General features: G+C 37.3%; 1 protein-coding gene across 1 annotated transcript; it reads left to right on the top strand.

The window, feature by feature from the left end:
* Window positions 1-92,484: 92,484 nt before the first annotated feature.
* LOC122008603 (conserved oligomeric Golgi complex subunit 2-like) lies at window positions 92,485-133,946 on the top strand. Its single transcript, XM_042564388.1, has 12 exons — window positions 92,485-92,990; window positions 94,146-94,352; window positions 97,301-97,637; window positions 97,746-97,907; window positions 110,989-111,088; window positions 111,174-111,377; window positions 111,454-111,568; window positions 112,880-113,059; window positions 113,737-113,838; window positions 124,557-124,679; window positions 124,768-124,902; window positions 133,508-133,946. Exons 1-12 carry the CDS (start codon window positions 92,538-92,540, stop codon window positions 133,619-133,621), a joined length of 2,232 nt encoding a protein of 743 aa, XP_042420322.1. The 5' UTR covers window positions 92,485-92,537; the 3' UTR covers window positions 133,622-133,946.
* The last annotated feature ends 10,233 nt before the right edge of the window (window positions 133,947-144,179 follow it).

The raw sequence follows: 144,179 nt of genomic DNA, 5'->3' as shown, positions 1-144,179 counted from the left end.
AGATATGTTGAAATTGGTTTATTCTGATTTGTGTGATCCTATGACTATCCAGACAAGAGGTAGCATTGAATATTTCGTCTATTTTATAGACAACTATTCAAGATACAAATAAATTTACTTAATGTACCACAAGACTAAGTACTTTGATTTGTTCAAAGAGTACTAGGCTGATGCGGAGAAACAACAAAGTAAAAAGACATTATGGTGAGATCATAGTGGCAAGTACCTCTTGGGAGAATTTAGGAGTCACTTATCAGAAGTAGGGATTCAATCCCAACTAACTGCATCTGGTACACCCCAACAGAATGGTGTAGTAGAAAGAAGGTAAAGGACTCTTATGGAATAATTAGATAGATGATGAGTTATTCAGAGAATTACCAAGTTTGTTTTAAGGATAAAACTCTAAAAACGAAAGTGAACATAGTACCTTCCAAGTTAGAACTCTCTACTCATATAGAATTACTGAATAGGCGTAAGCCTATTTTGAAGCATATTCGGATTCGGGTAATCCAGCACATATGTTAAAGAGAGATAATGATAAGTTGGATAGGAGTTCACTTGTTTGTAAGTTATCCTAGATAAACAAAAGTAGGTTTATAGTCTTAAAAATCAGAAGGTCATTGTTAGCATCAATGACTGATTTTAAAAGGACTATATAATGAACCACGTGCTCATAAGTAAATTTGTTCTTAAGGAAATAATAAAAGACATGTCTAATCTAGTACCAACTGTACAAGATGAGATACCACAAGAAAACTGCAACACGTATCACAAATGATACACAATTGCAGAAAATGCCTTGTCGTAGTGGGAGGGTTGTTAAGCAACCTTAAAAGATTCATGTTTTGGGAGAGTTTTTGAACTCGATCCCTGAAGGACATGAACCTGATCTCCGGACATATGACGAAGCACTCCAAGATGAATATGCAACATCTTGGCAAAGAGTAATGAATAATAGAATTAGAATATATGTATTCTAATAAAATCTGGAAGCTTGTAGAACCACCAAGTGGTGTAAAAGCCTTTGGGTGTAAAAGGTCTATAATAGGAAAAGAGGGATAGACAGGAAGGTAGAAACCTTCAAAGCAAGGCTTGATGAAAAAGGAAACTTTTTTTACTGGTAGCCATGCTTAAGTCTATCCGGATTCTTTTATCTATTTGGCAAGTGGATGTCAAGACAACATTCCTTAATGGAAGTCTTAAAGAAAGCATCCATATAAAGCAACCAGAATGGTTCATTGCAAAGGGCTAAGAGCATCTTGTGTAAAGCTCAATCAGTCTATGGACTGAGGCAAAGCTTCAAGGTCTTGGAACATCCGGTTTATCAAAGTAATTCAGACCTATGGATTTATTTAGTAACCGGATAAGTCTTGTGTATACAAAAGGTGTGATGGAAGCGTGGCGGTATTTCTTGTACTATACGTAAATAACATTTTTGGTAGTTGGAAACAATATCAAAATGTTGTCAGAAGTAAGGGTATGGTTGTCCAAACAATTCAATATAAAGGACTTGGGAGAATGAATATATTCTTGAGATCAAAGTAATAAGGGATCGCAAGAAACGAATATTTTACTTATCCCAACCTTCATACAACGGAAAAATCCTTGCTCGTTTTAAAGCATGCAAAACTCCAAGAAAGGTTTTTTACCTTTTCAGGATGGAGTGACTTTATCTAAAGATATGTCTCTGTAGACATCAAAGGAGATAAAGGAAAGAAAGACAGTTCTTTATGCTTCGGCTGTCGGAAGCCTAATGAATGCTATGCACGAGATAAGAAATCTGTTTTGCGGTAGATATCAAAGTAACTCTGGACAAGGACAGTGGACTGCAGTAAAGCATATATTGAAGTACCTTAGAGGCACTAGAGATTATATGCTAGCTTACAAGGTAGTTAATTTGGTCCTTGTGGGTTGCATGGATTTTGACTTCCAATCAGATAGGGACAATAATAAGTCAACCTCAGGGTTTTGTGTTTATTTTAGGAGGTAAAGTCATAACTATGGAAGAGTGATAAGCATAGGTGTTTTTCTGGACTCTATCATAGAAGCTTAGTATATGGCAAGCCTCTGAGGTAGCCATAAAAGCTGAATGACTCAATAACCTCAAGATAGACTAAGATATGATTTCTGGTTTGTCCAAAGATTATTACAATTTATTGTAATAATGTTGGTGCAGTAGCAAACTCAAAGAAACCATAAGTCTATAAGGCAAGTAAACACAATAGAGCGCAAGTACCACCCAAAACGAGAAATCGTATAAACGAGGAGAAGTTGTTGCCGCCTAGATTGCATCAGGAGATGACCTATAGATCTTTTCACTGAGGTCCTTAAGGCAAGAGCTTTTGATGGGCATGTTGAAGGGATAGGAATCAGATGTATGGCAGCAGATATAGCAGCTTAGTCTTTTAGTATAAGTGGGAGATTGTTAGGATGTATACTAAAAGCCTAGCTTTTGGTATAAACATTTATCTAGAAATAAGAATCACATTGGTCAAATGTCTACATTTATGATAAATGTAGTTGTTCAATTAATTTATATTGTAGATAACATGGTGTGTGGTGTCACACACAGAAGATCATGTTATTGGTTCCTTATAAATTATAAACAGTAGCTCACGACCAAGATGGAAAGGAGCAAACCATTGGAAGGTCGTAGTGTAATTATGTATTAGTTTATCTTAACTATATAATTACACTAGTACACTTAAAGTGTATTGAGTAGGACCATTTGAGGTCGTTTCTTTTATACTGACTTTATATAGAAACAAAGACCTCGGTTATTATGGAAGTGTGTGCTCTTAATCCTGATATAATAACAAGCATATATATTTGATATTTATTTCTTTAATTTATCAATGGGTGAGATTTAGTTCGATGAATCAATAAGCCCGGAAAGTTGGGAAATGGTATCACTTATAGTGTGTGTTGTTGATTATAGAAGGAAACTGTGTCCTAGAAATACTAGGTTGATAATGTCCTCAAGAGGAGCTCATAAGGATTGTCATGTTAAACCCTGTAGGTGGACTTAGTCCGACATGATAATAAGGTTGAGTGGTACTACTCTTGGACTAAGATATTAATTAAATGAGTTGTCAGTAACTCACTTAATTAGTGGACATTCGATATCTTAAACACAGGGAGACTAACACACTCATAATAAGAAGGAGCCCAAAAATGTAATTTGGGATTGGTGCGGTAGTTCAATAATAGTTCTCTAATGGAATGAATTATTATTGATAAAATTAAGTTGTGTGTTCGGGGCGAACACGGGATGCTTAATTTTATCGGGAGACCAAAACCAATTCCTCCTCTCGGTCCCTATCGTAGTCTCTTATTTATAGAGTACTATACCCACCTATACCCACCTTCTATACCCACTTAAAGGGGGCCGGCCAAGCTAGCTTGGAAACAAGCTAGAGGGGCCGGCCATATTAAATTAAAAAGGGATTTTAATTTTAATTTTTATTATGTGGGAGATATAATTTATTAAAGAGAATTAAAATTAAAATATCTCTCTTGTAAAAGATCTACAAAAGATTAAAGAAAGAGATTAGATCTCTTTCCTTATTTGTAGATTGGTGAGATATTTTATTTTTTCTTTAAAAATTATTCACATGTTGTAAAATTAAAATTATAGAAATTTTCTTTTATCAACCATGAAGAGATTTTGAAGAGAAATTTTATTTTTTAAAATTTTCGGAAACAAATTAGGAAGTTTTAATTGTTGATTGAAACTTGTCCAATTTGTTCTTCATTGATGTGGCCGGCCATAAGATTTCAATTGGGGAAATTTTATTTTATTTTTCTCAATTAAATCATGTCAAGGAAATTGAGGAAATTTTATTGTAATTAAATTTCCTAATTTGCTTAGGCCAAGGAATATAAAAGAACGGGTGAGGGTGCCTTCATGGGTGACAACCTCTATTATTTCTCTCCCTCTTTTGTTCCTTGGTGTGGCCGGCCATCCTCTCCCTCTCTTCCTCTTGTGGTGGCCGAACCTCTCTCTCTCCCTTGGAGCTCTTGTGGTGGCCGGATACTACTTGGAGAAGAAGAAGAAGAAGGAGAGAAAGCTGGCATCTCTTGGAGCTTGGTTAGTGTTTTGATTTTCTTCCTTGGTGAAGCTTCTTCTTTTGTGGCCGAACCTAGCTAGGAGGAGAAGAAGGTGGTTGGTGGTTTCTCATCTCGGAAGATCGTTTCCCACACAACATCCGAGGTTAGAAGAGGAATACGGTAGAAGATCAAGAGGTTTTTCTACAAGGTATAACTAGTAATTTTTCTTTCCGCATCATACTAGTTATTTATGAAAATAATACCAAATACAAGAGGCTTACGATTCTAGTATTTCGAATATGTTTTTCGAAGTTGTGTTCTTTTGTTTTATTTTTCCTTGTGATTTGATTGTTCTTTTCGGTTAACCTAAAGTTATTTTAGGAAATTAAATATTATATTTCTATAAAAGGTTTTGTCTAGTCGGTGGTGGTTGCTCCCATATCCAAGAAGGCCATGTGCCTCGCCACGTCAGTACTGGGAACCAATTATGGAAATTAATATTTAATGAAATTAATAACTTAAGGTGATTTGGGTCGAACGTGTTAAGTTCCGCAGGAGATCCAAGTCAAAACCTAAAAGAACAAATAGATTAAGTTTTGGATCAAACGTGTTAAGTTCCGCAGGCGATCCAAAATTTAATTTAAAAGAACACATGGTAGCTAGGAAAAGGTTCAGACCTTTGTACAAAATTTTGTACAGTGGAACCTCTAGGTTTTCCGAGTAGCAACCAACATTGACTTCAATGATACTTTTAGTCCCGTCGTCAAAATTACAACTATCAAATTGCTACTATCTATAGTTGTAAGCTCCAATTGTTCAATACGCCAATTAGATGTTTCCGATGCTTTCCTTTATGGACACCTTGAAGAAATTGTTTATATGGAGCAACCTCCTGGATTCATCCATCCGCAACTTTCAACACATGTATGTCAACTTCAGAAGTCTATATATGGTCTTCGACAAACACCTTGTGCATGGTTTCATCGTCTATCTACCTGACTTCATACTCAGAGATTTTCTGGCTCAAAAACAAACTCTTCCCTATTCTACAAATGTAATATGAAATTTTCAATATTTGTTCTGATTTATGTGGATGATATATTAATAACTGGTAGTGATAAAAATGACATTACTACTTTACTACATCTTCTCCCTCAAGAGTTTTCTATTTGGGATCTTGGCAATGCTCATTTTTTCCTTGGCATAGAGTTTCTCTCACATTTTGAAGGTTGTCTTCTCTCTCAAAGCAAATACATTACTGGGCTCCTACAACGAGCTAAAATAGATGGTGCACCTCCCATCTCCACACCAATCATTAAAGGTGGTTTCACTGCACCTTCATCCTCTTCTTTGATGTCTGACCCCCAGATCTACTGTAGTATTGTTGGTGCCCTACAATATGTCACAATTACACGACCTGATATTACTTTCACTGTGAATCGTGTCTGTCAATTTATGCATGCTCCTACTGAACATTATTGGGAAGGTCTTAAATGAATTCTTCGATATCTCAATGGCACTATTCTACATGGTCTTCTTTTATATTGTCAGTCTTCACGAGAGTTAATTGCCTATAGTGATGCAGATTGGGCTAGATCTCCTGAAGATAGACGTTATACTAATGGATATGCTATATTTCTTGGGCGAAATCTTGTTTCCTGGCTTTCAAAAAAGCAACCTACAGTCTCTCGCTCGAGTACTGAAGCTGAATATAAAGCTATCGCTAACGCAACGTAAGAAATTATTTAGCTGCAATCTCTTCTTTCAGAATTACACTTTTTCCCAACTGCTACGCCCAAAATATGGTGTGATAATGTTGGAACAACTTATCTTGCGCCAAATCCTGTTTTTCAAGCTCGTACCAAGTATGTAGAGATTTATTTTCATTTTGTTCGCGAGCGTGTGATGACTCAACAACTTTCAGTTTCTTATATTTCTACGGAAGATCAAATTACTGATATATTTACTAAGTCATTATCTAGACAATGTTTCACTAAGTTAGCACTTAAACTCAACGTTCAGGCACTCCCGTTGAGTTTGTCGGGTAGTAATGATAATAATAGAAATAATCTCTAATTGATCTCAATCAATTGAGATTTATTATATTTGGCACACAATCAATAACGCTAAAAATTCTACATGGGAAAATCCAATTGCTCGGGTGACGAGCCTTATTTAATGCCACTACATGTCTTGGGAAAATCCAATTGCTCGGGTGACGAGCCTTCTTTAATGCCACTGTATGAAACTCTATTCTCGAGTCTTAGAAAATATAAATCACTTAATGAGGTCTTAGGAACTCTAAGGGTCATTTAAAATAGTTTGATTCATCTTGGCAAGTGCTCCAAGTTTCCCCTATAAAATGTTATCATTTGTATTGTTGAGGGAAGTTTTTGGTTGATAAAAATATTGTGAGCTTTCAAGCTTTTTGAAGAGCTATCTTCTGATTATCCTCTAATCTCTTCGGTGGATTCCGACGAGTGTGAGTTGAGAGTTCGCCTTGTGTTCCCTCCTATTTATCCGATACTTTCCAGTGTCAAGTGGTATTAGAGCCAACTTCACCATGGCTAGTCGGAGAAGACAAAGACCAAATGGTGATGATCCTGCAGCTCATCAAAGAGACCTTCGTGACATCGAGTTGGATGAGATGGGTTATAATCCATTTCATGGTAATGGAGGCGGTGATTCCAGTGATGATGCGGCACAAGGTCAAAGATATCGAAGGAACAATGATCGTAAGAAATCTTTTAACTTTAAAGTTGACATTCCAGATTTTGATGGACGAAATGATCCGAATGAGTTCATAGATTGGCTTAACTCTGTTGAAAGGACTTTTGAATTTCAAGAAATTTCATAAGATCGCAAGGTGAAATTTGTTGCTATCAAGTTAAAGAAATATGCATCTATTTGGTGGGAGCATTTAAAGAAGCAGCAAGCTCGTGATGGCAAACAAAAGATTACGACATGGGATAAGATGAAAAAGGTATTGCGCAGGAAATTCTTCCCAGATAATTATCGTCAAGATATGTTCCTCAAATACCATAATTTCAAACAAAAAGATTTGTCCATAGAAGAGTACATCATCGAATTTGAGAATCTCATGATGAGATGTGATATTCTAGAACCGGATGAGCAAACTATCGCTCGATTTCTTGGAGGGCTTCGATACGAGATCAGGAATATTGTGGAACTGCAACCTTACTGGAGTTATAATGATGTATGCAAACTGGCTCTTAAGGTGGAGAAACAACAAAAGGATGCTCGTCGATTGGGTGCGCGTTTCTCTTCAAGTAGCGGCACTTCTAACCGAGGGAGTACCCCTCCGTCTAAAAATGCATCAATATCAAAAGATACAAAACAAAAAGCTACTGCAAGTAAGGAAACCCATACTGATTTTGTAAAACCAAGTGGCCATAACAACCAAAAGATATGTTTCAAATGCAAGGGTTTTGGGCATTTTGCTGTCGATTGTCCAAACTGAAGGGTTCTTACTTTTGTTGAGGAAAAAGAAGAGGAGGAATCTTATGACACAACCCCTATCTACGATGATTCCGATGATGACGGAGAAATTACTTATGCAGGTCATGGAGAATCCTTGGTGATACGTCGCAGCCTCAATACTACCTATGGAGAAGATCAATCATGGCTTTGCAATAATATCTTTCACACTAGGTGCACTTGTCATGGTAAAGTGTGTGATGTCATTATTGATGGAGGAAGTTGCGAAAATGTTGTGGTTGTTAGAGAGTATACTAAAAGCCTAGCTTTTGGTATAAACATTTATCTAGAAATAAGAATCACATTGGTCAAATGTCTACATTTATGATAAATGTAGTTGTTCAATTAATTTATATTGTAGATAACATGGTGTGTGGTGTCATACACAGATGATCATGTTATCAGTACCTTATAAATTATAAACAGTAGCTCACGACCAAAATGGAAAGGAACAAACCATTAGAAGGTCGTAGTGTAATTAGGTATCAGTTTATCTTGACTGAATAATTACACTAGTACACTTAGAGTGTATTGAGTAGGACCATTTGAGGTCGTTTCTTTTATACTGACTTTATAAAGAAACAAAGACCTCGGTTATTATGGAAGTGTGCGCTCTTAATCCTAATATAATAACAAGCACATATATTTGATATTTATTTCTTTAATTTATCACTGGGTGAGATTTAGTTCGATGAATCAATAAGCCCGATAAGTTGGGAAATGATATCACTTATAGTGTGTGTTGTTGATTATAGAAGGAAACTGTGTCCTAGAGATACTAGGTTGATAATGTCCCCAAGAGGAGCTCATAAGGATTGTCATGTTAAACCCTGCAGGTGGACTTAGTCCGACATGACGATAAGGTTGAGTGGTACTACTCTTGGACTTAGATATTAATTAAATGAGTTGTCAGTAACTCACTTAATTAGTGGACATTCGATATCTTAAACACAGGGAGACTAACACACTCATAATAAGAAGGAGCCCAAAAATGTAATTTGGGATTGGTGCGGTAGTTCAATAATAGTTCTCTAGTGGAATGGATTATTATTGATAAAATTAAGTTGTGTGTTCGGGGCGAACACGGGATGCTTAATTTTATCGGGAGACCAAAACTAATTCCTCCTCTTGGTCCCTATCGTAGCCTCTTATTTATAGAGTACTATACCCACCTATACCCACCTTCTATACCCACCTAAAGGGGGCCGGCCAAGCTAGCTTGGGAACCAAGCTAGGGCCGGCCTAAGCATGAATTGGGGTGGCCGGCCCTAGCTTGAACCCAAGCTAGTGGGGGCCGGCCAAATTAAATTAAAAAGGGATTTTAATTTTAATTTTTATTATGTGGAAGATATAATTTATTAAAGAGAATTAAAATTAAAATATCTCTCTTGTAAAAGATCTACAAAAGATTAAAGAAAGAGATTAGATCTCTTTCCTTATTTGTAGATTGGTGAGATATTTTATTTTCTCTTTAAAAATTATTCACATGTTGTAAAATTAAAATTATAAAAATTTCCTTTTATCAACCATGAAGAGATTTTGAAGAGGAATTTTATTTTTTAAAAATTTCCGGAAACAAATTAGGAAGTTTTAATTGTTGATTGAAACTTGTCCAATTTGTTCTTCATTGATGTGGCCGGCCATAAGATTTCAATTGGGGAAATTTTATTTTATTTTTCTCAATTAAATCATGTCAAGGAAATTGAGGAAATTTTATTGTAATTAAATTTCCTAATTTGCCTAGGCCAAGGAATATAAAAAAAGGGGTGAGGGTGCCTTCATGGGCGACAACCTCTATTATTTCTCTCCCTCTTTTATTCCTTGGAGTGGCCGGCCATCCTCTTCCTCTCTCCCTCTTTGTGGTGGCCGAAACTCTCAAAGGCTTGGAGCCCTTGTGGCGGCCGGATACTACTTGGAGAAGAAGAAGAAGGAGGAGGAGAGAAAGCTAGCATCTCTTGGAGCTTGGTTGGTGTTTTGTTCTTCATCCTTGGTTAAGCTATTTGTGGCCGAACCTAGCTAGGAGGAGAAGAAGGTGGTTGGTGGTTTCTCATCTCGGAAGATCGTTGCCCACACAACGTCCGAGGTTAGAAGAGGAATACGGTAGAAGATCAAGAGGTTTTTCTACAAGGTATAACTAGTAATTTTTCTTTCCGCATCATACTAGTTATTTATGGAAATAATACCAAATACAAGAGGCTTATGATTCTAGTATTTCGAATATGTTTTTCGATGTTGTGTTCTTTTTTTTTTTCTTGTGATTTGATTGTTCTTTTCGGTTAACCTAAAGTTATTTTAGGAAATTAAATATTAGCTTTCTATAAAAGGTTTTGTCTAGTCGGTGGTGGTTGCTCCCATATCCAAGAAGGCCATGTGCCTCGCCACGTCAGTACTGGGAACCAATTATGGAAATTAATATTTAATGGAATTAATAACTTAAGGTGATTTGGGTCGAACGTGTTAAGTTCCGCAGGACATCCAAGTCAAAACCTAAAAGAACAAATAGATTAAGTTTTGGATCAAACGTGTTAAGTTCCGCAGGCGATCCAAAATTTAATTTAAAAGAACACATGGTAGCTAGGAAAAGGTTCAGACCTTTGTACAAAATTTTTGTACAGTGGAACCTCTAGGTTTTCCGAGTAGCAACCAACAATTGGTATCAGAGCTAGGGTTTTGCCTCTGTATATTTGGTATTAGTTTAATTATGCACATGTCATACATAATTTAGGCAGGATAATAGTAGGATGTGCTAACTTTGTGGATGCAGGATCCAACTATTATGACTTTTAGTTATTATGTGTGTGATTGGACCCTTGGACATGTCAAGGGCATTTATATGTGTGTACATGATTGTATTATAAAATACAGCAGGAGCTGTATTTAGTTTTATTAGGATTTTATTTTTGATCTAGATACATGTACATTCCTTTCATGGAATATAGGATCAAAAATGTAAAATTCTATTTATGTCGCGGATCGAATCTTGCAAAGCGTGGAACCTTCTAAGGACCAGAGGCGCAGCGGAACTAGGAGCAAGATGGATGCGGTAGCCAAATATGGCAGCAGCTTGGGATGACAACACACGGAGGACAACTAGAGATAAAAGCCATAATAGTTGAAAATTAGATTTTCTATTTATTGCTTTTATATTGTCGTGTGCATGTTGGTTTACATATTTAGTAGGCTAGCATAGTTAAAATTCCTCATTTATAAATAACTAAGTGGGAGAGGGATTTTTAAGTAAATCTCATGGTCTCCATTACTAGTTTGTAAGTGATGCAAACAAGCTTGCGCGTTGGCTCTGAGTGCCTTCCTCCATAACGGATGAGCTTGTTTGCGGATCACTAGAACAGACTTCCATTTTTGGATGACTATAGGAAGTTAATTAAGGCGTGTGATCTTCCCCAACGGAAGGGCATAATCTTATTAATGGACTTAGTGTCAAGTAATGGTATACACTTAGACACATTTAATAGTATCCTCCCCAACGGAGTCACTACTATCACTTGTGTGACCAAAGGGAAACCAACTATTGATTTGTCATAAAACTAGATTGGCAATATAATAAAATTAATAAACCCCTCTTACAAATGTTTGAATTTGTATACGTCCACACTAACGTGGCATACAAGATTCATGGTGTTTGAGGTAATTTTATTTGTCAAAAAGTTATATTGACAAGATAGTCAATGGGTAAAACTCTCCTCTTACAAATGATAAATTTGTATACGTCTACACTAACGTGGCATGTAAAATTCACGGTGTTTGAGGTGTTGGTGAATTTAAATAATATTGTTTGAGGAATCAATGTTATTTTAAATTCAAAGAGTTTTGACCAAATATTTGATCAAAGACAGATCAACTATTAATTTTATTCGTCATAAAATAAAGTAGACGAGATAATAAAATTAATGAATAAAATCTCCTCTTCGATTTTGTATACACAAAATTCATGGAGATTTTAAGGAGTTGATCTTGACCAAATATTTTTGTGATTCTTAGGATGTTTGTCAATCCCTAGTAGTCATACTATAGGAAAAGACTTAGTAGTCCCAATTATAATGATTGGAAATAGGACTTGGACATTAAGGTAGATTGTCTTCTTAGAACTAAGAACAATTTAGGTGTATTTAATTCATTAGTTGAAACATGTCTAGTGGTGTTATCTACCAGAACCTGGAGTGTAGATACAAGATGCCATTAATCATGTCTGCAATTCATTGCAGGGTTCCAGGAAACCCGACAACTAAATGAAAGGTAAATCACCGTCCACATGGGCACTACTGTAAAAGTGGTAGTTGTTGCAGTGGGAGATGTTTATCTTTTGATAAGAATAAAAACATGGATTTTTGAGTAATTGTCTTTACGCACTAAGTTTAGAAAGAACTAGTTTTCAGTTTCTAAACTATTCAAAGAACTTGATATTCTGCCTCTTTTAAAAACAAAGTTGTTATTAAGAAAAAGAGGGAAGTTATCTATTCTGGTACGTTGGTTGGCAATTTATAAATCCAATAACTCTCATGATGCAACAAATGGAAATTAGTAACACATCTTCTAACTTTAAGAGGAAATAACCTTCGAAAATGAACCAATTATATCATTGGCATCTAAGGCTAGGTTATATTAACTTGAGTATGATTCATTGGTAGCTGATGAACTTTTGGGTTCATTAGTAGTGGAAATCTTTCCAACATACGAGTCTTACTTGGAAGGAAAATAACTAAGAAGCTTTTAAGTCCAAGGGGTATGGAGTCAAAGATATGTTGAAATCGGTTCATTCTTATTTGTGTGATCCTATGACTATCCAGACAAGAGGTAGTATTGAATATTTTGTCTATTTTATAGACAACTATTCAAGATACAAATAAATTTACTTAATGTACCGCAAGACTAAGTACTTTGATTAGTTCAAAGAGTACAAGGTTGATGCGGAGAAATGTTAAAGTACAAAGTCACTATGGAAGATCGTAGTGACAAGTACCTCTTGAGAGATTTTAGGAGTCACTTATCAGAAGTTGGATTTCAATCCCAACTAACTACATCTGATACACCCCAACAGAATGGTGTAGTAGAAAGAAGGTAAAGGACTCTTATGGAATAATTAGATAGATGATGAGTTATTCAGAAAATTACCAAATTTGTTTTAAGGATAAGCTCTGGAAACGGAAGTGAACGTAGTACCTTCCAAAGTCATAACTCTCTACTCATATAGAATTGCTAAATAGGCGTAAGCCTATTTTGAAGCATATTCGGATTCGGGCAATCCAGCACATATGTTAAAGAGAGATAATGATAAGTTGGATAGGAGTTCACTTGTTTGTAAGTTATCCTAGATAAACAAAAAGTAGGTTTATAGTCTTAAAAATCAGAAGGTCATTGTTAGCATCAATGACTGATTTTAAAATGACTATATAATGAACCACGTGCTCATAAGTAAATTTGTTCTTAAAGAAATAATAAAAGACATGTCTAATCTAGTACCAACTGTACAAGATGAGATACCACAAGAAAACTGCAACACGTATCACAAATGATACACAATTGCAGAAAATGCCTTGTCGTAGTGGGAGGGTTGTTAAGCAAAAAAGATTCATGTTTTGGGAGAGTTTTTTGAACTCGATCCCTGAAGGACATGAACCTGATCTCCGGACATATGACGAAGCACTCCAAGATGAATATGCAGCATCTTGGCAAAGAGTAATGAATAATAGAATTAGAATATATGTATTCTAATAAAATCTGGAAGCTTGTAGAACCACCAAGTGGTGTAAAAGCCTTTGGGTGTAAAAGGTCTATAATAGGAAAAGAGGGATAGACAGGAAGGTAGAAACCTTCGAAGCAAGGCTTGATGAAAAAGGAAACTTTTTTCACTGGTAGCCATGCTTAAGTCTATCCGGATTCTTTTATCTATTTGGCAAGTGGATGTCAAGACAGCATTCCTTAATGGAAGTATTGAAGAAAGCATCCATATAAAGCAACCAGAAGGGTTCATTGCAAAGGGCTAAGAGCATCTTGTATAAAGCTCAATCAGTTTATGGACTGAGGCAAAGTTTCAAGGTCTTGGAACATCCGGTTTATCAAAGTAATTCAGACCTATGGATTTATTTAGTAACCGGATAAGTCTTGTGTATACAAAAGGTGTGATGGAAGCGTGGTGGTATTTCTTGTACTATACGTAGATAACATTTTTGGTAGTTGGAAACAATATTAAAATGTTGTCAGAAGTAAGGGTATGGTTGTCCAAACAATTCGTAATAAAGGACTTGGGAGAATGTATATATTTTTGAGATCAAAGTAATAAGGGATCGCAAGAAAAAAATATATATATATTTTACTTATCCCGAGCTTGATACATCGAAAAAATCCTTGCTCATTTTAAGCATGCAAAACTCCTAGAAAGGTTTCTTACCTTTTAAGCATGGAGTGTCTTTATCTAAAGAGATGTCTCCGATGACATCAAAGGAGATTGAGGACATAAAGGCAGTTCTTTATGCTTTGGCAGTTAGACAACCTAATGTATGTTATGCACGAGATCAGATATCTGTTTTGCCAAGGGCATAGTTAGCAGATATCAAAGTAACCCTAGACAAGGACATTGGACTGCAGTAAAACATATATTAAAGTACCTTAGTGGCACTAGAGATTATATGCTAGCTTACAAGGCAGTTAATTTGGTCCTTGTGGGTTGCATGGATTTTGACTTCCAATCGGATAGGGACAATAATAAGTCAACCTCGGGGTTTTGTGTTTATTTTAGGAGGTAAAGTCATAACTATGGAAGAGTGATAAGCATAGGTGTTTTTCTGGACTCTATCATAGAAGCTTAGTATATGGCAAGCCTCTGAGGTAGCCATAAAAGCTGAATGACTCAATAACCTCAAGATAGACTAAGATATGATTTCTGGTTTGTCCAAAGATTATTACAATTTATTGTAATAATGTTGGTGCAGTAGCAAACTCGAAGAAACCATAAGTCTATAAGGCAAGTAAACACAATAGAGCACAAGTACCACCCAATACGAGAAATCGTATAAACGATGAGAAGTTGTTGCCGCCTAGATTGCATCAGGTGATGACCTATAGATCCTTTCACTGAGGTCCTTAAGGCGAGAGCTTTTGATGGACATGTTGAAGGGTTGGGAATCAGATGTGTGGCAGCAGATATGGCAGCTTAGTCTTTTAGTATAAGTGGGAGATTGTTAGAGAGTATACTAAAAGCCTAGCTTTTGGTATAAATATTTATCTAGAAATAAGAATCACATTGGTCAAATGTCTACATTTATGATAAATGTAGTTGTTCAATTAATTTATATTGTAGATAACATGGTGTGTGGTGTCATACACAGATGATCATGTTATCAGTACCTTATAAATTATAAACAGTAGCTCACGACCAAAATGGAAAGGAACAAACCATTAGAAGGTCGTAGTGTAATTAGGTATCAGTTTATCTTGACTGAATAATTACACTAGTACACTTAGAGTGTATTGAGTAGGACCATTTGAGGTCGTTTCTTTTATACTGACTTTATAAAGAAACAAAGACCTCGGTTATTATGGAAGTGTGCGCTCTTAATCCTAATATAATAACAAGCACATATATTTGATATTTATTTCTTTAATTTATCACTGGGTGAGATTTAGTTCGATGAATCAATAAGCCCGATAAGTTGGGAAATGATATCACTTATAGTGTGTGTTGTTGATTATAGAAGGAAACTGTGTCCTAGAGATACTAGGTTGATAATGTCCCCAAGAGGAGCTCATAAGGATTGTCATGTTAAACCCTGCAGGTGGACTTAGTCCGACATGACGATAAGGTTGAGTGGTACTACTCTTGGACTTAGATATTAATTAAATGAGTTGTTAGTAACTCACTTAATTAGTGGACATTCGATATCTTAAACACAGGGAGACTAACACACTCATAATAAGAAGGAGCCCAAAAATGTAATTTGGGATTGGTGCGGTAGTTCAATAATAGTTCTCTAGTGGAATGGATTATTATTGATAAAATTAAGTTGTGTGTTCGGGGCGAACACGGAATGCTTAATTTTATCGGGAGACCAAAACCAATTCCTCCTCTTGGTCCCTATCGTAGCCTCTTATTTATAGAGTACTATATCCACCTATACCCACCTTCTATACCCACCTAAAGGGGGTCGGCCAAGCTAGCTTGGGAACCAAGCTAGGGCCGGCCTAAGCATGAATTGGGGTGGCTGGCCCTAGCTTGAATCCAAGCTAGAGGGGCCGGCCATATTAAATTAAAAAGGAATTTTAATTTTTATTATGTGGGAGATATAATTTATTAAAGATAATTAAAATTAAAATATCTCTCTTGTAAAAGATCTACAAAAGATTAAAGAAAGAGATTAGATCTCTTTTCTTATTTGTAGATTGGTGAGATATTTTATTTTCTCTTTAAAAATTATTCACATGTTGTAAAATTAAAATTATAGAAATTTCCTTTTATCAACCATGAAGAGATTTTGAAGAGGAATTTTATTTTTTAAAAATTTCCGGAAACAAATTAGGAAGTTTTAATTGTTGATTGAAACTTGTCCAATTTGTTCTTCATTGATGTGGCCGGCCATAAGATTTCAATTGGGAAAATTTTATTTTATTTTTCTCAATTAAATCATGTCAAGGAAATTGAGGAAATTTTATTGTAATTAAATTTCCTAATTTTCCTAGGCCAAGGAATATAAAAAAAGGGGTGAGGGTGCCTTCATGGGCGACAACCTCTATTATTTCTCTCCCTCTTTTATTCCTTGGAGTGGCCGGCCATCCTCTTCCTCTCTCCCTCTTTGTGGTGGCCGAAACTCTCAAAGGCTTGGAGCTCTTGTGGCGGCCGGATACTACTTGGAGAAGAAGAAGAAGAAGGAGGAGAGAAAGCTAGCATCACTTGGAGCTTGGTTGGTGTTTTGTTCTTCATCCTTGGTTAAGCTATTTGTGGTCGAACCTAGCTAGGAGGAGAAGAAGGTGGTTGGTGGTTTCTCATCTCGGAAGATCGTTGCCCACACAACGTCCGAGGTTAGAAGAGGAATACGGTAGAAGATCAAGAGGTTTTTCTACAAGGTATAACTAGTAATTTTTCTTTCCGCATCATACTAGTTATTTATGGAAATAATACCAAATACAAGAGGCTTATGATTCTAGTATTTCGAATATGTTTTTCGATGTTGTGTTCTTTTGTTTTTTTTTCTTGTGATTTGATTGTTCTTTTCGGTTAACCTAAAGTTATTTTAGGAAATTAAATATTAGCTTTCTATAAAAGGTTTTGTCTAGTCGGTGGTGGTTGCTCCCATATCCAAGAAGGCCATGTGCCTCGCCACGTCAGTACTGGGAACCAATTATGGAAATTAATATTTAATGGAAGTAATAACTTAAGGTGATTTGGGTCGAACGTGTTAAGTTCCGCAGGAGATCCAAGTCAAAACCTAAAAGAACAAATAGATTAAGTTTTGGATCAAACGTGTTAAGTTCCGCAGGCGATCCAAAATTTAATTTAAAAGAACACATGGTAGCTAGGAAAAGGTTCAGACCTTTGTACAAAATTTTTGTACAGTGGAACCTCTAGGTTTTCCGAGTAGCAACCAACAGTGGTTACTACAATGGTCGACAAGTTGAAGTTAAAAACCGAAGACCATCCTCAGCCTTATAAATTATCATGGCTTCGTAAAGGTAACGAGTTGAAGGTAACTCAAAGATGTCTTATTCAATTTTCTATTGGCAATAAGTATCAAGATGAAGTTTGGTGTGATGTTATTCCTATGGATGCTTGTCATTTGCTTCTTGGTCGACCGTGGCAATTTGATAGGAAAACTCATCATGATGGCTTCAAAAATACTTATAGTTTTGTCAAAGATAGTGAGAAGATTATTCTGAGACCCGCCAAGACAAACACTATTCCTAACCCTTTAAAAAGGGATGGAAATAATTTAGTATCCAAGTTCCAAGTGAAAAATGCTATGTATGAATCTGGTGGGGCCTTTGCATTGGTAGTCTTGGAAGAGAATGAAGATGGGCATGCTGTCCCTTCCCAAGTGAAACCTCTTCTCCAAGAATTTCAAGATGTAGTACCAGCCAAAATTCCATCAGGACTTCCCCCCATTCTCCAAGCATTGATTTAGTCCCCGACGCTTCAATTCCAAACAAGGCAGCCTATAGAACAAGCCCCAACGAGTATAAAGAGTTACAAAGACAAGTTGAGGACCTTTTGGTTAAAGGTCTTATCCGAGAAAGCAAGAGCCCCTGCGTTGTCCCATCCCTTCTTGTACCAAAGAAAGATGGTTCATGGCGGATGTGCATTGATAGTAGAGCGGTCAATAAAATCACTATCAAATATCGTTTTCCTATTCCTCGCCTTGATGATCTTCTCGACCAGCTTCATGGGTTTAAGGTCTACTCTAAAATTGATCTTCGAAGTGACTATCATCAAATTCGTATGAGATCGGGCGATGAATGGAAATCAGCATTCAAAACAAGGGACGGTCTTTATGAATGGTTGGTAATGTCATTCAGTCTTTCTAATGCTCCCTCTACTTTTATGCAACTTATGAATCATATCTTTAAACCATTCATTGGGAAGTTTGTTGTTGTCTACTTTGATGATATTCTTGTATACAGCTCTAACCCGAAAGAACATTTGGAACATCTTTGCCAGGTTTTTGAATTACTACGGGAGCAAAAGTTATATGCCAACTTGAAGAAGTGTCAATTTTTTTACTAATAACCTGGTTTTCTTAGGCTATATTATTTCCTCTGATGGCATCAAAATGGACAAGAATAAGATTGAAGCTATTATGAGTTGGCCGATGCCTAAATCCCTGCATGATATTCGAAGTTTCCATGGTCTGACATCTTTTTATCGCAGGTTTATTAAGAATTTCATCATTGCGCCTATAATTGAATGTTTGAAGGGTGGCAATTTCAAGTGGACGAATGAGGCACAACAAAGCTTTGAACTTCTTAAAAGAAAGGTTACAAAAGCTCCAATATTGCAACCACCAGATTTTGACCAAGTTTTTGAAATAGACTGTGATGCTTCAAATGTGGGAATCGGTGATGTCCTTAGTCAAAATAGGAGACTCATTGCTTTCTTTAGTGAAATGTTGAATCATTCCCGCCGCAATTATTCTACCTATGAAAAGGAATTCTTTGCCATTGTCCGAACCTTGGATCAATGGCAACATTATCTCCTCCATAAGGAATTTGTCCTTTTCTCGGATCACAAAGCCTTGAAGTATTTGAATACTCAACATAAATTGAAACCTCATCATGGTAAATGAGTTGAGTTTCTACAAGCCTTCAACTTCCTTATCAAGCACAAATATGGTGCTCTTAATCGGGTGGTGGATGCTCTTAGCCGACGACACACTCTCTTGTCTACCTTACAACTAAAGGTAATTGGATTTGAGGTAGTCAAAGATCTCTACAAAAATGATCCCTATTTTGGTCATATTTGGGAAGAGTGCACAAAAGCTCCATTCAACTCTTCTTGATTCACGATGGATTTCTCTTCAAATAAAAATATCTATGTATTCCTGATTGTTCGCTATGACTTGCCATCATCAGTGAAGCTCATAATGGAGGGTTGGCAGGGCATTTTGGTAGGGACAAAACTCTTACACTCATTCAAGAGAATTTTTATTGTCCATGCATGGATCGGGATATCAAAACATATATTGACAGGTGCTGAATTTAACATATTGCCAAGAGTTATGGTCAGAATATGGGCTTGTACACTCCACTGTCAGTACCAACAAGTCCTTGGGAAGATTTAAGCATGGATTTTGTGATTGGATTACCACGCACTCAAAGGAACAAAGATTCAGTTATGGTGGTAGTTGATAGGTTCTCTAAAATGACCCATTTCATTCCTTGCACTAAAACGTTGGATGCTACACATGTAGCCGATCTTTATTTCAAAGAAATTGTGAGCCTTCATGGAATTCCCAAAACCATCACTTCTGACCAGAATCCTAAATTTATGAGTCATTTTTGGCTCACCTTATGGCAAAAATTGGAAACACAACTCCAATTCAGTTCCTCTCACCATCCCCAAACAGACAGACAAACGGAAGTAGTGAACCGGAGCTTGGGAAAACTTCTTAGAAGTTTGGTTGGTAAAAATCCCCGCCAATGGGATGCAATTTTAGCTCAAGCCGAGTTTGCTTATAATCAGTCTCTCAGCCAAACAACAGGACGAAGTCCCTTCGAGGTTGTATATGGAATTAATCCCCTCACTCCATTGGATTTGGCCCCCATTCCAACCTCTCGTCATCTAAGTGGAGATGGAGAAGAGTATGCAGAGTCCATCAAAAAGTTGCATGAGCAAGTTCGGCAAGAAATTATTAAACAAAATGAGAAGTATCAGAATAATGTGAACAAACACAGAAAGCAAGTAAGTTTCAAGGAAGGAGAATTGGTATGGATTCACTTAAGAAAGGAGTGTTTCCCCCGTGGTCAACATGGAAAGTTACAACCTAGAGCTGATGGTCCTTTTAGGATCTTAAAGAAGATTGGCAATAATGCTTATGAAATTGATTTGCCAAGTAAGTATGGTGTTTCTACAACCTTCAACGTCGCTGACCTCTCTCCTTATATTGGATATGAACCTCCTTTTGATTCGAGGACGAATCTTTTTCAACCGAGGGAGACTGACGCCAAAAATTCTACATGGGAAAATCCAATTGCTCAGGTGACAAGCCTTATTTAATGCCACTGCATGTTGTTAGTGCAGTGGAGGCCGATAAGAGGGGGATGAATTGCCTGAAAAATAAAAACTATACCCTCCTCGTGCATTCAACTCAAAAATACAATAGTAATAATAAAATAACTAAAATAAAGAAACAGAAATAAAATAGAGACTCAGCAGTTAACCTGGTTACAACCAAGAAGGTTGTTAATCCAGGGCGATGAAAAATGCACTAGGAAAAGTCTCCTTTACTGAAGGCGGAGAACCTTTTACACTCTAGCAGCTCAAAACTATTGCTAGGAATGAATACAAAGTTGATTGAACAATTAATATCTAATTCCTAGGTCCAGGAGTCCTTTTATAGGCCCTGGAAACTCTATCTCGTAGGTCTAAGGTGCCTCCAACAGAGGTCCAAGGCGCCTCCAATGAGTTGTTCGGATAGAACTCTATCTGAACCTCAACGGTTATTTTGACTTGGCTCAAGGCGCCTTCAACAAGCAATGAAGCCGCCTTCAATGTTGAAGGCGCCTTCAATGCATATTTAAGGCGCCTTCAAGGTTCCTGCTATAAATGCCTTCCTGCTTGCATGGTATAAATAATTTCCAGCTTCTTTTGACTCCTTTTCTTCTTCGCTTTGACTTCTGAAGCTCCGGTTGCTTGGGTGATTTCGATCAACCGAAATAGGGCTCACTCGAACCCAATTTTCGGCCTTCTCCTCGACCAACTTTCCTCCCTGACTTAACGCCCCTCGAACGTCGCGCACGTTCTTCTCGCCCACCGGTGTACTCTTCTGCAGCTCTCTCATCCTTCGGACGCACCGAGCCCGTCGGCTCCCTTCCCATGCCGTCCTTCTCGCTAGCTGCGTCTTTCGCTTGACTTTCTGCACTCCTAAGCTCCTGCACACTCAGACACAGGGATCAAACACAAAGTAAGACCTAACAAACTTGGTTGATCACATCAAAACAACCACGAGGTCTAACAATCTCCCCCTTTTCGATGTGCATCAACCCAAGTTCAAGTTAAGGTAAAAATAGACAAACAGTAATTTTAAAGAAAATTACTAAACTAACATGTTAAGCATAAATTTGTAATAAATAAAATTGCAACTATTTAATTAAGAGTTAAACAGAATTTTTCAAAAATATTTTTTAAACTCAGAGTTATTAAAAAACTCTCTCCCCCTACACTTGTACTTATCTCTCCCCCTTTGATCACAACAAAAACGGGGTAATAATAAGAGAATATGAATTTTTTTTAAAAAAAAATCCAAGTAAAATGAGTTTTTAGAATTTTTCAGAAAAAAATTTCTAAGTAAACTAAATTTTTAGAATTTTAAAAGAAATCTAAGTAAAATGAATTTTTAGAATTTTTTAGAAAAGAAATTTCTAAGTAAACTGAATTTTTAGAATTTTCCAGAAAAGAAATTTCTAAGTAAACTGAATTTTTAGAATTTTTAAGAAAATGTTTGAAAAACTTTCAAAGCATTATTTAATTCTAGTTTTAATATTTTTTCAGAAAGTTAATTAAACATTTTATTTTAATATTTCAGCTTCCAGGTCGTGGCGAGGCACTAGGCCTTCTTAGTTATTGGAGCAACAACCACTTCCTTAGACAAAGCCTCATAAAGAAATTTTAACGTTTAATTTTCTTGCTGGAAGCTTTAATAATAAAAGAAATTTATTCTAATAAGTCTTTTGAACCCAATAGAGGTTCCTTCCTACTGGATTAATTAGAAACTTAGGGGGTATATAATTCTTGGGAATTTTCCTAAGTTGACCTTGATGATGTTTAACATACCAGTTTAATTTTCCATAAATCTTAAGTTTTGACTTTTGAAAAACATTTGTTTTAAAACATGCATCAGTCTTCGATTTTTCAATTTCATCTTTCAATTTTGCATTCTCTAATTTCAAATGTTCATTTTCCTTTTCTAATTTATCTAACTCTTTAGAAAGGGCTTTAATAAAGCGAAAGGGCTTTAATAAAGCGAAAGGACTGAGTAGGGGTAAGATTACGCACCTGACTTACCTGACTTGGTGATGCTCCCCCTTCACTGCAGCTTCCCTCTTCTGATGTTCCTCCCCCTTCATCTATGCTCATCTCTGATCTTGACTCTTCTTCCAGCTGATGGTTAGCCATTAGCACTAACCCCGAGAAGGCTTCGACGTCTGATTTGGAAGAAGACGAATCTGACCAAGTGGCCTTCAGGTTCTTGTGCTTGAAGGATTCTGGTTTCTTGTACTTTGTCTTTTCCTTCTCTTTCTCTTTTTTCTTTAATTTTGGGTAGTCATCTTTGATGTGTCCTTCTTCGTTGCAGTTGTAGCAACGAACCGTTCTTTTTCTTTGTTGATACCTCTTTATCTGCGATCTAAATTTATTATAATTAAAAAAATTATTGAAGCGTCTTACCAATAGTACCGCTTTGGATTCGTCGATCGAGGCTTCAGAGTCAGAATCGTTTATTCTTGCCTTTAAGGCAAAATTTTGACTTGTTTTCTCCACTTCATTGGGTTCTGCAATCCGAGATTCATGAAGTTCAAAAGTTGAAAATAAATTTTCTAAAGTACTTACCTCGAAGTCCTTAGAGATGTAGTACGCATCTACTAAGGAGGCCCACTAGGGAGTTCTCGGGAAGGCGTTGAGCGCGTACCGGATTGAGTCCCGGTTCGTTACTTCTTCTCCAAGGTTACTTAGTTGAGTTATTAGCTCCTTAATCCTTGCTTGGAGTTGCGCTACCTTCTCGCCATTATTTATCCAGAGGTTCGTAAGCTGGGTCCGGAGGATGTTGCGCCTTGCTAGTTTTGCTTCTGAGGTGCCTTCATGGAGCTCCAGGAATTTATCCCAGAGTCTTTGGCGGAGTCATAACTTCCGATCCAACTTACCTCCTGGGGCGGCAGAACACTGAGCAGGTGAAATTCGGCCTTTCCGTTGGCCACGCAATCGGCCTGCTCCTTCTTCATCCAGTTGCACTCTTCTTTATCTTTTGGCGCTGCATATCCATACTTCATTATTAAAAGTATATCAAATTCAGTTTTAAAAAATACCTCCATTTTTCGCTTCCAAGTAGCGAAGCCTTCGTCAAACTTCGAGAGATGAATGTTCGCGCTGGCCATCATCCTGATCTTTGTGCTTCAGTCGATGGTTAGTCCTTCTGAGGCTGTCGGGCTCTGATACCACTTGTTGGTGCAGCGGAGGCCGGTAAGAGGGGTGAATTGCCTGAAAAATAAAAACTATACCCTCCTTGTGCTTTCAACTCAAAAATGCAATAGCAATAATAAAATAATTGAAATAAAGAAACAGAAATAAAACAGAGACTCGGTAGTTAACTTGGTTACAACCAAGAAGGTTGTTAATGCAGGGCAATGAAAAGTGCACTAGAAAAAGTCTCCTTTACTGAAGGCAGAGAAGTCTTTTACACTCTAACAGCTCAGAACTATTGCTAGGAATGAATACAAAGTTGATTGAACAATTGATATCTAATTCCTAGGTCCAGGGGTCCTTTTATAGGCCTTAGAAACTCTATCTTGTAGGTCTAAGGTGCCTCCAACAGAGGTCCAAGGCGCCTCCAATGAGTTGTTTAGATAGAACTCTATCCGAACCTCAACGGTTATTTTAACCTGGCTCAAGGCGCCTTCAATGTTGAAGGCACCTTCAATGCATGTTTATGTTAGAGTGTATACTAAAAGCCTAGCTTTTGGTATAAACATTTATCTAGAAATAAGAATCACATTGGTCAAATGTCTACATTTATGATAAATGTAGTTGCTCAATTAATTTATATTGTAGATAACATGGTGTGTGGTGTGTGTCACACACAGAAGATCATGTTATCGGTTCCTTATAAATTATAAATAGTAGCTCACGACCAAGATGGAAAGGAACAAACCATTGGAAGGTCGTAGTGTAATTAGGTATTAGTTTATCTTAACTATATAATTACACTAGTATACTTAGAGTGTATTGAGTATGACCATTTGAGGTCGTTCCTTTTATACTGACTTTATGAAGGAACAAAGACCTCAGTTATTATGGAAATGTGTGCTCTTAATACTAATATAATAACAAGCACATATATTTGATATTTATTTCTTTAATTTATCAATGGGTAAGATTTAGTTCGATAAATCAATAAGCCCGATAAGTTGGAAAATGATATCACTTATAGTGTGTGTTGTTGATTATAGAAGGAAACTGTGTCCTAGTGATCTAGGTTGAGAATGTCCCCAATAGGAGTTCATAAGGATTGTCATGTTAAACCCTACAGGTGGACTTAGTCCGACATGACGATGAAGTTGAGTGGTACTACTCTTGAAGCTAGATATTAATTAAGTGAGTTGTCAGTAACTTACTTAATTAGTGAACATTTGTTATCTTAAACACAGGGAGACTAACACACTCATAATAAGAAGGAGCCCAAAATGTAATTTGGGATTGGTGCGGTAGTTCAATAATAGTTATTTAGTGGAATGAATTATTATTGATGAAATTAAGTTGTATGTTCGGGGCGAACACGGGATGCTTAATTTCATCGGGAGACCAAAACCAATTCCTCCTCTCGGTCCCTATCGTAGTCTCTAGTATATAGAGATTTATATCCACCGCATACCCACCTTCTTACCCATCCAATGGGGCCGGCCAAGCTAGCTTGGAACCCAAGCTAGGGCCGGCCAAGATCAAGTGGATGAGTCATGTAGGTGGCCGGCCAAAGCTTGGGTCCCAAGCTTAGGTGGCCGGCCAAAGCTTGGGTCCCAAGCTTAGGTGGCCGGCCACTAGAATATTAAAAAAGATTTTTATTAAAATTATTTCTTATGTGGATATCATGATTTTAAAAGAGAGTTTAAAAATTAAAAATTTCCTTTTATAACTTTCTACAAAAGATTAAGAGAAGAGATTAATCTCTTTCCATATTTGTAGTTTAAAAGGATGGTTTTAATTTTTGGTAAAAACTTTCCTTATTTGTAAATCATCTACATGTTTAAAAGAGAGTTTAAAATTTGAAATCTTTCCTTATTTGTTGATTAAAGGAGGATTTTAAATTTTAAGAAAACTTTCCTTTTTAACCATGTTCATGATTTAAAAGAGAGTTTAAAATTAAATATTCTCTTTTATAAGTTTCTACAAAAGATTAAGAAAAGATTTGATATCTTTCCTTATTTGTAGATTAAAAGAGATTTTAATTTTTAGAGATAACTTTCTTTTTATCCACATGTTTAAAAGAAAGATTTTAATTTATTAAATTTTTTTTTTATAAACCAATCATGAAGAGATAAAAATTATTGGAGAAATTTTATAAATTTCCGGAAGCAAATAAGGAAGTTTTAATTTGTGTTTAAAATTTTATTTGCTTGGAAATTTTATGGTGTGGCCGGCCAAATAAATTGGAGAAGAAAAATTATTTTTAATTAAATAAAATTTTCCTTTTCATGGCAAAAGAATTAAGGAAGTTTTTATTAAATTTTCCTTATTTGTCAAAACCAAGGATTATAAAAGAGGGGGTAGAGGAGGCTTCAAGGCTTAGGACTCTATTCTATTTTTCTCCCTCTTTTCCTTGGTGGTGTGGCCGACCCTTTCTTCTTCTCTTCTTCTTCTCTTTGTGGCCGAACCTCTTCATGCTCATGGAGTTTTAATTGGTGGCCGGATCTAGCTTGAGGAAGAAGGAGAGAAAGCTTACATCCCTTGGAGCTTGGTTGGTGGAAAAGATCTTCATCTTTTGGAAGCTTTGTGCTTGGCCGAAATTTGAAGAAAGGAAAAGAAGGTGCTTTGGTGGTTTCTCATCTCGGAAGATCGTTGCCCACACAACGTCCGAGGTTAGAAGAGGAATACGGTAGAAGATCAAGAGGTCTTTCTAAAAGGTATAACTAGTAATTTTTCTTTCCGCATCATACTAGTTATTTTTAAAAATAATACCAAATACAAGAGGCATGCGATTCTAGTATTTCGAATATGTTTTTCGATGTTGTGTTCTTTTGTTTTTTTTTTTGTGATTTGATTGTTCTTTTCGGTTAACCTAAAGTTATTTTAGGAAATTAAATATTAGCTTTCCATAAAAGGTTTTGTCTAGTCGGTGGTGGTTGCTCCTATATCCAAGAAGGTCATGTGCCTCGCCACGTCAGTACTGGGAACCAATTATGGAAATTAATATTTAATGGAATTAATAACTTAAGGTGATTTGGGTCGAACGTGTTAAGTTCCGCAGGAGACCCAAGTCAAAACCTAAAAGAACGAATAGATTAAGTTTTGGATCAAACGTGTTAAGTTCCGCAGGCGATCCAAAATTTAATTTAAAAGAACACATGGTAGCTAGGAAAAGGTTCAGACCTTTGTACAAAATTTTTGTACAGTGGAACCTCTAGGTTTTCTGAGTAGCAACCAACAGTTTAAGGTGCCTTCAAGGTTCCTGCTATAAATTCCTTCCTGCTTGCATGGTATAAATAGTTTCCAGCCTCTTTTGACTCCTTTTATTCTTCGCTTTGACTTCCGAAGCTCCGTTTGCTTGGGTGATTTGGCCAACCGAAATAGGGCTCACCCGAACCCAATTTCTGACCTTCTCCTCGAGAAGCCTTCCTCCCTGACTTAACTTCCCTCGAACGTCGTGCACGTTCTTCTCGCCCGCCGGTGTACTCTTCCGCAGCTCTCTCATCCTTCGGACGTACCAAGCCCGTCGGCTCCCTTCCCGTGTCGTCCTTCTCGCTAGCTGCGTCTTCCGCTCGACCTCCTATGCTCCTAAGCTCCTACACACTCAGACACAGGGATCAAACACAAAGCAGGACCTAACCAATTTGGTTGATCACATCAAAACAACCACGGGGTCTAACACATGTCTTGGGAAAATCCAATTGCTCGGGTGACGAGCCTTCTTTAATGCCACTGTATGAAAACTCTATTCTCGAGTCTTAGAAAATATTAATCACTTAATGAGGTCTTATAAACTCTAAGGGTCATTTAAAATAGTTTGATTCATCTTGGCAAGTGCTCCAAGTTTCCCCAATAAAATGTTATCATTTGTATTGTTGAGGGAAGTTTTTGGTTGATAAAAATATTGTGAGCTTTCAAGCTTTTTGAAGAGCTATCTTCTGATTATCCTCTAATCTCTTCAGTGGATTCCGACGAGTGTGAGTTGAGAGTTCGCCTTGTGTTCCCTCCTATTTCTCCGATACTTTCCGGTGTCAATCAAGATCGACATGAATTAAATAAGGAAAATAATATTTCCAAGTCTGTTATATTACTATGTTTATAATTATTATGATTGTATGTCTTATTTAATCTTTCCATTATTGTGTTGGACAATTTATATAAATAAGTCTATTGGCTTTAGTAATAAGATTATCAAAAAGCTTTATATTATTTCTATCTTCTACCTATTGATTTCAACAAGGCTCTGAAACCAATTGATAGTTCTTGTAAAACTTAAGTTGCATGAATTCTAAAACATAAAGAACTTACATATAGGAAATACAAAAATAAGAAGATCTAGTTTCATCAATTAAACATAGCATAAGAAAATGAATACATAAATACTGTAATTTCGAAGAACCTGAACGCAGCAGAATTGTCATTGTTCTTCGTATAGAATTCGTCAATCTGACAATCCTGCAGAAGAAGAAGATTGGTCTTTCGGACGAGTTAGGGTCGACGACGCCGAATCCTCCTCGTCAATGGGAAATGAAGAGACGTCTCAAAAGGATGTCATAATTCTCTATGGACCAACCCATTATATAGTGCATATCCATTTTCATCCCATAGATGATAATGGATGTCGGTAATGAGTTCTACATATATAAGATCCACATCCAATAACCCAAAAACTTAGTAACATTCAGTTACATCAGTTAAACGAGTTTAAATCGTACTCACCGTGCAACTTATAAATAATCCACCTAATAGAGATAATTATATCTAACAGATTTACCTCCCTTTCAGATCGCATTAGATAGCCGTGAAAGGGGTCTCGAGGTGAGAGCTATCCGATATTTGAACGGAAATTCTGGTTACCTTTGAATCCATTAGCATTCTGGCCCTACATTCTATTATTAGAATACATTCACTATCCCAGGTGTTGATGATCTTGGAGTAAGCATTCCCTCGCAAAATAATAGTCATAAGATATTCTAAGTAAACAATAAATAGAAAAAGCACGAGTACCAAATAGAATCAAATCTGAATTTTAGTATGCTTCAGCTTCACATAATGTTGGACAAGTAGCTAGATCCTCAAGTAATAGTTCAGTGAAATTCTTGGCTTGCTGCAAGCTAGAATTGATAGGATGTATACTAAAAGCCTAGCTTTTGGTATAAACATTTATCTAGAAATAAGAATCACATTGGTCAAATGTCTACATTTATGATAAATGTAGTTGTTCAATTAATTTATATTGTAGATAACATGGTGTGTGGTGTCACACACAAAGGATCATGTTATCAGTACCTTATAAATTATAAACAGTAGCTCACGACCAAGATGGAAAGAAACAAACCATTGGAATGTTGTAGTGTAATTAGGTATTAGTTTATCTTAACTATATAATTACACTAGTACACTTAGAGTGTATTGAGTAGGACCATTTGAGGTCGTTTCTTTTATACTGACTTTATGAAGGAACAAAGACCTCAGTTATTATGGAAATGTGTGCTCTTAATACTAATATAATAACAAACACATATATTTGATATTTATTTCTTTAATTTATCAATGGGTGAGATTTAGTTCGATAAATCAATAAGCCCGATAAGTTGGGAAATGATATCACTTATAATGTGTGTTGTTGATTATAGAAGGAAACTGTGTCCTAGTGATCTAGGTTGAGAATGTCCCCAATAGGAGCTCATAAGGATTGTCATGTTAAACCATGCAGGTGGACTTAGTCCGACATGACGATGAAGTTGAGTGGTACTACTCTTGGAGCTAGATATTAATTAAGTGAGTTGTCAGTAACTTACTTAATTAGTGGACATTTGTTATCTTAAACACAGGGAGACTAACACACTCATAATAAGAAGGAGCCCAAAATGTAATTTGGGATTGGTGCGGTAGTTCAATAATAGTTCTTTAGTGGAATGAATTATTATTGATGAAATTAAGTTGTGTGTTCGGGGCGAACACGGGATGCTTAATTTCATCGGGAGACCAAAACCAATTTCTCCTCTCGGTCCCTATCGTAGCCTCTAGTATATAGAGATTTATACTTCTGACAACATTTTGATATTGTTTCCAACTACCAAAAATGTTATCTACGTATAGTACAAGAAATACCACCACGCTTCCATTACATTTTTTGTATACACAAGACTTATCCAGTTACTAAATGAATCCAAAGGTCTGGATTACTTTGATAAACTGGATGTTCCAAGACCTTGAAGCTTTGTATCAGTCCATAGACTGATTGAGCTTGCACACAAGATGCTCTTAGCCCTTTGCAATGAACCCTTCTGGTTGCTTTATATGGATGCTTTCTTCAAGACTTCCATTAAGGAATGCTGTCTTGACATCCACTTACCAAATAGATAAAAGAATCCGGATAGACTTAAGCATGGCTACCAGTGAAAAAGTTTCCTTTTTCATCTAGCCTTGCTTTGAAAGTTTCTACCTTCCTGTCTATCCCTCTTTTCCTATTATAGACCTTTTTATACCCAAATACTTTTACACCATTTGGTAGTTCTACAAGCTTCCAGATTTTATTAGAATACATATATTCTAATTCTGTTATTCATTACTCTTTGCCAAGATATTGCATCTTTATCTTGGAGTGCTTCGTCATATGTCCGAAGATCAGGTTCATGTCCTCCAGGGATCGAGTCCAAAAACTCTCCCAAAACATGAATCTTTTTAGGTTGCCTAACAACCCTCCCACTACGACAAGACACTTTCTGCAATTGTGTATCATTTGTGATACGTGTTGCAGTTTCCTTGTGGTATCTCATCTTGTACAATTGGTACTAGATTAGACATGTCTTTTATTATTTCTTTAAGAACAAGTTTTCTTATGGGCACATGGTTTATTACATAGTCCTTTTTCTAAAATTGGTTATTGATGCTAACAATGACCTTCTGATTTTTAAGACTATAAACCTAGTTTCATTTCTCTAGGATAACCCACAAACAAGTGAATTCCTGTCCAACTTATCATTGTCTCTCTTCAGCATATGTGTTGGACTACCCGAATCCAAATATGCTTCAAAATAAGCTTACGCCTATTCTGCAATTCTATATGAGTAGAGAGTTCTGACTTTGGAAGGTACTATGTTCACTTCCGTTTCCAAAGTATATCCTTAAAATGAATTTAGTAAAATAACTCATCATCAATCTACTTATTTCCATAAGAGTCCTATACCGTCTTTCTACTACACCATTCTGTAGAGGTGTACCAGGTGCAGTTAGTTTGGATTGAATCCCTACTTCTGATAAGTGACTCCTAAATTCTCCCAAGAGGTACTTGCCACTATGATTTCACTATAGTGTCTTTTTACTTTGTCGTTTCTTCACATCAGCCTAGTACTCTTTGAACTAATCAAAGTACTTAATCTTGCGGTACATTAAGTAAATTTATTTGTATCTTGAATAGTTGTCTATAAAATAGACGAAATATTCAATACTACCTCTTGTCTGGATAGTCATAGGATCACACAAATCAGAATGAACCAATTTCAACATATCTTTGACTCCATACCCCTTAGACTTGAAAGCTTCTTGGTTATTTTTCCTTCCAAGTATGACTCGCAGGTTGGAAAGATTTCCACTACTAATGAACCCAAAAGTTCATCAGTTACCAATGAATCATACTCAAGTTAATATAACCTAGCCCTAGATGCCAAAGATATAATTGGTTCATTTCCGAATGTTACTTTCTCTTAAAGTTAGAAGATGTGTTACTAATTTCCATTTGTTGCATCGTGAGAGTTATTGGATTTATAAATTGCCAACCAATATACCAGAACAGATAACTTCCCTCTTTTTCTTAATAACAACTTTGTTATTAAAAGAGGCAGAATATCAAGTTCTTTGAATAGTTTAGAAACTGAAAACTAGTTCTTTCTAAACTTGGTGCGTAAAGACAATTACTCAAAAATCCATGTTTTATTCTTATCAAAAGATAAACATCTCCCACTGCAACAGCTACCATTTTTACAGTAGTGCCCATGTGGACGGTGTTTTAATTTTCATTTAGTTGCCGGGTTTCTGGAACCCTGTAATGATTAATGGCATCTGTATCTACATTCCAGATTCTGGTAGATAACACCACTAAACATGTTTCAACTAATGAATTAAATATACCTATGTTGTTCTTAGTTTTAAAAAGACAGTCTACCTTAATGTCCAAGTCCTATTTCAAATCATTACAATTGGGACTACTAAGCCTTTTCTATAGTATGACTACTAGGGGATTGAAAAATATTTAAATCCTAAGAATCACAAAAATATTTGGTCAAGATCAACTCCTTAAAAATCCCCATGAATTTTGTATGCCACGATAGTGTGGACGTATACAAAATCGAAGAGGATATTTTATTCATTAATTTTATTATCTCGTCAACTTTACTTTATGACGAATAAAATTAATAATTGATCTGTCTTTGATCAAATATTTGGTCAAAAACTTTTGAATTTTAAAAAATATTGATTCCTCCAACAATATTATTTAAATTCACCAACACCTCAAACACCGTGAATTTTGCATGCCACGTTAGTGTGGACGTATACAAATTCAACATTTGTAAAAGGAGGGTTTTAACCCATTAATTTTATTATCTTGTCAACCTAACTTTTTGACAAATAAAATTAATAGTTGGTATCATTTGGTCACACAAATAATAGCAGTGACTCCGATGGGGAGGATACTATTAGATGTATCTAAGTGTATACCATTACTTGACACTAAGTCCATTAATAAGATTATGCCCCTTCCGTTGGGAAATATCACACGCTCTTAATTAACTTCCTATAGTCATCCAAAAATGGAAGTCTGTTCTAGTGATCCACAAACAAGCTCATCCGTTATGGAGGAAGGCACTCAGAGCCAACGTGCAAGCTTGTTTGCATCACTTACAAACCAATAATGGAGACCATGGGATTTACTTAAAAATCCCTCTCCCACTTAGTTATTTATAAATGAGGAATTTTAACTATGCTAGCCTACTAAATATGTAAACTAACATGCACACTGATATAAAAGCAATAAATAGAAAATCTAATTTTCAACTATTATGGCTTTTATCTCTAGTTATCCTCCATGTGTTGTCATCCCAAGCTGCTGCCATATTTGGCCACTACCACTGGGTCTATCGCATCCATCTTGCTCCTAGTTCCACTGCGCCTCTGGTCCTTAGAAGGTTCCACGCTTTGCAAGATTCGATCCATGACATAAATAGAATTTTACATTTGATCCTATATTCCATAAAAGGAATGTACATGTATCTAGATCAAAATAAAATCCTAATAAAACTAAATACGACTCTGCTGTATTTTATAATACAATCATGCACACACAATAAAATACCCTTGACATGTCCAAGGGTCCAATCACACACATAATAACTATAAGCCATAATAATTGGATCCTGCATCCCAAAGTTAGCACATCCTACTATTATTACGCTAAATTATGTATGACATGTGCATAATTAAACTAATACCAAATACACAGAGGCAAAACCCTAGCTCTGATACCAATTGTTGGTTGCTACTCGGAAAACCTAGAGGTTCCACTGTACTAAAATTTTGTACAAAGGTCTGAACCTTTTCCTAGCTACCATGTGTTCTTTTAAATTAAATTTTGGATCGCCTGCGGAACTTAACACGTTTGATCCAAAACTTAATCTATTCGTTCTTTTAGGTTTTGACTTGGGTCTCCTGCGGAACTTAACACGTTCGACCCAAATCACCTTAAGTTATTAATTCCATTAAATATTAATTTCCATAATTGGTTCCCAATACTGACGTGGCGAGGCACATGACCTTCTTGGATATGGGAGCAACCACCACCGACTAGACAAAACCTTTTATGGAAAGCTAATATTTAATTTCCTAAAATAAATTTAGGTTAACCGAAAAGAACAATCAAATCACAAGGTAAAAAAAACAAAAGAACACAACATCGAAAAACATATTCGAAATACTAGAATCGCATGCCTCTTGTATTTGGTATTATTTCCAAAAATAACTAGTATGATGCGGAAAGAAAAATTACTAGTTATACCTTTTAGAAAGACCTCTTGATCTTCTACCATATTCCTCTTTTAACCTCGGACGTTGTGTGGGCAACGATCTTCCAAGATGAGAAACCACCAAAGCACCTTCTTTTCCTTTCTTCAAATTTCGGCCAAGCACAAAGCTTCCAAAAGATGAAGATATTTTCCACCAACCAAGCTCCAAGGGATGTAAGCTTTCTCTCCTTCTTCCTCAAGCTAGATCCGGCCACCAATTAAAACTCCATGAGCATGAAGAGGTTCGGCCACAAAGAGAAGAAGAAATGGCCGGCCACACCACCAAGGAAAAGAGGGAGAAAAATAGAATAGAGTCCTTAGCCTTGAAGCCTCCTCTACCCCCTCTTTTATAATCATTGATCCTGGCAAATAAGGAAAATTTAATAAAAATTTCCTTAATTCTTTTTCCATTGAAAAGGAAAAATTATTTAATTAAAATAATTTTCTTTCTCAATTTTATTTGGCCGGCCACATAAAAGCTACAAACAAGGAAAGTTTTAATTAATTAAAACTTCCTAATTTGTCTCCAGAAATTTATAAAATTTCTCCAATAATTTAATCCCTTCATGATTGGTTTATAAAAAGGAAATTTAATAAATTAAAATCTTTCTTTTAAACATGTGGATAAAATGAAAGTTATCTCTAAAAATTAAAATATCTTTTAATCTACAAATAAGGAAAGATATCAAATCTTTTCTCAATCTTTTGTAGAAACTAATAAAAGAGAATTATTAATTTTTAAACTTTCTTTTAAATCATGAACATGGTTAAAAAGGAAAGTTTTCTTAAAATTTAAAATCCTCCTTTAATCAACAAATAAGGAAAGATTTCAAATTTTAAACTCTCTTTTAAACATGTAGATGATTTACAAATAAGGAAAGTTTTTACCAAAAATTAAAATCATCCTTTTAAACTACAAATAAGGAAAGAGATTAATCTCTTCTCTTAATCTTTTGTAGAAAACTATAAAAGGAAATTTTTAATTTTTAAACTCTCTTTTAAAATCATGATATCCACATAAGAAATAATTTTAATAAAAATCCTTTTTAATATTCTAGTGGCCGGCCACCTACATGGCTCATCCACTTGGTCTTGGCCGGCCCTAGCTTGGGTTCCAAGCTAACTTGGCCGACCCCATTGGATGGGTAAGAAGGTGGGTATGCGGTGGGTATAAATCTCTATATACTAGAGGCTATGATAGGGACCGAGAGGAGAAATTGGTTTTGGTCTCCCGATGAAATTAAGCATCCCGTGTTCGCCCCGAACACACAACTTAATTTCATCAATAATAATTCATTCCACTAAAGAACTATTATTGAACTACTGCACCAATCCCAAATTACATTTTGGGCTCCTTCTTATTATGAGTGTGTTAGTCTCCCTGTGTTTAAGATAACAAATGTCCACTAATTAAGTAAGTTACTGACAACTCGCTTAATTAATATCTAGCTCCAAGAGTAGTACCACTCAACTTCATCGTCATGTCGGACTAAGTCCACCTGTAGGGTTTAACATGACAATCCTTATGAGCTCCTCTTGGGGACATTCTCAACCTAGATTACTAAGACACAGTTTCCTTCTATAATCAACAACACACACTATAAGTGATATCATTTCCCAACTTATCGGGCTTATTGATTTATCGAACTAAATCTCACCCATTGATAAATTAAAGAAATAAATATCAAAAATATGTGCTTATTATTATATTAGGATTAAGAGCACACACTTCCATAATAACTGAGGTCTTTGTTTCTTTATAAAGTCAGTATAAAAGAAACGACCTCTAATGGTCCTACTCAATACACTCTTTGTAAAATACGGTGCCCAAATAATAATAAAATAATAATATTATTGGACAAATAATCATATTAGATTTTTCAGAAATTTTTAGAAATTTTCTGGAATTTAATTGGAGCCCGTATGACATACTTTAAGGGGATTAATTATTGGGCAATGAGAAAGCCTCTTTGGAATACCCATTTAAGTGGGAGTTGATTTGGGAATGGACTTGGGCTTTGATTAAGCTAACCTAGGTTTTATTCTATTTTTATTTCTTTTCCTTTTCTCCTCCCCGAATTCGCCCGAACTCTGCCCTTTTTCTGATCTCCTCTCCCGAGCTCTCTCGCACGACTTCGTTTCCCCGACGCCGATCGCCGGCCTTTAGACCCCGACGCTGACGCCGAGCTTGTGATCGCCGGCCCCTCCTTTGTGTGAGGCTAGGGCAACGACTCCGGCTGCGTGAGAGCAGTTGATGCTCTCCCTCTCGCGACGCTCTCTACCTTCTCTCTCGGGCATGGACGACCCGACGCCGACGGCTTCCCTAGCGATCTCGTCCTCGTCGCACCTCCGGAGGAACGTGGACAGGTCTTAATGTTCTGATGTTGTTCAGACCATCTCCAACGGAGCGATCGCCTCTTCGGCGGTTTTCTTGCCCGGGATCGATGGTGGTTCCGCGACTAGGGCATTGCAGGAAGCTTGCCTTGTGTTGTTCAGAGCCCTTCGATCCCCTCCGATCCTTCTTCTTGATCTCCTCACTGGCGGATGATTTGTTGCTCCACATCTGTTGGATCGAAGCATGTGACACCACCAGGAAGAGTTTAATCGAGGTATGCCTATCTCGCATCATACAGTTTCAAGATCTTGATTGATTGACCTTCTTGGTGATATTCTGCCTGTTTTGGATTGGAGGTAAGCATCGGATCAAAGTATGGTGGAGGTCCCTATTGTCGATCATTACCCTCTCCAATTCCTGAAGTGTGGAGGCCACGGGTGAGGATGGAAGGTTTGTTGAGGTAAGGTTTGATTTGTTTATTTATGGTTCAACTATTCTTTGCTGTACACAGTCTAGTTTTGGATTGTTTTGGAAGGATGGGTGTGCGTGCACCCTTGTAGCTTATGGACAAGGAATTCATGGTGGTTTAGTCGTATTGGATTGATTTCATTATGGAATTGGAGGTGTTAATTGAGGGCAGAGTATAGATTTATTATGTGTTTGGAGGTTGGTTTGCCTTTCGGTGATGTAGTGCTTGATTGTTGATGATGATACTGGGTTAATATGATCGTATATCAGATTTCATTTAAGTTGTAATCTGTGTAGTTAGTTGTGCTAAGTCATGGATTGAATGATGGATTATTTTGGGTGGATGAATATTGTAGGCTTGATTCATAATGCCTAGTAGATGGTTATTGGATTGTGGGAATAAATCAAGTTATTTTGGATTGATTAATGGATTGTAGATAATGAGTGGAAAAATTGAAGGATTTATGTTAAGCTTGATTAGTGAGAATTGAGGAATTTGTTGGTGAATTAAGAATGAACTCATTATCTAATTGGATCTTTAAGTGGAATTAAACAGGGTTACCTAATTGATGTAAGATTAGGTTTAGGGTTTGGTTAGTTGCTGATTATGTGATTAGCTAAACTATATAAATATCATGTGATTGCAGGACATGGATTTGAGATGTGCATCTCGACATGGGATTAGTTTATCACGATCGACAGATAAAGGCGGGTACTTCTTGCTTTATCTCTTTAGTATTTTGATCTTAGTGCATGAGCTTTATGTTCAGATAGTTGCTGTATCTATCTTGACTCCACTCTTATTTTTCCTGCGCTTGATACTTCCACTCAATCTTTAAGCTACTCATGTCTGTTTCTATACAGTCTCTTGTTGCTATCGATGATATTTAGCAGATACTATAGTACTAGGTATTGGATACCAGATACCAGACATTAGATAGAAGGTATTGGATATATGGACACCTGATACCATGTTTACCTACTTTGATTGCTGTTTATTTACCCACCTTGCTAAGCATGCTGGCTTCATGTAGCATACATGTTTCTGTTTATATATATATGATGACTGTTGCATTATTCGCATCATGTCATTGCATGCATGCCGTCGACCATGTCTCCCTTGTGATTGAGAGGGTCGTTGGCTAGAGCCGCACGCTCGGCCGCTCATGGGTAGTGGTAGCTAGAGCGTGCCGCTTGCCCTGTCGTGCCACACTCGGCCACTCATGGGTAGTGGCGGCTGGAGTGGCGGCTGGAGTTGCGGCAGCAGGGACCCCCGTCGCAGACGTAGCTATTCAGCTACTATGCACCTGTCCATCCGGTCACTCGAGAGTAGTAGCGGCCTTTGGGTGGTACAGTTTGTTATCGATCCGGCCTCTCGACCATACAGGGGTCGTGGTGCAGAGAGGTGGGCGGGGTGACCATCCGTACATACGCTGTTGTTATTATATCTGCTGGTTGTTTACTTATGCTGTTGTTGCTTATCTATGCTGCTGTTGCTAGATTATGCTGCTGTTGTTTATTTATGCTGTTATGCTTACTTAGGTTGAGATTTATACCTGTGATATGTGTTTAGACACTGGCTTACTTACTATTAACCTGTATATACCTCACATGATACCATGTAGTTATGAGCAGTACTGTAGCAGGACTTTGCTACATCTACCTTCCCTTACTAGCCTAGGATATGGTTTCAGGTATGGACACTTATTATGATATCATTGTAGTATCTGCTATTTCCATACGAGACTGTATACCTTTGCATCTCTAGTTCTTTACTTTACTCATGCACTATCTGTCTATTACCCGCTGAGTCTTTATACTCACCACCCCGTATATTGGTAATTTCACCAGGTAGCAGGTAAAGGGTTTATGGAGTCGCCTGGAGATCCTGTCCGCCAGTTCCACGTCACATTCGAGGACGATCTTACGATTTCGGTATTTCTTACGTTATTTGTATTTTGGGTTTTGTACTTGATTATGTATTTGTATTCTCTTGTATTTGGTTTGATATTATTGTGTCAAGCCGAGCCGGCTCGCAGTCAGTTGATTTGTGTTTTGTGATCGTTGTTTGTGATTTCCGCTGTGTTGATTTTAGTTCAGCCGTGTGGGCTGATTAATATATATTATATAACTGCGTGGTTGTGTTTATTTCTGTTCCAGCCGAGTGGGCTGATTATATAACTGCGTGGTTGTGTATATATATTCCAACCGTATGTGGCTGATGTATTATGTATGTATGCCTCAGATTGTCACCGGTACAGGGGAGATGCTGCCGAAATTTTTCGGTAAGGACTCCTCTGGGGGCGTGACACTCTTAGTGTACTAGTGTAATTATATAGTTAAGATAAACTAACACCTAATTACACTACGACCTTCCAATGGTTTATTCCTTTCCATTATGGTCGTGAGCTACTGTTTATAATTTATAAGGTACTGATAACATGATCCTCTGTGTGTGACACCACACACCATGTTATCTACAATATAAATTAATTGAACAACTACATTTATCATAAATGTAGACATTTGACCAATGTGATTCTTATTTCTAGATAAATGTTAATACCAAAAACTAGGCTTTTAGTATACACTCTAACAAGTTTTATCTCCATGTAAAAATACCAAATACAAGAGGCATGCGATTCTAGTATTTTGAATTAGTTTTCGATGTTGTGTTCTTTTATTTTTCTTTTCCTTGTGATTTGATTGTTCCTTTTGGTTGACCTAAAGTTATTTAAGGAAATTAAATATTAGCTTTCCTTAAAAGGTTTTGTCTAGGCGGTGGTGGTTGTTCTCATATCCAAGAAGGCCATGTGCCTTGTCATGCAGTCCTGGAAGCCAATTTTGGAAATTAATATTTAATGGAATTAATAACCTAGGTGATTTGGATCGAACGTGTTAAGTTCCGCAGGAGATCCAAGTGTAAACCTAAAAGAACAAATAAATTAAACTTAGGATCAAACGTGTTAAGTTTCGCAGGCGATCCGAGTTTAATTTAAAAGAACACATGGTAGCTAGGAAAAGGTTCAGATCTTTTTACAAAATTTTTGTATAGTGGAACCATTAGGTTTTTCGAGTAGCAACCAACAATTGGTATCAGAGCTAAGGTTTTGCCTCTGTGTATTTGGTATTAGTTTAATTATGCATATGTCATACATAATTTAGGCAGGATAATAGTAGGATGTGCTAACTTTGTGGATGCAGGATCCAACTATTATGGCTTATAGATATTGTGTGTGTGATTGGACCCTTGGACATGTCAAGGGCATTTTATTGTGTGTGCATGATTGTATTATAAAATACAGCAGAAGCTGTATTTAGTTTTATTAGGATTTTATTTTTTGATCTAGTTACATGTATATTCCTTTTATGGAATATAGGATCGATGGATGTAAATTTTATTTTATGTTCGATCTAGTTTACATGTACATTCCTTCGAGGAATATAGGATCGAAAAATGTAAAATTATATTTATGTCGCGGATCGAATCTTGCAAGGCGTGGAACCTTTTGAGGATCAGAGGCGCAGCGGAACAAGGAGCAAGATGGATGCGACAACTAGACCCGGTGGCGGTGGCTAAAGATGGCAGCAGCTAGGGTTGGCGACACACGGAGGACAGCAATAGATAAAAGCCATAATAGTTGAAAATTAGTTTTTCTATTTATTACTTTTTATGTTGTGTTGTGTGTGCTTGTTAGTATGCATGTTAAGTAGGCTAGCATAGTCAAAATTCCTCACTTTAAATAACTAAGTGGGAGAGGGATTTATTTTTAAATAAATTCCACGGTCTCCATTACTGGTTTATAAGTGATGCAACAAGCTTGCGCGTTGGCTCTGAGTGCCTTCCTCCATATCGGATGAGCTTGTTTGCGGATCACTAGATTAAACTTCCATTTTGGATGACTATAGGAAGTTAACTAAGAGCGTGTGATCTTCCCCATCGGAAGGGGCACAATCTTATTAATGGACTTAGTGTCAAGTAATGGTATACACTTAGGCACGTCTAATAGTATCCTCCCCATCGGAGTCACTGCTATTATTTGTGTGACCAAAGAAAACCAACTATTAATTTGTCAAATAAATAGGTTGACAAGATAATAAAATTAAAAACTCCTCTTACAAATGTTTGATTTTGTATACGTCCACACTATCGTGGCATACAAAACTCACGGTGTTTGAGGTAATTTTATTTTGTCATAAAGATTTATTGACAAGATAATTAATGGGTAAAACCCTCCTCTTATAAATGTTTAAATTTTGTATACGTCCACACTATCGTGGCATGCAAAATTCACGGTGTTTGAGGTGTTGGTGAATTTAAATAATATTGTTTGAGGAATCAATGTTATTTTAAATTCAAAAGTTTTGACCAAATATTTGATCAAAGAAAGATCAACTATTAATTTTGTTCGTCATAAAGTAAAGTTGACGAGATAATAAAATTAATGGATAAAATCTCTTCTTTGATTTTGTATACGTCCACACTATCGTGACATACAAAATTCATGGGGATTTTAAGGAATTGATCTTGACTAAATATTTTTCTGATTCTTAGGATTTAAAATGTTTGTCAATTCCCTAGTTGTTATACTATAGAAAAGACTTAGTAGTCCCAATTGTAATGATTGGAAATAGGACTTGGACATTAAGATAGTCTGTCTTCTTAGAACTAAGAACAGTATAGGTGTATTTAATTCATTAGTTGAAACATGTTTAGTGGTGTTATCTACCAGAACCTGGAGTGTAGATATAGATGTCATTAATCATGTTCACAATTCATTGCAGGGTTCCAGGAAACCCGACAACTAAATGAAAATAAAAATACCGTCCACATGGGCACTGCTATAAAAATGGTAGCTGTTGCAGTGGGAGATGTTTATCCTTTCATAAGAATAAAATATGGATTTTAAGTAATTGTCTTTACGTACCAAGTTTAGAAAGAACTAGTTTTCAGTTTCTAAACTATTCAAAGAACTCGATATTCTACCTCTTTTAATAACAAAGTTGTTATCTGTTCTGGTACGTTGGTTGACAATTTATAAATCCAATAACTCCCACGATGCAACAAATGGAAATTAATAACACATCTTCTAACTTTAAGAGAAAGCAACCTTCAGAAAGAACCAATTATATCTTTGGCATCTAAGGCTAGGTTATATTAACTTGAGTAGGATTCATTGGTAGCTGATGAACTTTTGGGTTCATTGGTAGTGGAAATCCTTCCAACCTGCGAGTCTTACTTGGAAGGAAAAATAACCGAGAAGCTTTTAAGTATAAGGGGTATGGAGCCAAAGATACATTGGAATAGGTTCATTCTGATTTGTGTGATCCTATGACAAGAGTTAGTATCGAATATTTCATCTATTTTATAGACAATTATTCAAGATACAAATACATTTACTTAATGTGCCGCAAGACTAAGTGCTTTGATTAGTTCAAAGAGTAAAAGGCTGATGCGGAGAAATGTTAAAGTAAAAGTATTAAGTCACTATGGTAAGATCGTAGTGGCAAGTACCTCTTGGGATAATTTAGGAGTCACTTATCAGAAGTCGGGAATCAATTCCAACTAGTTGCACCTAGTACACCCCAACAGAATGGTGTAGTAGAAAGAAGGTATAGGACTCTTATGAAAATAAGTAGATTGATGATGAATTAATTACCAAATTCATTTTAAGGATATACACTAGAAACAGAAGTGAACATAATACCTTCTAAAGTCAGAACTCTCTACTCCCATAGAATTACAGAATGGGCGTAAGCCTAGTCTGAAGCATATTCGGATTTGGGTGGTCTAGCACATGAGAGACACTGATAAGTTGGGCAGGAGTTCACTTGTTTATGAGTTATCCTAAAGAAACAAAAATAGGTTTATAGTCTTAAAAAATCAAAAGGTCATTGTTAGAATCAATGACCGATTTTTAGAAAAGGACTATGTAATAAACCACAAGCCCATAAGTAAATTTGTTCTTAAAGAAATTATAAAGGACATGTCTAATCTAGTACCAACTGTACAAGATGAAATATCACAAGAAACTGTAACACGTATCATAAATGATACACAGACAGTGGCTCATCGTAGTGGGAGGGTTGTCAAGCAAACCTAAAAGATTCATGTTTTGGGAGAGTTTTTGGACTTGATCCCAAATGAACATGAGTCTGATCCCGGACATATGATGAAGCACTCCAAGATAAAGATGTAGCATCTTGGCAAAGAGCAATGAATACAGAATTAGAATATATGTATTCTAATAAAATCTGGAAGCTTGTAGAACCACCAAATGGTGTAAAAGCCATTGGGTAAAAATAGGTCTACAATAGGAAAAGATAGATAGACAGGAAGGTGGAAACTTTCAAAGCAAGGCTTGATGAAAAAGGAAACTTTTTCACTGGTAGTCATGCTTAAGTCTATCTGGATTCTTTTATCTATTTGGCAAGGGGATGTCAAGACAGCATTCCTTAATGGAAGTCTTGAAGAAAGTATCCATATAAAGTAACCAGAAGAGTTCATTGCAAAGGGCAAAGAGCATTTTGTGTGCAAGCTCAATCAGTCTATGGACTGAGGTAAAGCTTCAAGGTCTTGGAACATCTAGTTTATCAAAATAATCTAGACCTATGGATTTATTTAGTAACCGAATAAGTCTTGTGTATACAAAAAATGTGATGGAAACATGGTGGTATTTCTTGTACTATACGTAGATAACATATTTGGTAGTTGGAAACAATATCAAAATGTTGTCAGAAGTAAGGGTATGGCTGTCCAAACAATTTGATATGAAGGACTTGGGAGAATGTATATATTCTTGGGATCAAAGTAATAAGGGATCGTAAGAAAAGAATATTTTACTTATCTCAAGCTTCATATATCGGAAAAATCCTTGCTCGTTTTAAGCATGCAAAACTCCAAGAAAGGTTTCTTACCTTTTTAGCATGGAGTAACTTTATCTAAAGAAATATCTCCGTAGACATCAAAGGAGATAGAGGAAATGAAGGCAGTTCTTTATGCTTCGACTGTCGGGAAGCCTAATGTATGTTATGCACGAGATGAGAAATCTGTTTTGCCAAGGGCATAGTTAGCAGATATCAAAGTAACCCTGGATAAGGACATTGGACTGCAGTAAAGCATATATTGAAGTACCTTAGAGGCACTAGAGATTATATGCTAGCTTACAAGGCAGTTAATTTGGTCGCTGTGGGTTGCACGGATTTTGACTTCCAGTCGGATAGGGACAATAGTGAGTCAACCTCGGGATTTTGTGATTACTTTATGAGGTAAAGTCATAACTATGGAAGAGTGATAAGCATAGGTGTTTTTCTGGACTCCACCATAGAAGCTGAGTATATGGCAAACCTCTGAGGTAGTCATAAAAGCTGAATGACTCAATAACCTCAAGATAGACTTAGATATGATTTCTGGTTTGTCCAAAGATTATTACAATTTATTGTAATAATAGTGGTGCAGTAGCAAACTCAAAGAAACCATGAGTCTATAAGGCAAGTAAACACAATAGAGCGCAAGTACCACCCAATACGAGAAATCGTATAAACGAGGAGAAGTTGTTGTTGCCTAGATTGCATCAGATGATGACCTATAGATCTTTTCACTAAGGCCCTTAAGGCAAGAGCTTTTGATGGGTATGTTGAAGGGTTGGGAATCAGATGTATGGTAGCAGATATGACAGCTTAGTCTTTTAGTATAAGTGAGAGATTATTATGATGTATACTAAAAGTCTAGCTTTTGGTATAAACATTTATCTAGAAATAAGAATCACATTGGTCAAATGTCTACATTTATGATAAATGTAATTGTTCAATTAATTTATATTGTAGATAACATGGTGTGTGGTGTCACACACAGAGTATCATATTATCAGTACCTTATAAATTATAAACAGTAGCTCACGACCAAGATGCAAAGGAATAAACCATTGGAATGTCGTAGTGTAATTAGGTATTAGTTTATCTTAACTATATAATTACACTAGTACACTTAGAGTGTATTGAGTAGGACCATTAGAGGTCGTTTCTTTTATACTGACTTTATAAAGGAACAAATACCTCAGTTATTATGGAAGTGTGTGCTCTTAATCCTAATATAATAACAAGCACATATATTTGATATTTATTTCTTTAATTTATCAATGGGTGAGATTTAGTTCGATAAATCAATAAGCCCGATAAGTTGGGAAATGATATCACTTATAGTGTGTGTTGTTAATTATAGAAGGAAACTGTGTCCTAGTAATCTAGGTTGAGAATGTCCCCAAGAGGAGCTTATAAGGATTGTCATGTTAAACCCTGCAGGTGGACTTAGTCCGACATGACGATGAAGTTGAGTGGTACTACTCTTGGAGCTAGATATTAATTAAGTGAGTTGTCAGTAACTTACTTAATTAGTGGACATTTGTTATCTTAAACACAGGGAGACTAACACACTCATAATAAGAAGGAGCCCAAAATATAATTTGGGATTGGTGCGGTAGTTCAATAATAGTTCTTTAGTACAATGAATTATTATTGATAAAATTAAGTTGTGTGTTCGGGGCGAACACGGGAAGCTTAATTTTATCGGGAGACCAAAACCAATTTCTCCTCTCAGTCCCTATCGTAGCCTCTTGTATATAGAGATTTATACCCACCTTCTTACCCATCCAATGGGGCTGGCCAAGCTAGCTTGGAACCCAAGCTAGGGCCGGCCAAGACCAAGTGGATGAGCCAAGTTGGTGGCCGGCCAAAGCTTGGGTCCCAAGCTTGGGTGGCCGACCACTAAAATATTAAAAAGGATTTTTAATTAAAATTATTTCTTATGTGGATATCATGATTTTAAAAGAGAGTTTAAAATTAAAAATTTCCTTTTATAGCTTTCTACAAAAGATTAAGAGAAGAGATTAATCTCTTTCTTTATTTGTAGATTAAAATGATGGTTTTAATTTTTGGTAAAAACTTTCCTTATTTGTAAATCATCTACATGTTTAAAAGAGAGTTTAAAATTTGAAATCTTTCCTTATTTGTTGATTAAAAGGTGGATTTTAAATTTTAAGAAAACTTTCCTTTTTGACTATGTTCATGATTTAAAAGAGAGTTTAAAAATTAAATATTCTCTTTTATAAGTTTTGATTAAGAAAAGATTTGATATCTTTCCTTATTTGTAGATTAAAAGAGATTTTAATTTTTATAGATAATTTTTTTTTATCCACATGTTTAAAAGAAAGATTTTAATTTATTAAATTTCCTTTTTATAAACCAATCATTAAGGGATAAAAAATATTGGAGAAATTTTTATAAATTTCCGGAAACAAATTAGGAAGTTTTAATTCTTGTTTAATTAAAACTCTCCTTGATTTGGGGAAATAAGTGGCCGGCCATGTTATAATGAAAAGAAAAATTATTTTTAATTAAATAAATTTTTTCTTTTCATGGCAAAAGAATTAAGGAAGTTTTTATTTAAATTTCCTTATTTGCCCAGATCAAGGATTATAAAAGAGGGGGTATAGGAGGCTTTATAAAAAAACGACTCTATTATTCTTTTCCTCCCTCTCTTCCTTGGTGGCCGGCCTCTTCCTCTTCTCTCTTCTCCTTCTTGTGGCCGAACCATCTTGTTCTCTTGGAGTCCTTGTGGTGGCCGGATTTAGCTTGGAGAAAAGGAGAGAAAGGAGGCTTCGCTCTTGCATCCCTTGGAGCTTGGTGGTGGTGGCCGAACCTCATCCTTTCTTGGAGTCATGTGGTGGCCGAACCTTGCAAAGAAGAAGAAGGTGCCTTGGTGGTTCTCGTCTCGGAAGATCGTTGCCCACACAACGTCCGAGATTAGAAGAGGAATACGGTAGAAGATCAAGAGGTCATTATCTACTAAGTAAGGTATAACTAATATAGTTTTCCGCATCATGTTAGTTTTATCTCCATGTAAAAATACCAAATACAAGAGGCATGCGATTCTAGTATTTCGAATTAGTTTTCGATGTTGTGTTCTTTTATTTTCTTTTCCTTGTGATTTGATTGTTCCTTTTGGTTGACCTAAAGTTATTTAAGGAAATTAAATATTAGCTTTCCTTAAAAGGCTTTGTCTAGGCGGTGGTGGTTGTTCTCATATCCAAGAAGGTCATGTGTCTTGCCATGCAGTCCTGGAAGCCAATTTTGGAAATTAATATTTAATGGAATTAATAACCTAGGTGATTTAGATCGAACGTGTTAAGTTCCGCAGGAGATCCAAGTGTAAACCTAAAAGAACAAATAAATTAAACTTAGGATCAAACGTGTTAAATTTCGCAGCCGATCTGAGTTTAATTTAAAAGAACACATGGTAGCTAGGAAAAGGTTCAGATCTTTGTATAAAATTTTTATACAGTAAAACTATTAGGTTTTCCGAGTAGCAACCAACAAGAATATGATTACTAAGGTGAAGTTATAACAGAATGTAAGCATGCACGTGCCACAAATATATCAGTTAACAGACAAGGTACTAATTTGCATAATACATACTGTAAGATGAGGAAGGTGATGGAGATTCTGATTTAATTTCTTGTGGATGTAGTATTTCCAAATCATTGAAGAACCATTGTTAGTGGAAGTTGGTCTCTCTGTTGCCCATCAGGAAACATGGAACTGTCATACTTGAAATAGGCGACCACATGCCATCATGACCAAACGAGCCCATGGCATTTGATGGTGCATACTGTTGGTTTCGTTTTGCTTGTGTTGTTCCATTGTTGGTATTTGCATTTGCTTTAGCAGTTCCATTCGAGTCAACTTTTGTTGTATCTACAGGGATAGGAGGAAGATCAATGGCAGTAGATGTAGAAACATCTCCTTTCGAGCTAGGATTTTGGCTTGGTGTGCATGGTGCACTGGTGGGGGACAAAGGAGAAGGATGCGGACTATATGGAGCATAACCATATCAGTGATGGTACATCTCCCCTTAAACTCCCTGCCAATGACCATAAATGATATCAAACAGTGAGCATAATAAAAAGACAAAGCACAAACGTAACACATGATCAATACTGAAAAATAGAATGGATAGTAGATTACAATTTACCAGTGGTGGTCACTCTTGAAGTCTTCATAGAAACAAATAAAATCAACACATTATTCTCCCTTCAAAGAAAATGATAGAAAAAACACCAATAATAATTTAGTTAACAAACTAAAAACTAAAAAAAAGTACCTGTGAAGCTTCGCCATTTTATTTGTAGAGTCCAGGGATAACTTTTGCATAAGATCTACAGATTGTAAGACATAGCTATAGGTTAAAGAATGAACAAAAATTGACAAGGTATGACCCAATAGTTATAGAACTCAACCCAGTATGAATCACATAAGAAAGTTGATTTCATACCAAGTTTCAGATTGTGAACAGGAATAACTATGAAATAGAAATCATAGATCAACTTAAAAGTTATTCCTTCGCAGGATGGGCATAATAAAAACATGATAAAAATCCCTTACACTAGGAAACTTCGTGATGATTGAAGAAGTAATACAACATTAATCCCTTACACTAGGAAACTTCGTGATGATTGAAGAAGTAATACAACATAAATATTATAACCTACGGCTAACATGTAGCAAAAGAAAACAACCACCCCAGGAAAACACACATATACCACCGTTTAACTTCATTATAATTGAGGCTTCCGATCCAACAATAACGAAGACAGAAACCTAAATAAACAACACAGAGAAGCAAAACCTCTGCATAAGAACACCACATCACTCAATATTCCATAAACTCGAAATGAATAGAAAAATTGGACTAAAATCGAAGCTTAAACTCGATCGGCTTCCACACACTTTCCAAAATGAACTCAAAAATCAGTCCTAAGGTGGATCGAACTACAAACAACCAAGAATGAAGATTTCCGCTAACAAGGATGCACCAAGGAGATGATGGGATTGAGGCAATGATAAGGTCACAACTATCTTGCAATGTAGTTTAACTCAAGAGCAACATAGTTGGACCTTTTCAAAGTGCAAAGGAGCTATGAAAATAATTAATTTGAATTCCATGAAGGATTGACTCAAGGACGGCCAAAAGAGTTCTTCTGTTGAGTCAACTCCAAAACTGTCAGATGAAAGAAGGATAATCTATAAGCCTAACTTCATGGCAGATTCAAGGAGCATCTCAACCGTCTTCACTCACTTGGCGAATGGGTTGAAAATTGTGACTTAATCGAGTATGCTTTTAAGGCATTTTCACATGCTATCATCCCTGGTAAATACATATAAAATATCTAGGAACCTGTATGATATTAAATTAGATGCGTTATTTTCTGAAATTTTTTATAAACATACTATATATCCTTTATATGTGAGAAAAAGATACAACTTTAATTGTAGGTAAATCTAATGCAGTTGATAAATGTAAAGTATATAAGATTTTCATTATATTTTCACATTACAATTGATTAGGGGTGTCAAAAATAAATTCGATCTGACGACTCAACTCAAGTCGACCCGAAAAAATCATGTTCAAGTTGGGCATTTTCGAATTTGGGTCGGATTCGGATTGGAGGATTTTTTGATTGAAAGTTGGGTCGGGTCGAGTTCGAGTTGACCTGAGTTGACCCGGGTTGATCAAAATATAGGGTTTAGTGAGTTTTTTGGGGTTAAATTAAATTTTATTTTAAAAATTCAGATGTTTTTATGTATATTAATATTATATGATAATGATGAAGTATTGAGATAAAAATAAAGAATTATAAGAAAAATAGTTTAAAAAATCATTTTAAATTGAGTTTTCGGGTTATCCAGGTCGGATTCGGGTTGGTCGAGTTCAGATTTAAGGGTTTCGGGTTGAATTCAGATTCGGGTTGAGTTCGGGTTAGGTTAAAAAAAAATAACCCAACCCACTCGAATTAATACCCCGGGGTGTTAAATGTGGACCCCGGGCTAACGTGGAAGATAAAGTTAAGGTGAGACAATGGTCCAAATGAAGGAAAGGTGGCCCAAGAATAGCTAGCAAGGATGCACTACGGAGATGATGGGATTGAGGCAATGATAAGGTCACAACTATCTTGCAATGTAGTTTAACTCAAGAACAACTTAGTCGGACCTTTTCAAAGTGCAAAGCAGCTATGAAAATAATTAATTTGAATTCCATGAAGGATTGACTCAAGGACGGCCAAAAGAGTTATTCTGTTGAGTCAACTCCAAAACTGTCAGATGAAAGAAAGATAATCTACAAGCCTAACTTCATGGCAGATTCAAGGAGCATCTCAACCGTCTTTACTCACTTGGCGAATGGGTTGAAAATTACAAGCCTAACTTCATGGCAGATTCAAGGAGCATCTCAACCGTCTTCACTCACTTGGCGAATGGGTTGAAAATTGTGACGTAATCAAATATGCTTTTAAGGCATTTTCACATGTTGTCATCCCTGGTAAATACATATAAAATATTTAGGGACCTCTATAATATTAAATTAGATGTATTATTTTTTGAATTTTTTATAAATATACTATATATCTTTTATATGTAAGAAAAAGATATAATTTTAATTGTAGGTAAATCTAATGCAGTTGATAAATGTAATGCATATAGGATTTTCATAATATTTTCACATTACATTTGACTAGGAATGTCAAAAATAAACCTGATCTGACGACTCAACCCGAGTTGACCTGAAAAAATCATGTTTCGGTTAAGCATTTTCGAGTTCAGGTCAGATTCAGATTGGAGGATTTTTGGGTTGAAAATTTTCGAGTTGGGTCGGGTCGGGTTCGAGTTGACCTGAGTTGACCCAGGTTGACCAAAATATAGGGTTTAGTGAGTTTTTTTGGGATTAAATCAAATTTTATTTTAAAAATTCAAATGTTTTTATGTATATTAATATTATATGATAATGATGGAGTATTAAAGTGAAGAATTATAGGGAAAATAGTTTTTAAAAAAGTCATTTTAAATTGAGTTTTCGGGTTATCGAGGTCGGATTCGGGTTGGTCGGGTTCGAGATTAAAGGTTTCGGGTTGAATTCGGATCGGGTTCGGGTTAACACACACACAGCCGTGTCCAAGAATGGCTAGCCCAAGGGTCGATCGAGCATGAGCGACACACAGGACGATCGGGAACATATTTGATCAGGGCTCAATAACAGCCTTTTATTCATAATGCAACTTCATATACAATTAGCCAAACATGTGGGCTTTATTGCTCATTTTCCCCGCCCTCCTATGTAAAGTCGGGTCGATAAAAAGGTGATTGGAATTACAAGGCTCGATATCCTCAGACCCACGGACCATACCAGGTAGCTTTCAGAAAAAACCCAACTCGATTTAAATAACTCGGGATATTACTTCAGTGACCAAGGACCAGTCCCCAGTAGTAAGGACGACCGACTAAAAGGTTGGTCGGGGCTCAAGAACCCACTCTTTAGAAGCAATCATTCTTGCATATATATGACCATCCTGCCATAGAATCGCTAGGACCAAAGGGACTCGTTTCTCTATTATTTCATACTCAGATCTCCAGTGTCACACAACATATATTTGAGCAGCTCTAAATACAGAGCGTTCTTACAAAAAAGCAGTAGCTCTGTTATACATATCAATCTGTCACTAGATTAAGTGGTTGGTCAACTAAACTTCCAGTCGAGATATATCTAGTGGACAACATTGTCAGAGAATTTTAACAATCTGTTAGAGAATACTAGCAGTTTATCAAAGAATATTCCTCTATGAACACAGGCCTCTCATGGAACCTTCCTTGAAGATGATTATACTTTCCCTCAACCAACACATTCTGACAGCATATTCCTTCAACCGCCTCATTAATGGTATCAGTTACCAAAAGGGTACACACGAGTAACAGAATATTCCTAGGACTGTGGATATACGCCTTCCATGATGAATATATTCCCTTGCTTGACAATTTTTTACACCTAATATTCTATGTTATCTCATGATTGCAGAGGTTATAGAGGTGATATATAAATGGGGGGTCCTCTCCGATGGTGAGGTATGCACACTCCATACATTTTACTATGCGTGCATCTTGCTACTCATTTACTGTTCTACTTCCCGCTTGGGCAATACACTGACTTGAACATCGGAGAACCTTTGTTAGAAACTCTTTCCCTAGTTTTTGAGCACTGACGCCTTGTATTCTCGTTTGAGTGTGTGTAGGAAGAAGTGTATGTTAATCCATAGACCTCAATTCAATCCGAAAGTCTTTTCCAGTCAACACCGCGGCTACCTACTCAGCATACCATCTCCATTTTTCAGATAGGAACAACATGCATGATTTGTGATATCTTGATTCTATGCTTTATTTATCATGCTTTATTACTCCTAGATATTTCTCCTGTGTAATTTAGATGGCAGGAGTGAAGGTTGGAGCGAAATGGAAAGTGAAGACATCAAGTTTGAAGAGGGCATGTTCGTACATGGGTGCCTGTGCCTAGTGACATGGCCTGTGCCCCACTCGACCACTTTGCCAAGACCGCCCATGCCCAACAGCACGGGCAGTGCCCTGCTCTACCACTTTGCCTTATCGCTTGTGCTGAGTGGCACCAGCCATGCCTAGCTCTGCTAGCTTGCTATGGACGCCCATGCCAATGGCACAAGTCGTCCCTGTTAGAATGTATACTAAAAGCCTAGCTTTTTGTAAACATTTATTTTTGAAATAAAGAATCACATTGGTCAAATGTCTACATTTATATGTTAAGTGTAGTTGTTCAATTAATTTATATTGCAGATAACATGGTGTGTGGTGTCACACACAGAAGATCATGTTATCAATTCCTTATAAATTATAAACAATAGCTCACGACTAAGATGGAAAGGAACAAAACATTGGATTAGTCAAAGTGTAATTTGGTATTAATTTATCTTAACTATAAAATTACACTAGTACACTTTGAGTGTATTGAGCAGGACCATTTAAGGTAGTTTCTTTTTATACTGACTGAATAAAAGAACAAGACCTTTGTTATTATGGAAGTGTGTGCTCTTAATCTTGATATAATAACAAGCACATATATCTAGTATTTATTTCTTTGACTTATCAATGAGTGAGATTTAGTTCAATAAATCAAAAGGCCTGATAAGTTGGGAAATGATATTATTTATAGTCTGTGTTCTTGATTATAGAAGGAAACTGTGTCCTAGTAATCTAGGTTGATAATGTCCCCAAGAGGAGCTCATAAGGATTGTCATGTAAACCCTGCAGGTGATTTAGTCCGTCATGACGATAAGGTTGAGTGGTACTACTCTTGGAATTAGATATTAATTAAGTGAGTTGTTAGTAATTCATTTAATTAGTGGGCATTCGATATCTTAAACACAGGGAGATTAACATACTCATGATAAAGAGGAGCCCATATAGTAATATGAGATTGATGCGGTAGTTCAATAATAACTCTTTAGTGGAATGAGATATTATTGATGAACTTGAGTTGGGTGTTCGGGGCGAACACGGGAAGCTCAAGTTCATCGGGAGACCAAAACCAATTCCTCCTCTCGGTCCCTATCGTAGCCTCTTATTTATAAAGTTTTATACCTAGCCATACCCACCTTTTTATCCACCTTAAGGTGGCCAGCCAAGCCTAGCTTGGAGCCCAAGTAGGGCCGGCCAGACCAAGGTGAGATGGTTTAAAAGGTGTCCGACCCTAGCTTAAAACCAAGCTTGGTGTGGCAGACCACATAAAAATAAAAGGATTTTATTTTTTTTAAATCTTTTCTTATATGGAAGCCATAGTTTTAAAAGAGAGTTTAAAATTTAAATATTTCATTTTATAGTTTTCTACAAAAAATTAAGAGAAAAGTTTGATATCTTTCCTTATTTGTAGTTAAAAGGAAGATTTTAATTTTTTATAAAACTTTCCTTTTTTGTAACCATCCTCATGATTTTAAAAAGAGAGTTTTAAAATTAAATCTTTCCTTTTATAGTTTTTACAAAAGATTAAGAGAAAAGATTTGATATCTTTCCTTATTTGTAGATTGAAAGGAAGATTTTAATTTTGAGAAAATTTTTCTTTTTGAAATTATCCACATGTTTTAATAGAGAGATTTTAATTTATAAAAGTTCCCTTTTATAACCAACCATGAAGGGGATTTTTAAAAGAGAAATTTTTATTTAAAAATTTCTGGAAATAAATTAGTAAGTTTTAATTTTGTGTTTAAAACTTTCCTTCCTTGGAGGATTAGATATGACCGGCCATATTAATAGAGAAAAGGATTTTTAATTAGTTAAATTTTCCTTTTCAATGTTAAGGAAAAATAAGGAAGTTTTTATTAAAACTTTCCTTATTTGTCAAGACCAAGGAATATAAAAGAAAGAGTAGAGGTGCCTCACCTCACAACAATACTTCTATTATTCCTCTCCTCCTTGGTGGTGGCTGACCCTCATCCTTCTTCATCTCCTTTTCTTTTTCTTTGGTGGCTGGCAACATCAACTCTTGGGGAGTCCTTGGTAGCCGGATTTTGCTTGGAGAAGAAGTAGAGAAAGGAGGATTTGTTTCTAGCATCCCTTAGAGCTTGGTGGTGGTGGCCGAACCTCATCTTCTCTTGGAGTTCTTGTGGTGGCCGAAACTTGCTTGGAGAAGAAGGAAGCTTGGGTGGATTCTCGTCTCGGTAGATCGTCGCTCACACGACGTCCGAGATAAGAAGAGGAATATGGCAAAAGATTGTGAGGTCTATAAGCTATAAAAGGTATAACTAGTTATTAGTTTCCGCATCATAACTAGTTCATCCTTTTATTTAGATCTTGAAATACCAAACACAAGAGGCTAATGAATCTAGGTAATTGAATTTATGTTTTTCGATTTTGTGTTTCTTTTATTTTTCAAACTTGTGATTTGATTGTTCTTTTTGGTTAACCTAGGGTTACTATAAGGAAATTAAATATTAAATTTCATTGAAAGGCTTTGTCTAGGAAGTGGTGGATGATCCCATACCCAAGAAGGTCTAGTGCCTTGCCATGTTTAACCTGGAAGTTGATCTCTGAAATTAATATTTAATTGAATTTGTAACATGGGTGGATTTGGATCAATAATGTTAAGCATCGTTTGCGATCCAAGTTTAAACCACTAAGAACAGATAAGTTGAATTTGGAATCAATAATATTAAGTTCCGTTTGCGATTCCAAATTTAATTTTTAAAGAACACAATAGGTTGTTAGGAATGGTTCAGGACTTGTACAAATTTTTATACAGGGGAACCGGTACGATATTCCCAGTAGCAACCAACAGTTCCCCGTCAGATCCAAAGCTCCCAACAACTAACACAGGCACCCAAGTCTAGAAACACAACCTATGTCGGATGTTCGATTTTTTGCACTATTTAAGGTGCCCTCTTCATTTGGATGGGGGATCTCAATTTGGGGTCATCCAATGCCCCCAAGAAGGCTAGAAGAGGAGTCTTTTAGGCACTCAAGAGTCATCTACTCATCAAGGAGAGATCGGGAGAGACTAGGAGAAATGATCCTGTCCGAACGGCTGACTCAACGGACGCTGGGCACGTGGCGCTCTCCAGTTGCTGATGTGGGTCTTCGACTGGTCGTATGAAGTTCCGGCGACCCTGCACAGAAGTTGGGCCGGGAAGGGGTTCCCGGCGGCGACCCTCCGACGCTCAAGTCAGGCAAGCAAGTGGTAAAGAAAGTGGCTCCAAAGCTTGTAGAATGCGTACCTCCGGCGAAGTAAGAGGCTCTTTATATAGAGCGGTGAAAGAACTTATGCACGTCCACCGAGGCGTATACGTACCCGCAGCCCATACCTCGGTATGCACCTGTCAGAGAGCTTACTTGACACCATACTGCTACAGTCCAAGCATGTCTTCGATGGGACAAGAGAACACCTGGCCGTCAGATTAGGAGTATGGCCTAGCTCTAGGACTTGACGGCTGTCAGCAGATGTTCCTGTCCCTATTTACCCACCGCCGGCCAGGACATCCGTCCAGCCGGCTAGACGAAGAGCGCCGTTCGGACGGCCCTAATTTCCTACGCCGGCCGGGCGGCGCGCCCTTCCGCTCGGTCATTATTTACTGTTTCATTGAGCCTCGGAACCCCGGTCCCTGCCAGGGTGCCTTTTACTATCAGATGTTTACTGGCAAACCGATCGGCCTGCCCTTTTCTCGTGAGTCCGGTCGGCTCACCATTCTTCGACGGACCGCCTGGCGCTTTGACCTCCACGTGGCGTTGACCCCTAGTTATGGGGTCCCGGATTCTGACCACCGGATCACTTGCCTTCCCCTCGAGTCTAGTTGAAGGAGGCGAAGTCCGACTGACTGGACTGCCGATCTGACTGAGCAATGATCACTGCATTAGGCCGCTCGGCTAGGCATAGGGATACTCATCCGTTCGGCGGTATCCTGTCCGTGCCTTGTGTTCTCTTGGAATCCATGTTCGATGCTCTCCCCTACTACCCATCACGTGCGCTGCGCACGGTAAGGGGAGCTCATTAAATGCGGCCAATATTCTGCTGACACGTGGCGATCGTGCGTTTGTCAGCGTATGGCGGTGGCGTCACTTTCGATGGGACAGCCGCCGTTTGAAATGAACGGCTGGATGATGACCTCGTTATCGACGACCTGGATCGGACGGTGGAGGTTGCTCCCGGGCGGCGATATAAAGCCCGCGACTCCGTTTCTGCCGCATTGTTGCTTCATCTTCCTCCGGCGCTCCTCTGCTCGTTTTTTTCTCTGGCGACCTCGCCCCTCAACTCTTCGGTAACCCCCAGGCCCCCCCGTCGATCATCTTTCTTGCTCGTAAGACCCTCTTTCTCGTTCCCAACGTTTTCTTCTTTCTGTTAATCGTTTCCTTCAGTCGGTTTTCCTCCATTCCTTGCTTGAACCTTCCCTTTTGGTCCCGTATTCTTGTCTTTCGACCATGACTAGCACCTCGCAGTCGACCGGCGGCGCTCCGGGTCTATGATACATGACCATGGAGAGCCATTTTGACGAGGAGGACGCGTTGCGTCTCGCTCGGACTTACGACATTCCTTCCGACCACCAAATAGTATTAGCCACACCGGCCGATCGGCCTCATGAATCGCCGCCCGGCACAGTTCTTTTTTTCCGAGACCAATTTTTGGCCGGGCTACGCTTCCCACCCCATAAATTTTTCTTGCAAGTTTGCAACTACTTCCGCATCCCGCTCGGCCAACTAGTTCCGAACTCCGTAAGGCTGCTGAGCAGGGTGATAATTTTATTCAAACTGAACGGCATCCCCCTCGACCCTAAGATTTTCCACTACTTTTTTTATCCCAAGCAAGCCGAGTGGGGCACCTTTGTTTTCCAGTTTAGGATAGGTTTCGTCCTCTTCGATAACATGCCGAGCTCCAATAAACATTGGAAGGAGCATTTTTTCTATATACGTTTTCCCGAGCGGCCAACTTTTCGCACCAAGTGGCAGACGGCGATGCCAGCGCAACCGGAGCTCGGCAAATTTAGAGGCGACGCGACCTACCTTCATGCAGCCGAACGGCTGGTTGGTCAGCGCTATCATATTGACAAGCTGCTCCTTCCGGGAGTAATGCACATATTCGGCTTGTCTTCTACCCCCGCCGATCTGCCCTGCAGCATGAGTAAGCGATTCTCATCCCTCCTTTTTCTTTTGTTCTAATTGATTTAATCTTTGTTTCTGCAGCTGAAGTTATGTGGCGTGCTAAGGCGACCGAGAAGCTCAAATTGAAAGCCGCTCAGATTGAGGCGGTGAGGAACAAGGAGGTCGCCGAGCGGGGCCTTGATCCAGCCAATCCGACCGGCGAATCAGGCGAGGGGACTCAAGATGCCCCTGAAGCCTTGGCAGCTACTACCTCTCACGACGAGGCAGCGGGCGGCACAGAACCTTCTTCCCCAGCCGAGGTGGAGGGTCGTTCGGCAGATGATGCTCCGCTACTCACTCGGAAGCGCCGACGACCGGAATCTGCATCTGCCTCAACTCCACTTGATGAACCACAGCCCGAGCGGGGCGCGGATGCTCCGGTGTTGTCCAGGACGGTTTCCCTAGAGAGCACCCCGACCCCACATGGTTCTCCGAGGGCAAGCTCTGAGGTGCCGCCGTCCAGCCCTTCAAGAACTCTGCGCCGTATTAGGCGCTTGGGCGAGCTTCCTTCCTCGTCCACCGGTGGGCCGTCCGGTAAGGCCGATGCCGCTCAGAGTGAGCCGAGCGGCTCAAATTTGATTAAAACCGTCCTGCGCCTCCCCTCAGAGGAATACATGGCTGCTGCTGATCGGCCAGTGGTCCCCGAGCAGCAGATCACCTTGACGGGCCCTCTTGCAAAAGCTTGGGAGGACGCTCGGCGCCGAATCAAAGTGATGACTCCCGCGCAGCTCGGCGACAGCAACCTTCAACAGGCCACCGGGGTATGCTCTTTTTCTTTGTTCGTGTATTTGAATTAAGTTTTTAACCTGTTCCCTTTTGCTTGTAGAACTGGGTGGAGCAGATTGCCGTTAGTAATCGGTTGGCCGAGCTGGAGGATGAATTGAAAAAACTCAAAGCCGCGGGGGACAGCCAACAGTCGACGGCCGCTCTGGAGAAGACCAAAAAATTACTGGAAGCCGAATGGAAACGGGCTTCTGATCTAGCGAGCAAGGTCGTTCGGCTCGAAGCGATGGTCAAACAACGAGATAAGGATATCAAGACGGCGATCACACGGAAACGCCAGGCCATCGATGATATGGACCGAATGAAGGTGGAGATCAGCGGGCTGGAGTAACGCATCAAGGATCTGGATGCTCTTCTGGCCACCGAGAAGAAGAGCCGCTCAGCCGATCTTCAAAGATTTGATGGAGAATTGAAGGATCTCCAAGCTGCCAGCGACGCTGCCCACGCCGCGCTTAAAGAATATCAAGAGGGGGAGTAAGGCGTATCTCTGCTCGGAAGATTTCGGAGAGAAGTTTACCGACAAGATATCCCTCACTTTCGAAGAAGCGATCAAGGCGGCGGTGGATTACCTGAAGACCAAGGGCCACCTGCCCGCCGAGTTGGCCATCCCCCCCGAGGACCTCGGGATCGTGATGGGCGCCATCCCTGACACTCTTTTTGACTTTGACGCGTGATAAGCGTTTTTTCTTTTTTGTATTCCAGCCGTTCGGCCCAACTTATTTCTGTAGTAACTTTTTTGGTTAGCCTTGTGCTTAATAGATAATCTTTTTCTTTCCTTCAGCTTTTGTTTTGGCAAGAAATTTTCCTCTCGTCATAACTAAAGTGTTCTTTAAAACTCCTCCGCTCGGCACTACGCTCTGTCAGACCAGGCGATTGTCTTTAATGTCTTTCATTATGCGACTGAGCAGCCGCTCGGTGCGCGAACGTCACTCGTTCACTTGCTCGCATTTTTAATGCCGATTAACCATCTTTTGCTTCGCGCCTTACCTCAAAGGGGTTTTCGCTAGATTTTCGCATGCGAGCCACTCGGACGTTTATAGACGCCGGCTCGTCTCTCGATATTTAACGTCGGAGCTCGACGGTCTTCCGCTCGGACGTTTATAGACGCCGGCTCGTCTCTCGATTTTTAACGTCGGAGCTCGACGGTCTTCCGCTCGGACGTTTATAGACGCCGGCTCGTCTCTCGATATTAACGTCGGAGCTCGACGGTCTTCCGCTCGGACGTTTATAGACGCCGGCTCGTCTCTCGATTTTTAACGTCGGAGCTCGACGGTCTTCCGCTCGGGCGTTTATGCTCGTCTCGATTTTAACGTCGGGCTCGGCGGTCTTCCGCTTCGGGCGTTTATAACGCCGGCTCGTCTCGATTTTTAACGTCGGAGCTGGGTGGTCTTCCGCTCGGCGCGTTTATAGACGCCGGCTCGTCTCTCGATTTTTAACGTCGGAGCTCGACGGTCTTCCGCTCGGACGTTTATAAACGCCGGCTCGTCTCTCGATTTTTAACGTCGGATCTCGACGGTCTTCCGCTCGGACGTTTATAGACGCCGGCTCGTCTCTCGATATTTAACGTCGGAGCTCGACGGTCTTCCGCTCGGACGTTTATAGACGCCGGCTCGTCTCTCGATTTTTAACGTCGGAGCTCGACGGTCTTCCGCTCGGACGTTTATAGACGCCGGCTCATCTCTCGATTTTTAACGTCGGAGCTCGAAGGCCTTTACGGCTAACTTCGACACTGCCGATCGGCGGAACCCTCGGCCATCCTTTGAATTAATTTTGCTTCCTGCATTACAAGGACCTGGGCGACTAACATATACAAAAATGATTTACATTCGTGCACCTTTCACCCCGCTCGATAAGGTTGGAGATGATTCGCACTCCATGGTCGATCCAGCTGCCGCCCGTCTTCATCCTCCAAATAATAAGCTCCCGAGCGGAGTTTTTCAATTAACCTTGAAGGGACCCGCCCAAGGAGTTTCAAGCTTGCCGACGTCGCTGACCGGCTTGACATTCTTCCAGATGAGATCGCCGACCTGGAATGATCTGGGGATTACGCGGCGGTTGTAGTTTTGCTTCATCCGCTGGCGGTATGCCATCAGCCGAACGGACGCCTTGTCTCGCTCCTCTTCGACCAAATCCAACTCCATGTTCCTCCGTTCGGCGTTGCCATCATCATAACTCTGGATCCGGACGGATTCAACGCCGACTTCGACCGGAATGACCGCCTCGCCGCCATACACCAAATGGAACAGCGTGACGGCCGTCCCTTCCTTCGGCGTCGTTCGGATGGCCCATAAGACGCCCGGCACTTCATCCGGCCAACTTCCTCCCAAATGGTCGAGCCGAGCGCGCAGAATACGAAGAATTTCCCGATTGGCTACTTCGGCTTGACCGTTGCTCTGGGGATAAGCCACGGACGTGAAGTGTTGCTCGATGCCGTAGCTTTTGCAACACTCCTCTAGCATCTTCCCTGTGAATTGCCGCCCATTGTCGGAAACCAATCGGCGAGGGATGCCGAACCGACAAATGATGTGTTGCCAGATAAATTTTTTGACCATCTGTTCGGTGATCTTGGCTAGCGGCTCGGCCTCCACCCACTTGGAAAAATAATCGACCGCCACTAGCAAAAATTTCCGCTGCCCGGTCGCCATCGGAAATGGACCGACAATATCCATTCCCCATTGATCGAACGGACATGAAACTGTTGATGCCTTCATTTCCTCTGCCGGTCGGTGGTTGAAGTTATGGTACTTCTGACATGAGAGGCACGTCGACACGGTCCGAGCGGCGTCTGCTTGTAAAGTCGGCCAAAAGTACCCGGCCAAGAGGATCTTCTTGGCCAACGATCGTCCGCCCGGATGCCCTCCGCACGATCCTTGATGTACTTCTTGGAGGATGTAAGCCGAGTCCTCCGTGCTCACGCATTTCAACAACGGGCGTGAGAAAGCCTTTTTGTAAAACTGATCGCCGATGAGTGTGAACCGACCGACTCTCCTTCTTAACAGCTGGGCTTCGTTCCGGTCGGACGGTGTGACTCCCAAGCGGAGGAACTTTATGAAGGGTGTCCGCCAGTCGCTTGGAAATGTGAGGCCTTCCATCCGGTCGACGTGCGCCACCAACAGTACTTTTTCAATTGATTGCTGAATGGTGACCGGCGCTATTGAGCTCACGAGTCTGGCTAACTCATCGGCTGCTTGATTTTCTGCTCTAGGTATCTTCTGGACAATAACTTCTCTAAAATCAGCTTTGAGCTTCTCGAAGGCTTCAGCGTAGAGCTTGAGCCGAGCACTATTGACTTCGAAGGTACCAGAGAGCTGCTGAGCGGCCAACTGCGAATCCGAGTGAAGAGTTACCCGACCAGCTCCCACATGCCGAGCTGCCTGCAGGCCGGCTATGAGGGCCTCATACTCTGCTTCATTGTTGGTAGCTTTATAATCCAGCCGGACGGATAAGTGCATCTTCTCTTCTTGAGGGGAGAGTAACAATATTCCAATCCCACTTCCGAGCCGAGTGCACGACCCATCCACATATATTCTCCACATAGCTTCCGGCTCCGGCCTTTACACCTCAGTCACAAAATCAGCCAAGGATTGCGCTTTGATCGCCGAGCGGGGCTGGTATTGGATATCAAATTCACTTAACTCCGTCGTCCATTTGATGAGTCGTCCGGATGCCTCTGGATTTAGTAGCACACGTCCGAGCGGGCTATTGGTTTTGACAATGATCGTATGTGCCAGGAAGTATGGACGAAGGCACCGAGCGGCGAGGACCAGAGCGAAGGCTAGCTTTTCGAACCCAGTGTAGCGAGATTCAGCATCTTTTAAAATGTGACTAAGGAAATACACAGGCTCTTCTCCGCTCGACCTCACTAAAGCTGAGCCGATTGCATGCTCGGTTGAAGACAAGTACATATGAAGTGGCTCACCCGCAGTCGGCTGGGCTAATATCGGGAGAGAGTTCAGATATGCCTTCAAATCTTCGAACGCCCGGTCGCATTCTTCGTCCCAGTGAAATTTTGTAGCTTTGCGTAAGATCTTGAAAAAAGGGAGGCTCCGGTCGGCGGTTTTGGAGATGAACCTGGACAGAGCGGTTATCCGACCGGTCAGCCGCTGTATTTCTTGGAGGCGACATATCTTGTAGAGCTTTCACCTTCTTGGGATTTGCTTGATTCCCGCTCGGTCACTATGTACCCAGACGCCCTCCTTGAACAGGCACTTCGGGATTTAGCTTGACTCCATATTTGCTGGAAGGTTTCCTCCATGTCTTTGAAGAGATCGGCGCTCGGACGGACTTAATGAGAATGTCGTCCACATAAACTTCTAGATTCCGATCTGCTCTCTGAATACTTTATTCATCAAGCGATATATGTCCCCGCATTCTTCAATCCGAATGGCATCACATTATAGCAATAAGTGGTCCGTCACGGTGACTTTTCTTGATCTCCAGGCGGCACTTGGTGATAGCCCCGTAGGCGTCGAGCATCTGATTAATTCATGACCGTAGTAGAGTCCACCAGCTGATCTATCCGGGGCAGAGGATAAAAATCTTTCGGGCAAGCTTTGTTGAGATCCCAAAAATCTATACACACTCTCCACTTATTGCCTGGCTTGGAGACTAATACTACGTTAGCTAACCAGCTCGGGAATTGCACTTCGCGTATATGGCCGGCTTCCAGAAGCTTCTCCACCTCCGCCCGGATGATGGCATTCTGCTCGGCGCTGAAATCTCTTTTTCTCTGCTTTACCGGCCGAGCGTCCGGTCGGACATGTAACTCGTGCTGCGCTATGCTCGGCAAAATTCCGGGCAGCTCATGTGTCGACCAGACGAAGACATCATGATTTCTTCGGAGGCATTGGATCAGTTCTTCTTTCTGCTTCTCCTCCAGATCGGACGCTATAAAGGTTGTGGCCTCCGGTCGGGTTGGGTGAATCTACACTTCCTCTTTTTCTTCATAAATTAAAGAGGGTGGCTTTTCGGTGATGGCGTTTACCTCGATCCGGGGCGCCTTCCGAGCGGAATTGGCCTCTGCTCGGACCATCTCGATGTAGCATCGCCGAGCTGCTAGTTGATCTCCCCGTACTTCTCCCACTTTGTCCTCGACGGGGAACTTGATCTTCTGATGGAAGTTCGCTGAGCGCCGGTCTCCCCAAGATGACGTTGTAGGACGAGGGAGAGTCGACCACCACGAAGTTTGTTGTCCTTGTCCTCCTGAGCGGCTCTTCTCCCAGCGAGGTAGCCAGCCGGATCTGTCCAACCGGCTGAACTTCGTTACCCGTAAACCCGTAGAGCGGGGTTGTCATAGGCAGCAGCTCGGCTCGATCAATCTGCAGCTGATCGAACGCCTTCTTGAATATGATGTTGACTGAGCTCCCTGTGTAAACAAATACGTGATGAATAGTGTAATTGGCTATTACCGCTTTGATGAGCAGAGCATCGTCATGGGGTACTTCAACTCCTTCCAAGTCCCTGAGCCCGAAACTAATTTCTGGTCCTTCTGCTCGTTCTCGGCTACAGCCGACCGCATGAATCTGGAGCTGCCGGACGCTCGCCTTTCTGGCTCGATTGGAGTCTCCTCCGGTCGGCCCGCCAGCAATAACGTTGATCTCGCCTCGGGAAGTATTGCTTCTATTTTCCTCTTCCCGAGCGGACGGTCGAGACCGTTCTCTGGACGCCCGGCGATTCCCCTGCCTTGGAGAACGATGCCGATCGGGAATCTGTCGCTGTTGTCTATCAGCTCGCGTCCGATCGGCTTCATGAATTCTCTGTCGCCTGTCGACTGAAGGCGACCGTCGTCCGACATTCCGGGGTACGGGATGAGCCACGAAGGGAAGACTTCGGCAATCCCTTGTGTTGTGCGTATCCGTCCGGTGGAAGGAGCAGAACATCGGGGTCCATTTCTTCTTTGGCTTGGGCCGGGCGGCGGCTACCTCTTGCACATGGGGCCTGGCATGGGAGGATCGGATTGCTTCAGCCCTTGATCCTCTGGGCGGCTGATGTGCGGCGTGTGGTTTCCGCTCGGCCGAAGGAGCCCTCTCGGTTGGAGTTTCTTTTTTCCTAGCCGCTTGTGCCTCTTCCACGTTGATGTATTCGTTCGCCCGGTGTAGCATGTGATCATAGTCTCGGGGCGGCTTTCGGATGAGCGATCGGAAGAAATCCCCATCCACTAGGCCTTGTGTGAAGGCATTCATCATGGTTTCCGAGGTGGCCGTTGGAATGTCCATCGCCACTTGGTTGAACCGCTGAATGTAAGCTCGAAGCGATTCACGGGCTTCTTGCTTGATGGCGAACAGGCTCACGCTCGTTTTTTGATAGCGCCGACTGCTTGCAAAATGATGGAGGAAGGCCGTTCGGAAGTCCTTGAAGCTTGTGATGGATCCGTCCGGCAGCCTCCGGAACCACCATTGAGCCGATCCCGAGAGAGTGGTAAGAAAAACTCGGCACTTTACTCCATCTGTGTATTGATGGAGAGTGGCTGTGTTATCAAACTTACCCAGATGATCATCCGGGTCGGTTGTCTCATTGTACTCGCCGATCGTCGGAGGCACGTAGTGCTTGGGCAGAGGGTCTTGTAGAATAGCCTCCGAAAATTGGCGATTGATCCGCTCGGGAGAGGCGTCCACTCGGGGGACTTTCCCTTTTCTGTTGTCTCGTCTTGGTATTTCATCCGAAGATTATCCCCGCTCTCGATTAGTTGCTACGGCTTCAGGAGTGCGAAAGAGAGCCCGATGGAATGGTACTATCGCTGGTGGTGCTTCCGCTCGGCCACCAGACGCTGATGTTGCTTGTTGCTCCGGCCGCTCGGCTGTGGCTTTCTATTTTTGCTCCACGAGCTTGGCGGCCCTCATCTCGATCAGAGCGTCGAGTTCCTCGTTCGAAAGCGTCACCATGTGTTGTCGTCCAGCTTCGTCCATTGCTTCCGATCGGATGCAGGAGCGTTCCCACAGACGGCGCCAAATTGATCCTGTCCGAACGGCTAACTCAACGAACGCTGAGCACGTGGCGCTCTCCGGTTGCTGATGTGGGTCTTCGACTGGTCGTATGAAGTTCCAGCGACCCTGCACAGAAGTCGGGCCGGGAAGGGGTTCCCGGCGGCGACCCTCCGACGCTCAAGTCAGGCAAGCAAGTGGTAAAGAAAGTGGCTCCAAAGCTTGTAGAATGCGTACCTCCGGCGAAGTAAGAGGCTCTTTATATAGAGCGGTGAAAGAACTAATGCACGTCCACCGAGGCGTATACGTACCCGCAGCCCATACCTCGGTATGCACCTGTCAGAGAGCTTATCTGACACCATACTGCTACAGTCCAAGCATGTCTTCGATGGGACAAGAGAACACCTGGCCGTCAGATTAGGAGTATGGCCTAGCTCTAGGACTTGACGGCTGTCAGCAGATGTTCCTGTCCCTATTTACCCACCGCCGGCCAGGACGTCCGTCCGGCCGGCTAGACGAAGAGCGCCTCCGGACGGCCCTAATTTCCTGCGCCGGCCGGACGGCGCGCCCTTCCGCTCGGTCATTATTTACTGTTTCATTGAGCGTCGGAACCTCGGTCCCTGCCAGGGTGCCTTTTACTATCAGATGTTTACTGGCAAACCGATCGGCCTGCCCTTTTCTCGTGAGTCCGGTCGGCTCACCATTCTTCGACGGACCGTCTGACGCTTTGACCTCCACGTGGCGTTGACCCCTCGTTATGGGGTCCTGGATTCTGACTCACAAGCAATCTTAGAATTTTCTTTCTCTTAGTTTTCCTAGATTTGAATCTGATTGTTTGAGATGTTAAACATGTTTTGTGATTGGTAACCCCTTGTCTAGATCAAAGTTAGAATCCACGTCAACTCAAAAAAAAAAAAATGATTAGTGACTTAAATGATTCTATTGATAAGATAATGAATTCCTTACTTGACAAATTATATGTTACAATCCCTTACTCAATTAAGTCTTTAGTTAAGTCCTAGTCTAAAGTCAAGTCACTCCTTAAGGAGATCAAAAACCTTAGGGGGGAGGGGGGGACTAATCTTGACTCAACTTAGAAGGTTCAAGGTGCAACCTAAACTCAAGTGTGATAACTTGAGGAAGATAATTGTGCTTGGGAAACTCAAGTTGAAGAATTATAAGATTAATGTTGGACAAATTTACATTGGACTCCGAGTACTTAGATATGATATTTGACTCTCGACATATTGTGTACAAAACTAGAGTTGGATTTAACTCAAGTCAAAAGCATATATAGTTCTTAAATGTCTTTACTAAATAGGAATAAGATTGATTATGTTAAATGTAGAAGGAATTGGGTTCTTAAATATTACTTAGTGAACAAAGTTTGACTTAACTCATTTTGGATACCTAAACAACATATTCATTATATTGACTCATTGAAGAACCATTGTAAACATAAGAAGAAAATTATAGAAAGCTCCAATTTGAGAGAGTTGACACTTAACTAAGTTAGCCTAACTTTTTTTTTTTATTTTTTTTAATTTTGGTACTAGATATCCATCCGACTAATCCTAGGTTGATCAGTCTGACCCGACGAAAATTTTCCACCTATCACTAGATAAAATGGGGAAGCGCTTGCAATGAGCGATCCAATAAGTCAACGTTCTTAGGTCAACTATCTATTAAAGAAAATTCATTCGTTAATTCACCTTTGTTGGAACTTGATCCTTAGATATTTGAGAAACTGAGAAGACACTCGGTGCACCATTGCCCCAAGGGAAAAGTTAGCCTAACTTTTGAACTTAGCATAGGACTCTCACATATTTAGTTTACTCAATTACTTTATCTACTATATATATACACATATCTATTTTTTTGAAAATGGACTTAGCTCAAATCTACCTTAGAATTGTATGAACCTATAGATATATGCATCTTTCACATCTCACATTGTACGTATATTGAGCCGCATAGATGATCGTGAGATGGTAGGACTTGTGCCATGATTCTAAATACTTATTACTTTGCATCAACATGAACGAAGGTTGTTAACCTAAATTGATCACTTACATAACCAACCTATTTAAAACTTATATCTCATAGGCATTAAGTTGAAAATACTTTGTCGGACATATTAAAATAGTTTGAAAACTTGGTTTCAAAATATATTTATTTTCTTAAAAGAATTTTTTAATGTGCAGCTAACATGCACAAACAATTTTGATCAACCATACCTATTCAGGGCAACGTAAATAAACTTAAGGTTCAAAAATATTCAAGTTGGGTTGGTTCATTTTATTAGTCTCTTGTTTGATGAATATATGGATTTTGGATTTCATCAACATGACTTAATTACCAATTTAACTTTGATGCATGACTTAGAAACTTTTATGCTTAACTTTATATTTTATGCATGTTTTACATTTCATTTTTTAATTCATTTTATCTATGTTCTTTTATGTTTATTATTTTGGGATTGTCCCAGGGCTATAGTATCGTGGTACGATACTCAGATTATCATTCAGATATCGTAATTTGAATTTCAATTATGATATATTTATAGAAAATTTTTTTCTAAATAGAGGGCATAACCAAAGGATATTGGACTTCTGAGCTGGTACGCTTCCCAATTTATTCTGGTGGTCGGTGGAAAATTTTCATGGGGTCAGACTAATCATTTCTGGAATAGTCAATGAGGCAAATTAGGATTATCATTTTATGCTTCTTATTCCTCTCACATTCTAACCATTTAACGATCGACTATAAACTGACCTTATAATTTATCTCTCTTTATATAATTTGGAAATAAATTATAAAAGATGTCTAATGAGCGTAATTATTTTTCACTATAATTTTATATTTCTTATTACTTAAGTTTTTTTTATTGTTTATCATGCTCATTAAATTTTTTACTTAAATATAATGTTTGATTTGGATATTTGTAATATTAGTTGCTCATCTTATTTTTAAATACTTGAAAATTAAATATTTATTCCTTTATCAATTACATGCTTAATTTATAATTTCATGCGTAAATTAAAAATATAGTATTTAATATAGGAGGGTAATGTATTTTTTAAAAAATTTTCAAAATCAAAAGAAGTCCAAAGTTTTCAAAACTTACTGAAAATGTTTTGTAAAACCTTTTTTTAAACTTGTTGATTGCAAAATATTTATTTTTTAAAAAAAAATCTTAAAAATAATTTTGAAAATGTTTTTGAAAATTAGAAAGTATTGTTTAAGAAATTATTTTGAAACATACTTTAAAATATGGAAAAAGTTGTTTTAAAAGATATTTTAGAAGGTTTTCAAAGTCTTTTTCAAACAATAATTGATAGGTGTTTCTTTCTCCTTATGTTGCCCCATGTCTGATGTATGTTATATAGGAATTATATATTCATTATACAAAACAATTAAGTCATACCTCGTTGTGGTAGAATTCGGAAAGGAGAAAATGTTGGGTGGAGGAAGCCGCCTCTTGTTATTGGAAAAGCGATCACAGATACGAAACTGGAAAGCCCTTTACAAATCCACAAATCAAATCTCACAGCTTTGAATGTTCTTCTTGTTAGAGTGTATACTAAAAGCCTAGTTTTTTTGTAAACATTTATGTTGAAATAAAGAATTACATTGGTCAAATGTCTACATTTATATGCTAAGTGTAATTGTTCAATTAATTTATATTGTAGATAACATGGTGTGTAGTGTCACACACAGAAGATCATGTTATCAGTTTCTTATAAGTTATAAAAAGTAGCTCACGACTAGGGGTGTAAATGAACCAAGTCGCTCGCGAGCTATTCGAAGCTCGATTCGATAAAAGCTCGTTTGAGCTCGTTTAATGAGGCTCGTTAAAATAAACAAACCAAGCTCAAGCTTCGTAATATTCGGCTCGTTAGCTCGTGAACACGTTCGTTAAACTCATTAAGCAACTTTTAAATAAAAAAAATAATAGTTTTGATATTGAATTTATAGATTTTACACTCTACTTATGAAAAATATAGACAAATATATTAAATTTATTTATTAGAATAAAATTATAAATTTTAATAATATTATTATAATTTTCTCTAAATATATGATTTAGTTTTTAATGAATATTTAAATTTATGATTTATATTTATTAAACTCGTTTAGGCTCGATAAAAGTTTGAATAAGCTCGTGAGCCATGAATATATTCGTTAAATAAAGCTTGAGCTCGACTCGATTATAAACGAGCAAAGCTCAAACATTCAAGAGTTCGGCTCGGCTCGGCTCGGCTCAATTACACCCCTACTCACGACTAAGATGGAAAGGAACAAACCATTGGAATAGTCGTAGTGTAATTTGGTATTAGTTTATCTTAACTATAAAATTACACTAGTACACTTTGAGTGTATTGAGCAGGACCATTTAAGGTAGTTTCTTTTTATACTGACTGCATAAAAGAATAAGACCTTTGTTATTATGGAAGTGTGTGCTCTTAATCCTGATATAATAACAAACGCATATATTTAGTATTTATTTTTTTAATTTATCAGTGGGTGAGATTTAGTTCGATAAATCAATAGGTCTAATAAGTTGGGAAATAATATTATTTATAGTGTGTGTTGTTGATTATAGAAGGAAACTGTGTCTTAGGAATCTAGGTTGATGATGTCCCCAAGAAGAGCTCATAAAGATTGTCATGTAAACCCTATAAGTGGACTTAGTCTGACATGACGATAAGGTTGAGTGGTACTACTCTTGGAGCTAGATATTAATTAAGTGAGTTGTCAGTAACTCATTTAATTAGTGAGCATTCAATATCTTAAACACAGGGAGACTAACACACTCATGATAAGAAGGAGCCCATATAGTAATATGGGATTGATGCGGTAGTGCAATAATAACTCTTTAGTGGAATGAGATATTATTGATGAACTCCAGTTGGGTGTTCGGGGCGAACACGGGGAGCTCAAGTTCATCGGGAGACCAAAACCAATTCCTCCTCTCGGTCCCTGTCGTAGCCTCTTATTTATAAAGTTTTATACCCACCTAAACCTAAATTCTTACCCACCTTAATGTGGTCCGCCAAGCCTAGCTTGGAGCCCAAGCTAGGGTCGGCCAAACCAAGGAGATATGGGATCAAGTGGTGGTCGGCCCTTGCTTGGAGCCCAAGCTTAGGTGGTCAGCCACAATAAAATAAAAGAGATTTTAATTTTAAAATCTTTTCTTATGTGAAAACCATGATTTAAAAAAGAGTTTTAAAAGTAAATTTTACCTTTTATGGTTTCTACAAAGGATTAAGAGAAAAGTTTGATGTCTTTCCTTATTTGTAGATTGAAAGGAAGATTTTAATTTTGGAGAAAACTTTCCTTATTATAATTATCCACATGTTTTAATAGAGAGATTTTAATTTATAAAAATTGTCTTTTATAACCAACCATGAAGGGAATTTTTAAAAGAGAAAATTTTATTTTAAAAATTTCCGGAAATAAATTAGGAAGTTTTAATTTTGTGTTTAAAACTTTCCTTATTTGGAGGACTTGTAGGGGCCGACCACAAGATGGGTTAAAAGGAAATTTTAATTAAATTTGTCTTATTAGCCATTGGTAATGAAAATAAGGAAGTTTTAATTATGTTTAAAACTTTCCTTATTTGCCAAGACCAAGAAATATAAAAGAGAGGGTAGAGGTGCCTCACCTGACACTACATACATCTATTATTCCTCTCTTCTAATTCCTTTGTGGCCGGCCCTCTCCTCTCTTCTCCTTTTGTTGAGGTCGGCGACACTTGGAGGGTTTGTTTCATCTTGGTGGTCGGTTGCTTGTGGAGAAGAAGAAGAGAAAGAAAGCTTCCCTTGAAGAATAGTTGGTGGCCGAAACTTGCAAGGAGAAGAAGGAGGCTTGGGTGGATTCTCATTTTGATAGATCGTCGCCCAGACGACGTCCGAGATAAGAAGAGGAATACGACAGAAGATTGTGAGGTCTATAAGCTACAAAGAAAGGTATAACTATTTGTATTGTTCCGCATCATACTAGTTTTCTTTGTATGAATTTTGAAATACCAAACACAAGAGGCTAACGATTCTAGGTTTCGAATTTATGATTCAATTTTGTGTTTCTTTTATTTTTCGATTTTGTGATTCGATTGTTCTTAATGGTTAAACCTAGGGTTACTATAAGGAGATTAAATATTGAATTTCGTTGAAAGGCTTTGTCTAGGAAGTGGTGGATGATCTCATACCCAAGAAGGTCTAGTGCCTCGCCATGTTTAACCTGGAAGCCGATCTCTGAAATAAATATTTAATCAAATTTGTAACATAGGTGGATTTGGATTAATAATGTTAAGCATCGTTTGCGATCCAAGTCTAAACCTCTAAGACCAGATAAGTTGAATTTGGAATCAATAATGTTAAGTTCTGTTTACGATTCAAAATTAAATTTCTAAATAACACAGTAGGTTGTTAGGGAAGGTTCAGGACTTGTACAAAATTTTTGTACATGGGAACCGATACAATATTCCGAGTAGCAACCAACAATTGGTATCAGAGCTAGGGTTTGCCTCTGTGTGTTTGATTTTCAATTTAATTATGCACATGTCATACATATTTTAGGCAGGATAATAGTAGGATGTGCAAATAGATTTAACTCTGTGGTTGCAGACATCCTAGATCCAACTATTATGGCCCTAATATGATTGTGTGTGATTGGACCCTTGGATATGCCGAGGACATTTTATGTGTGTGCATGATTGTATGTATTAAATACAGCAGGAGCTGTATTAGTTTTAGGATTTTATATTTTAGTTTCGATCTAGATTACATGTACATTCCTTCGTGGAATATAGGATTGATAAATGTAAAATTCTATTTTTGTCGTGGATCGTATCCTTATGAGGCGTGGTGCTGTTTGAGGACCAGAGACATAGCGGAAAAAGAAGCAAGATAAATGCGACGACTAGACCCGATTGCGGTGGCTAAAGATGGCAGTAGCTAGGGTTGCCATCACACAGAGGACAATGATGGAAAAGACCATAATAGTTAGAAAATTATTTTTCCATATTTATTGCTTTATTTGTTGTGATGTGTGTGTGCATGATAAAATCCTCGTCTTAAAAAACTAAGTGGGAGAGGGATTAGTAAAAAATTCCACGGTCTCCATTACTGGTTTGTAAGTGATGCAACAAACTTGTGTGTTAGCTCTGAGTGCCTCCCTCCACAACGGATGAGTTTGTTTGCAGATCACTAAACTAAACTTTCTAAATGGATGATTATAGGAAATTATTTAGGAGAGTGTGATCTTCTCCAACTGAAGGGGCACAATCTTATTTAATGGACTAAGTATTAAGTAATGGTACACACTTAGGCACATTTAATAATATCCTCCCCAACGGAGTCACTGCTATTATTTGTGTGACCAAAGGAATACCAACTATTAATTTTATTTATCATAAAGTTAGGATGACAAGATAATAAAATTAATGGGTAAACCCTCCTCTTACAAATGTTGAATTTGTATACGTCCACACTAACGTTGCATCAAAATTCACGGTGTTTTGAGGTGTTGGTAAATTTAAATAATATTGTTTGAGGAATCAATATTATTCTAAATTTAGAGTCTTGACTAAAAGTTTTTTTTTGTGATTCTTAAGATGACTTTCAACCCACTCGCTATTATACTAAAAGAAAACAAACTTACTAGTCCCAACTACATAGATTGGAAAAGAAGTCTGGACATTATCTTAACTGCTGAAGGCTATAAGTATGTACTGTTAGAGGTCTGCCCTAATGTGCCTAATAGTGATTCTAGTGAAGAGAAGATTGAGTATCATAAGAAATGGGTAAAGGCAGATGAGATGATGTGGTGTTACATTTTAGCTTCAATGTTAAATGTGTTGCAACATCAGCATCAGGACTTACCAACTGCTTATGACATGATGAACAATCTCAAGAAACTCTTCGGACACCAAAATCGGGCTGTTAGGCAAGAGGCAATGAGAAAATTAATGACAACCACCATATCAGAGGGGACACCCGTAAGGGATCATATCCTAAAGATGATGGCTTATTTGAACGAAATACAAAGCCTTGGAGCTGAAATCGATGGGGAAACCCAGATCGATATTATTCTCCAAACGCTACCCAGAAGTTTTGAGTAGTTCCGCCTGAACTATAACATGAACAAAAGGGCTTATACGTTGGTGGAACTTCTGACAGAACTTCAGGCAGCAGAAGGTATATTTCATCATAGTTCTCAGATTCACTTTGCTGAAAATATTTCTACTTCTAAGTCGAAAGGCAAGAAGAAGAAGAAACAGGCTGGCTCAGTAAAGAAGATGAATAGATCTCTAGGTACTGGACCTAAAGCTGGAGTGAAGAAACCAAATGGCAAGTGCTTCATCTGCAAGCAGTCTGGACATTGGAAGACGGACTGTCCTCATAGAAGAGAGAACAATAAATGTATATCTTATTCTCTAGTAGTTGAAACATGTTTAGCGGTACTATCTACCAGCACCTGGTGTATAGACACAGGAGCCACTGATCATGTCTGCAATACATTGCAGGGATTCCAGGAAAATTGACGACTATATGAGGGAGAGATAACCGTCTACATGGGCAATGCTACGAAAGTGGCGACTGTTGTAGTGGGAGACGTCTACTTATTATTCGATAGGAATAGAACTTTGGTTTTGAGAAATTGTCTTTATGTACCAACTTTTAGAAAGAATTTAATTTCAGTTTCTAAACTGTTTGTGGATGGATATTCTGATTCTTTTGATAACAAAGTAGTTATCAAGAAAAATGAGATTATTATCTGTTCTGGTGCATTACTAGGCAATTTGTATACTCTAAATCTAATTACTCCCATAAAGCAACAAATGGAAATTAATAACACATCTTCTAATTCTAATAAGAGAAAGGAACCTTCGGAAATGAACCAAACATATCTTTGGCATCTAAGGCTTGGTTATATTAACTTGAGTATGATTCAAAGGATTATAGCTGATGGACTCTTGGGTTCATTAGTGTGGGAAAACTTTTTAACTTGTGAATCTTGCTTGGAAGGTAAAATGACTAAGAGACCTTTTAATACCAAGGGGTATAGAGTCAAAGATGTGTTAGAACTGGTTCATTCTGATTTGTGTGGTCCTATGTCTATCTAGACAAGAGGTGGTTTCAAATATTTTGTCTCTTTTATAGATGACTATTCGAGATATGAGTACATTTACTTGATGCTCCGTAAGTTTGAATGCTTTGATAAGTTCAAAGAGTACAAGACTGATGTGATGAAACATCATGATAAAAGTATCAAGACACTATGGTCTGATCATGGTGGCGCATACCTCTTTGGAGAGTTTAGGAATTACTTATCAGAGACTGGGATTCAATCCCAATTATCTGCACCTGGTACACCCCAGCAGAATGGTGTGGCAGAACGAAGGAATATGACTCTTATGGAAATGGTTAGATTGATGATGAGTTATTCAGAATTACCAAATTTATTTTAGGGATATGCTCTGGAAACAGCAGTGTATATTCTGAATATGGTACCTTCTAAATCAGTACCCTCTACTCCCATGGAATTGTGGAATGTGCGTAAGCCTAGTCTGAGTCATATTCAGATATGGGGTAGTCCAGCACATGTGCTGAAGGGAGATACTGACAAGCTAGAATCATGTATAGAAGTTTGTCTGTTTGTAGGATATCCTAAGGGAACGAAAGGTGGTTTGTTTTATAATCTTAAAAATCAGAAGATCATTGTTGGCATCAATGCTCGATTTTTAGAGGAAGATTATGTAATGAACCATAAGCCCATGAGTGAAATTGTTCTAGAAGAAATTAGAGAGGACATGTCTAGTCTAGTACCAATAATACAAGATGAAATATCACAAGAAACTGCAACACGTGTCACAAATGATGCACAGTTATAGACAGTGTCTCGTCGAGTGGGAGGGTTGTGAGGTAACCTAAGAGATTCATGTTTTTGGAAAAGTCTTCGGACTTGATCCCTGGTGAACATGAACCTGATCCTCGGACATATGACGAAGCACTCCAAGATAAAGATGCAGTATCTTGGCAAAGAGCGATGAATTCTGAAATAGAATCTATGTATTCTAATAAGGTCTGAGAGCTTGTAGAACCACCAAATTGTGTAAAAGCTATTGGATGTAAGTGGATCTACAAAAGGAAAAGAGGGACAGATGGGAAGGTGGAAACCTTCAAAGCAAGGCTTGTTGCGAAAGGGTACACTCAGAAAGAGGGAATCAATTATGAGGAAACTTTTTCACTGGTAGTCATGCTTAAGTCTATCCGGATACTCTTATCTATTGCTGCTCATATGGATTATGAGGTTTGGCAAATGGATGTGAAGACAGCTTTCCTTAACGGAAGTCTTGAAGAGAACATCCATATGAAGCAACCAAAGGGGTTCATAGTAAAGGGTAAAGAGCATCTAGTTTGTAAGCTCAATCGATCGATTTATGGACTGAAGCAAGCTTCAAGATCTTGAAACATCCGATTTAATGAAGTAATCCAGTCATATGGATTTATTCAGTGTCTGGATGAGTTTTGTGTATTCAAGAAGTGTGATGGAAACGTGGTAGTATTTCTTGTACTATACGTAGATAACATTTTGTTAGTTGGAAACAATATCAAAGTGTTGTCGAAAGTAAGGGTATGATTGTCCTAGCAATTCGATATGAAGGACTTGGGAGAATGCGCACATATTCTCAGGATCAAAGTAATAAGGGATCGCAAGAAAAGAATGTTGTGCTTATCCTAAGTTTCATATATCGATACAATTCTAAATCATTTTAGCATGCAAGACTCCAAGAAAGGTTTTCTACCCTTTAGACATGGAGTATCTTTATCTAAAGAGATGTCTCCGAAGACATCAAAAGAGATAGAAGATATGAAGGCAGTTCCTTATGCTTCAGCTATAGGAAGCCTAATGTATGCTATGTTGTGCACGAGACCAGATATCTGTTTTACCATGGGCATGATTAACAGATATCAAAGTAATCCAGGACAGGGACATTGGACTACCGTAAAGCATATATTAAAGTACCTGAGGAGGACTAGAAATTATATGCTGGTTTACCAATCAGATAATTTGCTCCCTGTGGAAACACGGATTTCGACTTCCAATCAGATAGGGATAATAGTAAGTCTACATTAGGCTATGTGTTTACTTTAGGAGGTGGAGCCATAGCATGGAGGAGTGTTAAGCAGAAATACGTTTCAGACTCAACCATGGAAGCTGAGTATGTGGCAGCCTCTGAGGCAGCCAAAGAAGCTGTATGGCTTAGGAACTTCCTAATGGACTTAGATGTGATTCCTGGTTTGCCCAAAATCATCACAATTTATTGTGATAATAGCGGTGCAGTAGCAAACTAGAAGGAACCATGAGCCCATAAGGCGAGTAAACATATAGAGCGCAAGTACCACCTGATACGAGACATCGTAAAGCGAGGAGAAGTTGTTATCGCCAAGATTGCATCAGCAGATAACCTGGCAGATCTTTTCACTAAGACCCTTCCGGCGAAAGCTTTTGATCGGCATGTTGAAGGAATGAGAATAAGATGTATGACAGTGTTTATAACAGCATAGTCTTTTAGTATAAGTGGGAGATTGTTAGAGTGTATACTAAAAGCCTAACTTTTTGTAAACATTTATTTTGAAATAAAGAATTACATTGGTCAAATGTCTACATTTATATGTCAAGTGTAATTGTTCAATTAATTTATATTGTAGATAGCATGACGTGTGGTGTCACACACAGAAGATCATATTATCAGTTCCTTATAAGTTATAAAAAGTATCTCACGACTAAGATGGAAAATAACAAACCATTGGAATAGTCGTAGTGTAATTTGATATTAATTTATTTTAACTATAAAATTACACTAGTACACTCTGAGTGTATTGAGCAAAACCATTTAAGGTAGTTTCTTTTTATACTGGCTGGAACAAGACCTTTGTTATTATGGAAGTATGTGCTCTTACTCCTGATATAATAACAAGCGCATATATTTAGTATTTATTTTTTTAATTTATCAGTGGATGAGATTTAGTTCGATAAATCAATAGGTCCAATAAGTTGAGAAATAATATTATTTATAGTGTGTGTTGTTGATTATAGAAGGAAACTGTATCCTAGTAATCTAAGTTGATGATATCTCCAAGAGGAGCTCAAAAGGATTGTCATGTAAACCTTGCAGGTGGACTTAGTCCGACATGACGATAAGGTTGAGTGGTACTACTCTTGGAGCTAGATATTAATTAAGTGAGTTGTTAGTAACTCATTAATTAGTGGACATTCAATATCTTAAAAACAGGTAGACTAACACACTCATGATAAGAAGGAGCTGATATAGTAATATGTGATTGGTGCGGTAGTGCAATAATAACTCTTTAGTGGAATGAGATATTATTGATGAACTCGAGTTGGGTGTTCGGGGCGAACACGGGAAGCTCAAGTTCATCGGGAGACCAAAACCAATTCCTCCTCTCGGTCTCTGTCGTAGCCTCTTATTTATAAAGTTTTATACCCACCTAATCCCAACTTCTTACCCATCTTAAGGTGACCAGCCAAGCCTAGCTTGGAGCCCAAGCTAGGGTCGGCCAAACCAAGGAGATATGAGATCAAGTGGTGGTCGGCCCTAGCTTGGAGCCCAAGCTTAGGTGGTCGGCCATAATAAAATAAAAGGGATTTTAATTTTAAAATTTTTTCTTATGTAGAAGCCATAATTTAAAAGAGAGTTTTAAAATTAAATTTTACCTTTTATAGTTTCTACAAAGGATTAAGAGAAACGTTTGATATCTTTCCTTATTTATAGATTGAAAGGAAGATTTTAATTTTGGAGAAAACTTTCTTTATTATAATCATCCACATGTTTTAATAGAGAGATTTTAATTTATAAAAGTTTCCTTTTATAACCAACCATGAATAGAATTTTTAAAAGAGAAATTTTTATTTTAAAAATTTTCGGAAACAAATTAGAAAGTTTTATTTTTGTGTTTAAAATTTTCCTTATTTTGAGGACTTGTAGGGGCCGGCCACAAGATGGGTTAAAAGGAAATTTTAATTAAATTTTCCTTATTAGCCATTGGTAATGAAAATAAGGAAGTTTTAATTATGTTTAAAACTTTCCTTATTTACCAAGACCAAGAAATATAAAAGAGAGGGTAGAGGTGCCTCACCTGACACTACATACATCTATTATTCCTCTCTTCTAATTCCTTTGTGGCCGGCCCTCTCCTCTCTTCTCCTTTTGTTGAGGTCGGCGACACTTGGAGGGTTTGTTTCATCTTGGTGGTCGGTTGCTTGTGGAGAAGAAGAAGAGAAAGAAAGCTTCCCTTGAAGAATAGTTGGTGGCCGAAACTTGCAAGGAGAAGAAGGAGGCTTGGGTGGATTCTCATTTTGATAGATCGTCGCCCAGACGACGTCCGAGATAAGAAGAGGAATACGACAGAAGATTGTGAGGTCTATAAGCTACAAAGAAAGGTATAACTATTTGTATTGTTCCGCATCATACTAGTTTTCTTTGTATGAATTTTGAAATACCAAACACAAGAGGCTAACGATTCTAGGTTTCGAATTTATGATTCAATTTTGTGTTTCTTTTATTTTTCGATTTTGTGATTCGATTGTTCTTAATGGTTAAACCTAGGGTTACTATAAGGAGATTAAATATTGAATTTCGTTGAAAGGCTTTGTCTAGGAAGTGGTGGATGATCTCATACCCAAGAAGGCCTAGTGCCTCGCCATGTTTAACCTGGAAGCTAATCTCTGAAATAAATATTTAATCAAATTTGTAACATAGGTGGATTTGGATTAATAATGTTAAGCATCGTTTGCGATCCAAGTCTAAACCTCTAAGAACAGATAAGTTGAATTTGGAATCAATAATGTTAAATTCTATTTGTGATTCCAAATTAAATTTCTAAAGAACACAATAAGTTGTTAGGAAAGGTTCAGGACTTGTACAAAATTTTTGTATAGGGGAACCGATACGATATTCCGAGTAGCAACCAACACTTCTTCCACAGTGAAAATGAATCTCACATTCTTAACCTCTCTCGAACCACCTTTGGATGCTCCCTTTTTAATTGGAATTATCCCAGGGGTAAAAGAGATATTTTGTCCCAAAGAAAGTGGCAATGTGGGCATGCCCACATTTACATTTCCTATATCTCCCACTCATGCAAGGTAAGTCACTAAGACTAGTTAGTCACAAAGATTAAATAAGTCATATAGAGTATATAAGAGTTTAGTCACAATCTATATCAAAACATTCAATCCATACTTAGAGAAAATGGTTGGTACAACAGCAAGCACATTAAGCCATAGTCGCTAAGAAGATTGTTACACTTTACATACCTTCTCTCTGAGCGATCAATGCTAACAAAATTATTACACTTTACTTAGTCTCTATTCCAAATGAATCAGAGACACTCTCATAATAGCATATAGTCGCTCTCCTAATGGTACATATCTGTTATCCAGGAAACATCTAATCTTCCGATGGCATATAGCCATTATCTTGGAGATATCCATGTCTTGCTATTTACCCAGATTAAATAATCTTTATTTACATCAATATGAATATCTTTAATCCATTATAATGGCAATTATGTCAAGTGCATGTTCCATATTGAATATTCACAATCATTTCTTTATATAACAGAAATAGATCGACCACTGAATAACATCAAAAGATATAAATTTATTTAATTTTTCTTTTTAGCTAGAATCTATTCATTCTAATCAGTCACTTTTCTAGTTATGCTCCATAAACCGAATCATATATAGTCATAGGATATATGCTAATGTAGCAAACATCGATTAAAACTTCAAGTAAACAACTAAATAGTCACTAAGGATAAAACTGAGATTAACTTATAATCTCAAAGGTCTCACATAGTAGAGAAACATGGATCCCTTCTCCTACTACCTTTATTGTCGCTATAGCACATGTTGTATGAATCACATGCTATGATATTTTTCTCTTTACTAAAAAGAGCACATATTTTTTTCAAATTTAACATTATACAGATTTTGATCTAGACATACCTAATGTCTAATTCTGAATTCAATTCATGAATTCCAATCTGGCTTCCAACAAATTTAGTAAATGGTGGATTCATTTACTTTTATCATCATTAACACATAAATGATTTCATCCTGACACAATTATCAAGACGACCTTAACTTATGGGCATGTTTCTATTCACAGCTACATAAATTGTCCCATAAGTAATAATCTTATCTCTATTTATACTTAACAAATAGAGATGATTATCCATGTGAGTGAACCATTCTCAACCTGCCAATATGCTCACTAAGACTTTATCCAAATGTAACATAGACATTTACACTGAACAGATCATAACATTTTATATTTCTAATTGTCTTTATAAAGTGTTACATTTTACGAAGTTTCGATGACTTTACATGCTCTTTAAATGACTTTTTAGTCATTGGCTTAGTAAAAGGATCTGCAAGTATATCACGTGTATAGACATACTCCAGAATTACCTTCCTTTTAGCCACAATATCTCTCATAAAATTATACTTAGTTTCTATATTATTGTCTTTACTGTGATATTTGAAATCCTTTGAGAAAATTATTACAGCTTGACTGTCAAATCATATAGTTATTGGACTCTCACTATCCTCAATAATGTTAAGATGCTTCAGAAAACTTCTTAACCAGACTACTTCTTGCACAGTGAAAATGAATCTCACCTTCTTAACCTCTCTTAAACCACCCTTGGATGCTCCTTTTATAATGAGAATTATCCCAGGGATAAAAGAGACATTTTGTCCCAGAGAAAGTGGGCAACGTAAGCATTTCCCATTTCCTACATGTTAAATGATAGAGAATAGAGTTCAAAGTTAGAAAAAGGAAGAGAGAAAAGTTTACAAGGACAGAATAGAAGTTTTAATCAAGTTAGTCGGGGGAGAATACTAAATTATTTTGAGGATTAAAACTAAGAAAAAAACTCTTTTACATGGGAGGAGAGTAAGAGATTTATTCAATTACTATAAAAAAAAAGGTCATATGCTGACCCCAAGCATCCCATATGGCTGGCTTCATAGTCATCTGTAGAGAGGTAAATTAGAAAATTATAATTGACCAGCATGTGAGAGGGTGTTATGCATGATTTTTACTAAGACTCGACCCATGCATGCTCATTGTAGCCATACTGCCACATATTAGCCAACTCAGTCATGCCTGGGGCAGTAAGAGATTTATTCAAGGAAAGAGAGAAAGTTGCTTGCATTACATTATTTTATATTTTCCTCTAACATTAAACAAATTATCACATATAAAAAAGAGAGTGATTATTGATGCATAGAGTATCACATATTGAATATATATTTTGATGTATGGTAGAAGAATTTAACGCTAGGTTGTGTGTGATATGATGTGTTTGTCAAGTTTACGAGTGTAGAGAACTTTAATAAGGAAAGACTTGGTAGGTTAGGTGACCAGATACTAAGTAAAGGAAGATTTAATGGGTCAAATGACCAAACACTGGATAACAGAAGTCTTGGTGGGTTAGGTAACTAGACATCAAGCAACTAGACACTAGGCAACAAAAGTTTTTTTAGTGGGTTAGGTGACCAAACATCAAGCAATAGAATCCCTCATGAGTCGACTAAACATTAGACAAGACAACTCTTGGTGCATGGTTGTGGTGACCAAGCATCAAGTTGAGAAAAACTTGATGGGTGAAGTGATCAAACACTAGGCAATGAAAATTTTGAGATGGTTAGGTGACCATACATCAAGAAATGAAAGTCTAGTAAGCCGAACAAAGGAAGACTTGATGAGTCAGGTGACCGAACACCTAGCAGTAGGCAACTAGACCAAACACCTAGCAAGGTCAATCTTGGGGTAACGAGGTAAGGTAAGCTATGAGAGACTCTAACATAGAAGATAGACAGGAGACCATCCTCTTTTTAGGTTGAGGGTAGTCTAGTAGTTAGACGCAAGCCTGACAGAAAAAACACCCGATGTTTCAAAGTGTCTAAAGTTTAGTTTAATCATATATATTGTATTTGTGGACTAACTCTGTATTGCAGGACGTTGGCTGATCAGATTCGAAAGGTAAGGGAGATCATAATCAAGTCTAGGTGACTAAAAGTGTTGAAAAATTGAATGAAAACGCGACGTGTGGGTTGTAGTCCCACAACGATTGAAAGTAAGGCTTTCCGACTGATTCGGAACAAAGGGGGTTGGAAATTCAGGGCCCGGAGGACATCAACCCATTGCTCGTAAAAATCAGTCAGGACACGGTATGTCTGCGTAAGGCAACTTGTTGGCCAGTATGCAAGCCAAAGCCAAGATCGCCAACTTGCTTACACGCCACGTGGCAATCCACATGTTGACAAGCATGCAAGCCACGTTGTGGCTTGCACGTTGGCAAGCATGCAAGCCACAATGAGGCTTGCTCGTTTTGCTTGCAGCCAACAGCAAGCATGCAAGCCAAAGGCTTGCAAGCACAGGTCTATATAAAGACCTTTGAGAGGAATGGAAAAGAACAACAGAAGCTGAAGTGAGCTTTGTTGGTTGCTACTTGGAAAACCTAATGGTTCCATTGTACAAAAATTTTGTACAAAGGTCCGAACCTTTTCCTAGCTACCATGTGTTCTTTTAAATTAAACTTGGATCGCCTGCGGAACTTAACACGTTTGATCCAAATTTAATCTATATGTTCTTTTAGGTTTTGACTTGGATCTCCTGCGGAACTTAACACGTTCGATCCAAATCACCTAAGCTACTAATTCCATTAAATATTAATTTCCATAATTGGTTCCCAGTACTGACGTGGCGAGGCACATGGCCTTCTTGGATATGGGAGCAACCACCATCGACTAGACAAAACCTTTTAAGGAAAGCTAATATTTAATTTCCTAAAATAACTTTAGGTCAACCGAAAAGAACAATCAAATCACAAGGAAAAGAATAAACAAAAGAACACTACATCGAAAGCAAATTCGAAACACTAAAATCGTATGCCTCTTGTATTTGGTATTATTTCCTAAAATAACTAGTATGATGCTGAAAGGAAAAATACTAGTTATACCTTTTAGAAAAACCTCTTGATCTTCTACCATATTCCTCTTCTAACCTCGGACGTTGTGTGTGCAACGATCTTCCGAGATGAGAAACCACCAAAACACCTTCTTCTCCTCCTTGTAAGATTCGGCCAACTCAAGTGCACCTCCAAGGATGAAGAGAAAACACCACCAATGCTCCAAGGGATATAAGCTTTCTCTCCTTCTTCTCCAAGCTTGTATCCGGCCACAACTTGATCTCCAAAAGGAAGAAGAGGTTCGGCCACAACAAGGAGAAGAGAAAGCTTGAAGGGGCCGGCCACACCAAGGAAGAAAAGAGGGAGAAGAATAATAGAAGTTGTGTGTCATGAAGGCACCCCAACCCCTTCATTTATATTCCTTGGCTTTGGCAAATAAGGAAATTTAATTATAATAAAATTTCCTTAACTTTCCTTGACATGAATTAATTGAGAAAAATAAAATAAAATTTCCCAATTAACCTTGTAATGGCCGGCCACCTCATGGAGATCAAACAAGACAATTTTCAATCAACAATTAAAAAATCTTTATTTGTCTTCGGAAATTTTAAAAAATAAAATTTTCCTTTAAAATCCCTTCATGGTTGATAAAAAGAAATTTCTATAATTTTAATTTTTCTACATGTGAATAATTTATAAAGAAGAAAAATAAAACATCTTTCCAATCTACAAATAAGGAAAGAGATTTAATCTCTTTCTTTAATTTTTTGTAGATCCTTTTAAAATAGATATTTTAATTTTTAATCTTTCCAATAAATTATATCTTTCACATAAGAAAAATTTAAAAATAAAATTCTTTTTAATTTAATGGGGGCCGGCCACCTAAGCTTGGGTTCAAGCTAGGGCCGGCCACCCATAAACCATGCTTAGGTCGGCCCTAGCTTGATCTCCAAGCTAGCTTGGCTGGCCCCTTTTAGGTGGGTATAGAAGGTGAGTATAGTACTTTATAATTAAGAGGCTACGATAGGGACCGAGAGGAGGAATTGGTTTTGGTCTCCCGATAAAATTAAGCATCCCGTGTTCGGCCCGAACACACAACTTAATTTTATCAATAATAATTCATTCCACTAGATAACTATTATTGAACTACCGCACCAATCCCAAATTATATTTTTGGGCTCCTTCTTATTATGAGTGTGTTAGTCTCCCTGTGTTTAAGATGTCGAATGTCCACTAATTAAGTGAGTTACTGACAACTCATTTAATTAATATCTTAATCCAAGAATAGTACCACTCAACCTTATCGTCATGTCGGACTAAGTCCACCTGCAGGGTTTAACATGACAATCTTTATGAGCTCATCTTGGAGACATTATCAACCTAGATTACTAGGACATAGTTTCCTTCTATAATCAACAACACACACTATAAGTGATATCATTTCCCAACTTATCGGGCTTATTGATTCATCGAACTAAATCTCACCCATTGATAAATTAAAGAAATAAATATCAAATATATGTGCTTGTTATTATATTAGGATTAAGAGCACACACTTCCATAATAACTGAGGTATTTGTTCCTTTATAAAGTCAGTATAAAAGAAACAACCTCAAATGGTCCTACTCAATACACTCTAAGTATACTAATGTAATTATATAGTTAAGATAAACTAATTCCTAATTACACTACGACCTTCCAATGGTTTGTTCCTTTCCATTTTGGTCGTGAGCTACTGTTTATAATTTATAAGGTACTGATAACATCCTCTTCTGTATGTGGCACCACATATTATATTATCTACAATATAAATTAATTGAACAACTACAACTAAATGTAGACAATTTAACCAAATGTGATTCTTTATTCAAAATAAATGTTTACAAAAGCTTAGGCTTTCAGTATACACTCTAACAAGCTTAAGTGAGCAGTGAGAGAGAAAAGCTTAAGTGCTCCAATAAGCTTTGTGTTGTGAACACGAGCTTTGTGTTGTGAGCACACTTTCATTCCTCCTTGACTCCCCATGTTTCTTTCCCTTCTGTTGTGCACTTCTTTTGCTCAATAGAAATTGTGATAGTTTTCGGATCTAGTTCAGATTGTCATGACAATCAGTGCTCGGTTGTGCTCGTGATCCTGCCGTTTTATCCTGGGAAATAGACGTCCACTTAATCCTCTAAGCACCGCGGAGGGGCCGAATCTATTTTAAGGAGACAGTGCTCTGCTGGACTCGGCATCCACTCTGAGTTCGTGTTGCAGCTCTCGACATCCTGTCAGCAACTCTCAGCAGCAACGTGGCGTCGCTCGACAACTCACGGTGTCCGCGACTCATCTACTCGGCGTGTGGCTCGGCTCGCTAGAGTCGACAATTTGAGATTATCTACTCAAACCTACTAGATTGTAAGTTCTTGTGACTCTGGTACACACTCAGAAGCGTGGAAAAGAGCTTCTGAGATGATCACACAGATTGTAACGGGTTTACTCCCAACAAAACTTAAAACAGATTCGTTCTGTTACCATGGCGGCAGAAAATGTTGATATGCAACAGGCTCAACATGTGCCGGCCTCCTCCGCCCCAATTGGGAACGTGTCAATCAATCACGGGGAAAAGCCAGAAAAATTCATAGGAGTGAATTTCAAGCGGTGACAGCAGAAGATGTTCTTCTACTTAACCACGCTAGGTCTGGCACGTATCTTGACTGAGGAGATTCCCAAGGTTGTTAAGGGTGTAGATGAGGTGAACACCCTCCTTCTTATCGACAAATGGAACGAGTCTGAGTTCCTCTGTCGAAACTACATCCTTAACAATCTTGCCGACTCACTCTATCTTGTGTATTGTGAGATAAAAATGGCAAAGGAACTGTGGGAATCTCTGGACAAGAAATATAAATCGGAGGATGCTGGGGCCAAAAAGTTTATTGTTGGTCGTTTCCTGGATTATAAGATGAGTGACTCGAAGTCTGTATTCAGTCAAGTCCAGGAGCTTCAAGTACTCTTACAAGAAATTCACTCAGAAGGTATGACTCTGAGCGAAACCTTCCAAGTGGCAGCTATCATCGAAAAGCTACCAACTGGCTGGAAGGACTTTAAGAATTATCTGAAGCACAAGCGGAAGGAAATGAACCTAGAGGAACTTGTTGTTCGCCTTCGTATAGAAGAAGATAACAAGAATTTGGAGAGAAAACTGTTCTCTCAGGCTACTGTAAAAGCCAATGTTGTTGAGCACGGACAAAGCTCAAAACGGAAGCATCCAAAATCTTCCACGACGCAACCCAAAGGACAAAACATGAAGAAGAAGTTCTTAGGGAAATGCTACAATTGTGATCGTATGGGTCACAAGGCTTCAGACTGTAAAAGGCCAAAGAAGAAAAAGCCTGAGACCAACCTGACAGGAGAACAGGATATGGATCTCTGCGCCGTGATCTCTGAGGTGAACCTAATAGGTTCTAATCCTCGGTAATGGTGGATCGATACTGGAGCCACCAGACATGTGTGCTGCAGCAAGGAGCTACTCCACAACTTCGAAGAAGTCACTGGAGACAAACTGTTCATGGGGAACTCAGTAACCTCGGACATAATGGGCCAAGGAAAGGTGGTGCTGAAGATGACCTCGGGCAAGGATCTCACTCTAAACAATGTGCTGTATGTTCCAGAGATTCGAAAGAATCTAGTATCCGGATCACTGTTAAGCAAGCATGACTTTCGCATTGTCTTTGAGTCAGACAGAGTAGTACTATCCAAGAATGGAGTGTTTATAGGAAGGGGCTATGTATCTGATGAGCTGTTTAAGCTCAATATAATGGCCATTAGGCACAAGATAAATAAAAATGAAAGCTCTTCCACTTATATGCTTGAGTCTTCGTGTTTGTGGCATGGTAGACTAGGACATGTTAACTACGATGTATTGCGTAGAATAATAAACATGCAAAGCATACCTACATTCCACCTTGACCCAAAACACAAGTGTGAGATTTGTGTTGAAGCAAAAATGACAAGGTCATCCTTTCAACATATTGAAAGAAGTAATGAACCACTTGACTTAATCTACACTGATGTGTGCGACCTAAAAGGTACGCCAACACGTGGTGATAATAAATATTTCATCACTTTTGTAGATGATAACACAAAATACTGTTATGTGTATCTTCTCAAAAGTAAGGATGAAGCTATAGAGAAATTTGCTCTCTATAAAAATGAGGTTGAAAACCAGCGTAATAGAAAGATTAAGGTGGTTCGAAGTGACCGAGGCGGTGAATATGTATCACCATTCGCTGAGTTGTGTGCTGAACATGGGATCAGACACGAAACAACAGCTCCTTATACTCCTCAGCAAAATGGAGTTGTTGAGCGAAAGAATCGAACTCTAAAGGAGATGATGAATGCTCTTCTATTAAGCTCTGAACTGGCAGAGTTCATGTGGGGGGAAGCTGTGTTAACAGCTAATTACCTTTTAAATAAGGTGCCACGGAAGAAAATAGATAATAGTCCTTATGAGTTGTGGAATGGAAGACAACCGTCCTATAAATATTTACAAATGTGGGGGTGTCTTGCCAAAGTGTTGGTACCTGATCCGAAAAGGATTAAGATAGGACCAAAGACTATTGATTGCATATTCATTGGCTATGCACAAAACAGCACTGCGTATAGATTTTGTGTGTATGAGTCACACATACCGGAGATACACAAGAACTCAATAATCGAATCGAGAAATGTCTCGTTCTTCGAGCATGTGTTTCCATATAAGACCCGGGAGGATGCTAGCTCCTCAAAACGGGCAACCGAAACACCAGGCGAAGAAGAAGATAATGATGACGAGGAACCCATAGAGGTTGAGCCTAGACGGAGTAAAAGAGTTCGGGTAGAAAAATTCTATGGATCAAATTTTATCACATTCATGTTGGAAAGTGAGCCCTGAAGTTACTCAGAAGCTGTAGGTTATTTTGATGGACCTCACTGGAAAGAGGCAATTGTATCTGAGATAGAATCTATCTTGCAAAATCATACTTGGGAACTTGTGGATCTTCCTCCGGGAAGTAAACCACTAGGGTGTAAGTGGATCTTCAAGAAGAAAATGAAAGCAGATGGCACAATCGATAAATACAAGGTCAGATTGGTAATCAAAGGATACTGACAACGAGAAGGCCTTGATTACTTCGATACATACTCTCCGGTATCTAGAATAACTTCCATTAGAGTATTGTTGGCTATCATTGCTCTATGGAATCTTGAAATACATCAAATGGATGTAAAGACAACCTTTCTAAACGGGGATTTAGAAGAGAAAATATATATGGACCAACCTGAGGGGTTTTCTGTGTCAGGACAGAAACACAAGGTCTGTAGATTGGTGAAGTCATTATATGGCTTGAAACAAGCACCAAAGCAGTGGCATGAGAAATTTGATAATGCCATGAAGGAATGCGGATTCAAGATCAATGAATGTGATAAATGTGTCTACATGAGAGCCACAGAGAATGACTATGTCATCTTGTGCCTCTATGTAGATGACATACTTATCATTGGGAGTAATGATAAAATAATCAAATCCACTAAAGACATGTTGAACTCAAGATTTGACATGAAAGACATGGGCCTAGCTGATGTGATTCTAGGAATTAAAATTTTTAGAACGACAGAAGGACTTGTTCTTAATCAGTCCCATTACGTGGACAAGATTCTTGAGAAATTCACCAAGAGTGATACTGCGTTGGCACGAACGCCGATAGATACGAGTCAACATCTATCGAAAATCGAGGTGAAAGTATCTCGCAGATAGAATACTCTCGAGTGATTGGAAGTCTGATGTACTTGATGAGTTGTACACGACCAGACTTAGCCTACGCAGTAAGCAAATTGAGCAGATACACGAGTAATCCCGGTATTGAGCACTGGAAAGGGATAACAAGAGTATTGAGGTACTTAAGGTACACTCGTGAATATGGACTGCACTATACAAGATATCCTGCTGTGATCGAAGGATACAACGATGCAAGTTGGATATCTGATATACAAGACTCTAAGTCTACGAGTGGATATGTCTTCACTCTAGCTGGTGCAGCCATTTCCTGGAAATCTTATAAGCAAACCGTAATAACCAGATCCATGATGGAATCTGAGTTTCTAGCTCTTGACAAATGTAGTGAAGAGGCTGAATGACTACGACAATTCTTAGAAGATATTCCACATTAGCTAAAACCTATGCCGGCGATTTGCATACATTGCGATAGTCGATCAGCAATCGATCGAGCACAAAGTCATCTGTATAATGGTAAGTCTAGACATATACGTCGTAGACATAATACCATTAGATAACTACTCTCAACCGGTGTTATCACTGTTGACTATGTGAAGTCAAAGGATAACTTATCAGATCCGCTAACCAAAGGGTTAAATCGAGAGTTAGTTGCAAACTCATCACAGGGAATGTGCATGATGCCATTGTCAGCAATCAGTGCAGAGGACACCCAACCTATGCTGACTGGAGATCCTAAGAACTAGGTTCAAAGGGCCAACTAATCTGCACTGACTAGACACATTGTGGGTAGCCCAATGAAATAGTGACCAGACCAGGGTAAGCCGATAGGCTTTTAATGATCAAAAAGAGTAACTGACAACTCTTGAGGGATCACCTATGTGAGAAAGAAGTGAGGCCGCTTCGAAGAGAATTGGAGGCACAATTCTTAGAACTTCTCACAGAACCAGGCGTGTTCATGGCCAAGAACGAACACACTCATAAGACCTGAGCTATATCAGGGAGAGTCTTGGGTAAGATCTGTCCATGCTTACACCAACGGCCGAATAGTTCAAAGACATCACGTCTACTAATCAGCCAGTGAGCAAACAGAGTTTACAAGGGAAGGTTTAAAGGGTAACACCTACCTATCCTATACTCGACTCAACTGTCGAAGACTATCACAAATCCTTGTTTTCATTCATATGGGGGATTGTTGAAAAATTGAATGAAAACGCGACGTGTGGGTTGTAGTCCCACAACGATTGAAAGCAAGACTTTCCGACTGATTCGGAACAAAGGGGGTTGGAAATCCAGGGCCCGGAGGACATCAACCCATTGCTCGTAAAAATCAGTCAGGACACGGTATGTCTGCGTAAGGCAACTTGTTGGCCAGTATGCAAGCCAAAGCCAAGATCGCCAACTTGCTTACACGCCACGTGGCAATCCACATGTTGACAAGCATGCAAGCCACAACGTGGCTTGCTCTTTTTGCTTGCAGCCAACAGCAAGCCACGTTGTGACTTGCTGGCAAGCATGCAAGCCAAAGGCTTGCAAGCACAGGTCTATATAAAGACCTTTGAGAGGAATGGAAAAGAACAACAGAAGCTGAAGTGAGCTTAAGTGAGCAGTGAGAGAGAAAAGCTTAAGTGCTCTAGTAAGCTTTGTGTTGTGAGCACGCTTTCATTCCTCCTTGACTCCCCATGTTTCTTTCCCTTCTGTTGTGCACTTCTTTTGCTCAACAGAAATTGTGATAGTTTTCGGATCTAGTTCAGATTGTCACGACAATCAGTGCTCGGTTGTGCTCGTGATCATACTTTTTTATCCTGGGAAACAGACGTCCACTTAATCCTCTGAGCACCGCGGAGGGGCCGAATTTGTTTTAAGGAGACAGCGTTCTGCTGGACTCGGCATCCACTCTGAGTTTGTGTTGCAGCTCTCGACATCCTGTCAACAACTCTCAGCAGCAACGTGGCGCCGCTCGACAAATCACGGTGTCCGCGACTCATCTACTCGGCGCGTGGCTCGGCTCGCTAGAGTGGACAGCTTGAGATTATCTGCTCAAACCTACTAGATTGTAAGTTCTTGTGACTCTGGTACACACTCGGAAGCGTGGAAAAGAGCTTCTGAGACGATCACACAGGTTGTAACGGGTTTACTCCCAATAAAATGTATCCAAGCAACTCGAGGGCTAGATCAAAATAATCTAGACAAGTCAAAAGATGAGATTTGACTAAGCTTTTAAACAACCAGAGAGGTGCTAGGTTAGATAGATCTAATATGTTCATGGATGAAGTTGAGAGTTGAGTCAGTGGAATTCAGGCGACTAGAGCTATTCTAGGCAACTAGAGGGCATCCCATCAACAATTCGAGTCGGTTCACGAGCTTTGTATTTGGAATTATCGAATTCGATCCGAACTCGAACATGTTCGATAATTTTTTTAGTCTAATTCAAACTCATAATATTTTGTTTGATTGTTTACAAGCCGCTTGTGAGCTAAACTCGAATCAAATTATATTATTTTTACACAATTTTAACTTAAATATATTCAAATTAAGGTTCGAATAATTCGAATCGAATTTGAATTAAAGTTATTTCAAATTATAGTTCGAATATGCTTGAATCGAGATTCGAACAATTTAATCGAAATCGAACTTAAATTTTATTTCAAATTGAGCTCGAACAAAAATTATTTATATTTTTGAACTTTGAATATCATATATATTTTTCAAACTTGAATTCAAATATTAATATTTTTATATTATTCAATCCAATTTAATTGTTAATCATGTGTATATTAGATATATATCTATCTCATCGAATACTATAAAAGATTTCTACATCTCCAAGAGTTTTGGAAAGGTGAATATTAGAGGTGCTTTTCGGGAGGAATCCTGGAGGGAAGCCGAATCACGCTAAATACACTTATCCTTTTTTGTGCGTGTTGTCTTATTTCTATTGCATTTGTGATTTAAGTTTCCACTGCATAATAGCTTTATTTAATTTCCACCACATAAATCGTTTTACTTAAGTTCCACTGCAATTCTACTGTATTGATATTTCGTTGCCTTATACTTTGATTAGACTTAATTAAGAACTATCATTTCAATGAAAAGTTATGCTATCGCCCCTTAGCTCAACCCAATCCTACATGTATAAAGGCTGACCAGTCAACTGTAAAGAAATTCAATTGATCAGTATATAGTTGAGTTGACTAATAACATAGTAGTCGATTGATGAACTAAACTTCTAAAGTTGTGTTAAATTGGATTTTATAGTATGTCAATTGCTGTGTCCAGTCGATTGGAGGAACATTCGATTGGGGCTGTTCATAGGGTTTGGGCAACTAGTGAATAGAATGGTTCTATTCATAACTAAGTCGATTGTGTAATCAACTAATGATATCAAATCAGTTGACTGCTTATCCACATGAGAAGTAGAAATTGTAAGGACTCTACCCTTCTCTGCCGTTAGGCATCTAAAGGTTTTAAGAGTTTTTGTGTAGGGTCTATCAAGTATGCAAGTTGACGTGGTATAACTAAGATTTGTTATGGCCTGATGACTCAAGGTTTATGAGATTAGAGAAGAATAACTCATTCAAGGGATTATAGGGCCAGGAGCATCAAAGCATAACTAGTTGAGGAGGAGATCTAGGTAAGTAAACGCAAGAAGAATGATTGAGGAGTCAATGGCTTGGAACATCTAAGGGGTGCAATTTGTTGGTAAAAGACTTCAAGAATTGCAGAGACTCTATGAGAGATGTGAGTGGAGCGACTTGTATAAAGGGCCGAGTGTAGACAACAAGCTAGGTAGACTCAGACTTTAGAGTTAATTGAAGTCAGGGGAAGCAGACAACTGGTGTTAGGATTTTAATCAGGTAGTAGTTAAGAAATCTACTCCTTGAATGTATAAGAAGTGATAGAGACTTCTAAAACTGACTAACTAAAATTTATTAACCCTTATTAGAAGCTTATATTTTCTTGAGAATTTCTTTGTAAAATAGTTAAATTTGTTTGATGTTTTTCTAGTTTAATTGAGAAAGAAAGAGATAATGACTTGTTGGGTAAGGAGTTGAAACTATCAAAATATCTTGATAACTTAATTGCATGTTTTTTTTTCAGTGTTACCAATTTTATATCACTAAAGTAATTAGCAAAAGTATTAAAATCATACTTATTTAAAACGCTACCCCTCAAATATTACTCACACGCTTCTATCCTATCTTCGGGTCGGACTTGATAAACCCGACCCGGTTTCCTTTTGTCATTTCTTCTCTCCCTTTGGCCCGTCGTGCAGATCCAGATCCAGGAACTTCATCATGGCGGAGAGTCTCCTCCCACCTCGATCGCCGACGGATCTTTTCGGCGATCCCATCGACGCCAAGCCGCCCTGGTTCAACTCCTCGGCCTTCCTCGGTGAAGACTTCGATCCTGATTCCTACGTCGCTGACCTCCGCACCTTCGTACCCCTCGAGAGCCTCGCGGCTGAGCTCCGCTCCTACCTCGCTGACCTAAAGGCCGAGCTCATCGATCTCATAAACCGAGATTATGCTGATTTTATTGGTCTCAGCACCCGCCTAGTCGATGTTGACTCTGCTGCCGCACGCATGCGCGCCCCGCTTGTCGAGTTCCGCGACAAGGTTGCTACTTTCCGCGCCGTCATTGACGCCGCTCTCACCTCGATCCGCAGTGGTCTGCGCCAGCGAACTGAGGCTTCGGCTGCCAGGGAGATTCTGGAGCTACTGCTCGATACCTTCCATGTAGTCTCCAAGGTGCTACATAACTCGAACCTTTGTAGCGTTCTTTTGGCTCTTTAGCTCGCTGTCTTGGGCAACTGTAGAGTTTTCTATTGTTGTCTTTTAGTTATCTGAAAGAAGTCGTAATTTATTATCAATTTATATGCGTTCTTTCTGTTCAGTTGATTGCCTCTATGTGTCTGATCACAGTGATGATATTGATGGGAAGAGGGTTTATGACCTCCTTGAAAATTCTCATTCTAAACAATTTCGAGCCTAAATTTCTGGCTTAAATTAGGAAATCTGAAATGACTAGAAAAATCCAACCTCACTGGCTTCAAAGAGGTCAAAAGTAGCCAGTCTAAAAATTTTCATGAATATGTTTGAGACCGAGATTATTTATGCAGAAGTTGAACTCCCTCAAAATACATGCAGATACAATTAGGAGATGAGGTGCTTGATCACGTGTCAATGTATTCTTTTACATTGAACGGTAGTTGCAACATGTCAAATTGGTGGCAGCTGCTTCCTCCAAGGCTATATGAGTCCCTTCCTGACACCCCTCAAGATTCCATGCTGAGCACTCAGCTCCTTAATTTCACTTTTTTGGAAATTATGGCTGTGTTAAAATGCGACATTCCTTGTACAATTTCAACACCTCTCTCTCATAAGCCCATTCAACTATGACTCGATCCCACAAATTACTGATTTCAACCAGTAATTTATAACCTCATCATCAACCAATCTGGGAGATTCATTCATTCTACTCTGAAGTTGAACCAACACAACCACAAAACAGTTATCACTTTGTTGAACAGTTTGTTGTTCTATCACTATGAAATGCAATAAATTATAGTTCACTTCCACATGCAATCACTGGGTATACGTTCCATAGTGTATTTTATAAATGTAGGTGTATGCCATTTAGTACTCATGTCCGCATAAACTTTTGGCTTTTCTGCTGTATAATCATCTTGGTTTCATTTCTGAAGTTCTTATGCCATATTCTATCAAAATCTTGTGCCTATCCTTTGACTACTGATGAAAGTTTTTTCCTTTAGGTTTTGCTATCTTATCTCTCCCTACTGCTGGAGATTGATGTTTTATTTTTTAGTTCAAATACAGAACTTTGGATAAATTACTTTGTTAGATGCTTGTGAGACACTGGCATTTTGAATTGTTCATTTGCAGGTTGAGAAACTTATCAAGGAATTACCAAGCTCTCATTTTGGTCCATCAAACACAGAGATTGTCCCTGCTGAGAAAGTTTCTTCAGCCAATGCTAATGGCGCGCTAAATACAGAAGTCGGGCCAAATCATAGAGAAGATCAAAGCATTCTTTTGGAAAGAATTGCAAGTGAAATGAACCGGCTTAAATTTTATATTAGCCACGCGCAGGTTTTTTCTTTCATTTAGTTATAAATTCAAAATTTTATCGAATTATTTATCATTTTTTGCCATTGTGCATTACTTGGGATTTGGGATTTCTTTTTGCTACATTTTTCTATTGCAAATCTTTGCATCTAAATTTGACAAAAATTGAAAAATACACTTTAGAAACTTAAAAATGTGGCAATACAATCCTTCAACATAGATATGATCCTCATTGATTTTCATACAATTTGGTATTAGCTACACAAACAAGAAGAACAGTTTTTCTATATTTATTATTACCTCACCATCGCTAAGATGGATTTTTATTTGCGGTACAAAATTTAAGCTTGTTGACTTGTTGAGTTGTTTGTGAGAGGAAATCAACATATTGTTCAGTCATACACATCTTCCTTTTTTGCAAGCTTTTATCTAGTACTTATTTCTTAATTAGAAATTAGTGTTGGAGGATCATAAGGCCGGGCTAGAGGGGGTGATTAGTCAACATCTCTAAATTAAAGTTTAAAAGATTCTCGCTAATTGCTTAGCAAGGTAATAACATAAAAATCGCAACAGAAATGAAACAAATAACGACAAACGATCTAACATGGTTCACAACTCCCCATGAGCTGCTACGTCTGAAAATTAAGTCTCGAACAAGCCACTAATCTTTTTCCTTCTTGGTAAAGTTTCGGAGGTAGAGAAAGCTCTTATCCTTGAGGAAGATTATACTTAAGTATACAAAAGGTTCTCAAAGGAGTTACAAGAATGCTTAGAATTAATTCAAGTATTGTTGGGAACATTAGGTCTTCAATCTTCACAAGTATAGCCTTCATTCAGCTTGTTTATTGATGCTTCCCGACGTCAACAATTGACTGGGGTTCTTTATCAGTTGGCTGGTCTACTGTTGTCGCTAGCTGATCTGACTGTTGCTGCTTTATCAATGGATCTTGCCACATTGGATCTTGTAGAATGTTTTCATCAGTTGATTGTCACTCGAATGTTTTCATTAGTCGATTGCCCTTGATTAGTCGACTCAGTTGACTCGGCCACAAACAAAAACATTCAATTCAGTCCCAGTCGACTACAATAGTCAATTGACCAACACTTGACTAGACTAGCAGTTGATTGATATAAACTTGTTGAAACCTAAACTCACCTAAACTCTCTTCATTTGAGGTTTGGGGTTTCATCGGTCGATGGACCAGGAAACCATGAACAAAACACCCTTCTGTTTGAAGCCATTGAGTCCACGACTCAGTCATCAGTCAATTAGTGTCAAGTACCAATTCATTGGTCCTATGACTCCGACCACTTCTAAGGTTGAGTCTTCGTATGTTGAGGTTCTTAGATACATATTCTTTCAACACTTAACAGTCCAAGAGTTTACCTTGCCTTGAAGCCATCTCTCGTCAGGCTATTTGTCCCTGCCTGCGGCTTCTCCTTATGCCATCTTTCACACCTTCACTTACAAAGTTTACTTCCTCGATTCAGTCATACTCTAATGCTTCTCGTCTTGTGGTCTTCCACGGACCTTAGCCACGTCAAGTGTATCTCTTCAAGTCCAACACTCAAATATACATATCAAATACAACAATAATCATAACTTAAATTATTTGCCCAATCCATCAAAACATCGATTGTACCCAGATCTCCATAGTTATGATTGCACCAACACATTTCAATTTGATATGCTTTTATGGGAATTTTCTGCTCAGTGTTTTAAATGACTTAGTGTTTACTTAGGGAAAATGTTTAAGTGGAGCTACAATCATAGGTGGGTGCATATGAAAAAAGGTCTTAAATGTTAAAATCTAATTAAAGAACTTCAATGATAAAATCTTAAATTGTTTTAAGTTCAAAAAGTAATAATATATAATTTTTCTATTTAAATTTGTTTGCAAATCGAATAAAATGTCATACACCATTTTGAGTAGTGACTGTAAAATTGTTTCTATATGTGAGCCCTTCTAGTTTGCTGAAAGCCCTTTAATTCTACTCTAATGAAAATTGTGGGTGCCCTCTGAAAGATCCTTATAATGAGATCAAAATCAAGGATACTGTAATGCTGGCTGAGATATTATTTATTTCACCAAGGCTTGCAATTTTTGTTATTAAATATTTAACATATTCAGTATCCATTGCCCTTATAGATTTTGACTTTAAATTGTAAAAGTAAATGCACATTATTACATTAATACAATTTTATGAAAAAAGAGAGACAACTTAAGCACTGAAGCTTAACAAAAGCATAAACAAGAAATATTATATACTTATGGATTATTTTAACTTTTCATTATTATGAATAAGATCAACTAGTTTCTTGTTACTCACAACCCATCTTTTTTTATTCTTCTTTGGGCCAAACCAGTGCTGTTTACCAATAGCTCTGTAATGATTTGATCATTTCAAAGAAAAAAAAAGAAGCAAATCTGAGGTAGCTCCTTATGTGCCATCTAGGCGCTTGAATCGTTTGCAATTGTTGCATGGCCTATGTTATAATGCATGCACTAGGTGGTAGGCCACAGAACATTATTTTTGTTCTCATTCATTATCCTTCTTTCTTTTAGAAGTGGTGTTAACTAAAAAAAAAAAACTTCAAAATGACTTTTACCAAGACATTATGTTGATCATCAAGTGCCAAAAATGAATATAAATGATTTTGGATTGTATGTTGACTTTCTGAAACTTGGTTCTCTGTGGCAAAAAGCACATGTTTATATTCATTGCTTCTAAGCTACACATTCCCCCTTCTATCCTCACGTGGCAGAATAAGCCATGTTAGTGCTTTTGGGTTTTCACTTGGTATCCAGGCTAGATATCTAAGATTATCAGTTTATCGCCTTTCAAATCTTAGCGCACACAAAAGTTTAGCCATTAGCTTTTGCATTTATATTTTTTATTCTTACGGTTCCTTTTTGTTTATGCAGAAAATTGTTATATTACATACTTTGTTTTAAATTGTGGCAGTACAGGATCTCCCCTTCATTGAGAACATGGAGAAGAGGATACAGAATGTTACTTTGATGTTGGATGGTAGCTTAGGCAATTGTTTTGTGGATGGACTAAAACATCAAGATGCAAAGTCAATCTATAATTGCTTGCGCGCTTATGCTGCTATTGACAACACTTCAGCCGCTGAAGAACTTTTCAGGACAGTCATTGTGTCACCTATGATTCAGAAAATTATTCCCCATGACAACTTGCAGGTGGTTAGTGGTGCTTCCTTAGATGAACTTGAGGATGATTATCAGCAAATAATGCAAGGTGTCAAGAAGGATTGCAAATTTTTACTTGATATATCTTCAACAGGTCTCTAAGATAATTAAATCCTGGTAGTTGTAGATGATATGTTTTATTCAGCATTTCATTTTCAGCTATTGTTTTTTTAACCTTGTTTATATACCTCTTTGCTTTCAGCAAATTCTGGCTTCCATGTTTTTAGTTTCTTAGCCAATTCAATCATTAGAGAGGTTCTTATTGCAATTCAAAAAGGGAAACCTGGGGCATTTTCTCCCGGAAGGCCTGCAGGGTTCTTGAAGAATTATAAATCAAGTCTTGGTTTCCTTGCATTTCTTGAAGGTACAGATTCCATTGCCGCAGATTTACATGTTCTTATTCATTTATTTTTTAAAACGTACTTTGTTTGTAGTTTAAAAGACTTGAAAGAACCTAACCAGAGTCAAGCAAGCTAACAAGCTGATGCATGTGTGTTTTCTTTTTCTTTTTCTGGAATCTAATTAACTAAAGTGTTTTCTTGTCTTTTGATAGAATATATAGGAGAATGATTGTATTCAATATGATAATGGTGATATTACATTTTAGAGGCACATGACAATAATGGAAGAAAACACAATCCATAAGTCCATTTGCAGTTGTGAATTGAGAAATATAGCTCCACGAATTGGGAGTAAATCTAAGGAGAATTGGGCAGGGATCATAAGTGAATCAAAGAGAAGCATAGAAGATCAGGGGTTTGTTTTCATTCCCTAACACCCCTCTCAAACAAACTAAAAGTATTGGAAGCATTTTCAATTAGCATTGAACACCATTAAGGATGATAGATGATTAGATGTTGCAGGATTTTTTAGATTATTGCCTTCATCTAGATCAGATGGCATTTTTGGCCTTAAATGATATGCAAAATCTTTGGTTTGAAGGAATGTCTACAATATATTCTGATTATCAAGTATCAAGGATTTAAAAGTCAATTTCAGATGGTAGACAATTGGCCCACTGCATATCTCTTAGGGGAGGACTAAACTAAAATAGATTGATATTAACATTAAAAATGACTAACACTGACATAGAACAAGGTAAATTAATCAATCAAAAGAAGTTCACTATTACAAGTAAAAAAAGTGATAAATGATAAGCGAACAAATAACAACATTAAAATATATCATATTTAATATCATAATACAACAAAAACTACATATGTAGATAACAATGTTTATCTGATAAACAAGATAAATAAACATAAAATTCATAAATATATATTGGAGCATTGCGAGAAAATACATAATATAACAATAACTAGCTAGTCTTGTCCTCTTTATGAGGAGAAAAAAATGTCATCATTCAACTTTCCAGGCCACCCTCCTAGATCGCTTAGGACAATTTTTAAAAGACCGACTAAAAGGGATGACTTATTGGCTAAGTGAAGTAGTTCCTTAGCAATACCACCTAGGAAGCTGTTTCAGCTGTTTAATAGAACATCGTTGATGTGTTCTTCTATAAGATGAGAGGATAACTAATAGAGAACAAACTAATAACATCTGTTTCAATTTGAGAGGAGCAACGATTATGTGGCTCACAAGATCGAGATAGAAACAGAGGAATATCTAGAGCAGTGTCGGAGAAGTATCGAAGGCCCAATTATGAAATTAAATTGTAGGGTCGAATAACATATTGACTATGGACAATTTCAACTTAAACTGAGGTAAGGAGAACTTGCTTATGCTTAAATTAAGATCTTGTTCACAAGCTATGACTTTGGATAAGACCATAGTTTGAAATTTCATATCGCATCGAATGAAATGGTGGAAATCTATCGTTCTGGTAAATTAATGAAACTCAATATCACTTGGCACAGACAATGACTCCTTCCACGCTTCATCAGTTCATCTTCTTCCTTATTCAACCTCCAATCCATCACTGACACTATGCATCGAAATGTCAGCATAATACCTGAACAATACTTTCCTATCAAAGATTGAAACTATGACATAGCTTGAGATTTTGAATCTTGGATAAGACCTCTTCAAAAGTGCATCTATTTTAGTATTGCTCCTAGTGGTTTGAATGCGAAAATGATGGTGGCACAAACACAAGTATGCATTGGAGAATAAAGAGATGAGTGCTGAATTGGTGGAAGTTGATTCAACAACGATGATGAAGAAAGGTGGAATCGAAGGACAAGCTCCTTTATATGATCAAGTAGACAGTAGAGGCTTTGTAATTGAAGTAGTTGGAAATAAAGGATAGGTGAGGCCGTGAGGGATGAGTTAGGTGAGAGGTTGGTTTACAGGAGAAGTGGGATCTGCGGATTCATAGAGATGACTGTGAGACAAATGGGCCACGAAGAGAGAGAGATGGGGTTGGTTGGGATGATTGGCACAAGAATGGTGTTTAGAGGATGTCTATAAGAAGAGATGATCTGCTTAGGTGAGTGCTTTTGGAGTATAGGGAAGATAGAGGCTTGCATGATTGTAGATGAATTAAAGGAAGAAGGTGTTGAAAAAATGAAGTTGGTCCTGATTTGGTCACAAAGGTGAGCTAGTTAAAATAGGGATGGCATGGAGTGGTGGGCATCTAAATGGCATAGCACAACTTCACGTAGAGGGAAATCTCATATAGAGAATTAAAAGTTAATTATTTTATTAGTCAAGAGATTGTTGCATTGAAATAGCGCCACTTTAATAAACTCAATCTCAAACTAAATTAGGAAATAAAATATCATAAATCAAGAAATACAATAATCCCATTAAACTACTTATAAGTTACAAGATGCCAAATTTCTTGTTCCTAAATTCAATCATAATTCAAATTTGGAATTCAAATCCATTTGCATCATTTCCTCTGCTAAGAATAGCTCAACCTTGTCGAGTGGAGAGATAAAACCTCCCTAATCAAGCTTTAAGGCGCCAAAAATCGTTGCGACGGAATGACTGGAGAACCTTGGTAGAAGATAGTTCTGATGTTTGTTGTTGCATCACCTTAAGTGTCTTAGAAACAGTGTTAGAAGTTCATTTTTCCTATTCTAATTTGTCTATCTTTAGAAGTCATTTCTAATGATCCAAGTACCTCTAGATGCTTCTATAGGGAGCTATCACATTTTGAGTATTTACTAGTGCTTGATATATTTACTATGTGCTTGATATAATGAGTGGACTAAGGAAGCGTGTGTGTGTGTGTGTGTTTCAGAACTATATAAGTGTGATCATAGTCAAACCAACAGATAAAGAGGAAGACTTAATGCTCCTCAATATTACAATAAGTCCTCAATGTTAAAAAATGATACGACAATACGAGCTGATGTTCAAATTCTTGGTATTTTATTAACATATGCATTAGCACCAATCTTTCTTGCAATGAAATAGGGACTAATGGAGTGGGCATGAAACTTCTTTTAGACCTATCTTTCTCCTAATGAAAAGGGACCAGTGGAGTGGTTGTGAAGTTTTTTGGAGGTTATTTTGAAAAGGTTTTGGGTGAATATATACATCTTAAGTTTAAGATGTGCATGATATGAATTTTATAAGTTTAATTACTTAATGTGATTTTCCTTCTAACATCAATGTGACTATTTCGAACATGCCTAGGAAAGTTTCAGCAGACTCGAAGGAATGAAACGGTAAGTAGGGGAATTTGATATACAGACTAGTCTAAGACTCATTTATAAAATGGTTATAAGTAAATTTGATAATTGACAAATTTTTTTTTCTAGATTTCTAGTTTTTGGGTTTCTCACCTACTAGACATCTAAGCAATTTCTATGGACTACGATTGACAACATCGGTTTGCCCATCCATTTTCATATGAAATGCATATAAAAACTTAAGTCGGGTCCTCTATATAATTTTTTCTAAGTATTTGACAAATTTTAATATCCATATATGACTTGACGATGGGAATCTATGTAATCTAACATCTGTAAAGAACAACTTGATTATATATGATACATCATTTGTCTTATCGCACAAAATAAAATGTGTAATTTTTGAAAACCTGTCTACCATCACTACTACTAAACCATCACTAAGATAGAATCATGGTTTTGATTAGTTTAAAGGAAGGAGAGTAAATATGAATCAGATTGAGAGAATAAATCGTTTCCAAAGATGTCCAGGATTTGCCTCCCAAATCCTGAAGTAAATGGAGAAAACCTGCTAGCCTTCCAAATAGAGGAATTCCTTGTGCGAAAACCAGCCACAAGGATCCACTGTGTAGCCACTGATTGGGTTACACAAGACACATCATCATACTTTCCACATCATCAGCCCTCCATGTCAGCCTTCTTCCACAATCCAGCACCAACAGAAGTTGTCACCAGTGTTGAAAAGCTTGATTCTTTCTGAATCACCAGCCACAAGAACCCTGCCCAGTCTTCTTAGATGATTTCCACAACTCTGAAGAGTCAACACCAAGAAATCTTTGCATTTAAAATGCCCAAACTACCAAGGGGAGCCTTCTTGCCCACGTGAGAGGATTTAATCTAGGGAACCTCCCAAGAGCACCACCAAGTTGTGTCGCAAAAGAAGATAAGAACCAGATTAGAAACCGTTGAACAAAAGCACTTTTGCCAATATGAACTTTGGGATGGTTTGCTGTCGCCTTCTCCCTAGAGAGAAGGGAGAGTCTCTCTCTCTAAACAGCACAACAGAAGAAAAAAGATACAAAATCAGCTGGGATGGTAATTCTAGCTGGATTTGTAAGCTTGCTCATTGGCCACCACTTTCCAAGGCTGCCAACCTACCAAATCAGCATTCCAACTATTTCCCACTTACCAAATCAGGCAAGGAATCATGGGCATGGGGGTGGAAGGCGAATTGTGGCAGCAGCACAACAGCCGGTGGTACAGCCTCCGGTTCAACCTCCAATGCAACCTCTGGTGGCCTTAACCAGTGCTGCATGGGTACCAACTATGGACACTAATGATAACGAACAACAAAATCAGGAGGGCTTCAAAAATAAAAAAATGTTGGACTGATCTGTTCTCTTCCAACAGATTTTTCACAGACGAAAACCCATTACACTTTGTTCAACTGGACCTGGGAATGTTGCACTGGAACTGGAGGATGTTGACACAATTGAAAATGCCATTGGAAACTGCTTAGTCGGGCGTTTTGTAGGATGTTTCCTGTGCTGGCCGACCATCAAAAGCACGGCGAACAGGTGGAGGGTCAACTACGAAGTTCAACTACATAAAACCATGTGGTTGCTATTTAAATTTCAGAATGTAGAGGATTGTGACAAAGTGTTACGTGGTGGTCCATACATTGCGAAACCACTTCCTACTTGTTTCTAGGAGCTCCAACGGCTGCCGATATTGGTTCAAATTTCAATCTCCCGCTGGAATGCTGGACGGTGTGAGCTTTGAGCAAAATAGCCTCGTTACTTGGCAGACCACTCTATACGGACCTGGTGACAAGACAAAGAGGGCAAATTAATTTTGCCCGAGTGCTTGTGGAAGTAGACATCACCAAAGAACCATTGAATGCTATCCCCGTCATATTGCCTGGTGGTATTGAGGTAACCCTTCCCCTTCATTTCGAATCAAAATTTAAATTTTGTTGGCAATGCCAACACATGGGTCATTATCAAGAACAATGTAAGAGTGCTGATCAAAATGATTCTCGGTGCAGTAATTCAACTCAGTCGAATTCCAAACCACATGGGGATACCCTTATTCCAGAGGCTGCATTGCATGGCAATCCTGAAATCAGTTTGGGGTAGCAGGAGGTTGGCCAGATAGATAACCGAAGAGAAACATCGCAGTCTTAGCGAGATGACTCTCATCTGAATAAAGGCAAGGAAATTGTACATGTTTTAGAAACCCTCTGACTCAATTCAGAGGACACATTGCCTAACAATCTTCATATCAGTTTGGGGCGGGAGGTTAGCCAATTATCAAGTCAAAGGGAAGGATTGAAGCCCGATGGAGTTCGGCTGGATAAAGGTAAAGAAATTGTACTTGAGAAAAAGGTGGTTCAACAATATGGAAGAAGGAAAGGAGGCCAGAAACAACATGGTTTTGTACACTGGCACAAATTCAGGATCTGTTGAGCAGTGCAAACCGGTACAGGTTTAGAAAATGTTTATTCAGAAACTAAGGTATTCTGGAAGTCAACCCCTATGACCCGAAGCATGAGCAGGGCTATGGGTGCCACAGAACCATTAGGCAAGCAAATAGAGATGGCGAGCAAAGGAAAATAAATAGCAGCGGCAGATACAATAATAGTACCAAAACGGTTACTGCAAGAGGGTATTACTTCTGATACTGAACCTAGTAGGAGAATACAAAGTGAACGGGCACGAGCAGCCCGACAACAGGAATGGAGATTGCTAGCTGGAATATATGAGGTCTCAATAAAGGCCTCAAGCAAAAGGGAGTGGAGAACTTCCTTTGTACTAATAAATTAGCAATGTTAGGAGTGCTGGAAACTAAACTATCAACATTGAGTTATCATAAATTGAAATTGAGGCGATTTCACCAATTCAAGATGGAACAACTAGATGTTCCAGATGGTCGGAGTAGGATATTGTTGATATGGGATGAACAAAGGTTGAACTTGCGTACAAGAATGGCATAATCAGTTTGTGCATTGTAAAGTGACCTGTAAAGTGACATGAAGATCCATAACTATCACCTTTGTGTATGGCAGATTGACTGCTCTTGGAAGGAGACCGTTATGGGAACACCTATAACGTCTATTGGATGATATAGATTTGCCTTAAGTTGTCATTGGGGATTTCAATGCTGACCTATCAATAAAGGACAAGTATGGTGGAGTCCCTCTCTCACAAAACAGTCTTATTGAATTCCAGGATTTTGTTGCAGTTACTAGATTTAAACCATATAGGTTGCAGATATACCTGGTCAAACGGCTACATGTGTATTAAACTTGATCAAGCACTAGGGAATAAATGTTGGCGAGAGGCTGAGCTACAGAGTTTTTCTAACTTCACTTCCCCCAGGCTGCCTGTCAGATCATTCGACTTGCATTGTCTCAATTCTGAACAGTGATATTCAAATCCTTAGGTCATTCAAAATTTTCAATATGTGGGCCAAGCATAGCACCTTCCTGGAACTAGTTAACACCAAACGGACAACCTACAAGCAGCAGATTGGCCAGCGAACAACTCAGTACAGAATTATGCACATTCTGAAACTTATGAAATCAAACTTGAAAACTCTGAATACCGTGCACTTTCAGCACATTTTGGCACGGGCAGCAGCTGCATTGAGATTGGAGGAAGCTTAAGAAGCTGGACTGTCCTGTGGAACTATGGTTGCCAATTACAAAGAAATTCAACAGGTTGCTTCCTGATTAAATGTTGATGAACACAGCTTTTGCATGCAGCATGCCAAGCTAGATTATTTCAAATAGGTGGACCGTAACTCCTCGTTTTTTCATGCGATCATAAAAAGAAATAACAAGCGCAATGAAATCACATTGGTAGAAAGGGAGGATAACAATCTTACTGAATCCTTTGGGGAGGTTGTTGGAGTATTTACTAATTACTTTCAGAACTAGCTTGGCACGCGAATAGACAGGACTGAATTCCTAGCATCCTGCCTGCAGTTTGGTCAGATTCTTCAAATGGCTCAACATGATTAGCTGGTCCGCCTCCCTACATAAGGGACCAGTGTGTCCTAGGCTCTGATGGCTATGGATCGAGGCTTTTTTAAGCAAGCTTGGGACACGGTTGGAGGAGATTTTTCTTACGCAATCTTGGAATTCTTCAACAGTGGGAAGCTACTTAAGAAATTGAACCATACTTTGATTTCTCTAGTCCCAAAGTCTTCCCATGCAAGTAAAGTGATGGGATTATAGACCTATCTCCTGCTGTACAGTCTTCTACAAGGTTATATTGAAGTTATCGGTGGGTCGTCTAGCAAATATCATGGACAAGTTCTTACATTAGTCACAAGCTGCGTTTGTAAAGGGCAAGCTCATTACAGATAGCATCGACTTGGCTCAGGAGTTTTTTAGGAAATACAACTGAAAGTGATCGTCTCTGAGGTGCATCATGAAGATTGACCTGCAAAAGACATTTGACTCGGTTCACTGGGATTTCCTAAAGGAAGGCAATTTTGGGGTTGCAATTCCCAGGGAAATTTATAGATTGGATTATGGAATTTGTGACCACTACATCATACTCACTTGCCATTAATGGAGGGAGGACTTTTGGGCTATTCCATGGAGCTAGGGGGTTGCGGTAAGGAGACCCATTGTCCCCATATCTATTTGGAATCTGTATAGAAATCTTTGGGAGACAAATTCAGCAGTGCATAGTTGGTTTGACCTTTAGATTTCATCCCCAGTATGCACCCTTGGGACTAACTCACCTACCCTATGCTGACGATCTCCTTTTTTTCAATAAGGGTGATGAGAATTCTGCGTGAATTTGGGGAAACAGCTGGCCTTCGGGTTAATAGGTTGAAATCATGCATTTACTTGGCTGGAGTTGAGGATAAGATTTGCATGAGGTTGCTATCCATCACGAGCTTTTAGGAGGGATTTATACCGTTTAGATATCTTGGGGTTCCCCTTGCAGCTGAACTGTTTCGGATTTCGGACTATAGCCCTCTCCTTAACTCCTTGGTCTGACGTGTTAACTGTTGGCTGAGACACACTCTATCTTATGCAGGCAATTCACAACTTATTTCCTTGGTGCTTCAAGGGGTGGAATATTTCTGAATGCCCATTTTACCAGTGCCATGGGGGTAGACTGTATCTATAGAATTTGTAGATTTTTCATGTGAACATCTAAGCATCCTCTAGTATCTTGGGCTGATATTTGTAATACAAAGGAGGAAGGATGCTTGGGATTTCGGGAGTTAAAAAGTTGGAACTTATCTCTGCTAGCTAAGATAGTTTGGCAGATTGAGGTGAAAACAGATGCTCTTTGGATCAAATGGGTCCACCACAGGTATCTGAGGCGTGCAGATGTGTGGTCCTGGGAAGTATCCCCTTCAGATTACCTACTAATATGACACCGAATTCTTTTGGATGTGAGGTTGCAACGCCCTCATGGTAGTGGTGCCAGTAGGGCATTGATGTCGATTCCATGCTGGAACGCTAAATACCATCCCTTTCGGATGACACAAGTCAACACTTCAAACCATGCTTACACATAACAATGATCTTATTGATGATATAATTGTCAATAGATACTTTTTTAGTGCCATCTTTTTGAGCGTTAATAATGCGGGGATGATGTGAAAACTCATCATTTCTCGAATAAAGCCTTTCCTTATGGAACTCATTAAACTTGCCTATTTAGTACAATGTGTTCTACGGGTTTTATGTAGTAGTATGAGAGGATAGACAATTATGACTCTGTAACAAAGAGTATGTCACACTAAATTGGGAGTGTAAATGGTAGTTCATCGTGTAATTCTTTGGGGTTATGCCTTGAAAGTCATCTAAGATCTTCTTGACCTTAAAGGATGCTCTTCTAGTGAGGCACTAGGGCTGGCCATGAGTTCCTGAGCCATTAAGTTTACCATCACTCATGACTCCTTCCCTTTTCCACAAATTGGATTTTGCGAGAAGGCAAAGAGATTGTTCAAAGATTAGGCTTGCTTCACAAGTTGCTTGGGTTTTGGTTTGATTGAATTTTCTTGGCAAGTTACAATGTGATTTTTTCTCATCGTGTTTAAGAATGTACATGTTCTTTCTTCCATAATGATTGTAAAGCTAGTGCCTACCAAGGTTGATGTGAGTCATGGATATGGGAAGAACATTGAATCATACTTTATGAATATAAGGGCCCATCTCAATTAGGACTAAATGCTTATATGTAATAGGGAGGTTGGATATATCTATGCCACTTTGTATGGACTTGATGAGACTGATGGGAGTTTGATCCAAGAAATGGATCGTGTACATGCAATTTCTACATTGTCCAACAATGTATGATTTATTTTCATAATTTGCAAGAGTCTGGAAAATATTAGTACACTTTCATGAGTTATGAGCGTTGGTGTGGATAGTAAACAACTAGTACGTGATCTTCCTCAGGGTGTTCAATAGTTTGATCTCTTCATAACTCCCTGAAGTTGGGAAGTATGCTACTTAATTTTGAGAATTGTTCTCGGGCTCTAGGGATTTAGGGTTAAGATTTTGTGTAGGCACTTTGATGTGTCATGATGTTTGTTGCGATAGTTGTAGCATAGTATACAATAGTTTGAATTGATGTTGTATTAGTCTTCTAGGTACTTGTGTGGGCACCCTTGGTCTAGGGTGAGTGGTGACCCCCTATGAGGAGGTGCATTACATGTTGAGAGGTTGAGTGACCTAAATTCAAGAACTTGTAAGAACTATTCAATTTCAATGGCATTATGGAAAGTTTATCCTATTGAGGTCAAGACAAACAACTTTACCTATTAATAAAGTGAATGAGAGTTTTTCTACGGTCCAATTTAGATTGCAACACATGTGTAGGTAGGGCTGTAAACAAGCCGAGCCGAGCCAAACTTTGGAGTGTTTAAGCTTGTTTGATAAGGTAACCGAGCCGAGCCGAGCCGAGCCGAGTTTAAAATGAACCAAGCTTTTGAAATGATTGTTCAAGCTTGACTTAGTTTATTTTTTATGAGCTTGAGCTTTTTTGAAGCTTGGCTCGAGCTTGATTCGTTTAGATGTTATCGAGCTCTCAATTCAATCTTGACTTGAGCTTGGTTCGAGCTTGACTCGTTTAGATATTATCGAGTTCTCAATTCAAAAAACTTTAGTTGCTTGATTGATTATTGAACTCGATAATTTAAATTTATTTACTTATTTTATTTTATTGTTTATTTAGCATATTGAAAAGAATTTTATTAATGAATATGGTTCGTGAACATTGTTCACGAACATTGTTCATGATTGTTGTTCACAAACGTTAACGAGCTGAACACATATGTGTTCAAGTTTGTTTGTTTAGCTTAACGAGCTGTTCAAACTTGTTTGTTTAATTAATCTTGTGTATATTGAACGAACATAAACAAGCTCTTACTAAACCGAACACCAAGTTTGTTCACGAACGCTTGGTCCATTTACAACCCTATGTGTAAGTCCTTAATTCAGTCTAGATTGCAACATCTGTAGGTCCTCAACTTACTTTAATGCTCAATTACGCTTAAAGATGACTACTTATTTATCCATATGGTCTATTGTTGATTTTTGAAGTGCATGGGATATATTTCTCCATCAACTTTTGTTTCACTTCAACCTAATTTGTGAGGGGTTCAACCCCTATTATGACAATGATTCTGAACACTTTTTCTATTGTTCTTTGTGCAAAGCATGTTCATTTAGTTTTGGTCATATTGTAGCAGTCTTAATAGTCCTTTATTTCGGCTACCCAATTGAGAATTACATTTAGATTTAGATAACCATTCAAATTAGGGCTTTAATTTTGATTAGTCAATCAGATTCGTAGCTAGGCTTAGCTTTGATATGAGTTTTAGAAAAGTAATCTTTTCTAGTAAAAAATATCATCATAATGCATGTTTTGTCTAGGTGAAGTTCATGGAGCTGAATGAGATGCATGATCCATTAGCTGATTTGTTCCACTCACCATAGGCAATGTGGGGGTTGATAAGTTATGAAAATTTTTAAATGATGACCTATTTTTTAATATACAAAAATTAATGATTTGGAAGATAAACAAATTCTTAAGGATTGATTAAACTGAATAAATTAAAACAAAGCAATTTTTAATGAAGGGAATGACTTTACCCGCGTAGTGCAAACCTTTGATGTTGTTGAATTTACATTCTGTGGTCCTTGAATGAATGGCTTCAACTCTCCCTTGCAAATTGTGAAAATCTGGACCTTGGATAAAATCCAAAAAAGAAGAGATTTTATAGTTACTCTTGGCTATGGTAATTTTTGATATTTTTTTTTCAATTGTTGATTTAACTAGATTGGAAATCAATTTAGGATCTGGTCCATATTATGGATGGGAGTCACAGCTACTGGTCTTGGTTTTGTGCGGGAGTCAGTGTCGAATGAGCTGATCCATAAAATGGCAATGTGGGAATGATGACTCTATGAATGATGGTGGTGTGGCTTCGGTGGTGCTTCTGTTCAAAGTGTCAGTGCCACTCAGAAGCTATACAGCAGTGTTGCTGTTTGTGGCATTGCTGTTCATAGTGTTGTTTACAATGTCGATTGACATAAAGGAGATGGAACTAGTGTTGGGAGTCCTAGAAGTGTTGAAAATGTTGTAGTGACGTAGCAAAGGATGACATTGTGGGTTAGGCCACCGACTAGAGGAGCAGGGACATAGGGGTTGGTAGAGCTCTCTGGTGGAGGGGAATCACTCAGTGGTCATGATGGATTTAGCAGTGTGGGTTGTTGGTAACAATAGGGAGGTCTCTGGAACACTTGCGTGTGAGGTTTTCAATAGAAGATACCCATATGTAGGAGGGTTTGAGATTGAATGGATGTTGCGTGTATACTGCTAGAGTCGCTCAGTGGCCTGGAAGTGTAACGTGTGCAAAGGGTAGTGGACTCATCTCTCCATCTCTAGTTTGTCAGACAACAACAACAGAGGAGTGGATGTGGGAAACACGAGTGGAAGCATCAAACTAAATTAGGATTCAATTTTGATGCAAATTGATGTAGCACATCCTTACATAGGGAATTTTGATGCAACTTAATGTAGCAGATCCTCTCACAGAGGAAAATCTCGTGCAAAAGAATTGAAAGTGGAATTTCTTATTAACTGAAAAATGATACTACATTGAAACAAAACCAGTTTAATCGATTTAACCTTAACTGAACTGGGAAACAAATACCTCATGTTGGGAAATACAATAATCCAATTAAACTCCATCCAAATTAAAAGATACCAAGCTTCTTGACACCAAAATAGAACAATTACCAAAATTCAATTTCAATCTCAATTCAAATTGATTTACATCGCTAACTGTTTTACTGAAGAGAGTTGAAATGGGGCCTCTACTCGTGTGGAAAAGTGTCAACGTCATATGGAAAAGCTGTGGCTGCAATCTTACACAACAAGCCCCCTTGAGCTAGGAACACAAGAAGATCAACAAGAGATTCATTGCGATACCATGATAAAATATGTAGGAGAATATTATCGTATTCAATATGATATGGTGATATTAATTTTCCATGTTTTAAAAGGTATAAGATGATGATAACAGAAGAAAACAAAATAAAAAAACACATATGGGGAAGGTGATGATATAGAAATATATCTTGATGATTTTGGAATGAATCTGAAGTGAACGAGAAGGAATTGTTCATGATGGAAGAGAATCAAATAGGAGATTTCCTTTAACATCTATCTAGGCCTTTTTTTGTGATGTGCTCCATAGTTGAAGATAATTTTTTAACTAATGCATTCTTCATAGTTGTAACTGAAAAAAATCTTTTTCCATGCATAACCATCTGACTATAATTTCTGTATAATATTCTAGGCTATTGCCCATCTAAATCTGCTGTTGTTAAGTTTCGATTAGAAGTTGTGTATCTGGACTTCATACGACAGTGGAATGTTGGGGTGTATTTCTCGTTGAGGTACCTCATCTGATCCTTCTTACCATTATCTGTGAGATTTGAACTAAATGGATGCAACTTAACTTTAGAGGTTCAATTGTATCAGGTTTCAAGAAATTGCTGGTGCACTGGATTCTGCTCTTATGGCATCTAAAGTTAATCCTGTTGACATTCATGGGAACCATCATAAGTTGACATTGAAGCAAAGTATTACATTAATGGAAAGCTTGAAATCTTGCTGGAGTGATGATGTTCTTATTATTGCTCACTCCGACAAATTTCTTCGATTGTCTTTGCAACTTATTTCGAGGTCAGCCTACTCCAGATTCTTAATTATATATTTATGTTTTTTCCCCATTTATGTTTCTCAAGGGGTTTACAAGCAGGTACTCAACTTGGCTATTTCATGGTTTGTCTGCTCGAAAATCACGAAATGCTAGCGCAAATGCATCCCAGAACTTTGAATGGGCTATTTCTGCACAAGTAGAAATTTTTGTCTATGTAAGTCTCATAAATTTGCTTTTCTCTGATTTCATGAATTTATATCCTCCAACTTTTGCCTAAGTTTCCATAACTTCTAATTCATTTGGCTTTGGTTTTATCTTGGATCTCTGTAGCTGTACTCTTTGATCATCTTTCTTGACCAGTTCTGGGTCAATAGATCTACAAAATAATTCGTAACTTTTAACTTAAGTATCATCATCATCATCACCACCAAACCATTTTTGTGCCTACCATTTAGAGTCAACTTAATGAATCTTATTCCTCCATCAACTTTAATGCTAGGCAATAAAAAAAGAGGCAGCTTGGTGCACGAAGTTCCAATGCGGGGTCTTGGGAAGGGTCTATTATACATAACCTTACCCTGCTCTGTAAGAAGCTATTTCTGAGACTCGAATCCGTGACCTCTAGGTCATACGACAACAATTTTACCATTGCGCCAAGGCTCCCATTCTAATGCTAGGCAATATTACTAATAATATTCAAATTAATTAATTATTTTTTTTATTATATTGATAAATTCTGACCCCACCTAGTGGGATAAGACTTGGTTGTTGTATTATATTGATAAATTGTTAAGTATTTTATTTGTACCTCTTATTTTTCAACTCTATAGATTGTAATCTTTTTTAAATTTAGGAATATATTTAGCAAACATAACTCTGAATAAGTACTGAATTAATTGAAAATCTTGTATAATAATATGATGAACAATGCAGTTGTCAATTTTGGGGAAAAAAACTAACACGTTGGATCAACATTTGTTATTTCTGTCTGAAAGAATTGTTTACTTCAGTACATATGTCATATGATACTTGACTTCGAGGAACCTTGTTTGTATCCATTTGAAACTCAATGAAGTGCAATGTTGGAAGGTGTTCCTTTTTCCTGATTATATGCTTCTGCAATAGCTTAAGCACATTGCAGGAGAACCTGTGCAGACAAACTTGAGCTATCTGTGCATGGATAAGACATTAGAGGTGCTTCATTGTTTCATCTTTGCAAAACCATACATCTTGAATGTTAATACAGCCATATAGGTCATGTTTTAGAATCATTGATAGATAAGTTACTTTATATGCTTACTGAGAAACTGAGGATGCACTCTCATGCCCTTAGTGGGAGTGGTTGATGGTTGAATCAGGAAGGAGGGAAAAATTCACTGATTTGGTTATCATAATATGGAATAACAAGAACAAATGCTATCACATTTATAATTCAGTTAATCTCTTAAATGCTACATCTTCTAGTTCAATGGGAAATTTATCTTGTCTAAAGATTTTAAACACTTTGTGCCCTATTCTTTTGCAGGTAATGCATGATATAACTGTACTTGTCGGAGAGATTTGCGGTGACTACCTTGGACAAGTACTTCAAGCTCTTGGTTCATGCTCAGGAGAAGTTGTTGATCTTGTAAGACAAGCTATGAATGTTTTTTTGAGCTTGTTTTTAAGCATGCAAATGTTGAAGAGAGTGAGGCAACAAAGAGAGGCTATTGAGTGAGGCGGGGTGAACAAAGTCTAATTGTCCTCCCTTCTCTCCTCCCAACTCTTCAACATCTCATTCTTTTCTTTCATTCTTTTATGTTTTTTTTTCTAAATATTTTTGTTGAAGTCTACTCATTTTCTATCACTTCTTGCTTCCCCTAGCTGCTCAAGTATTTTTCCTCTTTGTTGGTTTGATTTGCCAAATGTTATTCCAATTAATAGTTGTGGTGGATTTCTTAGAATTGGAATTGATTGAAAATTGCCAGCTGGGTTTATCTCTCATATTTTATTTTATTTATTTTAATACAATACTAGAGTTAGTTCCTCATCTTTGATGATGTTGGAATTGATGTATCATTAGAGCATGTTTAAGGATCCCGGGACTCTATTTCTGAATTTGGCTTCCGGATGAACTTTTACACACCTTATGCAAGTTGTAATTAGAGTATCAACTGTTGCATAAATTCATTATAAACTTTCCTTTCGAGCTTCTATTTAGTGTTTGGGATTTTATAAAACGTAGGAATTCTTTTGAATATGTTTCTTGTTTTGTTTATGTGTAACATATTTCAATTTATTATTACTTGGAACTACTTTTGTATGTGAATTTCCATGACAAATTGTAGGCTAAAGCACAATTTCAACATTGATTTGTTTGACCACCTTTCTATTTAACTATAGGACTTAAGGCAGCTGAAAGGAGTCACTGCAACATATAGGATGACTAATAAACTTCCTGTAAGGCCTTCACCGTATGTGTCATTAATTCTCAGACCACTGAAGGTTTGTCTTTTTTATTATCTTTATTATTATTTTTTAAAAAGGAAATTTTTGTTGCTCTATGGTTTTTTTTTTATTGTTTCTAGCTGTTATCATTCTATATGGAAAGGAATCCTGTTTATCATTGCAAATCATAGCATTTTTCCCACATAGATGCATGAACTTCTACTGCATGTCTTTTGGCACTTGTGCTTTTTGAAAATTGCAACTCAATATAACTCTCTTGGTAAATATACCTTCAAACAATTTATTCTTGTTTTTCATTTGTGCCTGCTGATATAATATTCCAACAAACAATACTAACCAGTGAACCTTTACTTTATAATTTTCTTTGCCCCTTTTGTATTTTCATTTATCCAAACTGAATATTTCTGCCTTTCCAAAGGACCTATCAAAACATTTATTTGTGTGATAGAACATTGAAGGGAGGTAATCAAAACTTATCCATTTGAATGTTTGTTGGTTGTCTTAAATTTCTCACAAGAAGTCATGTTGTCAAGTCAATTGACTATGCTCCCATTGCACAAGGATTAAATTCTTCGTTTGTTCTTGGTATGTCTACCAATGCGGCCTCTTAAATTGTTGCAGCTTGATGTCTTGTAGTTATAGAGAAATTGATCTAGTTGTTTGAGAAGATTGGTTGAAGAACCAATATGATTTCCATGATCAAGTAAAGTTGCTAAAAGTGAAAGAGAATATTAGCTAAAGTGAATCTTTATAAGCCTAATAAGCATAGAGAATGAAATCAATATGTGATAAGTAAGAGGAAGAAAGGTGCACTTGGCTGTGAGGTTAGATGTATGACAAAATTTGTTTCGAAGAGAGGTATCAATTAGGCTCATTTGTTGGTTTTAATTGTGTTTATCTTTTATGCTACTGTGAAATATACATCAATTTTTGTACTAGTCAATCTTATTCTTAAAATTTGAAATATATCATTTCGATTGCCAACAAATACTTGATATTGCGTTGGTATAGGAAATATTGTTATGTTGCCTGTGTTGGCATAGTTTAATCACTACCAACCGAGAGAGAGTATCTCAGTTGACTAGAATTTTCCAAAAAAGGAAAATTCTTTTCTCATGGCTTTTTTATATTCTATCAAGCGGCCTTGGAGCGAAGATGCACACAATAAAAAGAGGGGAGAGGAAGGAGTGAAGCACCAACAACAAATAAAAAAGTGTAAGAGTGACATTGAAGGAGAAATTAAGATGTATCTGTATCTTGTACTTGTGTATTTCATTTCCAATTGTGGTAGGCCTCAACTCCTTGTAGGTAATTGAGATGTATTGATATGTAGAGAAACCAATTCCAATTCCAATATCAGATGTGTAGGATTGAAGAGGAAAAAGGGGGTGGGGGTGAATAGCCTTTCTTGAGCCTTATGCTCTATTTACTCAAAGGTGTGGATTGAAGAAGGAAAGAAATCCAAGCTGGACAAAAATCTCTAGGGAAGTAAAGGAAAAGAAGGGAAAGAAGAAGGAAAGGATAGGGAAAGAAAGAAAGGAAAACAATATATCAATTCGTTGAACCTCGCGGCCATGAGCGAAGCTATCCGTGGCCACAAATGAGGCCGAGCGAGGTCGCCTGTGGACTTGCAATTATGAGCGAGTCCGCCCATGTTTTGCAATCGTGAGTCCACCCCCAACCATTAGTCTCAGCTGTGAGCTCTCTCTTGCGGTGACTCCAACATGGGGGAGAGATTCAAGCCGAAAGGGCGGGTTTGACGATGAAGGGAAGGAAATTTCGTTCCGTTTGATTCGGGTGGATGAGAAAATGCTTAAACAATGATTTGTAGACAGATTTATTAATTCATCCCTCCATTATTTTAGAATAGCTAAATGAAAGGAAAGGATCTTTAATTCTTCCGTCTGTTATTTTATAATAGGTAAATGAAGGAAAGGATATGCAATCCATCCTTTTTTTCATCCACACCTTCAAGTAAATAGGAGGTTAAAGAGTTTTTTGAGCCTTACAAAGCCTTTGTTATAAGAGAGTAGAAGAGAATTACAAAAGAGAGAGAGAGCTTCGAGAGTAGACAATTTGGTAGAGTATCTTTGCTATGAATCGATGTATATTTTATATCCTATATCTATAGCCTTCTTCTAAGCCTCCAAGCTACTTCTAGAATATTCTATTTGGTGTGGTCAGTTGATTGTCTTTTGTTCTGCAAAAGGTTATACACTGACGCCCCACCCGGCTGGCTTCAGAACCATCTGTAGAGAGGTAAATCAGGAAATTGAGGTCACCACGTGGGAGGGTATTTCTGCCGGTTTCGCTGGGACTCGACCCTTGCTCAATTTTGCAAATCTACTATGTGGTGACCTGGAGGTAGTTGATTGCCTTTTGTGATTTGTTAAATGGTTGTTGGTGCACTAATACTTTTTTGGTTACCTTAGTCGAAGGTTCTGGTGTTAATCAATTGCTCTCTAGAGAAGTTTCTTGATCTGTCGTTGTAACAGCTAACTGCTCTATTGTAATCTTTCAATTACTCTTTCAATCGACTTAAGATACCATCAGTCAGGTGCTTGACAAATTAACTATCGTATTACAATATTTAACCATTTCTTTAGTCAAATGCACATACATGGGTAAAACCGAACAATAAGCTTTTGCTCCTTTTACCTTGTGTTGACTACCCAATCGACTCAATTATTAGTTGAATATATTTCAATCGAGTAAACCACTTTGATGGCTTTAGTCTGGCCTAATTTAGCCATTGATTGCCCTAAGTTGCATGTGCATTCACACTCATTGTTGCACAAAACAAATCCGCCAAGTCTTAGAGAATACCCTTCTCCAGCTTGTCTTCCCCAACACCTTTGTCGACGTTTAGGCATCTTATCAACTATAACTTGCCACGATTTTCAGCTTGCTAGATAATCAATCATCTGTCGAGACTTCCTCGTGCCGGACATCCAATCAACCTTGATATGTTGGAATTTCCTTTTGCCAAGCCTCCGATCATCCTTGAATTATTGGGACTTCTTGCCATCATGTGACCTAAACTTGCATACTTATACAACTCATCAAATACCTAATCTAACTTAAACCTTTGCCATACATCAAAATTAATTGTTTCAACAATCTCCCCCTTTGCATGTTTGACAACTCATTTAAGTTAGATCATGAATAGAAAAAAATAGACAAAATGAAGCTTGCCCCAACTATAACTTCCCCTTAATATGCCAAATTTATCTAACTTAACTTTCCTTCTCCCCATTTTCCATTATAAAGAAAACCAATATAAGGGTACTTAAGGGTGTATTGATACTTAAACTTCCCCATAACAGCAAAGGAAAGTTGAGTATCAAAAGGGTACTTAATTGTGTGATGCTTATCAAAAGGGTACTTTAGGGTGTATTGATACTCAACTTTCCTTTTCCTAAAACAATACATATATGTAAATAACTGCTTGATACCAAAAGGGTGCATCAAGTATAATTTATTCTGTTTCAAAAGTATAAAGTATGTACATAATGTTCATAATCGCAAAATTGAAGCTATTTTCTGTTCTCTATTAACAGTTGACTCATTTCTTGTCAAGAGTTAACTGGGTACAAGCAGTCGACTGGTATCTCTAATAGAGTCGACTAATTAAGGTTTTGAAACTATTTTTAGCCAAAATTTGAAAAATTCTAGAAAATTGTTGAAAATAAAAATATTTCTAAATTTTGGTATGCATATTCGTCTTATCAATATTTACCAGATTTCCCTAGATTTTTATGAAAGTTTTCAAAATTTATACATTTTAACACAAGATTTCGAAAGGCCTAATTTCTTTAGTGAATTGCTAAAATTAAATATTAAGTAAACACTCTATATGCTCTACTAAATAAGGAATTTCCTGCTTTAGAGGAAAACTTTCCTAGGTAATCCTTCATATTCAAAATGCAAACGTTGCATCCATATATGCTAAGATACTTAATATTGAATCTTCTATCAAAGAATAATTCATAGGTGGTTTTATTTAGTAGTATATGTAATTATATTTTGATTTGTATGAAACATGTCTTATTTATTATTTTGGCCCAAAATGATTAGGTAAATTATATTCGTTAAGCATTGTCCGGGCAGTTTCCTAGAAAGCCTTATTTCTTTGTTCTATAACATTTTGTTGAAGTGTCATAGAAGAAGAGAATTCTTGGGCATAGCCATTTTTGTTACAAAATAGTTAAAATTAAGGTTCTCAAATTTTCCGTCGTGAACAGTTCAGATCAAGTTGATTTTAAATTCCTTTTCTACTCTTTTACAAAAATTTATAAATATTTCAAAGGTATCATTTTTATGTCTTAGGAAACTAACTCAAGTATATCTACTAAAGTCATCAATACAATAATTACTATTGTTAAATAGTAAGTTTCTATTGTTAAATATTAAAATTTCATGAATATCTATTAGATCTAAGTGTAATAATTTTAGGGGTCTTGTTGTGCTTACTGCATTTTTAGCTTTATGTGTAGTTTTGGTTTGTTTACCCTTTTGATAAGCATGACACAATTTTTCTTTGTTATATGTAATTTCAAATAATTCTCTAAATTATTTTTAGCTAATTTTGTGCTCTTGTGCCACAATCAATATTCTTGTTCTTTGGATATAAGACATTTAATATTAGTATTTGTAATAAAAAAAAAATTGATCATATATACATTTTCTCGTCTTTTATCTTCTAACAATGTTGTATCTAAATTAATATGCTTAATTAGACATTTTTATGTAGAAAATTCAATTTTATAGCCAGTGACACAATTGACTTGTACTCTGACTAGGTTTGTACTTGATGCCTTAAACTAATAAGACATTGTAAATAACAAAATTAGAATTTAACTGCTTATTACCAATTTTTATGACTTTAATATGTCGTTATTGTCAACAGAAACAATACCTTTACTTTTATCTCTAAAAGATGAGAATTTACTAAGATCTCCCGTCATATGTGTTGAGCACTCACTATCGATGATCCAATTGTTTGAGCTCCTTTTCTTAAGTGTACCTAATAAAAATTGAGTGTACCTGCTGAGGTAACACAAGTAAAATGTTTTGGGACCTAAGCTTTAGCAACTTTGACTTAGCAACAATCTAGCATTTGAATAAGACATAAAAGAATTACTTCTAGCAATAAGGACATGTAAGTATGTTGTTTATGTTGTTTTTGACCAGTATTAAATCCTATTCCTGCTCTATTATATATAGCTCTTTGATCATTTATCATCATATTCAAATATTTAGAATTTCAAGTAAATTTCTCAAGACAATTTCTTAAATCACTAACCAATGATTTTAAAGGTTCATTTTCCTCACTAAGTTTTTCAAATTCATTAGTGTCATGTTGTTGATTTCTGTTTGAAGAATTTAAACTAATTTGATCTTTAAGTTCCTTAAGTTATTTATTAAGACATTTGTTCTTTTCATTAGATGTTGTTAGAGAATTAGTAACTTAGTAATAGTATCATACAAAAGCTCTAATTGGGGAGAATTTACCTTGCTAAATGTTGTAGATGATTATTCATTTGAGGAATAGGCTTCATCACTTGAACTCCTATCACTATCACCAATTCTTGGTACTTTTGGTTGGGTTTTTGATCTTAGGATGAGGATGATGAGGAAGATTCATCCCATGTGCCTTTCAAGTTCTTTTCTTCTTTTTCTTTGCCTCTTGTTTGTTGAGTGTGGGGCACTCCAACTTTAGTGGCTCTTCCTATTGTTTTACTGCTTGTTTTGGTTGTCTTCTTTGTATCTTTAATGCACTTCTTTAAAGTATTTTAGGTTCCTCTTATTGAAATTTTTATTCCCCTTCATAAGCTTTTTTACAAGATATACCACTTCGGTTGAAGAAATTTCACTTTTGGAATTTGTGTCATCATTGGATTCAAATGATGAAGATTCCTTTTAGATTTTCGTTTGGACTTCTCCATTACTAAAGCTAAACCATTATGCTTGGACACATTGTTAGGTTGTTCATAAAGTACAAATTCATCAAATAATTGATCAACTTTTATATTAGAAGATTTCTAGATATCTTATATGCATCTACCATTGAAGACTAAAGGGGAGTTCTAGGGAATGATTTAAGAAACCTTGTGATGTCTTGATTTTCTTCCTTCTATCATATGGAGGCCGTTAAGGACTTCCTTAAATTTCCCATTTATTTCTCTAATCATTTTGTCTTCTTTAAGACTAAAATTCTTCAATTGATTAAAGAATAAATCACATTTTGCAAAGTTTGGGTGAGAGTCTCACTGCAGGTTGGTAATTGCTTTTGCATTTGATTGCACCTTGTTTTCATCTTCGTCATCTAATTCTTGGATTTCATCAAGTTGTCAAATTCATCCATAAGAATCCGAGCCCTTCAAGAATAGGAAACTACATTTCAGTATTGTTTATTAAATAGTATCCCCTCTTGGCAACATGAGAAGTTGGTGTAATTGAAGAGTACGGTGGTCTCATGCTAAATCCCTCTTGCATCATCATGAAGATGTGCTTCCTTAGGCAGTTAGTCCTTTGGGGGGGAGGGGGACTGAATAGCCTTTCTTGAGCTTTAGGGGGATGATAGTTTGCAGGAAACAAACTACAGATAAAAAAAAACACACACAAATACTAAATTGAAATAGTGCAAAAGAGAGATAGAGATACAAATGCTAGGTTTTACGTGGTTCGACAGCTCTCCGACTCCTCAAAGCCTATGAGCTTTCAGTAGGTCACTCTATGAATTCCACTAGTTTCTTCTTCTCAGGAATTTTCTGGAGGCAGAGAAACTTCTTACAAAGATTTTGTTACAAGAGAGTAAAAGAGAATTACAAGAGTGAAAGTGACCTTGGAGAATAGACAATTTTGGCAGAGTATTTTTATTGTGAATTGATGTACATTTTGTAGTCTACATACCCGATATTTATAGTCTTCTTCTAAGCCTCCAAGCTGCCTCTAGAATCTTCCATTCTGTTCTAATTAATCAGCTGGCAGTTGACGTGCTACTGCTTTATCAATCATTTTAGTCGGTTGTTCACTACATTAGTTGACTCCTATTTAGGGAATCTTCTTGATCTATTGATGTAATAGCTAGTGGGTCTGTTGCAACCGTTTAACTGCTCCATCAATAGTCGATTAGACTAACCATTTTGTTACAATAGCTAACCGTCAGCCAATTCACCATCAGTCAACTGCTTAACAGAATTGATTAAAACAATAAGCTTCTGTTTCTCTATCTGAGTCGACCCCAGTTGACTCAACGATCAATTGACTGTACAGTGGACTGATACATAGTATCAGTCAACTACATAGTCGATTAACACATGGGTAAAACGGGAGAGTAAGCTTCTATTCCTTTTACCTTGAGTTAATTACCAGTCGACTAAAATATATAGAGTCGACTGGAGCATTGACTAAGTCACTTCTAACTTCTAAGGCTTTAGTCTGAGCATAATCTAGCTAGCCCTCGATTGCCTCAAGTTACATATGCACTCACACTTAGGACTGTAGAAAAGAAATCCATCAAGTCTTAGAGAATAACCTTCTCTAGGATCCTTGTTGAGGTCGTCCTCTTCTCCCAAACATCCGGTTAACCTTAATTTATTAATGCAGACTTTTGTCTTGCCAGACATTTGATCACTCTTGATCTTCCATGACTTTTTCGTACCAAGCATCGTCAATCTTGGTCTCTTGAGACTTGCACTTGTCATGTGCCCAATCAACCTTGTTCCGTAGGTATTTCTTACCGTTATGTGACTTGCACTTGCAAACTTATCACAACTTGTCAAATACATGATTTAATTTAAAACATTTGTCAAACATTAAAACTAATTGTTCCAACAATTTGTCTTAGGAGTGCTAATTAATCAGGATGTTATAATATTATGAGGTCGATTCCTTTAGGATGTAGCAAAAATTTAATTCTTCCATTCAATGCATAAAACTCTTTTAGTATTAGTAATCGTCAGTCAATGTACTTGTTATTTCTTGTTATTTTTTAACTTATTACTCCAAATTTTACATCAGTTGATTTTCTAATGGCTATATATTTATAGTTGGAGGTAATCAAGCTAAATGGAAGGGTGCTATAAATTAAAACACATTGGAGTTGATTTTAACATGCTTTGAAGAATGACTTGGTACCAAACCATACCACTTCGATTGGAGATCCATACTTAAACTTTATCTGAGGTTATTGTCAGAAACAAATTCACGGAACACTTAACCCTAAGGTTGGGTAGGTTAACCTCATTCAAGCTAATGTATAATCAATTTTCTTATTGAGATTTTAGTTGTCATTTGTTGTTTGGGTTGATACAAGGCTGATGTATGAAATTTATGACTACATTTGTTGCACCTATTGGTATATAAGCTTGTTGTGAGATGAGGTAAATGTGAGCACATTGTTGGAATTTTGATAGGGAGCAAAGCGTGCCACATTGAAAGGGATTGCAAGGAGAGAGGTCTAATTAAAGTTTGTTGCCTTTGTTACTGCACACACTTTTTTGTATCTTGTTTCATATTACTGATTGCTTCTTCCTCTTCTTAGATTTTTGTGGTTAAGATTTTCCATGTATATCCTGGTATGTTTGCATTTGTTTTTTCTATTGTTGTTTTCTATGTGTGATTGGAGAACATGCTAAGTAGTTAAGAAAGGTGAGCTCTTGATACATGACACTACGACATTGATTATTTAGGGGTAAAGATCAAGTCCTTAATGTATTGCTATGTGAAATGAGCATAGAATATGGCAATGCTTACCAAGGCATGCAGCATTCCTAAGAATAAGGGGGCGTTTGGTTCTTTTCTAGGAATATGTATCGGAATGGGAATCATTGTATAGTGGAATAGGAATGGGTATGAGCATGGATATCACTCTTAAAAGCAATGTTTGGTTAGTTGCATATTTTCTATCGGAATAAATCAAAATTTTCTTTTTTATCCTTAAAGGAAAATAAGAGAAAGAAATAGATGTAAGAGAAAGATGAATGTGAGAGAAAAATATGATGAAAGAGAATGATGAGAGAGAAAGTGTGATGAAAAAGAATGAAGAGAGAGAAAGTGTGATGAGAGAAAATGAGAAAAGAGAGTGTAATAGGAGAGAGCATGACGAGAGAAGATGAGAGAGAAAGTATGATGAGAGAGAAAATATAACGAGGAAAAATGAGGAGAGAGTGTGTGATGAGAGAGATTGAGGAGAGAGAAAGTATTGTGAGAGAGAAAGTGTGATGAGAAAAAAAGAGAACAGTGAGTGTGATGAGAGAGATTAAGGAGAGAGAAAGTATGATGAGAGAGAAAGTATGGTGAGAGAGAAAGTGTGTTGAGGGAAAAAAAAGAGGGAGTGTGACAAGAGAGATTGAGGAGAGAGAAAGTGTGATGAGAAAAAAAGAGAAAAGAGAGTGTGATGGGAGAGATTGAGGAGAGAGAAAGTATGATGAGAGAAAAAGTATGATGAGAAAAAAAAGAAGGAAAAGAGTGCGATGGAAAAGATTGAGGAGAGAGAAAGTGTAATGAGAAAAAAAGAGGAAAGAGAGTGCGGTAGGAGAGATTAAGGATAGAGAAAGTGTGTGATAAAATGATGAGAGAGAAAATATGATGAGAGAGGATAAGAAGAGAGAAGTGATATGAAAGAAAAAATAAATAAATATATTTTGATATTTGATATTAAGGGAGAAAATTTTAGTTTTAGGTTAAGGGTATTTTTGGAATAAGGGAATATTTTGATTGATGAAAATAGGGTAATGACTCATTGAAGGGGAGGTACATGGGAATGAGTTATTACCCAATTTCAAGGATTCATTCCCTTATTTGTATTTCTATTCCTATAATCCAAACATTAACAATGGCAATCAATGATTCTCATTCCCATTCCCCACTCCTATTCCCCTAAACCAAACGCCCCCTAAATATACAATCCCCGACTGTATACAAACCCTACCTTCTATGATTTGTATGTGACAAGAGACAAATTTGTTAAGATATTCACTAGCACATAAATTAAATATTTGGTTGTGACTTCTGATTTTTTTAATTGTATACAACTAATTTTGTTAAAAATCTTGTGTTTGCGGTATATTATCTTAATCCTTATCAGTATCATTTACAGTGTTACTACTATCATGTCATTGTTGCTATATTGGAAACCACAGTTTGTCAGTAGTGCGTGTAAGTGAAATGTGAGATAGTTTGCAGTTTCAGACGGCATGTCATATGGTTGGGGTATGACATTCATCTTAGTAAACATTTTAAATTTTATACATCATATGTTTATTTTTCAGGAATTTGATGAAATCTAGATCATTAACTAAATCATAATTTTTCAATCTGAGTGGTGGGAATAATATAGTGGTCATCAATGGTCCTATGAAGAATAATTGCAAGCCTGAAGATTATTCTATCAAATTGCTTCCTCGAGCACTTCAGTCATAATTTGTGCACTATTGAATTGATTCACTGGAAAATAGGTCACACTTGAAGACTATTGACACTTAACCACAGCTGAAAATCCACAATATATATTGTTTCTAGTCATTTTTATTGAGATGTGAAACTACTTGAGAGAACAGATATATGATTAGCACACTGTACTTTTTTATTCATTTGAAATAGAAAGTTGTGATAAATGGTTATTGGGTAACATTTTGTTTCTTGCATGTTACAATTTACTCATCTTGTCATTCATTTTTTTTGATTATTATGCAACTAAAACCTATATTTATACACATTGTGATTGATGACTAGTGAACTTTTGACAGGTTTTTTTTGAAGGAGAGCTAATGAAGTTTTTAACAAAAGATGCTCAGAATCAACTTTTGCACGGTGCAACAGAAAAGATCACTACTCGGTATTATGAACTAGCATCTGATACAGTTAATGTGGTAAGTTGTCATGTCCATTTTCCATATTCAAACTCGTGCTATGATCTGTCCTAATCAGTAAGTCACGTTTCATTAACCTGATTGATAGGCAAGGAAAACAGAGTCCTCTTTGTTGAGGTTGCGCCAAGGTGCACAACGGCGAGTTGGAGCAACTTCTGACGCCCAGGATAATAATATTTCTGACACAGAAAAGATTTGCATGCAGCTATTTCTTGACATTCAGGTATGTAATTTTATGATTACCAAATCATTTGTTGTTTCCCTTCTAGTTATTCTGATAGGGGGTATAGGTTAGTTTGAAGATGAGGTTTGGAGTCAAGGAGTTTAGATTGAGACTGACATTTTTAAATTTTAAATAGCCCTTTGGATCAGCAAAAGTAAAGGATAACGCTTATGCTTGCCTGATCGAGTAAGGAGGGGTCAAAACCAGACATATACGGGCTTTCTTTCATGTTAGAGCTGTTGGCCAATTGAACGCTTGAATTGACACAAAATTGATAAAGTAAAGCGTATAACTATCTCACACAAAGAAAAGAGTCTCACATGGATGAAAACTCTTGCTGAGAAAATTGAAAGAGAATTCTATTAATCGAAAGCTTCCCAAATTGCATCCAGATGACAACTTTTTTATAGACCCAATACCAAATAAATAAGAAAAAAAATACCATTAATGAGAAACATAATAATCTGAATGAAATAAATTAAAAGATACTCATTAAAGTACTACCTTAAAAGATATCAACACCTAAAATAGGACAATTCCTATTTTAAATTGTAAGAACTGGTTACAAAGAGAATGCATTACTGAGATAGTGCGACTGAGTCAGATGTTGTAGCTACAAGTGGATTATCTATCCTTCAATCATTCAATTGAAGTGATGAGTTAGAACTTGAGTCTTCCACCTCGTAACCAGTTCTTACATTTCGAGATTGTGACAAACTTTTGTGTCAAATCGAATTTCGCTTTGTATTGGATCTCAAAGTTTGCTGTCCAATATACCTTGGATGACATTCTAAATCCACCTTGTCCAATATACCTTTGATGACATCCTAAATCTCACTTTTGCAGGTTCCTGTCTGTTTTTTTTTCCTTCACTTTTTCTCACGGACAACTTTTTTTTCTTTGCTGATTTGAGCAGATTAAAATTTGATTTGTGATTCGTTTGAAGCTGATTCTCTCTGACAATGGTGTAGATCTTGGTTGTTAGAAGAGTTGTAGGGGCAAAGTTGAGAAAATGGGGTAACCTTTAAGCGGTGCAATGATACATCAGACTTGCAAGTAGATCTTTGTGTGTAGGCTAATGGAAGGGTGATCTCCTTTGATGGGTTAATTCTAGTGAGATGAAAAGTGTGGTGTAATCTCATAATAGGCATGGAGTTGTGCAAGTGTCACTAGATGTGCGTGAGTGGTTGAGGCCGATGGAGTTAGAGATAACAACGAACTACTAATGAGGCAATAACATATCCCTTCAATAGGGTTTACAGAGGTAGGCTATCGGGAAGGAGGCAAAGATGTCGGGTAGAGGCAGATCCAGTGTGATCACAATATGGGGGCATATTATGGTGGTGTCGCTAGTCATAGACAACAATGATCCTTGATAGAGTACTACAATAACCAAGTCTTATCTCACTAGGTGGGGTGGACTATAGAGATCCTTTTATGCCATTCATCTCTATTTCCTACTATATAATCTATACTTAAATAAATTTTATTTTGTTTTATTATCGCTAACCAAGTCTTTTTTTGGTCTTCCTCTTTTTCGTTTGATATGTGTGTTTGTCATAGTTTCATATCGCCTAATTAGAACATTTATTGGTCGTCCAAGTACATGTCCATATCATCTTAAACGCGTCTTTCGGAATTTTCCCTCAATAGATGCAATTTCGACTTTCTCTCTAAGACTTTCATTTCTTATTCCGTCTATCCTTGTATGCCCACATATCCATCTTAACATTCTCATCTCTGCAACTCTCATCTTTTGCTCATGTGCTCGAGTCATAGCTCAACATTTAGCTCCGTATAGTATAACAGATCTAACTACGATTTTGTAGAATTTTCTTTTAAATTTTAGAAGTATTTTATGGTCACATGAAATACCCGATTCTTTCATTCATTTCAACCATCATGCTTGTATTATATGTAAGACATCTCTCTCAATCCCTTCATTGTTTTGTAAGAATGATCTAAATATTTAAAACTTTCGGTTTCGAGCAACTTGTCATCGTCTACGTTAATAATTATCTCATTATTTTTAATATTACTAAACTTAAATTCCATATATTCTCTCTTTATTTTACTGAGCCTAAAGCTTTTCCTTTCTAATGCTTCCCGCTAAGATTCTAGTTCAGCATTTATTCCTTCATGTGTCTCATCTCCTAAAACAATATCATCTGCAAACAACATGCATCACGGTACTGTGTCTTTAATCATCTGCAAACAACATACACAACGGTATTGTGTCTTTAATGTGTGTAGTGAGTTCGTCCATAATTAGTGTAAAAAGATAGAGACTTAGAGTTAATCCTTGATGTAATCTTATCTTTATTGGAAATGCTTCAATTATTCCGCCTGAAGTATTTACTCTGGTCGTTACATCCTTGTACATATCATTAATTAGTTCAGTGTATGTTACGTTAACAATTATCTTTTCTAGAATTCTCAATCTAATTTCTCTATCATAAGTTTTTTTTAAATCAATGAATACTAGAACTTGTTTGTGCTCTCGATATTTTTCAATTAATTGTCTAAGAAGATGTATAGCTTATATTGTTGACTTTCCAAGCATGAACCCCAATTGATTTTCATCATCGAGGTCTCCTTAATCTTTTTTGTATTACTTTTTTCCAAAGTTTCATGGTATGACTCATTAGTTTAATACCCCTATAGTTTAGGTTGGTATAATTTGCACTAACGGTCTAATTCAGGTTTTGATGAATGACAATTGAGTTAAGTTAGGTGTTACTGTGATCTAATGCATTTACCGAGTGTGCAAGATTAATAGGTCTAGGGACCTGACACTAGGATGAAACTCAACTAGGTCTGAGGACTCGATAGTTGGTGTGAAGCCCAGATAGGTCAAAGGGTCGATCTGATATCTGGTAGGATGTCCGGCTGGGTTCGCGGGCTTGACAGCTAGCGAAGTCTAGTTGGGTCTGTGGACCTGACAACTGGCGGGAAGATTTGTTGGGTCGAGAGGCTAGTTGATAGACTGCAAGCTGGTAAGTGAAGGTAAGCCACTGGAGGAGAGTGACTCAGTGAGGACGCGTCTCGGTTAAGGGGACAGTAGGCGTTAGTCTGATTTAGGTCCATTTCGAAAACCTAAATTGAGATTCTGATTAGATCCTGGTCTAGAGGACAGGGTTTAAGTCATAAATTAATCATATTATTATTGTGCTAACCTTGTTTTGCAAGTTAAATATTTTTGTGTTGGACTAACACTTTTTGCATGGCAAAAGGAGCACAAACAGCCTTGGGTGAATAGTAATCGAGGCGCCTTCTAGACTATGGAAGGTGTCTTGAGCACTGTTCATGGAAGTTGCCTTCGAAGGCTTGGAAGGCGTCTTCCATCGGATAAAATTATACTTCATCAACGATAAGGAGTGTATGTCGGGATAGACTTTTGCCAATGGAAAGCGCCTTCCATGCTCAATAAAAGAGCATCTTGACCAAGGCTTCTATCACATCATATTTTCAAGCTTCTACGCTTCCTTTTGGCATTCCGACTGCTCTGGCTTCTTGCTGCTGCCCTGCTATGATCTTGCTACGTCCGGCTGCCACTAAGAAATTGTCCAACCCCTAACACGATTCGATCATCTTCAAAAGTGTTGGGTAACAAAGTTAAATTTTGTATTTAAATTTTGCAAAAGAAAAAGTGTTGCGTGTTACACTTTTCCTACTCTTTTTCTACTCGATCCCCTATTCCGGCAGTTCCAGAAGAAGTCATTAGTGAATTACCCGTCAATAGATCCGCAGGACCTGGGTATTGGAGTAGGAGTTGCCAAAGGCTCCAAACCAGGTAAAACTACTTGCGTTCTTGTGAATTCTCGTTTCTTTCTTTTCCATTGCGCATACTTTGTTTTTAAAGAAGTAAAAAATAAGTTTTTGAAAATCACGTGATTCATCCCCCCTCATGTGCGTCTCGATCCAATAGTTTGCACAATTTTGTACGTCTCCATTGTTCTTGTATAAGGGAACTAGAGTATTTATCCTCCATTGATCAGGTATTTTTTTTCGTTTTGAATATCATGTTAAATAATTTTGTAAATCATTTAATACCTTGTTTCCTTAGGCACTTCCATACCTCTATTGGAATATCATTTGGTTCAATGACTTTTCCATTGTGCATCCTATTTAAAGTTTATTTTACTTCTAAAGTTTGAATTCTACGATAAAAATTTAAATTTCTATGCTCATTTAACCAACTGAAATTACCCAAGTTAAGTTGGTCACCTAAACTTTCATTAAAAAGTTGATGAAAATACCTCTTCCATCATTTTTTTATTTCTCCATCATTTATTAGTACCATATTACATTAATCTTTAATACATTTTACTTGGATAAGATCTCTTATCTTTCTTTCTCTTATTTTAGCTATTCTATAAATGACTCTTTCCCCTTCTTTTGTATCCAATTTTTGATATAATCGTTCAAAAGTTTTATTCTTTGCTTCATTCACTACTTTCTTAGCCTCTTTCTTGACTATTGTATGTTTTTTAAAATTTTCCTCATTCTTACAAATATATAATTTTTTATAAGTTATTCATTTTTCTTTCACTTTCTCTTGTACTTTCTCATTCCACCACCAAAATTTCTTACTTAGTGGTGCATATTCCTTTGACTCACTGAGTACACTCTTAGCTACTATTTTTAACTTTGATACCATCTTATCTCATGTCATATTAGAATCATCGTATATTTCACCTAATCTTGTACTCCTACATTCTCCTTAAATATATTTTGCTTCCCATCCTTTAACTTCCACTACTTAATTTTAGAAGTCATATATATATATATATTGATACTATGTTTGAAGCGTATATCCAAAAACTACTAACCTATGTTGGGTAGTTAAACTTTCTCCAGAGATGACCTTACATTCTTTACAAATCTTTCTATCATTCTTTCTAACTATAAGAAAGTCAATTTGCGATTTATTATTTCCACGTTTGAACGTGACTAAATATTTTTCTCTTTTCTTAAAAAATGTATTAGCTAATATAAGGTTATATAAAAAAGGCAGCCCAGTGCACGAAGCTCCCGCCATGTGGGGTCCCGGGGAAGGATCCATTGTACGCAGCCTTATCCTGCTTTTTTGCAAGAGGTCGTTTCCAGGATTCGAACCCGTGACCTTTTGGTCACATGACAACAACTTTACCGTTGCGCCAAGGCTCCCCTTCTAATATAAGGTTATATGCTATCGCAAAATCTAATATAGCTTCCATTCCTCATTTCTCGTTCCAAACTCATAACCCTCGTGTACCCTCTCATATTTCTTATTTTTTATTTCGACATGCCCATTTAGATTATCTCCTAATAAAATTATTTCATTTGGCGGAATGTTTGGTAATATTTCATCTAAGTTGTCCTAAAATCATGATTTGGTAGCTTCATCTACTCCTACTTGTGGTGCATATACACTAATTATGTTCATAGTTTCTTTCGCCACTTTTATCTTAAGGATTATAATCACTATAATTCTATCCTTTTTTCTAACTGCTTCAACAACTTCATTCTTTAACGAACTATCTACAACAATACCTACTCCATTTCTTGCTTTACTCTTTCTTGTGTATCATAACTTAAAACCTGAGTTCTCTATCATATTTGCCTTCTTGCCTACTCATTGTCTCTTGTACACATAAAATACTAATTCTAGTAATCATTGTATTTACTACCTCCATTGATTTACTAGTTCTATGTTTCAAATCTTAGATTATTAGTTTTTCTATCATATTTATTCTTATCCAACCTATGATGTGAGAACTTTTGTCTATTTAACATTACACCCAAGTTCTTCTAGAGATGTAGCGGTCCTTGCCGATACGTTACAGTCGGACTTTGCAACACGAACTTTTACATATTTAGCACTACATCCAAGTTCTGGAGATATAACGGTCCTTGTTGAGACGTTATAGTCGGACCCTGCATTGCGTTCCTTCCGGGCAACAATCTAGCATTAGCACAATAATTTAATAGATCCATTCATTGAATCAAGGTTGATGCTAAAGAATCAAGGTTAGGGTTTTATCGTAGGTAGCTTCATCTCTCATCATGAGAGATGAGAAGGGGGTGTTATGCGGCTTCAATCTAATGAGGTGGGAGGCAATAAATAGAGTCATTAAGGTGGCAACGTTGGGGATCAACATTGGTGGAGAATCAATGGGCATGTGAGCATCGCTGTTTGGTCAATAATGATTATAGAAAGGAGGTAGCCTCCTCTTGCAACGGGGGAAGAGGTTGGGGGTTTTCTAAAGCTGCGTATGCAATAAGAACTTCTTGTTTATTAGGCAAAAGGCGATTACGCTCGCCCCCAGCACCCTTGTCAGTAAATCACGATGACTGAGAGGTAAGATGGATGGGAGGGTGAGTTGTGTCGGGGTGTAGGGATTTACGGTCCGCCAGTCTCAGGATTCGACCCTTCGTGCATTGGGTAAATATCCTATCCAGTTACCATCTTAGCTAAGCTCGTGGGGGCAAGAGCTTGTTTATGGACTTACAATAGGTGGATGCGAAAGATGCTTTAGCTAGTGGGAGCAAAGTGGTGGAATATGACAATAGCAAAGGAAATCAAGGGTGGATGGATCAACAATGTCTAGGGCGTGGAGATGGTGAATAGTGATGCATGATGAGGAATTAGAGGAGATGATGATAATGCGTATCATATATGAAATAAAAATTTTTGCTAGATACCAATTGATACAACATGAAAATTGAACTCATGAATCACATAGGAATTTGGGACTAAATTGATGAAGCAAAAAAAATAATTATTTTAGACAAAGGTAAAATTTAACATAGAGAATTGAAAGCTAATTTCACACAAGTTGGTTAACCTAAAATTACTAATTACTCAAGCTCCAATAATTCTCTAATCCATTAATTTGTCTTAATAAAAGTGAGGTACATAACACCTTCCTTTGAATGTGATTTTGCTATAGGAAACATGGCCTTAGGCACCCTTCATTCTAAGGAATGAGTGAACATTGGTAGATGCATGAATTTTGTTTAAGCCATCCTTCCATTTGTTTGCTCTTAAGGATACAAAAAACATAAAGGGATGAATGACCTATTCATTTTCCCTAATTGGTCTATCTAACCCACTCAGCTCGATTAGCCAATTAGGCCCACTTAGATGGATTAGTACACTTTGGCTAACCAAACTGGACAGTCATGTTTAGCCTGCTTGACCTATTAGGCCGTTCACCTCATCTGATTAGACAAGCTCACTCGCCCATCCAAACCCGTCACCTCGGCCATCCTAATTACCTAGCCCTATTTGTCCATGTTGACCAAGCCTACTCACCTATCTAACTAGCCTAGGTTAATCGACCTAGACCAACCCTATCTTAATATCTAGCTTACCTAGAGTGTTTGGACCATCTGGTTCTATTTCACCAGTTGAATTGTCCAACCTTTGAATGGCCCGGACCGACTGGATTGATTGGGTTGGCCATTTGATTCCTTTGTTTTCCTGACCTAAGCAACCTGATTGGCCTGCTTGGCCTGATCAACCTATCGAACCCTTTTGGTTTCACAAGTTCAATGCTCATGAGATCAATGTTGGTGTTTGAGGATGAGGTTTAGTGTTTTCTTGTTCTGTGCTCATAGGAGGCTAGAGCTTTGGTTAGTGTGTATTGATTCACAAATGAGTTATATATGTATTGATTTGCAAAAAATCATGGGTGCCTTCTTGGCAAGGAATACTTTTATTTTCACTTGATCTCATCAATTAATTATTTTTTCTCTCTCAGATATCTATTTGTCTAAACTGTACGAAGAATGGAAAATTTTGCAAATCCATCCCCTCTGTTATTCATCTTTCAATTTTTTTTTATCCAATTAACCATGCCCTAGAAGGAAAGCAGGATTTTGGTCAAAATATCTAAATGTTTACTAGATCCATAATGATAAAGTATTAATGATATCATATCAATGGCAGTTGCAGGAGGATGATTAACATAACTCTGTATTTGAGTTTCTTAGACCAAAATTGAATTTTTACCAAGAAAGATTAATTTAAGATGGCAACAAGAAGCCATGTCTCATCCATTTGGTATCAACCTTTCATCTCCTTTTATGAGGACTACATTGTTGGTAATATCCAAGTTGGTCAGAAATCAATTTTTTTCAGGACATTTTTTTTTCCTATGATTTTATCTTGTACAGATTTAACACTTGTCTATCTAGCATAGTTTCTTTTGTTTAACATTTATTGAAGCTGGTGGATGCTATATTAGGCTATGGATCTTGTATTATCTTCTCTCTCTCTCTCGTCTCTCTCTCACACACACACACGCACACACACACTTTAGGTAGTCTTGTTTTCAACAAATTGATCTATGCGTTCTGCAACTCGAATATAGTTACTAGATAATGCAATCTTTAAAGTTACTAGATTAAAAAAAACAACCTTCCATAAGACATTGAACCAGTCACAACTAAAGCTTCCATAACTCTGTATTGTTACAAACCTGAACTGAAGTACAGACAATTCACATCATCACGTTATAATTGTATCACACCCTTTTCTCTTCACAGAACTTGTTTAAGGTTCAGAGCAGTTGTTAATCCCCCCACTCTGAAGTGCTCACTACATCTCTTTTTTCAGGAGTATGGTCGCAACCTTTCTGCTATGGGAGTCGAAGCAACCGAGATATCAGCATTCCGTTCCTTGTGGCAGTGTGTTGCTCCTGAAGACCGGCAATCACAAATCACATTTTGAAGAGTTCCATTCCCGCAATAAAGGGTCCATTCGATTGCATCAGGAGATAAGTAGAATCTGTGCCTGTAATATTATACACTTCACAACTTTTAAAAGCTAAATTTACTATTGCTTAGAAGTTTTGTGAGATGGCCCGATTGAACAGAACTTAAGCTGTTGTGATATGCTTTTAGAGAGCTCATGGAAACATTCTTTTATTTTCTAAAGATAGGGATCAAAAACTGTCGACACGAGGCCATGAAAAAGGAATTCTCTCTTCAAATCGTATAGTTCGTTGCATTTTATATTATATGAAATATCATTTTGATTCCTTCATTCAACCTCATAGCTGAGATTCACAATCTGTTGTCCGTATATGATAGTGATCTCTCTTTATAAGTATAACATTTTTATTTACTAAAGCAACTTAAATCTGACGTTTGGAAGGTTCAATCTGCGAGACCGGCTGTGTGTTTAGATTCTCATCTGGCGTGTGCACTTTTTTCTTTCTGCAAGTGCCCACACATTAAGTAACGTAACCAAATATTTAAAAAGACCCTAAAATTAATCTTTATCTTGCCAAAGCTCTTTCATTTAATGCCTTATTCCAGTTCTCTTTTTAAAAATAATGTCAATTCTTGCAAAAAAAAAAAAAAAAGCTTAAAAAAATAATGTTGTTTTTTTAAAACAAAAAATGCTCTTATGATTATTAAAAGCTCCTAATACTACTTTTATTATGATAAGAACGTTAAGAAAAAAAATTAAAAAATGATTCCCAAATTCTTACTAGGAGATATAAATAGATACATTGCAAATTGAAAAAGTAATATAAAAAAAATGACCAATTTTTATCATTAAAAATATAATTTAGATGTTTTCTATTAGCTCATGTAATGTGGTAAATTAGAGAAAAATCTCTAAATAAAATTTCAACTTTACATGTAGTCTCCATTTTAAAAAAATTTTATTTTCACTCCTTGCATGTAAAGTTTTGTTTGTTTCAATTTCTTTATATATTATTACTTAATTGTCCTTCATATTTTTTAGTATAAAATGTTAAAAAATGAGTATAATTTTTCTAAAATTTAGTACTTTAAATTTAGAATTGAGTATATTTTCTATCAAATTGAGTATGATTTTTTTCTCCGCTTAATATAATTCCTTCTAAATTTAGCACTATCTAAAGATAATCTAATATATTTTTCATCCAATTAAATACTATTTATAAAGAATCTAATATATTTTTTATAGAATTGAGGTAGAAAAAGAGTCGTGCTTAATTTGATAGAAAATATGTTATATTTTAATTTAATGTGCTGAATTTAAGAGAAAGTATACTCATTTTGCACTTTCTATACTAAAAAAAATGAGAGGTAATTAGGTAAATTGGTATCCATTATGTTTAATTAGGGAGTGAAAAACTGTGTATAATTTTTTTTTCTCGCTTAATATAATTTCTTTTAAATTTAACATCATTTAAAGAACATCTAGTATATTTTCTATCCAATTGAACACTATTTAAAGAGAATCTGATATATTTTTTATCTAATTGAGGTGAAAAAAGAGTCATACTCAATTTGATAGAAAATATACTAGATTCTAATTTAATGTGTTGAATTTAAGAGGAATTATACTCATTTTTGGACTTTTAGATATAAAAAATATAAAGGGTAATTAGGTAGATTAATATCCATTATATTTGATTCGGGAGTGGAAAGAAAGATTTTTGATAATGGGGACTGCATGTAAAATTTTATTGATGATTTGAGACTGCATGTAAATTTTCCTATATAATAATGTTTCAGAAAAATTATTGGTTACCATGGCTAACTCCATTGAAGAACTCTGCCATGGGTTGCATTAGGTTGCTATTGCCTATGCGGGATAGCCGAGTTGGTATTGGGGTATAGCTTGTCATTAGTGAAGTATGATTCAATTTTTGACAGGTGTAAATATTATTTCGGATCATTTTGTGCTTCTTGTTTAGAAAGGTCGCTTGACTAAAACTGAATAAACTCCTATGATTTATCCTATTCTATAATATGAGGTCGTCCTAAGGAATGTTAAGGTGGCAATTTCACATTTTGCCATCAACATTAAGTTGTTATTCAATATAAAATATAGATAAATATTATGTATAAATTTGTCAAATTATCATATTAATGTTAGATTGTTCTACTAAAGGAATATATTGTAAAGTCCGATTATAATGTATGGATAAATATTGTTATATCTCTATAAAAAATTAGATGAAGTGTTAAATTGTATTTCTATAAAAATTTAGATATAGTGTTAAATTGAATTCCTGCTTTATTATACCTAACATCATGTTTAAAAATTTAATACCACTAGTGAATTTTTTCAAAGCAACTTTTAAGATCATTAACTAAATTTTTATAATAGAGTTTTCATTAACTAATTTATCATATTTGTTGGAAATACCATAGTAAATTTTATTTGTATGGAATTGATTTATTTCTACCCTAATTTCCTTCCATTTTTTGTTAGAAAGAACCTTATTCCTATATCTCTCTTAGTTTTTTGATAATTCAAGTATGCAAGTCTTATAATCCGACTAATTATGAAGATGACCGGTCCAGTTCTATAAATTTTTTTTACTGACTACTAGGATAAATTCAGAAGCGCAAACGATAGTTCACACAATACCCCAGCGGTCTTAATAGTTTGAACGAGGGAGACTAATTTCTTATGCTCCCTGAGTTTTGAATCGTGAGTGCATGGGGAGCCCCAAGGTGTGCTTACCACTGCACCATAGCATGAGGGGCACCTTATTCGTATCTTTTTTTTTGACAATCTAGGTATCCAGTTCTTCAAATCGACTAATTCTAAAGGTGATCAGCCCGACTCTAAGATAAATTTGGGATGCATCAAGTGGCCCTACAATTATAGATGGACTTTTTGAAATTAATCACGCTAATGCCTTGTTGGGAATTGACCCCAAATGCTCCTGTTGGTACCACTATTACCTTGCCACTCATTGTGCCCCGAGGGCCACCTTATTCTTATCTCTTTTTTTTTTTTTTTTAAAGTTGACACGGGTACCTAGTTCTTCCTATTGACTAATGCTAGGGGCAATTGGTCTGACCTCATGAAAATTTTCTACCATCCATTAAGATAAATCGGGAGACGATCGTGGTGGTCTATCCAGACAACCCGCTTTCTCAAGCCTGCTTCCCATTGGAGGAAAAATCTCTTGTTGTTTGTCATAGTTGAGTCTTGACCCTGAAATTGCTAGGATCCGCACTTAAAGGTCTAACAACTGCATCATATCCCCGGGGTGACACCTTATTTCTATCGTTAGACTTAAGCAAGAGTAGAATTTGCCTCATTATTATTGCTTAATGATTCTTTATTGGATGATGCTGAAGGATTAAGTCTACAAGGATAGACTCAATCCGATTAAGTCCATATGAGTAGACTTAATCTCTATAAGATGAGCTTATACTTGATTAACACATACCTAACTAATTACCATCAAGGAACTAAATCCTAATTAAATGATCTAATGCTTGTAGTAGAAAGGGGTTTGGATTATTAGATGTGGATTCAATGTGTAGATCTGTTAACTTGGTTCATTAACATTAATGGGGATATTAATGATGTATGAGCTTTATTTGGATGGTCCTTATAGGATGATAACTTGATATATAAGGGAAGAAACTTCCCCAATTAGGGCATCTTCTTGAATCAAGCAGGTTTGAGCTTCTTCTCTCCCTTGAACTCTTCTCCATTGAGACCAAGATAAGGTTGCCATTCATTCCTATAGAAGTTCATTCTGCGCTCGTAGGAATTCCAGTGACAAGTAAGATCAATGGCTAATGCGATGGATTCAAGTTAGACCATTCATTTGCCATTATTTCAGTTTCTATCCAATGCAACCTTATGGATGATAATAACTAGATCTTTAGATGCATCGTTTAGATTATTTTATTTGATATATCTACGTTGCTTTCAATTGATATCAGAGCTAAGGATTAACTTATCATCTTCTTTTAAGGCGTAAGGAGTATTTTCGACGATTTGGTACGTATGCATCGATTTTACATTTGATTCCTTTTGGATAAGCAAATCGATGCATATACATCAAATATAACATTGGAAAAACTAGGATTATAACATAGAAATTGAGTTTTTCATATTATCCATGAAGAACGCAAATGACAACGTTGTTTTAGATTTTTCCATGTTGAAAAAATTGCATACAGAAATAGAAATTCCAATAATCAGTCAACTGTTCAGTGTTAGAAATACATATTTTAAACATCAATCGACTGGTGTGGATTACTAGTTGACTTATCAGTGTTAAAAATGTAGATTTCAATAATCAATTGACTGGTGTGGATTACCAGTTGACTTATCAGTGTCAGAAATGCATATTTCAGTAATCAATCAACTGGTGTGGATCACCAGCCGACTGATCAGTATGAATTTGGGCACATAAGCGTATCTAACTCGATTGAAGCATTCGACTAATTCCATTAGTCGATGATAAGGCCAAATTAGCGAACATAAGCATATTAGACTTGATTGGAGCATTCAACGGATTCCATCAATCGACTGCTATAGGATCCCAGTTGATTGATGGTCATAAGGTTATGAAAAAAATTGAGTCAAACTTGACTAGGGCATTCGACTAATTACCATCAGTTGATTGTCATAATGTACCAGTCGACTGAACGTCGATAAATCGAGCACAAAAGTTTATTTGATTCGACTATGAGACTCAACTACTGTAGTTAGTCGACTGCGATATCTATCAATTGACTAGTGTGATCGGAAATGGGCATATACAGTGTGCCAGTTGATTGATGAATGTAGGAACTCGACTGTTGACATTATCAGTCGATTGATATCTGATATAGTTGGCTGACAACAGTTTAGCTCAGTTTTCAATAGTTTTTTCCTATATTCTTCCTCGCTCTTACTACTTAGTCAAACCTATACTACCACCAAAGCATGAAATATTGGGGAGGCTAGGAGTATTAGTGTACAGGGATGTATATCCATGCTAAAGGTGATTGACCCAAAAGAAAATCATTCTTGTACCGGATATATGTTTAAGGAAGCTCACAAATTAAGTTAAACTTTTTGATCATTCTCATAGTGTGTTGGTCCAAAGGAAGGGGCACTATGTGGCTGGTTAAGGGTATTGTGAGTGATGATAGAAAACATAAACTAAGGAAGCTTATCATAAAGTTAATCATGCACATGACATGTCAGCCCAAAGGAAGGTGTGTTGTGTGACAGATGAAGGTAGTTAGGAGTTGTTTGGAGAGTACCACTAGTAAATTACAGTTTAGTCCAAAGATTTAATAAAATATTGCACAGGGTATCTCAATTAATGCACTTTCAATTAATGCACATAAAGTTGCATATTTTGTTTGTTACATTTTGTTATTGTACAACTATAAAGAATACATGCCTTGTTTAGTTAAATTGAGTTATGTTCTTTACTTTTTTTTGTATGTAGTGCTCTCAGTGTCTGCTAATTTAAACATCATCCCGGTGCTTACAAGTGTAAACTTTGGATAATGAAAAGAGCATATAATAGTACTGTTAGGCTGCATGGATCTAGAATTTACATTTAGGCATGCTCGCCTTGCACCTTTGACTAGTGATTTCACTACAGATCAAAAGGTGATATTTTACCAGTGAGAATGATCAAATCACATAAAGATGTATATTCTTAAATCACTTAGAGGTTCAATTACTGAGAATGAAGATGCTAAGACCTTTATTAGGGAGTTAGTAGACTGATTCGTTTCAAATGAAAAAGTCGAGATAATTACACGTCTTACGAAGTTAGTATCCATGCGGTATAACGGGAAAGATAGTGTAGCATCCAAAACCAGTTCACGTAAAACCCCAATGCATAATTAAAATAAGTTAAAAACATTTAATTAAAATATTAATTAAATGTAAAGTTGTTTAATGCCTTTATTTAATTAATAACTTAAACTTAATAACCAATAAATTCAACTTAATTTTTAACGTAAATAAATGATATTAATGCAAACTAAATCTTAATTAATAATTTAATCTTAACTAATAATTTTAATCTAAATATAATCGAATAATTCATAAACTTACCTTCAATAGGTAAACAAATTTGATAATAAATTATTTAATTATCGGACCTATCTTTACTAATAGGTATTGGTAAGTCTTTATTAATTACATGTATAGAATTTTATATATTTGGTATTTAATCATTGGACCTAGTTTTGAGCCATAATTAAATAAACTTGTGTAATAATTTTTTTTTAATTATTGAACCCAGTCCTTGGGCAACCAATAAATAAGACCTAGGGATTTTCTTGGGGAGGGAGAGAAATCGTCGTGATCTATCCGAAGAGAAGGAAGAAGTCGTGCTTGATCGGACCCCTTATTTCCTCGCATCGATTATGGATTCTATGGATGTTTAAGACGTAAAGACACGTTCTAAACCTTTCTTTAGGCATTCATTAGATCCTATGTTATGAGAATATTATGTCATATGGGAAGTACGTTCTCCGCACCAATCTTTCGTATGTTGTAAGGAGCTTTCTTGTTGGTTTCCCTAACGACCTTGTGCTTGGTTAAGCCTACCTGGCTGATCATTCGAATATTCGATAATTTATTGTTCTTTAGTGGGACGCCGAAACTGTAAACTTGATGTATCGAGGGGCTATAGTGTCGTCATAGAATATTCACGTTGTCACTCAGACACTATAGAAACCGTTGGTGGCCGACTATCGGAGGGTTGAATAGCTCTGCACAATATAAAAACAAATATCCTTCTCGGACTTTTAAAAGAACACTCGCGTAAATTAAATAAAGAAAGAAACTAAAAAGATGAGGTTTACGAATTTGACTTGGTTATAATTGGGGAGGTTGTTAATCCAAGGAATGGATCACACTAAGTATCTCCTTCAGGCGGAGAAGCCTCTTACAACAGTGAAAACACAGAAATGAGAAGCTTAGACTAAAAGAAGAGCTCACAAGTGTTGTAATGCTAATTGCTTGTTGATTTAAAAGCTTTTGGACCAAGGTTGTATTTATAGCTTTGGTCGGGGCGCATGGAGGGTTCCAGGCACTTGGAAGGGGATAAAACTTTATCCCCTTCGTAACAGATCACAGTCAAACGTAATATGGTCAAAGTCGGGTTCCAAGCATCCGAAATCGCTCTGGGCGGCCGAACCACTAAAGTCAACATGGTTGACTTTTTTTGGTCCGACCCTTCTGCTCCGCTTCAGCTCGCCTCGGCCTGAGTCTTCCGCTTTGACTCCGCTCGCTTGGGTGATTTCGGCCAACCGAAATAAGGCTGTAGCATCTCGTCCTTCGGACGCACCGAACCCGTCAGCTCTCTCCTGTGCCGCCCTTCTTTCTAGCTGCGTCTTTTGCTCGACTTATTGTGATCCTAAGCTCCTGCACACTTAGACACAAGATTAAAATACCACAGGACCTAACCCAACTTGGTTGATTACATTAAAATAACCTTGGGGTTCCAACAGATACCAGCGGTTTGATCCCTAACTATAACATATTTGTAAGAATTTTTCTTCCAAATGAGGTCCGTAATCAAAGGATATTGAGTTCTTGGACTACCCACTGTGCGCACTTTTTTGATTTAGCCTGGTGACTGATAGAAAAATTTTATAGGACTGGATCAGTTACTCAGGATAATCAATAAGACTAACTAAATTTATCATTTTTTACTTAAATTACTCTAGAGAACCTTGCATATACCATTGTATAACTCCTTGAAGATTAATGTGTCTAAGGTGAAAATATTATATAAATTTGGAAGTCGATCAAATATAAACTATAGGGTTGAGCCATACATTAATTCATTTCTACGCGACATGTGATAATATTTAATTTCCTCTATGGAACCTTGTGTATATGACATAACTCCTTAAAGATTAAATGTATCTACTATGATAATATCATGCAAATTGGGAATGAGATCAATGCTAAGTTATATCATGTTAATTTCAGCCATGTTTTGTGCCAGTAAATATGTATGTTAGAGATTTATGAGAATTATGCATGCATGTATGTATGATGTTATTAAAAAAAAAAAGAAAACATGTTTTTCATATGAGGAATGTGATTTATTTATGACCCATCTATATTTTTGTATGAGTAGAGTTATGAATCGGAGATCTACGTCTGAGGAGCCTACCTAATGATGTATAAGTTGAGTTATGAACTAAGGACCTATACTTGGGGAGCTTATCCAATTATGCATGAGTTGAGTTATGAATCAGGAACCTATGCCCAGGGAGCTTGCCAAATTATGTATGGGTAGTGGGTTCATTCTGAGATTCGGATCCCTATCAACATAACGCTAAGGTAAATATTTCATCAAACATTTATGTTACGGGTCACTGTCATTAAACTGAACTCCATTAAAAATATTTATGTTTATATCATGCACGCATTTATGATAACCCGTTAATAATATGACATACCTTATGTTTATATCACGCAAGCATTTAATTTAGATCTATTTTTAGTATGGTTTATTTCAACGCATGTGATTTTATCTCTACTTTTTTTTTTACATCATGGTTTAAATATGTTGAGTCTCATTAAATTTGATTAATGTAGGAGGTGAGACATATGAGATGGGAGGTCATGATAACTAAGTAAACTCGGAACAATGCAGTGCAATCCAAAGACCCTTTAGTTTATGTTTCCGTATTTATTTAGTTGACTCTTTTTTTCTTTTGTAAAAGATTAATTCTAAAATTTATGACAAGTATTCCAGAATTACTAGATGTTTTTATGATTTGAAAATTAATTAGTTTGCGCAATCGAGTACAAATTATAACATCAGCAAATTGGTATGGGAATCATGGTTGGTTTATTGCATTAAATTCTAAGTTATTATTTTTAAAATTAGTGTATTCACTTTTAGGGTTCCGAGTTATGCACATTTCTCATTTTTAGACTAATTATATATATATTTTTTGTTGGAGGTGTTATTTAATGAGATTTTGAAATTTGTGATTGGATTTTTTTTTAAGGTTTTGAAACGTCAGTTGTTGTATGGTAATTGATGGGAAATAAATAAGTAAATAAGTAAATAATAATAATAATAATACTTTTTTTAAGGATAGATTTAGGGATGTTTCAGGTAATATAAAGGAGTATCTCATGGAGATATCAAATCTGGTTACAAGGTTAAAGATACTAAAGTTATACATATCTAAAAATGTCCTTTTGAACCTAATCATAATCTCTCTACCTACACAGTTCATTGCCTTTAAGATAAGTTATAACACACAAAAGGAGAAGTGGATACTAAATGAGCTTATAGCTCATTGTGTACAAGAATAAAAGAGATTAAGGCATGCCACTCATAGTGCTCACTTTGCATTCTCATCTCAGTATTTGAACAAGAAGAAGAAAAAAGGTAATGGTAAGAGCAAGGATAAACAACTTGTAGTAACTGGGGCTTTAGGGCATAAGGTGCAAAAGTAATATCTTGACCCAACTTATTTCTTTTGTAAAAGGAAAGACCATCTGAAGAAGGATGCCCCCAGATACGTCAACTGGTGTGTCAAGAAAGGTATATTTATCAATTTTGTCAGTTCAAAAGTCAACCTAATTACTGTACCTAATAATACTTAGTGAATATATATTGATGCAACTATTCACATAATTGTAATTATGTAGGGTTGCCTCACGAGCCGAATGTCAATTGATGTTGAAAAATTCATCTATACGGGCACTGACAAGAAGACAAAAGAAAAGACGATAGGTATCTTTAGAGTTTATTTAGGGAACAATGCACTTTTGAATTTGGAAAATATATTTACAATGTCTTCATTTAAATGGAACTTAATTTCCATTTCATGTTTGGACAAATCTGGATACAGTTGTTTATTTAAAAATGAAAAGTTTAGTATTTTTTAAAATTCTATCTTGTGTGGTACTAGTTCTTTGATTGATAGACTATACAGATTAGATACTATAACCTATACAGTTAATATTGTGATGCATAGTATAGGTGTGAAGCATGTTGTGACAAATAAAAATTCATCCATGTTGTGACATATGCATTTAAGGTACATCTCTAAATAATGCCTAGAAAGACTAATGTCACTAGAAATTCTCGATTCTCTTGATATGTCAAATTTTAGAATTTTCATTAAGTGTATTAAGGGGAAAACAACTAACAAGAGTAATAAGGGTTCAAGGCGGAGCAATAGTGTCTTAGAGCTTATACATATGAATATATGTGGGTCATTCCCTAAAGGTTCTTGGAATTGTCAAGCATATTTTATAAGCTTTATAGATGACTATTCCTGATACAAATATTTATACCTTATTTATGAGAAGTAGTAATCTCTAGACACGTTCAAAACTTTCAAAATCAAAATTGAAAATAAACTTGGTAAGAAAATTAAGGCGTTAAGATCATACCTTAGTTATGAATACTATGGTAGATCTGATCGATCAGGTGAATAACATCCCGGACCATTTACGGATTACCTTGCGGAGTGTGGAATCATGACACAATACACTATGCTTGGGACCCTCAGTAGAATGGTGTAGCAGAGCGATA

This window comes from Zingiber officinale, chromosome 8A (genome assembly GCF_018446385.1).
Source record: "Zingiber officinale cultivar Zhangliang chromosome 8A, Zo_v1.1, whole genome shotgun sequence".
NCBI lineage: Eukaryota > Viridiplantae > Streptophyta > Magnoliopsida > Zingiberales > Zingiberaceae > Zingiber > Zingiber officinale.
This window is presented reverse-complemented; position numbering and strand designations above follow the sequence as displayed.

Bases quoted from the DNA above. Each gene is read 5' to 3' on its own strand.
- LOC122008603 (XM_042564388.1), top strand. From the start codon at position 92,538: ATGGCGGAGAGTCTCCTCCCACCTCGATCGCCGACGGATCTTTTCGGC. The intron at 97,638-97,745 runs GTCTCTAAGATA...CTTTGCTTTCAG, and splicing joins ACTTGATATATCTTCAACAG to CAAATTCTGGCTTCCATGTT. The intron at 111,089-111,173 runs GTACCTCATCTG...CAATTGTATCAG, and splicing joins GGGGTGTATTTCTCGTTGAG to GTTTCAAGAAATTGCTGGTG.